At 41.2% G+C, this 109,578-nt stretch overlaps 2 protein-coding genes, 1 long non-coding RNA gene and 2 other non-coding genes across 6 annotated transcripts; 1 reads left to right on the top strand and 4 right to left on the bottom strand.

Moving 5' to 3' along the window:
• Window positions 1-16,799: 16,799 nt before the first annotated feature.
• On the top strand, window positions 16,800-51,615 carry LOC133469555 (heparan sulfate glucosamine 3-O-sulfotransferase 3A1-like). Its single transcript, XM_061756765.1, has 2 exons — window positions 16,800-17,558; window positions 49,535-51,615. The coding sequence occupies exons 1-2, from the start codon at window positions 17,011-17,013 to the stop codon at window positions 50,154-50,156; spliced, it is 1,170 nt and encodes a 389-aa protein (XP_061612749.1). The 5' UTR covers window positions 16,800-17,010; the 3' UTR covers window positions 50,157-51,615.
• LOC133469556 (uncharacterized) lies at window positions 47,346-86,818 on the bottom strand. Its single transcript, XR_009785730.1, has 3 exons — window positions 86,491-86,818; window positions 48,258-48,298; window positions 47,346-48,139 (listed from the first exon to the last, which is right to left on the bottom strand). It is a non-coding gene; the product is annotated as an uncharacterized LOC133469556 (long non-coding RNA).
• Window positions 86,819-90,997: 4,179 nt separating this feature from the next.
• On the bottom strand, window positions 90,998-101,395 carry fbxw10 (F-box and WD repeat domain containing 10). Of its 2 annotated transcripts, XM_061756144.1 has the most exons (12): window positions 100,739-101,395; window positions 99,959-100,120; window positions 99,189-99,319; window positions 99,014-99,115; window positions 97,071-97,177; window positions 96,085-96,288; window positions 95,879-96,000; window positions 93,338-93,492; window positions 93,125-93,267; window positions 92,454-92,615; window positions 92,215-92,378; window positions 90,998-91,343 (listed from the first exon to the last, which is right to left on the bottom strand). In XM_061756144.1, exons 1-12 carry the CDS (start codon window positions 101,217-101,219, stop codon window positions 91,114-91,116), a joined length of 2,163 nt encoding a protein of 720 aa, XP_061612128.1. In that variant the 5' UTR covers window positions 101,220-101,395; the 3' UTR covers window positions 90,998-91,113. The 2 variants fall into 2 exon arrangements, with proteins under 2 accessions (XP_061612128.1, XP_061612129.1); XM_061756145.1 differs by lacking the exon at window positions 99,014-99,115 and having other exon boundaries at window positions 100,739-101,394.
• trnaw-cca (transfer RNA tryptophan (anticodon CCA)) lies at window positions 93,745-93,816 on the bottom strand. The gene has a single exon. It is a non-coding gene; the product is annotated as a tRNA-Trp (tRNA).
• A 184-nt stretch (window positions 101,396-101,579) lies between the features above and the next one.
• Window positions 101,580-101,650, bottom strand: trnag-ccc (transfer RNA glycine (anticodon CCC)). Its single transcript has one exon. It is a non-coding gene; the product is annotated as a tRNA-Gly (tRNA).
• Between the last annotated feature and the right edge of the window lie 7,928 nt (window positions 101,651-109,578).

Below are 109,578 nucleotides of genomic sequence, written 5' to 3'. Positions count from 1 at the left end.
AGTTCAGGGTGTACCCCGCCTCCTGCCCGATGACAGCTGGGATAGGCTCCAGCACGCCCGCGACCCTAGTGAGGAGAAGCGGCTCAGAAAATGGATGGATGGATGGACATTTGAAAATGTTCAGAAAACAAAAAAATATTTTCGAGTGACTCGCTGTGGCAACCTCTGCAGAAACAAGCGGAAAGTCACAATAACAATAACATAATTTGTATACACATTTGAACTTTGAATTATTATTCTTATTATTTACCAGATTTATGAATGACCTTGGCCATATGTTCATTTTGAAAATCAAACGTGGTCTTTGACCAAGAATTTGCCCACCTCTGCTTTCAACCCTAACTATACCCCACACTATGATTCAAACTCATTTTACATTCCCCTTAAAAATGGATGGCTAAGTACATTAGTTATTTAGCTTGTTAGCATGATGAAGCAAAAACTACACTTTGTTAACTAGCATGATTACATTAAAAACTACGTTCGGTTAGTTTGTATGTTAGTTAGCTATTTAACACCATTATGTAAATACTACGCTTATTTTAGTTAGTTTGGTCATTCCTTCATGATCAATCAAATGTGTTACATTAACACGCGCATGTAATAAATTCGCATTGTTATCTTAGCGCGGACAAACAATAACGGCGCACACATCTTGATTGATAAGCGGATACAATTACTGTCCGGTGCATAGCGTCGTGAAGAACAGCCTCTGTTGTGTGACATTTTAATCTCACCAAAGATTAATGGTACACCGCGACAGTGGAATATTTCCACTATTGATTTTTCTTCCCTGATGAATCAAACACTTCCGTTCAAGTGACAGTTTTAGCATACATCTAGTCGCTGGGGGAGATTTATTCATTCACTGTTCATTTAGTCCACTCTACTGCACCACGCTGACAGACGTTTCTAATATTTGACTAAAAGTACCAAAATGTAGCGAGTAAGTGAGCTAGTCTGATTTGGCAAACAATTAGTAAGTAGGGATGCACCGATTTACTAATAAACTGTAATACAATTTGGAATGGTTACTGTTAACGTTTCAATTAAAATTACTGTTGTTACTGTTGTTACTGTTACTGTAATGTGCTTTGCTGTGTGAAGCCCCTTTAAGGTTGAGTGAGAAAGAGAGAGTTAGTGAGTGAGTGAGTGAGAGCTGTTTTAGATAGATAGCTAACTACCTAGCATGATTAAAAAAAAACTACTTTGTTGGTACATTAGTTGGTAGGTTAGCTGATTATGCAACAACTTAGTTGATAAGTTAGTCAACTGGCATCATTCCACAAAAACGACCTCTTGCACACAAACAGCACTTGGTAAAATAGTAAGATAGCTAACTACTACTTATTCACTTTGTTGGTAGTTTAGTTTAGTTAGCTAGCTAGTTGTCTTGATTATGAAAAATCTAATCTTAGCTTGTTAATTGGCAAGATCATGAAATATAACTTTTTGTTGTTGTTGTTTTTGGAATGTCTGTCCATTAAAAATGACTGGGAAAAGCAGTGATCCACCAGACAGAAAAAAGCTTGACACATGAGTGTGTGTGACTTTGGCTCTACTGCATTACTGCCACCTATAGGACTGAAGTGGAACACCTCAACGAGTCATTGTTTGGCATTGTGAAGCCAGTCTGTGTATGTCATTCACAAGTATTTATCACTGGAGTTTACTATGAAAGAAGAAGTAAAAAGCAAGCGCTCAAAGAAGATTCCCTGTGATTTACAGCGTGGTTTTAATTGTCTTGTAAAAATCAAACTTGAGTTGTTTGAGGGATTCCAAAGTGCGACTCCCCCAGCTTGTTTACAGCAAGAGGGAACTGCAGTCAAGGACGGCCAGCAGATAGTATATGGGAGAAAGTGGAGGACGAAGAGGAGGAGGAGGAAAGGCCGATGCGATAGCGAGAAGTCAGCCAGATAAAGAACTCGTTTCGACGACAACGTAAAACCGGAGACAGATGGACAGTTCGGAATGTTGCTGACAGTCCAGGACTATTCATTCCCATTGTGTATTGTTGGGATGTTAGTTTGATATTCAAAAAATAAGCTTAGTTAGTTAGCTATCATGGTAACACAAAACTTGAGGTGAGTTAGTCAAGGTACAGTAGGTTGGTAGGGAGGGAGAAAGATTACGCAAAAACAACACTTAATAGTTTAGTTAGGTAGTTAGCTCGTGACCATGATTACACAAAAACAACATTTAGTTTGTTGATACATTTGATAGTTCAGTTGAGCACTTAGTTCATTAGCACAATTATTCAAAACACCATGTTAGTCTTCATGCAAATAAACAGTTATAATTTTTGGTACGTTAGTATAATTATTCTAACCAGTCGTCCACCGTGCCGCCGCTAGCTAACATGATTAAGCAAAAACTACTTTTTGTACATCGGTTAGCATGTTAGCTGTTAAAAACATCCATCCATCCATCCATTTTCTGAGCCGCAGGAGGCGGGGTACACCCTGAACAGATTGCCAGCCAATCGCAGGGCACATACAAACAAACAACCATTCACACTCGCAGTAACACCTACGGGCGATTTAGAGTCTCCAATTAATGCATGTTTTTGGGATGTGGGAGGAAACCGGAGTGCCCGGAGAAAACCCACACAGGCACGGGGAGAACAAGCAAACTCCACACAGGCGGGGCCAGGGATTGAACCCGGGTCCTCAGAACTGTGAGGCTAACGCTCTAACCAGTCGGCCACCGTGCCCTATCCGTTAAAAACAGCATGTTGTAAATAGACTCATGCGGCTGTCTGTGCCATTGGCGGAAAAAACTTGAGTTAGCCCGAGAACTAAAGATTTCACACACATACTACACATTTGTGGCAGTAAAAAATAAATAAATAAATAAATATATATATATATATATATATATATATAGCCATGCTAAAAGCTAGCATACTGAAGGAGGAGGAATAACAAGCTGGCACTAAGGCAGAATGATGTTCGACAAAAGTGGTTTACATTTAAAAAAAAAAACCTGTTTCATTTAACCCCCATAAGCCTCAGTTCAAAGGTGTCGGCAAAGGGGGGGTGGGGATTGGTCTTGGCCAACCCTTGGGTGTCAGGACAAAGCACCGCTAAAACCAAGACAGCCTCTAAATTAGCCATGTAAATCCTGCACTGCACGGAGGGATTACGCCTGAAATGAAACTTTTGGGATGGGGAAGGCTCTTATTAGGATTTCTATTCCCTCGTAAGGCCCTTGTGAGCAGTTTAAAGAAGGCTTGCAAGAACAGGGAGGGGCTTAATCAGTGTTCCGGCCATTATGGCTCCCGCAAGGCCGCTCAGCAGACTGCACGCAAACACAAAGACAAGACACCATTCGACAGGCAGGACAACTACACAGTGTCAGTTTATAATATATCTCTCTGGAAGACTTAATAGCACCACAATATGTTCTATATTACTGTAATAAACATTGTGAAAAAACGAGTTATACTAAACACAGGGCGATTCCTGTGTGTGATTAATCGATATTGAGTAATGTGAGTTCATCTGTAAGGACGATTTAAAAAAAGAAAAACACCTTATTTTTAGCAGCTTCCGTAGTTCAAAGCGTGCTAATGTGCACTGCTTGCACTAACAACATGGCTGAGGACAGAGTGAAGTTAGTTCACAAAATCAGAGTCTGTGTTGCCAACTAAGTGATTTGGTCACCCTACTTAGCGATTTTTTCCTACCCATCTAGCGACTAATTTAAAAAAAAAAAAAAAAAAAAAAAAAAAAAAGGGGCCTAGCAAGTGTAGGTCTTGCTATTCAACAGACAACATAACCAGAATTATTTTCAATTTGCTGCGATTGGCTGGCAACCAGTTCAGGGTGTACCCCGCCTCCTGCCCAATGATAGCTGGGATAGGCTCCAGCACGCCTGCGACCCTAGTGAGGAGAAGCGGCTCAGAAAATGGATGGATGGATGGATTTTCAATTTGTTGTGCATATGACAAGAAAGAAGCCATATGGACCACCCGAGTCCTGCAGTTTCCAATGTTGTTCCCCAATTCGGTATCAGGAGAGACAAAAACAAAAAGCAAAGGTTTTTTGAATAATGCCATTGTCAGTTTTTATTATAAGGCCATATCGCCTGGATTAGTGGTCAACTGTCTGCCTCACAGTTCTGAGGTAGGACTGCATGGGTTTGAATCTCAGCTGCGTTCCCCCTGTGCTTGCGTGGATTTTCTCTGGGTACTCCAGCTTTCTCCCAAAATATGTATGTTCATTGAAGACTTTAAATTGTCCATCGGTGTGAGTGTGAATGGTTGTTAGTATATGTGCCCCGTGATTGGCTGGCTAAACATGAACTGCCTCATGGTCACAAACATACAATTGTTGACAGTTGGTAACAGGGAGTGTAAAAATAACCATTGGCAATGAGCCACATGCTGCTTCACAAAATTATTGTCGGCTGATCACATAGCAGCAGGCTGTTTGGGTAAATTTCCATTCTACTTCGGCACAGATAAATAAATGTGTCTGATGCGTCAATTTTGCTGTCTGTGACAAATACTCATGATTTCACGATGTGCACTTCACGGTTAACGAAGGTGGGTAGTAACACACTATGTTTACTCTATGTACTTAAGTAACTTTTGGGATAAATTGTACTTCTCAGGGTATTTGTAACAACATATTTTTTACTTTGATATTTTTGTTAAGAAGAAATGCTACTTTTACTGCACTACATTAAGCTTGTCAGAGACTTCTGTCACGTTTCACCAACCTAACATAACCAGTGGCCACGGTTGACTCCATTTGTCCAATTAAACTGAGCCAGGCAGTCACATAACTGCAAAAAAAAACCCTCTGTGGTCCTGCCCTCACAGAAGCGAAATTTCTAACGAGACTCATTTACGTGAACCATAGCATGGCAGAAACAACGGCCAGAGACTTGCATTCATAAGAGGCACAACACCTCTGGCCCCACATTCAATCTGGTTACCTTACAGAATACGAAAAGGAACAGCTATGTCTTCCGCTGTTATCTGTCTGCCTAAAATGTCCACATTTCAGCCTGCAAGAACTCCACTTTGAACATGTACTGTTTCACAAGTGTAAACAAAGAGTTGATTAAAGACCCTTTCTTGTGGCTGAATTTGCCTAAATTTGTTTTTATATTTTATAGTAATTCAATGTATTATTGTTTTAGGCAATATCTGAATTTGCACATTCGTCATTTATTGTTAGTAGTATAAATTTACTCACCAGTTACTCAGAACTCAGAAAAAAAATATTTGGATAACTATGTTTTAGTTTTACTTTAGTCATATTATTTTAAAAAAAACAGTACTCTTACTTGAGCATAAATGTTGGACCATTAAATATAACTCCATCCATTTTCTATACCTCTTTTCCTTATAAGGGTCCCAGGCGAGCTAGAACCTATCTCAGCTCGCTTTGGGTGAGAGACAGCGTACATCGTAAACTAGTTGCTAGTCAATCGCAGGGCACATATACCTGTAGACAAACAACCTTTCACACTCACTTCTATTGACAATTTAGAGTATTCAACAAACCTAACAAGGATGTTTTTGGAATGCGGGAGGAAGTCAGAGTATGTGGAGAAAAACCACGCAAGCACGTGTAGAACATGCAAAATCCACATAGGAGCCGAGATTTGAACCTCACACCTTGGAACTGGGAGGCAGACATGCTAAACACCCATACGGCATGCTGCCCAAGTACAATAAAACTGAATAACTGTTTGTGTGCCTGCATCAAAGTGAATTATATAAACGGTACAAAAAGTAGAGCCTGCAGGTAAAAATAGAGTTCGCTTCAGTGTCAAAGTAAGGTGTGAATAATGACAAAAATGCAAAGGCGAGATGCTAAGTCGGCTGTGAAGATTGACAGCTGAAGTGTTTGTGTGCGCGTGTGTGTGTTTCTATGTGTGCGTGTGTGTGTGTGAGGGCGTGGCGTTTAAGGCCGGTGGACCAGACGGGGGATTGGTGCCGTCTGACTGCGGCTTATCACCAGACTGGATGTCACCTGGCGAGATATGAGCTGAGCTAGCTTGTGGTTAAAGCCCCATGGCGGGTTGACAAGTCGACGCTACGCTCGTGACAATCACTCATCGTCGGACGAAGTGACATCATCCTCTGGAAAAGACAGGAAAAAAACATGTAGCATTATCAGAATGCAAGAGAATGTTTTATTTTTACAGACGTAGCCGTGGGTGCCAGGCAGCTAACATTTACGTTTTTACGTTGGCATGCTAACGTGAGTCAACATGGACGTGATGAAAACGTGTTCTTATCTGTGGACATTTTTTATGGCTAGAGGCTACGCTAGAGAGATTAGCTCATATAAAGACCGTTACCTTCATATAACTACGTCATCCTTCGAAAAGGAAATAACTTTGTGGCAGATGGCCGGTGACAATGCTTTTTGTGTTTCGAAGCTAGAAACAGAGAACAACGTATATTCAGACATTCAACCACATCACGGTGTGGATTCCTCTGAATAGAACAGAAAAATGAAAACAAATGAACTATAAGCATGTGGCATTAGCATTTTGTTTAAATTACAAAATTCAGTAACTTTGTTGTGAGAGTATATATAAAAACTTTGGTCACTGCTTGTGTGTAAAATCATGCTGCATGCCATTGGAAATAAAAACACGGGGAACGGGGGCGCATTTACTTAAAAGTGTTTAAGCTTTTCTCATGCGGCGAGTAATACAAACTGTGCCACTTTGTTTTTGCATGCCACGGACTCCTGTCCACTTTGTCAATCAGGCATAATGCACGGTGTCATTGCATCACGCTGTAAAAACACACATTTTCCGTCCTCTCAGCAATCCTTGATTACGTCTCCTCACCCCGTCTAAAAGTTTGGAAAGCCTTTTTTTGGGGTTAGTTTTATCGTATGGGAACAAGTTTTGGACATGAAACAGCTTTCAGGAATAGTTTCTGAAAAGGATGTGGGTTATTTGGAACTTCCACCCAAAAGGACAATGTTGCAAGGTTAGTGATTTTTCTGTCCCCTCCCGCAACCATATTTAAAAAAGCTACTAACAAGTTTAATTACCCTTAAGAAACAGACAACATAAGCAGAATCATTTTCACATTAATTTTTGTATGTCAAGAAAGGATCCCAGTGGAAGTTACTAAGTCAATTGCACTGAACATTGCCAAGACATGGTGCTCATTTATACATAAAGCAGTGATTTATTAACATATGAGAAAATTTTGACCGATGTGCTTCCAAGCTGCAAATATTTTAAAGTGGTTGCTTCGCCTCACTTGTACCGTAGAACTTTACATGTGAAATGACCATGAGACGACAACAACAACAGACATACAGTGTGCACAAGCCAAGCCATACTTTTTGTTGGCTCATTTGATGTTAAATTGTTGAAAATTTAAAATGTAATTTTTTTAAGAATCGTGTTTACATACATGTTTTGACAAAACAAACTAAACTTTGGTGGAATACAGTCAACCCCCGCTACATCACAGTTCAGGTTTCGCTGTCCTGGTATTTTGCGTGTTTTTTGTAAGTGTTATTACAGTTGTTACTTTTTTTATACTGTTTGTACTTTTTTTTTAATCCTGCTTATACAATATTAAAATCAGATATTTTGCGACAAATAAAAACATCTGAGGTTTTATTTTAGGACCATATTGCCCAGCCCTGCAATAAAACTGACTGTTTTCGACGGCTGTTCATTAATCGTCGTCACCATGGATAGTTTCGTCCAGACAGAACTCCCACAATTTCTCCCAGGGGTCCCGGCGGCGTGACATCACACGGCTGCCACGTGGACACAATGAAGACTTTGAGGGTGCGGTGGTCGGCGCAAAACAAGCTTTTGACGCGTACGTCAACACATCGGAATAACGCGCAAAATTTGAGATGAGAGTTAACGTCTGGAAAAAATTAGAGAATTGTTTGACTTTTGGGGGAGGGCGTGCACACACACACACACACACACACACACACACACACACACACACACACACACACACAGAGATGTCAGACAATTTGGAGAGGTATGTAATGACAGCTGAGGGGTTTAAATATTCAAAAGTAAATATAAAGCAGCGCTAACATTTGAAATCTGGCGTCAAAATGGACATTTTTCAAAATTACACTCGTTTCGGTCAGTAATATTGCAACTTTTTCTCAATGTAAAACTGCAACTTTATTCCCAAAATATGAAGATGTTATTTTTTTTGTACTAGAATTGTTATCTAAAAAACATATTAAGTTTCCTTTTAACAAAATATAATAATAGTAATAATAATAATAATGGCGGCACGGTGGCCGACTGGTTAGCACATCTGCTAACTGGGATAGGTTCCAGGACGCCTGCAACCCAAGTGAGGATAAGTGGTACAGAAAATGTATGGATAGATGGATGATAATAATACTACTACTAATAATAATAAGGTGACTGACTGGTGAGCACGTCTGCCTCACAGTTCTGAGGACCCGGGTTCAAATCTGGCCTCGTCTGTGTGGAGCTTGCATGTTCTCCACATGCCTGCTTGAGTTTTCTCCAGGTACTCCGGTTTCCTCCCACATTCCAAAAACATGGTTTTAACATAGGTCAATTGAAGACTCTAAATTGCCCGTAGGTGTGAATGTGAGTGTGAATGGTTGTTTGTTTATATGTGCCCTGCGATTGGGTGGCGACCAATTCAGGGTGTACACCACCTCTCGCCCAAAGTTAGCTGGGATAGGCTCCAGCACGCCCACGCCCCTAGTAAGGATAAGCGGCACAGAAAATGGATGGATCATAATAACAATAATAATGAGTAATATTAGGACTTTTTCATAGAAAATATAACTTAAATCTGGTAATATTGAGTTTGTCAAAAAACAAACAAAAAAGACTTTAGCAAAAGAATATATACTGTGTGACGATCCTGATAATGTCAGACAATTTGGAGGGCTGTGTAGTGACATGAGCTGTTTAAATATTCTGAAAACAAGTAGCATCCTTCACAGCTAGCGCGTATATTTTGTGAACAAGCAGGTGTTTGTGTGCTGAGCCGTCAGCTCTGCCTTATTAAATCGCCGTCCGGTGCAGGCACAAGTGCATATTTATGTGCTGTTAAGCAGAGCCGCTGGATACTTGGCTCGGCCCAGTCAGATGCACTGTCACCCGCAGATAAGCTTTATTACTGCACCGCGCTTGTGTGTGTGTGTCTGTCTGTGTATGTGAGAGAGAGATGCATGCTCCTCCATTATGATGATGTTCTGGCAAGGTAATGTATTCCAGGCTCGCAGTTGTAAATGAGTGGTGTCAAACTGCGGCCCCCATCTCTGCTATCTGTACATCCAAATGAGATGGAAGTGAGGGGGGTGGGATGAGGTTGGGGATGTGGGGGGTATTTTTCCTCAAATTTATTGCCTTTTTGTTCCTCCTTTCGTCCTGGATGAATTAATAATATAAGAGATGTTCCAGGAGTTCCACGTTGATGTGGTCAGGCAAATACAGGGATGAAGGCTTGAAGTCTTCACTTTCCATCTATCGCTATGGATGTTCGCAGTGTAAATCACCGACAAGGGCCTTGATGTTGGCATAGCCTTAGGATCCTACTGCCGAGTACTGTTCAGCACATTTAACCCTTATTATTTTGCAGGGCTTAGGGAGAAAAATAAACTGTTGTTAAAGGAGAAGTTTGCAATTTTGTCATCATCAAATACCTTTTTCCTCATATTTGTTAAATTAGTCAGCATAAACCTAACAGTAGTACATTAGTATGGCCCTAACGTGTACCTCTGATTAGATTTTAAAGAAACCGCAGTGACCGAGGAAGAGCAACTAATCAGAGACAGAAGGCTTGACCGACAACGTGTCAATAATTTGCCTTGCACTCGCGGACAAACTCATAGCCGGTCAACCGCATACCCCCGCAGCCTGGCGTTGACCCATTAGTTTGGGCTTTAGGAGCTTTGCTGAAACTATTGGAATATTCGCCTCTAGAAAATAAAACAAATATATATTTTCATAAAAATATGACTATTTAAAAAAATATATTCGTACAGCTTCAGTCTCGAAAAATAAGATTTTTTTCTTGCAGTACAATCATTTTTGTCTTCTTTTCAGTGTACCCGTAATACTCACTCTCATACCTCTCAAAAACAACTTTAATCACTTAATGTATCACTTTTTCTTAAAAAATAAGACTTGTCATATTATAAAAAATTCTCTCGATCTTAAAATTCTGACTTTATTCTCAAAATGGTACTTTTTTTCGAATAAAATGTGACTTCATGTACGATGACACTTTCAGTCTCAATATGACTCATAATATTAAGAATTTAAAAAAATTCTATGACTTTATTCCTGAAGAAAGGGACATTTTACTACACTGTAGTAATATTGACTTTGTAATCTAAAAAAAATAATAAAACTTTATTCTCATAAGATTACAACTTTATTCTTGAAAAATAATTAAACTTTTTACAAGATTACGACTTGTTGAGACAAAACAATCATTTCAAAAGGAGTAATGGCGGTGGTTCATCATCATAATCCCGTCACTGCCTTTTAATAACAAGCTGTTGAAGGCAGTCATCCAACAGGACCTCTGAGCTGTCTGCGTGTGAGTTGTAAAAAAAAACAAAGATGATAATTTCACGGGCAGACGCTGACAGTAACAAATGTTCTTCATTACATATTTTGCGCCTGACCGGGTAAAATCTCGTGTGTTGTGAGCACGGTGCGGCGGGCGAGAAGGTTAGCGGCTGGCTACCGCCTGAAAGATGCTGACTTTACGATGCGAGTGACAAGGAAGGATTGCCTCGGGCTCATCTTACCCTCATTAGCTGTGAGCAGGAATGCAACTGAGGACGTGAGGTTTTCAAACTTCAGAGATTTTTTGAGGGTGTCAAAGCAACAACCCCAAAGATTCAATAGTTGTTTACAAACATCCTATTTATTTTGGCTTGTTCTGGCTTGATAACCTACTTTGATACACTAGACCTTGTCTGAAACCCTAAACCTTTCTTGAAATGCCAATTTTCAACCCTCACCCTGGTTCATACCTGACTGTAAAAATCCAGTCCTGAATTGAAACGCTACTTTAAAAACACAACCCTGGCTTTGAAACCCTAATCCAGCCTTGAATCCTAGTTGGGAACCCGAACATTGACTGTTTTAAACCCTAACACAGGCTTATTTGAAATCTTAAAAAATGGCTCAAAACCCTACTTTGAACCACAACCCTGACTTGAAACCTCACTTTGAAACGTGACCCTGGCTTGAAACCCCAACTTGAAACCCTAACCCAGGCTTGAAACCCTATTTAGAAACCCTAACCTTGACTTGAAACCACATTTTGAAATGTGACCTTGGCTTGAAACCCTATTTAGAAACCCTAACCCTGACTTGAAGCCACATTTTGAAATGTGACCTTGGCTTGAAACCCCAATTTGAAACCCTAATCCAGGCATGAAAGCCTAGGAGGAAACCCACACACTGACTTGAAACCCTGATCCAGGATTGAAACGCTTTATTTGTAATCCCAAATTGAAATCTTAACCATGGTGCAAAAACTCTACTTTGAAAGCCTAACCCTGTCTTGAAACCATACAATGAAAACCCTAAACCTGAAACCATTGTCAATTGAAGCCCTACTTTGAAATCTAAACCCAGGTTTAAAAATCTAATTACGAACTTAAACCCTGTCTTGAAACCCTACTTTGAAACCAAACACTGACTCTAAATCATACTTTGAAAAGTGACCTTGGCTTCAAACCCTACTTTTAAACCCTAAATGTGACTTGGAACCCAACTTTAAATGTAAACCTGGCCAGAAACCGTAATTTGAAACCCTGACCCAGGCTTGAAACCCCGATACTGACTTGAAAACCTAACTTGCAAGCGTACTCCAGGCTTGAAATCCTTTATTTGAAACCCTAAATTAAAATCTTTACTTAAACCCATACTTTGAAAACCCTATTTTAAACCCTTAATTTGAAACTCTAACATATTTTGGACCCCTAAAGCTGACCGGAAACCTGACTATGAAACCCTAACATTTCCTTTCTTAAAATCCTAATTTGAAACCCTAACCTGGGCGAGAAAACCAAACCCTTATTTGAAAAATGTTCTTGATTTGAAAGCCTACTTTGAAACCCTAAAACTTTCTTGAGACCCTACTTTGAAATCCTAACCCTGTCTTGAAACCCCACTATGAAATCCTGACACGTGTCTTGAAACCATAATTTGAAATCCTAACCCTTTCAAAACCCTAAGCTTGATTTGAACGCCTTCTTTGAAACCCTAACACCAGGCTTAAACACCTCATTTGGAACTCTAACCCTGTCTTGAAACCCTACTATGAAAGGGTCCAATGCACACGACGTTGCTACCAACTTGCTAAGGATGTTACTCTGCTGTTTTTCAGGGTGGTTATAATATATCAGGTGTCGCCCATAAGATCATGACGGAGTCGCTCAGGCCTCCAATCATCCCACTCCTCATTAGTCAAAAGGCTTTGCTCGGCTCCGCTTTCCAACTCAGCCGCTCGTGAGAAGCCCGCCGTCCCGAAAACGCCGCAAATTCCGACATTCCAAGAAGTTTTCGGTCGGGCTGGCGCAAGGCCGTCCTTGTACCGCGTCCAGGAAAGCGGGAGCGTCTGCGGCGTTAAATGGATCTTTTTCCAGCCACTTCAACCGTCCGTTTGTCATTAGCGGCTCGTCTGTCTGCAGAGGTAAGGCAATATCCGCCCGCCGCAGCCTTGTCTCCCGCTGCATCTCAGCTCATACAGCCTTCAGGGAGTTTATTATTATGAAGGGGATGCGTGGGTGGGGCTGCATGGGGCTGGCTTGAACCTCGAACATATGCTTGACACCCTAATTTGAAACCCTAACTCTGGCTTGAAACCCTACTAAGAAACCATAAATCCGGCTTTCGACTCTCCTTTAAAACTGTAATTTCAAACTCTGTGATGAAACCCTAAAACTGGTTTAAAACCCTACTTTGAAACACAAGCCCAAGCTTGAAACCCTAACTCCGGCTTGAAAACATACTTTGATACCCTACAATGGCTTTAGACCCTACTGTAATTTCAAACTATGTAATGAAACCGTAACACTGTCTTAAATCCATACTTCGAAACCCTAACCCAAGCTTGACACTATAATTTGGAACCCTAACTCACACTTGGAACTGTACTTTGAAACCCTAACCTTTAGAACTTACTGTCAAACTCTCATATGAAACCCTCACATGGGCTTGACACCCTAAACTTGGCATTAGCAACCTAACCCTTGTTTGAAACCCTAACCAACGCTTCAAACCTTACTTTGAAACACTAACCCTGGCTTGAAGCCCTAACTCTCTTTTAAAATCCTAACCCTGGCTTTGAACCTACTTTGAAACTGCAATTTGAAACCTCTGACATGAAACCCTAATACTGTCTTGAATCCTAATTTGAAACCATAAACCTGTCTCGAAACCTTTAGCCAGGCTTGAATCCCTACTTTGAAACACTAACCCAGGTTTAAAACCGTAATTTCAAATCATAACCCATGGCTCGAAGTCCCAACCCAGGCTTAAAACCCTAACTTAGACCTAAACACCTAAATTGAAACACATAGCCTGACTTAAATTACGACCTTGAAACCCTAATCCAAAAAAGAACAATGGTGTTTGGTATTTTGTGACTGTTTGCATGAAAATGTTGGTAAAACTGGTACGACTAACCACTGAGGTGTTGGATTAACGCAAGTGCATCCATGTGGTCAAGGTTTGTCTGCAGTGACGTCACCCTCTCACTGAAAACACCTGATTCAACAAATGCTTTGCGGAATCGTCTTCCGAACCCTCCACATCATCCAATGTGTGCTTTGCGATTGACTGCGGTGATTTGATGTGCGCGGCATTCGCTGTCGTCTTTGGAACGCCAGACCTGATGAGTATCTTCAGGAAATGGCGGATGGGACTTCCACATATTGCTTTTTAATGAACACCCCTGCCGACGCTCTAATGTGACGCCTCCACTGCTCATTTGCTGGTCGACGAGATCGTATCCCCCACGAGCATCTCCAGTTTTTGGACTTTCACTTGAAATTGGTCGTGTCAGCCATTTTGCTATCGGCTAAATGATATTTACGTCAGCAAAAGAGTTGGGCTTTTTGGCCTTAAAATAAGAGCTCCAATTTTTTTTTTTTTGTTTAATGCAAAACATTTTCCAATTTGAATCGATTTTTCTCATTTGCATAGAAAAAGCAAATAATGGCGTTATTCAAAACAACTGTTGTTCTTGTTTTTTTTCCACCCTTCGGGGATTTGATTTATTCCTCCTGATACCAAACAAGCTTTCAAAGAGCCCCCACCCCCCCAAACCCTAACTTGCATGAACTTCAACAAAAATAAGAGAAACACAGTTCTCTTTACACATAATGTGAAAATAAATGTTTACCCTTGGAATAAATGTTTCGTCAAAACATGTACTGCATGTAAACAAATGGACGTTTTAAATGTTCAACAATTTAACATAATAAAATGAAACTGGATGGCTCTGTCAGTCTACGAAGAGTTACCTGAAAAGTTGCTAAACATAGCAACAAAGTTGCTAATTTGGCAACAGTGACTATAATATTGTAAACTAGCTTTGTTCACAGCCATGTTGTTAGTGACAGCAGTGCACATCAGTAAAAAAAATATATAAATAAATTTAAAAAATCATCCTAACAAACTAAATTGACTTCAAATTGACATTTAAAAAAATTATTGGACAACTTAATTTCAGTGAATAATACATTATGAACAATGCACAGTATAAGCGTATCGAACGACGCATTTCCTGTTTCGACCCGTGTGAGGTGACCAAAATATTAGAAAGGGCTCTCAAGAGTTTGTAGTGAATTTCCTAATCTAAGCAGGCAACGAGCATAAATATGTTACCATTTGTTCATAAAATAGACATAAAAAACATAAAATAGTGTTTGTTGTGTTTGTGTCTCAAAATGGAAGTCACGTGTCGTCTGTGACGAGCCACGTGACCTCTGTGAGGGAATGCTGGCTGATCGAGCACTGACAAAAAAGACCCCGTGTGTGATTTGTTAAGCTACGGTGGGGCAAGGGGCACGCTGGTGCATTGTTCCCCAACCCACAACACGGCGGCACATCTGTCCCGCCGTGTCGAGGTCTCCGTCCACTTTTCCGACGTGCCGCCCCTCACATTCTCATGCTAAATCGCCGACAGGCAGGGTAGCAGATGTGAAACATTTGGTTCCGTTCTTGTCTGCTTGTAAAGGAATAATAGGGCCCGTTATCGCCATTTTGTTCTTCTATTTGTCATAAAGAAAGAGTTCATGGAGGTGGAGGAAAACTTCCCCGGTGGCATCCGTGCGGCTGGGAGAGGCACAGAAGACGTATTTAAAAAAAACTTGCATCCTTGTTTGGTTATTAGCGATTTGTGTCACATGTATGTGTGTATTGCTAATTTTGAGCACACGTGTGCATTATCAGATGTCGTGAGTGGCCCTTTATTTCATCACTAGGCTTTCAGTGGTGTCCTACTCCTGACACTAACAACATTAAAGAAAGTATAACAAAATATACAGCGCAAACGCCATGAGATTTGTTCTTATCGCAATTCTACAATGCTCATACATGACTAAAATGTCACACAGTGGAGCATAGACCTCCCCCAAGGCCACATTGTTAGCAACAGTAGAGGCAATTTGACAACAATGAACCCCCACCTAATCGTGATTCATCATTCGTGAACTCACCAAGTAGCCAGTGTAGGTCCCCACAGGCAAGCGAGGCTCCTTGTGAGGTTGAAGCTGGAGAAAGCAGGGTGGGAATCCTCTCAAGATGATGCAGATAAAGGTCCGGATCACTACTGGTTGTGGCGGACGTTACCAGCAGATTAGCTGGTAACGGCTAGCTGCTCAAGGGTAAGCGCCCAACTAAAGAAGAGTTGTTTACGATCAGCAGCAGCGCTGACTTGCAAAGCGCCATGTTTGCCGCATAGACCTTGTGACTTACCAGCTGTGGAAGATGCTAACATGTTCTTCCTTGAGCTATTGCAGCGATGCATCAAATGTAAGTAAAAATGTGATTATAGAAATTGCCAAAAGCAACTATAATGTAATACACATTCTCCACCAGTAATAAAACAAATTCCAATTACATACATTTTGTAATAAATTTACACAATGTTGTTATATGTAATTCTTTACTCCCAACAACAATCGCGGGTGTGCTGTAGCCTATCCCAACTGACTTTGGGCGAGAGGCAGGGTACACCCTGGACTGGTCGCCAGCCAATCGCAGGGTACATATAGGCAAACAACCATTCACACACACATTCGCACCTACGGACAATCGAGATTAAATTTACCATGCATGTTTTTCGAATGTGGGAAAAAACCAGAGTCCCACGCAGGCGCGGGGGGAACATGCAAACTCCACACAGGAAGGCCGGAGCCCGGATTAGAACCCACGACCTCTGAACTACGAGGCAGATGTGTAATTGTAAAAGTAATTGAAAGCAATCAAGTTACGTGACTAATATTATGGTACTTGGATTACATTAGTGACTGCATTTTTGAACAGGTAACTAAGTATACATACGGAATACATTTTTAAAGTAACCCTCCCGTTAAATAAATGATTTTATATTAAATTGCTATTTGCTACCCATAACGCCTGGATTAAAAACTAAATTTCATTTGCGCATTGCCGAGATCATCAGAAATTCCCCCACCTACCTAAAATATGATTGGCCGCTGTCCCGCTCCTACCTTTTTTCTGATTGGTCGGCGAGGGTGCCCGTCAACCACACTGACAGGCGAGAAGTTTACAACTGTACACACGTGCGGCGCCCGAGTCAGAGATTGAGAAGATCCAAAAGTCACCTGTCATCTTTAAAAACAGAAACAAGCTATAGAAACAAGCTCCACGCTTATTTCCTGTTCCGATTATTTTCCGGATTCGAACGCACCTTCGCGCAGCAGGTATTTTTTTTCTGGGTGTGGATGAACTCGTCGATGTCTGCATGGCAACGAGACGACTCGGTGATGCGCGCCTAGCATGGCGGTGGCCCCCGCAGCGACCACACAGGGATGGCGCTCGCCGGTGAACCGGACGCCCCAGTCCCGAAGAGCAGCGCTCATGCTGGCCTCGCTGCTCACCTCTCTCCTCCTGCTGCTTCACTGCCTGGCGTCCCCGCCGCGATCCACCTCCCGCCGGGCAGCAGCGGACGAGCACGAGTTCGACTCCCGGAGGAGGCTCGAGTGGACCGGCGTCGGGGAAGCGGCGGGCTACCCGGCCTCCAGGCGTTCGTCGCGGGTGCTCGCGGACCAGCTGGAAGCACCGGAGAAGAGGGCGGAGGCTGCCGGCATCCTACTGGCGCCGGAGCTGGCGGTGGCCGACCGGAGGGTGTCACCGAGGCTCGCAGGTAGACTCAGCCCGCTCGGGGAGGGCGTCAAGAAACTGCCTCAGGCGCTCATCGTCGGTGTGAAGAAGGGAGGCACCCGTGCGCTGCTGGAGTTTCTCCGGGTCCATCCGGACATCAGGGCCGTGGGGGCAGAACCGCACTTCTTTGACCGCAACTACCACAACGGCCTGGAGTGGTACAGGTAAATATTCCACCACGTTACCCTCCTTAAATGTAATATGGAAAGTAGTTTTTTTGGTCCAAAATATGCTTTTCATGACAAGCTGACGTCAATATGCAAATTTAGAGACTTTAAGTGTTGTTGTTTTTTTTTTTTTTTACACATCAGACCATATGTACTTAATGTTATAAGAAAACTTACTCATGCTTGGATTTGAATGATATTTTAAATTGAATGGATAAAATTCGTATGGAAATGATTTTTTGGGGTCAAAAACATGCTTTGCATGACACCTGACGTTTATATGCTAATTTTGATACTTTTTAAAAGGTGTTGCTGATTTTCATTTATTTAAACACTTCAAAATGTCTTTTTGCTTGATTTCGAATAATTTTATTTGAAGCCGCCATCGTAACAAGTCTTTCTCTTTGCGTATATTTCATTAGACTGCCAATTTAAGACTTAAATACAACTTTCTTTTTGTGAAGCTATTTTTTTGCACAGTATAGCCCTGTAATATTTGAATTTTATGTGAGACAACAATATATTTCATGAGCGGATAACTTTTTACAGGGGATTGAGAGTGTGTTTGACAGTAAAACACAATCTGTCACTTTTTGTTATATGACTGGGGCAATCCTACGGCTAAAAAAATCTAAATAATATTTCTAATTTTCAGATCAGTTTATTTTCGCTGAAAATTATAATTTTAAATATTCACGATAATTACACACAAATATTACGGGTAAGTGCAAAGCAGACACTTGCATGTGATATTTTTTTTATATTTAAGTAAGTCACACCACTGCATGTTACAGAAGACGATTGAGTGAAACAATAAAATGCAAATTAAAAATAGTAAAAACAAATGTTATTTTCTAAAAAGAAATAAAAAGAACCTGCTGTTGATTATTTTTTTATTTTAATAAAATTAAAAACAAGACGTCTTATTTTCTAAAGAAAAACACACAGAGTTGAAAAGAACCTACAATATAAATTATTAATATTCTTCGGTTATTTTATAAAATGGATTTCAAAACAAGATTGCTTATTTTGTTTAAAAACAAAAACAACAACACTTTTTAAGTCTAAATTATTTTTCTTAAAAAAAAAAACCCACCACCACCACTTATTTCATCAAAATTCTTTTTTTTAACGGTTATTTAATATAAATTAATAAGTGGTACGGAAAATGAATGAATGAATAAATTCAAAATAAGATGGCTTATTTTCTAAAACAACAACATACAATCAAAAAGAAATTAAGTATAAATTATCTTATTTATTTATACATATATATTTTAAAATAAAATAGATGTTTTGTCTTATTTATTCAAATGAAATTAAAAACCAGACAGCCCAACTCTGTGGTCCCAAGTTGTTCCAGCAACAGGGACTCCCCCAAATAAAAGCCTCTCCATGGTAAAATTCCACGTTTGTGATTAATTTTGTCTGTCACGGCGAGCGTTGTGGGTTCACGTTTCTGTAGCCTGGTGGGGGAATAATGGTAGAACGCCACCCCATGCTCCCCCACTCCCATTAACTCTACTGTGTGTCTAATGGGGCCGTTCTATATAGAAGGATTAGGGGCCAGAATGAAAGGTTACCTGAGTGTCTCAGGAGGAATAATTCACCTTTTGCGCCGAGCTAACTGCCATTAGTGGGCCCGAACCACCAAACTTTTCCTCTCCACAGTCCACGCACACGCAAGCAGTCCGGCGCCACACACACACACACACACACACACACACACACACACAAACCTCCTTCTTTGTTCCTTCATGAGAGTGAACATTCTCTTTTTGCCATCACTCTTTCTCACCCTTCTGTTTACCTATTCATCCATTGTGAGATTGCAGGGAGGAGGGGGCGGGGGTTATATCCATGAGGGTCCCATCTATCCCGAGACGTTGCCAAGATTCCCCGGAATTTTGGACCGTGCCTCCAAGGACGGCCCGCTGAGCCCCCCCCCCACCCTCCGCCCCCTCCTCTGCCGCCTCCTCCTTTTTCATGCTGCCCATTTAGAAGAGGAGCAGCCTTGAATGGCAAAGAGGAATAAATAAGTGTTAAAACAAGCAGGCCCGCTCAGCAGGAGTTCATGTGCTGGAGTGCTCTCCTTTGATTGTGCCCCCCCCCCCACCGGCCCCTCCGCCCGCTTTAGATGGGAAGTGGTTGTCTCGGGGTCACCGAGAGGCATGTAGAGGCTTGTGGTTAAAGCCGGGAGTTTTTCCGCCTATTTACCCAGGTCGCTTTTCGGTGCGAATGGCACCGACACGGAAAGAGGGTCCGAAGTCGACCTGACAATTTGCATTTGGAGGTCGTATCCAAAAATCCCTTTCGCCCAGAGTTTGAGCAGAATTGGCACAACAGAGGCCTGACATTCATTCGCCTGCGTCTTTCACACAGCGAAGCGGCGTCCCACCATCAGATAAGTACTTGCACGAATAGTTGCCGCGCAAATGCTTTCAACACAACAGAGCAGTAGAAGTGAGTGTCAGGTGTTAACTTCACACCCCAGTCCCAGTTTTCCACTATTCCCTTTCACACAGCTGCTGTTGTGTTTTCATGATTACTTTCAACTTCAACAAAATAGGAAGGGAGAAGCAAGTATTGGGTGTTAAACATCCCCATACGCTACGGTATTTCCTTTCACACAGCCGCCACCCCTTCTCTGATTGTACCTCGGAAGCCGATCTGTGAAAAAGTGAAAGGTGCTAAAAGAAAACTGAGGTGGCATGGCAGCTGTGTGAAAGGGAAGAGCAGAAAGCTGCAAACTGGGGTGTGAAGTCGAACCCCCGACACTCATTTCTCTTGCCTTGTTGTGTTGAAGCTAATTGTCAAAGCGCAACAGCCCTGGATTTGTCGCCAATTTGCCGGCTTTAGAGTATCAAATGCGGGACAACGGCTGCGTGAAGGGGAACAGCGAAAATCCGCGACTGTGGTGTGAAGTCTAACGCCCGACACTCCTGTTTCTCGCCCTGTTGTGTTGAAAGCAATTGTCAAAGCGCAACAGCCAGGGATTTTAAAGTCAACTCGCCAATTTGCCAACTTTGGAAGTAGTATCTGAGATGGGATGGTGGATGTGTGGAATGGAATAGTGGAAAGTCTGAACTGAGGGGTGTGAAGTTTGACACCAGACACTTGCTTTTCTCATCCTGTTTTATCCCCGATTGTGGGATGCCGTCAATATCGGACGCTGGGTTCTGTGTGACAAATAAATGCCACCTGTGTCTCTGATGCTGGCAAACTATGTGTGAAAGCAGGGAAATGTGAAACTTGCTGAAATCAACCATCAACAGCCCCATTTCACGCTGTAAGAATTACATGTTGACTAGAAAACAAGTCTGACATCTGATTGGTCTTAATTTGAATCTTCATATCCAAAAGTTATGTAATCCGTCTTCTGCATGCGAGAGGCGCGCATCCCTAGCAGGATCTTTGTTTATCGCCGGGGCCAGGACGCGTCGTTGGCGCCAATCCCTCCCCAATGGGAACCCGCCGACCATATTTTAACGCCTCCTAAGCTCTTAATGGGACGTGGCAGCTCCAACAGGCCTCCTTCTCCGGCGTTCTCCCCTCCTCACACCCCCGCCTCGCACTTGTCCCGCTTGTGGGAATTTCCACCCGGCGCCCCCAAACAGACGCTCACACGCCCAAAAGCAATGATGCAAAATGCTGTCATTAGTCATAAAAGTTGACTTTTTCCACTACATGCCGCCTCACTGCTAGCTTTGCTCTTATGTTACACGGTGACCAGACGTCCACTTTTTGAGACCTACAAACAAAAGGGGGTCAGAACAAGTAAAAATCATCCGGGTTAATGATCTCAATCAGCTCAATGAAAAAGAATAGATAACAAACATATGCGCTAGGAGTTTAAACACGTTCTCATTAAGTTCAGTCTTACTCATTACTGTAACTGTATTATATATATATATATATATATATATATATATATATATATATATAAAGGGAAATTAAATTTAAAAAGTCGCAAATTCCTCCATGTTGTGATTTTATTTATATTTTATTTATAATTATTACTTTTCTAAAACAAAAACAAAAAAAATGCTATTACAAGACCCGCATTCATCCATGGCATGACTGTAATTATATAGACAGTGTTCCCTTGCTATATCGTGGTTTACCTATTCATATTCATATTTTGAGAATATGTTTACATTTTTTGGGAGTGGTAAAATAAACACTTCCTAGCAAAAAATATTAAAACTTAAAAAAAAGAAAGAAAATATTACAACACATATTACAAGGAAGTAAAATGTACATAGTGTACAGTACTACTGTGCATTACTGTATGTTTAAGGGTTTAAAAGGTGTTTAAGAGTATAGAGAGTGTTTAGAATATGGCAGAGATCAGTAAGAGTGTGGGGAAGATTAATAAGAGTGAGAGGGGAGGTTCATACAGCTTTAAAATATGAATAAAACATTTTTTTAAATGTGGTCGCTACTTCGATTTCACCTATTGCGGGGTTGGTTAGTGTATAAATATATTCATATTTAATTAAAAAGTGTGACTGTAGTTTTTGAAAAATACATTGAAATTCTTGAATTAAACATTAAGTCCTCTGATGTGTGACTTTTAATGTAATTTTTAATTTAAACAAATATTTTCAAATATTGTGTATTTATTTTGAACTTACATAAATCGGAATAAATCATTTATTTCTCCATGATGTGATTGTAATTTGTTTTCTATTTTCTTTTAATAAATTAATTTCAATTAATAAATTAAGGACTTTAAACACATTTGCTGTTAAGTTTTAATGTAATTTTATTTAGTTAATACGTTTCCCACTTTAATACAGTCCCACTTTTCTCTAAGGTGTGACTGTATTTGTAATTCTATATAGTTTTAATAATAAAAAGAAATACAAATTCAATTTACAACTCCCATTTGCTCCAAGGTGTGACTGTATAGTATTTTTCTGTTTTCTTTTTCTTTTAAACTACCATAATTTGCTCGAATTTCAGGCACTGCTTGTGTAAATCACTGAACAGCCTGATGCCAATCATTTTAACAGCACCACTGATCTCCAAAGGGAAGTCTGTCAAAAAGGGAACGCACCTCCTCAAATTGTACAATAAATTATATTAATTACATGAGTCATTTTCTTTGCTATTTAGTAATATATATATATATATATATATATATAGTCCATCAAAAGTATAGCAACAACTCACATCATTTCTAGCTATAAGTGTTTCCACACGTGATCAGGATGGAGAAAAAAAAACAAAAAACAACCTCCTCCCTGATCTGTCTGCCACAGTTCATCTATGTTCTCCTCTGGTTGTCGTCCACCAACGGAGGTAATGTGCTGCTCTCATTAACATGCAAATCCTCATCTAAGGAGAACAGGATAATAATGGCATTGGGGGGGGGGGTAAGAAAGGCTGTGTAGCACCACGACTCACTTGGAAAGCAATCTCCCTCCAGTCTAACACGCACTTACTGTAACAATTACCAGCGCACAGGTTGAGATTAATCGAATTACCGGGCGGCTTCCCTGCACTCGGACGCCGGCGCATCAATCACGCCGCCGAACGCCGTGTGGACCCTTCATCACCGTCCTCGCGAGACGCCAGGCCGAGCTGTCGCCCTCCATCTATCAATAAAGCGGTCCGGGGTGGCAAACTCATTTTCTAGCACATTCTCGCTTTAATCAAACCGGCTGGCGTGTGCGGCAGAAGCTGTCAGCCATCTTTCCCACAAATGAGAGGCATGAAGGAGAAGATGGAAAGTAGAAAAGGCCAAGACTGTGGAAGCCACTGCAGACGCAGAAAATGAGAGATTAAGGGCGATGAAAACCTGCACATTTTTTTTTTAATACCATGCAACATTTACAACAGTTGGATTAATACACGAAGAAACAATTATTCATGATAACTTCCAGTTTGCACAATAGAAATAAACAAAGACTAGAAATAATCCAGTCCCAAAAGTCCACTGCACGCTCGCTTTGTCAAGGGCACGCAATGTCCAAGTCATGGTTAATACAATTGCTCCTCTTGCCAATTATTATTGAGCCACCTTGAACAATAGAAATCAACAGAAGTAGAAAAACAATCCACAGTCACAAAATAGTCCATACCAAGCTCAGTCACGTTTACGCATCAAAAAAGGCAATGAAGATATTTGCAATCTGCCTGTTTATATATACATATATATATATATATATATATATATATATATATATACACACATTTTCTGAGCCGCTTCTCCTCACTAGGGTCGCAGGCGTACTGGAGCCTATCCCAGCGATCAACGGGCAGGAGGCGGGGTACACCCTGAACTGGTCGCCATCCAATCGCAGGGCACATAGAAACAAACAACCATTAGCACTCACATTCACACCTACGGGCAATTTAGTCTTCAATCAACCTACCACGCATGTCTTTGGGATGTGGGAAGAAACCGGAGTGCCCGGAGAAAACCCACGCAGGCACGGGGAGAACATGCAAACTCCTCACAGGCGGGGCCGGGGATTGAACCCCGGTCCTCAGAAATGTGAGGCAGACGCTCAAACCAGTCACCCACCGTGCCGCCTCCACAGGGTAAAAAAAGTCCATGGCACGTGTGTTCACATGCACACAATGTACATTTCATGATTAATGCAATTGCTCCTCTTGCCAGACAATGATAACCACCACCTTGCACAATAGAAATACACAACTAGAAATAATTCACATAGTAAAAAAGTCCACAGCATGCTCAACCACACCACACAATGCACGTCATAATGTGACTGCTCTTCTCACCAGTTATTAATGATAGCCACCTTGACCAATAGAAATAAACAGAATAACTTGAAATAATCCACAGAGCCACAAAACAGACCAAGTCACACTCGGTCACAGTCACATAATGTAAATGTCATGATTAATGCAATTACTCTTCTCTACAATTATTAATGGTAGCCACCTTGCACAATAGAAATCAACAAAACAACCAAAAATTGTCCAGTCAAAAAAAGTCCATAGCACACTCAATGTAAAATCCAATTGCTTCTCTTACCAGTTATTCATGGTTACCAACACCTTGCACAATAGAAATAAACAGAACAAGTAATACACCCAGGCACAATAATATCCCTCGAGTGTACGTGCAATGTACGTGTCATTTCTTTATTATCTAGTCATTAATGACACACCTTCACCTTGTACAATAGAAACCAACATCTTTTTATTGCCTTCATGTACTGTTCGAACAGTAAGACAGACAGAGGTTGGGCACTCAAACAGAGGTTTGCGCCTGAGGCTCCTGCCGTCTGGCTTGTTCTCCGTCCGTGACTCTGCCAGGGCGATTGGCGCCGAGCCGTCCTATCACCACACAAGCGGCTGCAGATAGCAAAATGCGGCGAGAGTGCCAGCGAGAGTGCCTTAGAGCACAGTCGCTATGGAAGCGCCTAGAAAAACTTCCTTGAACAATCTTTGCCTGCCAGGAACAACACTTTTTTTTTTTTTTTTTTTTTTTTAAAGCAAATGTTTGAGTTGGAAAATGGAAGACGCTTGAAGAGCGAGCCTCATTCTTTTTGTCGCTTCTCAGGTTTTTCCACAAAGAATATTTTTTACGTAAAAAAAATATATATATATATACTGTATTGTGAATATTACAAGATCTATTTTTTTAATCCAATGAAGAAACTTCATTGGATAAACAAAAAAAATGGCTATACAAGATCGGACACATTTTTTTTAAAGTAACAAAAATAAAACAAATGTTACAAGAGATCACAAATTACTTTATTTAAAATATGTTGAGTGTTAACACAATTAAAAAATACATTTCATCTTTTCAAATTTAAAAAGTGAAAGATTTTTTTATTATTATGAAATAAATCAATCAATAAAATTGCATGGAATATGTAAACATCTCCTGATTATCTAAATTAGGCCAAAAATTGTACGAATAAATGCAAACAAATGGAATGTGATTAGATAAACTATTTTTAATTTTAATATATTTAAAATGTGGACTCATACAAAACCAGTCAGCCACCATGACACCTATTTTAAAACATGGAAAAATAAATTAAAAAAAGGGGAAAATTTAATTGTTTTAAATTTTTTTTTTTTTACAATTAAAAACAGTGTACACACCTTTATTTAATTAATGTTGACTGTTAAAAGATATGACACAACACTTTAAATTAAAAAAAATTAAAAATAGTATTAAAAAAGACAAACTACAAATGTAATTGAAATTAAAATGTAAATAGGTGGAATGTTAGAAGGTATAACACTATTCTTATTTAAAAAATACAAATAGTGGAATGTTACATGATATCATACTATGTTTAATTCTTTTTAAAAAATGTACAAAACTATGCTACAAAATTTCACAATATATAGTGTGTATAATTGTTTGTAATAAAAAATGGATGTTGCAAGAGCCGCGACCCTAGTGAGGATAAGCGGTATGGAAAATGAATGAATGAATGCTACTAGTTTAGAATTTTTTTTAAACAAGTGGAATGCTATAAAGTTATTAGAACATTTTTACCATTTAAAACAAAAAATAAAGGAATTTAAAATATATCACAATAATAGCTCTTCGCTTTGTCACCGATAACACATAGCTGAGATGTAGACTGTTTTTAACTGAAATTACTTATGACAAATATTTAACTGCGTAGTTAGCGTAGCACCACCACCTTGTAAAGGTGGCATTTCCCCCATCATGGACGATAAGATCGATCGAAGCAATCCGAGTGCATCCCCGTGTATTTCAAGTGACAATAAAAAGTGACCTCCGAGCACTCCTTTGGAAATATGAATCCGAAAATAAAAGCTGGGTTAACATATAGGCTAATACCTCATAAAAGGCGCGACAGCTGCTAAGCGGACCGGAGATATGATGGGAGGGCGGTGGGTTGGGGGGTCCTCACAGGTTGCCGACTTTGTGTACACACAAACCCCGAAAGTGAACAAACAACGGAATCCTTGAAACAATGTAACATGAGGAGGAACCCTTCAGAGCCATCTGTCTGAGCTCCCAGGGTGGCACGTTCGGTGGACCCCCGTCGGAAACCATCGATTGAGTAGCCACTTAGCAGAAGGCTAGCTCACTCGCAAGTGTTGGGCGCCTGCCGCTAGTCTAGCAAAGAAACCGTAAGACAATTACATACCTTAGAATGTAATGATGATAGTGACTAAGATGATCACAGTTAACAGTATCATTACAGTGTCACTAAAAGAAATATGACACTGATTTGCTAACAAGAGCAGCTCAGGCCCAAATATTAGGGAAATTTGTGCACTCTAACAAGAGTCAAAGAAATAATGCTCCAAATATTTATTACAAAAAATACCTAATTAAATACAACAGACAGGATGTAGACAAAGCCAGTAAAAATGAAATATGAAAGAAAAAGTACAAAAATATTAGGAAAAATATAAAGATATTTAAATAAATTACACAGATACAGTATTAAGGAAACCTTTTTCAAATATAATAACTATGAAAGTTGGAAAACCATATTTAAAAAAATAAAAATAAAGACAAAATTTAAAAACAGTCGACAAAATTTGGGATGAAAAATAAAAATCATTAGTCCAACTAAAAATATATTTGATAAAAAATACGTTAGGAAAATCTTTTTTTGTAAAAAAAAATAATAAATCCTGAAATGTTTGGGGAAAAAATTTTGAGATATGAGAAAACTAATGTAAAAATAAAAATATTAGTGCAATTCAATGAAAAAATTGCAATATTAGGTAAAATACAGAAAGATTCAAATAAAGTACACACAGGCAAAGTTTATTTCAAATATAAGATACATCAGAAAAATATGTCAAAATTAGACAAAATGCTAAACTATTAGACAACAAAATTAGGTAGAAAAGTACAAAAATAGTCAAACTACAAAATATTCCACAAAAATGCAGACTGGGTATAGAAAAAAATAAGAACAAAATAAGGTAAAAATAATTGACAAAAAGAAAGGGGGGGAGAGTACAAAATTACTGTATGGAAAATATTGAAATACAATACAATACCTTTTAGGGTAAATTCCTATGAAATGTTAGAAACCAAAAAAATATCCAACGATTATACAAAAGACAAATGAAAATTTTAGACAAAACAATTCATGAATACAAAAACAGTTGAAAATCCCAAAAATAAAATAAAAAATTAAAGACAAATAATCTAACATAATATAAACAAAAATATTGGGCGAAAAAGAAGAGGAATTTTAAAATATGAGAAGAAAACACAACCATTAGTAAAAGGTTTGTCAGTAAACCAAAAACCATTTAATTTCTACACTAGTCCCTGTGTCCCTGTTATGTTGAAGGTACTCGACATCTTCAGGCTAGCTCGCAAGGGGCCTAACAACAGCTCTTAATTTAGAGAGTAGTGTGTCAGGTGCTTGTGATCCAGGTGGAGCAACCCTGCACCTGCTACCTGTCCTCGCCCCATCCCCCAGCATGGTGCAGAGGGGGGCGGATTCCCCAAATGCCGGAGGGCAGCTGTTGACAGGCACTACTTTGGAGAGCCCAGCATGGGGCCTCACAGGTTCAGCTGCCAAGGGAATGTAAGGATGTCAGAAAGGGTGGCGGAGGTCAAGGAGTTGGCGAGCGAGAAGGGGGCCGCCCGAGGAGGCGGGTCAGTCGGTGGGTTGAATGGGAGTCGGTGGCGCGTTGCACGCCTTTCCCGAGAGGTGAGCGTCCCAGTTTACAATCGCGACCCCTCGATAATCACTTTCACAATCCAAAGGCGGCTCAAGCGCTCATGCTCAGGAGGTCTCCGGAGATCACGTTACAGCCGCTGTGTGTGCCCACTACAGCCCACCCGAGACTGCCTCGACCTCCGCCGGGCTCCGTTTCACCTGCCGCCTCCCCGCCCAATCCGACCTGCTGCTAGCAAATTTGACACATTGCAAGGAAAAAGGTTGAAAGCACGCTTGATGCCGGCGCATCAATCACACCACAGCCAGTTAGTCTAGCCTGGGGTGGTATCCTCAAAGGCTCTGTATCCTTGACAGTTGACTTTTACGGCTTACAAACGGACCTGGCCAAGGAACGTTTGTCATTGCATGTGGCCAAACATGCTTTGGCCACATGCAATGACAAACGTTCCGTGATATACCATCACTCATCTATCAAGTGGTTAAAATTTGGTTGGGATCAGAAAAGTTTTCTGGAACAACTGCATCTTTGAATGAAGACACTTAAAAATAGCTTTCAATGCCCACTTCTAAGCAAAAGGGATTTTATTTATTCATTTTTGGAGTCTACTCATGACAGACGTGCCTACCAAATGTCATGTTCTGCAGAGGAACTGGCTTCAGGGGGCTGAATTTCCAATAACTTCCGAGCACCGCTACCAAGACAATTTTTAGGGTTGTGAAATGGAAAGATATTCCTAAAATGGCCGCTATAAACCAAAATGGCAAGACTTTCTGTGTCTTTTTGGGCATGTCTTTTTGAGATTTTGGGGCTGGATTAAGAAAAGAAAATTCAGAAGGACGCCACAGACAATTTTAAGGATTGACACCTGGAAAAATGAGCCTAAAATGGCTACTATAAACCAAAATGCCCGCCCTTTCTGTCTTTTCAGTCACGGGTGCTTGAGACGATGGGGTCCTCTCATGATAGACATGCCTAGCAAGTTAAATTTTTTTCATGGAAACTGGCTTCAAGGGCTGAATTCAAAGAAAATCCGTGGGATGCCACTGAGACAACATTTACAGTTGACACCTGTGGGGGGGAAAAAAACCTAACTAAAATGTCCCGCTATGAACCAAACTGGCAGGCTTCCTGCATTTTTTCAGGCACGGCTTCTTGAGGCTTTTTAATGGGTCTACTCATGATAGACGTGTACCAGCTTTCACGCTGCGACGTAAAAATGGCTTTGTGGGCTGAATTTTTATTACTAGGGTTGACATCATGAACACATCTGCAAAATGTGGTGAGTTTTTGAGAATAGAAAAGCTCTAAATTAGGTGATTTATTTGGCCTAAGAATAATAACCGAAGTGGTGTCTTTTTAATTAGCCTCACTAATTTTTTATTTTTTTGGTCTACTTTTGTCCAACGCCATCAGAAGCTTTTGGCTGGTCAGAAATTCTTTGAAGTGACTCATTGATCCTATTGTTTCCTGGTGTCAAGGTGTCAACCCCACACGCCCGGAAGACTTTTTTTCCTTCCTTTTTATGGTCTGCTTTTATGTGGAAAGCGGACACCTCAAAGAACGGGGGTTTAAATCACCTTTACGGTCAAATCCATTTTTCCGACCCACCCGTGTGTACTACTCCTTTTCCACGCCCATCATTTCTCTCCCATCCGCTAGCATCCTTCTGGCTTATGAGCAGCATAAAATCTTGTCCCTGGCCTCTAGATAAATGATCCAGCTGTGTCTTCGTTTTGGGACACAGTGAAGCAGCATGTGGCTCATTGCCCAAGGTTAGTCTTGTACATTCTGTTCCAAATAACTGTAAACAATTATATTTCTTTGATCCAAATAACTGTCAAGAATTGGTGATCATGAGGTGGCTCGATGTTATTTACTGTTATTTGGATCTCCAACATACAATTAGTTGCAGTTACTTGGATCACAAACAAACAAAAAATTGAATAGCTGTTTGGATCACAAACATGTTTTTACGATCACTTGGATCACAAACATTCTTTTGTTTGCTGTCACTTGGATTACAAACCTACAATTGTTTAATGCTACTTGGATCACTTAATATACAATTGTGTATGATTATTTGGATCATAATCATACAATTGTTTATGACTAATTCGATTACCAATATACCGTTGTTTATGTTAACTTGGATCACAAACATAGTATTGTTTACATTCGATAGGATCACACACATACTATTTACGGTCACTCGACTCACAAACGTACAATTCTTTGTAGTTATTTATGTCACAAAATTTTTTTTAAAGTTACTTTCATCTCAAACTTAAAATTGTTCACCGTTATTTGGATCACAAACATTCTGTCCTGTGATATGCGGCATCCGCATCTTACAATGAACATAATGGAAAGAACACAGTTGTTGTTTCCAAGTGTTTATGACACTTAATCAACACAAGGGAAACCATTGTTTGGACCACCATTTTGGACCCTTAATAAGTCATTTCAACCTTCGGGCATGGAGTGGGCGTCTTCCCAGCGATTTGCAAACATTTTACTCGCCGTCATTACCAAGTCATCAATAAGGAGGAGGAGCGACAGAATGGGTGAGAGTGGGATGTTCTCAAACAAGACGCCTGCGTGTTCTTTATCCACAAAGTACGCGCCCCCCAACCCACGTAAATTATTAACCCGGCCAATTAGCAAAGCTGCATTATTCACCGGGAAGCTGCGACAGTGTCCATTAACGGCGGCGCTCACTTCCCACGTGACGGCCTCATGTTCACAGTTCACATATTAAGTGGTTTACTTTTATTCTTTCTTATGCTATGTCCTCGTAGACAAGGGGATCATTTTTGTAACAGTTTTTAAAATAATGTATGATTGAGGAAATTATTATTTTACGAAATTTAATTTTACGAGTAGATCCGGTAAAAAGTCGGAAGAAGCTGTACCTGAAAAGACACAGGATTGATAGACCCTCTGCCATTTTGCTTTGAAACAGCCATTTTGGGGTCATTTGGGCCATTTTCAAGGGCACGAGTATTTTGGGTGGAAAATTCAGCTTACAAAGGCACTTTCACTTAGCCGCATTAAAAATTTGGGGGGGGGGGAAGAGTGTCACAAATCAATTTCAAGAGCCATCAAACTTTGGAGCCATGCTTTTGCACACCCACAATAGCCCATCTGTCTAGTCGATGTGGTTCAAATTTAGTAGGAATTAGAAAAATGTCGTGGACAAATTAGTTTTTCCAAGGACACCTGCAAAAAAATACCTAACCCTATTGTAGAATGGATGCTTCGAACCAAAAGGCGGACTTCCTGTATTTTTTTTTCCAGGTATACTGTAGGTGCTTGTGACTATTTGGCTTCTCTACTCATGATAGACAAGCCTACTAGGTTTCATGTTCATAAATGAAAGCAGTTAAGTCTGATGACTTTTGAATTCACTGAAGTCACCTCAAAGCCATTTTCACTGAGCAACGTAAAATTAGGTAGGTGTGTCTCTCATGAGTAGACCCATAAAAAAGTCTGACGAAGCAATGCCTGAAAAGACCCAGGAAGTCAGGCATTTAAGGTCGTTTTGGCCATTTTCAAGGGTACTTCGCAGACAAACTAGTTCTACAGGTGTTTTCCGATTGCTACAGTACCAAATTCTAATTTGGACTGATGGGAGACCTATGTCTCATATGGGCAGAACATGGTAGCAAGGTTTGATGACTCAGTAGCAGCCTATGTGATGGGGGAGGAAATTATATATATATATATATATATATATATAAAATAAAAAAATCAGCCCCTGAAACCAGTTTCATGTAGCAATATGAAATTCGGTAGGCTTGTTTATAATGAGTACACCCCCAAAAATTTGCATGAAGCCATACCCCACCCCCCCCCCCCAAAAAAAAAAAAACAACAACAAAAAATAAGAAGTCAACCATTTTGTTTTAAAGCAACTATTTTATGGTCAATATGGACATTTCATTCAAAATTTAACTTGTCTCGGAAGATCATATTTTGTCAGATTGTTACCAAATTTGAACCATGTGTAGTGGACAGATGGATGATGCCAAACTGCAAGCCGTTTTGAGTTTTCATCATTGCGTGTGGATGTCGCAAAGTTTGATGTCTCGCCATAAAATGCAAACCTCTTAAGTCCACTCTACAAGGTCAGATCTTGACCAAACATGTTGCGCATGATGAAGGCCCCACCTCCTGATAGTAATGTATACTGTACATGCAATAACTCTTCTGCTTTAATTAACCATTGTTTCCCGGAATTCTACATCAACATCCAGTCAGCTTGTCGCCACGATTTATAGACCCTCATAACACGGAAGAATCTCTTTTTCTAGTTGTCCCCCTTTGCCGCAGATCAAGAGGCAGTTATTTGATAAGAGCTATTTATTATCATTTGCTTATCTGAGTAATTGATGCCCAACCCCCTTGCTCCCTTACCTGTCAGCATGTCATTGTATAAACACTCTGAAGAAGTTGGATGTTGTCAATGAAAACAGCTCATGTCCAATATTCTAAAAATGGGATGTAGCCTTGCCATGATTGCCTGAGAACCTGTTCACCCTTAGTAAGAAACCCATTAAGTCTGTTGCGATGCGACCACATCCATTGTGCTCTTTTAGGATTCACCTGAGGCGTTGATTTATGGACCTTCTGAGACAAGCCGGCGTAATTAGGCTGAAGTTGTCAAGCTAAATCCCCCCACCTTCCACCCCACCACCACCACTATGCACTGGGTGAAACATTGCGTGAACGGCCGCCGTGGACCCGTCCTGTGACACACCATTTATAACCGTCACACTATTTTCCAATCAGCAGCCCGGCGGCGCCAAGTGTTATTTTACACTTTTTCTGGTTTCTAATCGCTGGTCGGCCTGAATCCAGCAGCCGGGATTCCACCCCACTCGCCACGCCGCACCCACAAAACCTTTTATGCCAGCTTCTTCTTGCATGCACAAAATAGTAAAATGTGCCCTGGAAAAAGCCACCAGCTAAATTTAATACTCAACTTTTGAGTGTGATGACCAGGTTTCAAAATGTATAACTATAAAATAAAAATAAAGCAAGATGATAAAACACTATATTCAGAATTTGAAATAGGGATATTCAGAGTGTGAAATCAGGATCCAAGCCCAACTTATTTCATCAGTCTTTAAATTCTATCGACCCATGGAATTTACTGTCACAAAGAACGATACAAAAATATGCAAAAAACATCAAAATTGCTGTCCCTTTTGATGTATAAATCAAGTTGTTCAATTCTTCCTGGAATTTTGATGTTCAATGCCACATGTCAAATAAATGTATGATTTTTTTGTTTTTTTGTTTTGATGCTTTTCTTTTAGCTGTATATAGTAAATTAATCCAGATCATGACCACAACTTTATTCTTTGCTGATTTTATCTTTGGGTCATATTAAAGCTACACAAACATGTCTTACAAATTTGTTGTAGAATTGTTTTTTTTTTTTTTTTCTTTTTTTTTAACGATGCAGGTCAGAAACAAAGATACTAAAGTATGCAAAAAAAATAAATAATTAAAAATAGATTCACTTCTATCGATTACTTTGAGTTCATTTGCAAGGTTTTTTTTCCCCCCCAAATGGATATTTTGAAGCTGAGAAGCTGATTTACAAAAGCAGTCAGTGTTGCCGATTGAGCAATTCAGTTGCTATATACAACACATTTTCTGACTAGCGGATTTAATTCCCGCTAATAAACAGACAACATGAACCGAATAATTTCTGCATTGTTTTCCGAATGATAAAAAAGGAGCCCGATGGAAGGCGATGGTGAGTCAATCATGCTGAACATTGCCAAAATCAGGTGTCCATTTTAAAGGGATTTGAAATGTACAGCATAAGCACCAGGCGAGCCATGCAGTGTGACGTTTCATTTTACTAGAGTATGCTATTGTAATTTGGATAGTTCACAAACATGTTTTGACAAAAGGGAATTTTTTCCCTAGAGGAAGCACGTATTTTGTTATTTGTGAAAGAAAAACTATACTTGATTATTCCTGTGGAAATTGATGCAATTTAATACTCGGAAAAATAATAGTAAAAAATAAAAACAGTCCATAACGGACAGTTTGCATTTGCACATGAAATGCAGATTTTTACTTGTTTATTTTTACGATTATGCGTGTTTGTGAGCACATTAGTCCTCATGCTAATGTGTCTGACAGCGCTACACATTAGCATCAACTGTCGGCAAAATGAGCGGCGTTAATGTACGTCTCGTTTTTTGGCTTAGCTGCTTCTCTTCTCATTGTGCATCTTCTGAAGGATGGCTGTTGTTGCGCTCTCCACATTCATTGTTCTAATTACGGTGTGGACAAGAGAAGCGTTCATTCACGCCCGCATCAGTCATTCAAGCCCGGGAGAGTTTTATCACACTGCTGTGATCTCCCGGCGGAATTCTCTCTCAATGTTAATGCGCTTTTAGGACGATGGCGTCAAAGAGAAATATTGAAAAAGATCCTTCTGATTGATACCGTCAATTAATGGGTCTGTGAACGCCTCATTTACCGTCTCCACGGCAACGCACAGACTGTGTGTTAGAAAAAAAGACATTGGTTTTAAGCTATATGGATGAATGGTCTTTATTGCTTAGTTGTGCTTCATTCACCTTTCGCTAAATCACTCCTCGGAATTTATATTTTTTTTTTGCATGAGTTTTAGGTTAGAGTTTAGGTTGTGGTTATGTTTAGGACTACGGTTTAGGTTAGGGTTTAGATTAGGATGGGACAGATTTAGGATTAGGTTTAGGTTAAGGTATAGGTTAGGATTGGGGTTAGGAATTCGATTCATATACAGTAAATGATACCACTCTAAAATACATTGCAGTATTTTTTTCCATGGGCTCCTGTGTAAAGTAACTTTGATGCAACTCTGAGAGCTGTTTCTAATATTTATCTCATAGCAACGTGAGAGGGCTAGGACGCCTCACGGGGAGGTGGACCTGCACTACACTGCATCCTTTGTCCTCAGGCCCCCGTCATGCCATTTTATTCCTAACGCCATCCCTCTCCGCGCAGCGAGGCCCGACAGGCTAAAACATTAGCACGTTGTCAGCGGCGGATCAGATGCCACCGTCCTCTGTTACGCTTCATATTCAGCCTCGGGGATGGCGTTTCCTCACTACAGTCTGGGAAGCAAGAAGATGAGACCCAACTTGCTTTCTCACAAAATGGGCAGGGGGTTAATTGGGGTTGAGCCGCCGGCAACCACTAGCTGCGGTTTGGCTTGGACCATTTTTCACCTTTTTCTCACCGTGACGTTCCGCTCTGTTAGTCTGGTGTAACGTGACCTTAAACACTTCCCAACTGTTACGGCAAAATGTTTCAGAGACTCCACTCTTTAATGTAGCGCAGTAGGTGCTGCTGTTTTGCATCGCAACAGAGTTCATAAGGCCTCAGCAGTTAACTCTTCAACCACAGCAGTTTACTATCCCCCCCCAGAAAACTGAAGTCATAATCTGAATAAAAGTCATAATGATATGAAAGTTGTAACTTATCGAATGAACTTGTATTTTTAGAACAGTCGTGTTATGAGAAAGAAAATTATAGTAGTAATATTATGATAAATAAATGTATATCTCACTATGGATGCATTTTGAGGGAAATAAATCAGAATGTAATGAGATAAAAGTCACAAATTTTTACAACAGAAGCCGCAATCTTACAAGAATTCAGTGGTAATGTTACAAGAAAATAGACTTTTTTTTCCAGATGAAAAGTCGTTTTACTGTTCAGAAAACATAGATGTAACATTATGAGAGAAAGGTTTGAACATTATGAGACTGATGTATTAGCCATGGGGAAAAAAGTTTTTTTTTTTTTTTTTTCCCCAAGATATAAAGGTCTAACATTGCAAGAATAGTTGGAATTTTTACATCTATAAAGTGACAATGATAGGAGAAAAAGTAATAAAATTACTGGGAAAACAAACAAAAACTTGCATATCTGTAATTGTATGGGAAGAAGTCAAACTGTTATGTGAAAAAAAGTAATATTACAAGAAAAAAGTTGACATTTTAACTATTTTAAATTATTGTGATGTTACAATTATGGTTTTTTTTCAAAAATGCCCACAATGAATGAACCACGTTAGTTTTTTAGAATGCTAGCTTGTTGAAGTCTTGCTTGCTGACAGTAAATTGTCACGCTTGCTCACTAATTCAAAACACATTTGTTTACCCACTTCATTTCAAAAATAAAGTCATATGTAAAAAAAAGTCAATCTTATGAGAGTAAAGTCATACCCAAGGAAAATGTGGGAATATTAAGGGTTAGTTTTTTTGTTTGTTCCCTCCCCCCCATTTTAGTCAATTCCCATTTAGGTTTAGGTCGAGTTGTGCTAAGTGGGGAGCATCCGTAGTTGCTAATCCTGTCTGTGGCGCTCTCGCAGTGGCTTGGCACCAGGACGCGGGAAGCGATGGAGGCTGCCAGGCCCTTTGTGTTTCCGAGCCTGGGAGAAATGGGACGGGGAATGGCGGAACACACGGAAAAGAAGAGCCGGCATAATCGCTTTGACGCTCACCCGTGTCATGCTGGACTCTCACGCCCGCCTCGACTTTCGTTGCTTTGGAGGGAAACTGGAGCTGGGTGATTTGCACCGGCGGGTTTTAGCTATCTCGTAAATTTGTTGCTCCTCAGCTAGCAAGGCGCACGCCTCTGTTTTAAAAGTTTTACTGTCAGATATTTGGCTTTCGCTGAGCTTCGGCTCTTCGCTTTCATACGCAGATAAGGTTTCACTCTCTCGCCCTCGGCGGCCCGTGGGTTCTGATACACAGTACCGTAAAAAACACTGGGGAAAAAAAAAACAGAATTACAGGCCCCCTAAACCTAATAATTGGTTGGGTCATCCTCAGCAGCAACAACTGACATAAAGCGTTTTATATAAGAGTACGAGAAAGGGGCCAATACTTTTTCACGGCACTGTATTATCAGAACGTTTACAGTATTTTTAAAGAAAAAAGGTTTCATTTTTCTAGAAAAAAGTTGTAACATCAAATTTTACAATGTCATAAGGTTGGGGGTTAAATGTGAGAAAAAGTTGTAATTTTACAAGAAAAAAAGTCACAATCTTAAAAGACAAGTCAATGTTGCGAAGGATAAAAAGTTGTCATGAAAAAAGCGGCTTTCCCCCCCCCAAGACAAAAAGTTGTAAGCTTATGAGAATAAAGTTACTTGAGAGAGAAGCTGAAGTCGTAAAGATGGACATCAAATGGCCTGACAGCGACAACTGCTTTTAACACAACAGGGTGCAAGAAGTGAGTCTGTTAAACATCACACCTGGCTTTTACACTTTTCCCATTTACAGTCCGTTACGCCTCCGATATGATCGCTGAAGTTGGAAAATTTGCGGGTCACCTTCAGTTCTTCCCTATCGGGTATCCTTTAACAGAATAGCGACTCGGGGAAAAGCAAAAGAGGCTAAGGAAACAAACCGCTTCCTTGGTGGAGGTATGAACATAAACTATAAAACGATTTGCTGTAACAGTAAGTACTTTTGTTTACATAGACCATACTGGATACTGGAAGTAAAATAAACACCGAAACAAAAAAACATTTTTCTCTTTTCCGCACAAATTTAAGTGAAAGCAAAAGTAAGAGTTGCACTGCGAGTCCACAGACGACAGAAACATCTTGAGTTGTTTTGACAGTCAGCAACAGTTTGAAAGGCCCACTGACACGTACAGTGTCAGTATTCAAGTTGTTTTGTAATGTGAAAACAATGTGTGCCCAGTTTTGCTCGTTCTGAACCAAAGATTTTTTCAGAATACAAAGAAGAAGATTTTGACTAAAAACATTGATGGCGGAGGAAGAAGGTGAAATCGGATGCGGTGCTTGGTCTGTATCCATAAGATTCTAGGAGATGGACAGAAATATGGACACTATGACAGGACCCAAGACTAATCCGAGCGCACCGCCAAGACCTCTCTTTAATTAGAAGATATCTTAATAATATCCCTAGGTTCTGAAACAACCACATATGATTGGATATGTGCTTCAGGAAGTTCCAGTCTATATGGATCTTGGTCAGTAGTCAGTCTTTATTAGTCTATCGTTAGTCCTTCTGGTTCGCCGAGTCAAGTCTTTACCAATTGAGTCATTGACCTAAGAAGAGCAACCTAAAACCCCATGGTGGGTGGGAGGTTAAGACATAAGAGGTGCGGCAAAGGATTTCTGAATTTTCCGGTGAAAGCAATAGGAAATAAGAGGGAAGGAATAATGGGATGGGATTGTCTTTTTGCCAGTGAAACACTTTTTGCGGCTTACGGATCAGTTATCACACTGGAGCACTAACGTTTAAGTTTTGCACACCAACAGGCTCATTTTGGAACATACCGCCATGGTAACCGTCACAAAGACAAAAGCTGCTGGCTAATTATCACAGAGCGGCAGCACCCCCCCCCCAACCCTAAAGGCTCTATTGTGCACTTCATCATTTTTACTTGATGTATTCAAATCAGGCTTATGTGCAGCATTTTAACACCCTCAGATTAACTCAGGCACTAGAAAGGAAAGTATTGGGTGGCAGGGGGGTTGGTGATGGTGCTGGTCCTAATGACGCCACATTGACCATGTAAAGCCAACGTTCCCGAGGAGCACAATACGTTAAAAATAAGCTTTGCTATTAAACGTTAAGGTATCTTATCTCCCCGCGAGCCGCTTAAGCCCGCTAAAAGCTGACTTGGCAAAGGGAGGAAGTGTCAGTGAAGCTAATCCTGCTCGAGTGTCATCGCCGCAAAGTGGGTCAGGGAAGTATGAAAAAGTAATGTGAGGGCTCGGAATATGCCTTCATAGTGGGCCGCTAGAGTGCATAGGGTGCATAATAGCTTAATAGCATGGTATAAAAGTACATAGCGCGCAGGCTATAATGCTAATTCCTCAAGTAGCAAGCAAGCTTTAGCTGTCCTTAACATTTCAGAATTTGAGCAGAATTTTGGGGAGGAAATAAAATTAACAATACATTTAAAGACAACTTTTGAAACTAAGCTAGCTAGCTTGTGAGAAGAAGGTGAACACTTTTATGACATGCAAATGTTCTGACTTTCTGCTATTATGCTGCCCCCTGTTGGTTTGGAGTTGGACGGCTAGCTACCAGCGTGAGAAAACAACCAATATAACGACCAGGTAATGAGACTGAGCAGACTGAAAGCAGCAGTGTATTTGTCATCTGTACATGTACTACTACTGATATACTGTACATGCGGATATAAGTGGTAAACTGTACACTAATAAAGAGATATTCTATACAGATGTGGATATAAAAAGCAGAAAGAATAGTCAGCAGCGTTGCATGCGGCAAAAACACAACTGTAGGAAAGAGTTGGTAAAAGAGTATTATACAATGCATATATCAGTTAAAGGTGCAACAGTTAATCGGTTAATCAACAACTAATCGATTATCAAATTAACCCACAACTATTTTGATTATCGATTACACAGACTTTGTTTAACTTCAAATTGTCCAAATCCTTGGAATTTCAGCCTCTCAACAGTAAATATTCTCATATTTCTGTCATCCTCCATGAAAGCAGACTGTTTATCTTTGTATTTATTCAAAATAAGACATTTGCAAACATCTGCTTTTTCTTTTGAAAACAATGATCAACCTTTTTCCCTATTGTCTGACATGTTATGAACCAAACCAGTAACTGGATCAATAAATAAATGGACAGAAATTTTAAAGATTTTTTATTTTTTATTTTTTTTTAGCCGATTCATCGATTAATCAAAAACAATCAACAGATTAATCGTTAGTTGCAGCCCTAGTATCAATAAATACTGTATATACCGTTGGGAACAGAAAACTATACTGTACTATACATACAATATTTGCAAATGTGTAGGCACAGCACAAAAAAATAGCAGCATTGAACGCAGCAAAAACTATAATTTACATGTATGAATACATATTATGTTAGCAGCAGAAACAAAATACTATACCATATCATGCATACTGTATATGCATAGGTGAATGTGAAAAGCAGCAGAAATAGCAGCAGTCAACACATACCCGATATATGCTGGAAGCAGCAGAAGCTGAATACTCGAATATAGTATGCATAATATTTATGCAGATGAATGTGAACAAAAGCAGCAAGAATAAGCAGTGGAATTGCATGTGACTTTATTAGGATGGTAGCTTCACACATGCTAGTTCATCCAGACTCCAGGCACGCTAGTCTAAGTTGAGTCATGACATATATGTGCTTCTTTATCCTTTATCCTTTCTCACCCTCAGCCATCTTCCTCACGCCGCACCTCGCTGATACACCGTCCATCTGAATAATTCACTGTGCATGTTGCTGTAAAGATAAAGCTTTATTTTTTTTTTTTTTACCCCCCTCCCTTATGCAATAAACTGGGGACTGACTGGCACAGAACAGCGTGGTGGATAAAAGACAGATCCTGTTGTATAAATAAATTTATAAGGATGCACCGGCAAAAGCTAACTCTATAAAAATTTTACTCAACTGGATGGCGGCAGCTCGTTCAGTACGGGAAGAAAAATGAAGATAAATCAGAGGGCAAGGTGAGGATTTATTTTTACAAGATGTTATTTCTACTGTGAAAGTGTGTGATACAATATTTTTTCTCATAGTCAATTTATAATCCATCTCTCACATACAGCACACGTCTGATTATTTATTTTCCCTTCCCACATCAGCCCCTAACATTTGAGGGCAAGATGGAAGTTTTCCAAGTGGAGCCCCCTCTTGAGATGGATTGACGTGGTGAGAAGCCAGAAGGATAACATCGGCTATTTCTATGGATTTTTCCCCCCCCATGACAGAGGAAAACTCCATTATAAAAATGAATATTTGCATAAAGATGCCAAGTGGACACATTTGGCAAACCCGCCAAGTGAACTGGACCAAAGTAGATAAGCATGCCACAAAGCACATTCAGGTCAGGGCAGTTTTACCAAGTGTAGTACTGGGCGTACTTTCCCATTTGTTCAAGCCACGTACCCCCTTAACTACAGAAATGGTGCGCACACACTGCTACCACCCTTTAAAAAAAGGCATTGTGTTGATTCACGCGAACATTAAAACCCATGACCAAAACACAACATTAATTTGTTATTATACAGGGGGGCTCGTACCTCGGTCCCCGATCTATTACTGTATGTATTTCTTTAAGTCACTCCAAAACATCTATTATATGTCTTTCCCCAAAACGCCTCCAACATCCCGGCAGCAATGGCGCACCCCCTTTACACTGCTTCCACTATGAAATGGGGGAAAAATAAATAAATAATTCACAATATCAGAGATATTCATCAAGCAAAAGACTGAATCAGTGTCTGGGTCAAAACCTGGCGACTATGCGTGTAACAATTAATATTCACAACAACTGAATTTGATTTTCCATGGGTTTGATTGAAAAACAATATTGGGCTCCCAAAAAAAAAAACAAAAAAAAAAAACATACAATTCTATGGAAGGGCTATAATTTGCCATTAAAAAAAATTAACATATCCATTAGGATGATACTGAATGCACTCAAACCTCAACGACAACTGCATCAAAGCAAATAAGCATGCCTCAAAGCACATCCATTACGTTACGGCAGTTTTTCCAAGTCTAGCTTGGCAAAAACCCTTCAGACATACAGATAACAATTTTCTTGGATTTAATTCAAGCCCGATATTGGGCTCATCTCAAACAATATGATCATCTCATCTCAATATAACCCCAAAGGGATAAAAGTTTTTAAACACACCATTTATGCTTGATTTTGCTGTTCACACATTTTAGTTTTGTTTTAGTTGATCGAGCATTTCTTTACTATCAAGCAAGCTAAAAAGTACATGTGCTGTGCTTCATTAAATACAAATACATAATTTCAATACTATTGGTTTACACAAAAAATGTCTACAAAATGTAGAGGAATGGTGTATGATGGAGCAATCAATTACATTTCAACAACCCATTATATTTAAATCCATTTTGGTGATATTTGTTATACAAAGTGAATCATATTTGGCACACACTGTTTGTTCTTCATCCTGGATTAACCACAAAGTATTGTAAATTAACAAAGAATTGGACTAACAAACCAAAATAAACTCTATAAATTGTATTCAGTTCAGCCTCGGTGGAGGTCTGTGCTCTACTTAGTGGCCTCCTAACTAGCTATTTATGATCATTATGGCCTCAGACGTTTGCACAGTACAGGATGTCACCTCGCGATGGAGTTGGATTGTAAGGAATAAATAAACTTCAATAAATATTTATGACCTTCCCAAATTGAGGAATTTTAACCTATTTGGGACTTTATTTTGACATTTTGGAGTCAAACTGAAGATTATTTGGAGTTTTAGAAAATATCCCAACTCTGAGATATAAAGTTTCTCAGAAGGGTCACTGATAGTGTAGTGGTTTACTCACTCAGCATGCGTTCAGTTCCCACTCAGTGGATAAGCAGTATGACAGAATAAGCTTTCAAAAAAAACAAAGCAAAACTCTCCAACCCGGCAGGAAACAAGCGGAGTGGTACATGGGACCAATCGGGGGGGGGGGGGTAGGAAGCAATTTGGAGAGATGAGACAATTACAAGATAAGAGAGCCATCATCTCGTCGTGGAAAAAACGTGGCGACGCCGTCTAAGAGTCATCCGCCGGGGAAATGACAAGCTTTTTTGAAGGGGATAAAGAAGCAAACAGAGATAACAACGTCACTTGGGCGGAAAAATAAGTCAAAGAAAAAGTCAGTTTGAGAATAACAGGAAGTTGATAGTGAGATTGATGGGTATGTTCATGATAAATGTATCGCATAGGACACATTTGAACTGATGTCGAAAATACTTGAGAGAAGTATGACGAATATTCTTTAACGTCTTAAACATTTTGAAAATGCTGCCTGTTCTTTGAAGGTTTATTTGGATTAGTTGGAAAATCTGGTGTGTTTCGGGATAAAGTGTCCAAGAATCAACCCCTCGCTGACACACTGAAACTGCACAGTTTGATTGAAATAAATGGACAGCAAATGTGTCATAAATCCATTTTAATGTGTTGTGGCGACAGATAACATATATTGAAGCTATTAAAGTGAGAAAAACAGGCACTACCTCAATGTCATTGCTACCCTATAGCTGCCTGGGCGGCCGGCAATGTATATTTTCCATTGAGTTAGTTTTGTATTCAAATTTGATTGAGTATGATGAATGATGTCCAGATGTTTGCTGACAGGTGTATAAATAAAACCAAAGCTAAAAAAAACTTCAAAGACAAGGAAAAGTAGAAAAAACACCAAGCCATATTATAATATAGCATACTGAAGATTGGGAATACCTCTCTAACTTTACTGTTAAAAGGTTTCTGGTAAAGACAAAGATAGATAGATAATAGCTCAGGGGTTTCCAATTGTCTCGATAGTGCCCACCCTGGAGTTTTTTTTGTTTTTTTTTCCCCCAGCCCCCAAAGGCAGTTTCACCTAGCAAATCGAAATTTGGTAGGTGTGTCTATCATGGGTGAGACCCTGTGTCCTAAAACACACAAGAAGTCTCCAGTTTTGGTTTGAAGGAACCATAATGGGTTCATTTTTATGCCATTTCAAGCCACCAGAATTTTGGGAAAACTCAGCACCTGAAGGCAGTTTCACGTATAAATATGAAATTCAGTAGGACTGTCTCTCACGATAAGGTCCACAAAAAAGTCTGAAGAATCCCTCTCTGCAAACACACAAACTCGCTGGAGTTTGACAGATATCGAGACCACCTCTTACAGAACAGTCTCGCGCTGGTTTGATTTGGTCCACACCAGCGTTCGCTTGCAGTGTTCACATGTTGAAATGAACCTGAGTTTCAATTAAAATGAGCCAACAAATTTGACGAATGACGATTATATTCTGTGTTTCTTGCCACAGTTATGCAAGATAGGTAAAAGCTTGAATGTTTAAAGCCCAGAGCGGCGGGCTTCCCCTTCACCGCACGGCAGCCATTACTCTAAATCACAGCCGCGACCTCCTCTGCTCACATCCACTGACCTGGAAAATATGCGGCGGGGTCCATGCCTCGCCGAGCTGGCCTTTGCTTGGCCGGAAAACAGCAGAAATATTGAGCCAATTACAAGATGATTATCTGCTGGCAGTGGCAGGGGAGCTAGCTGCGGGTGTGAGTGTATTTATGCCTGCCTGGCAGCAGGAGCAAGGAAAATTAATCAAAAGGCCTGCCATGCGAGGGAGAAGCACTCCTGCCTGCTTACCGCCACTTGTCCATTGACAAGACACTGGCTCCAATCCAAAGCCTTTCGTTTCCTGGAAGGACAACACTAGGAGGTGGCTGCCGTATTGTCCGTAAGACCCGGTGGTGCATGTAGGCGTTGATTTTGTGGCTTTCATATGACAGGCAGACATGAGTCACGTTAATTTACAAGCAAGGGGGAAACGAGCGATGCATCAGACCACTTCTTTTATACCACAAAGGCAGCATTGAAAGATGCGCTCCGCTCGAGTGTGTACATTGGATTTTGCCTGCGAAAAAGCATGGGCATGCCTTCGAACCAGCAAGTCCTGGCGTCCCGTCCTTCCTTTTCCATTTGTGACACCAAAGTCCTGACAGGTTCATAAGACGTTCCTGCGCCGGCATCCAAATTCCTCCAAAAGTCGTCTTGTTCTCTCTGTTTTTCTTGTTCACCTCCCAACGAAAACTCGAGCCAGCAAGATGTGAGTTTGATTTAAAGCGGTTGGATGAAGACATCAAAGTCAAACGTGGAGGTGCAGTAAAACAATTTCTTACATCACTGACGCTGCCGATAAAGTCTCTCCGGGAGGTGAGGAACTGACCTGAAAATGCAGATTTTAGTGGTGCTGGGTCTTGATTGTAAGTGAACACAACTTGTTCTGCTTCTAGATTATACATAATACATACACTACATATACACAACTTTATAACTGTAGGGTTGAGCCAGGAGCAGAAAAACAAACTGCAAATTACTTGCAGGATGATTTAGCCCCTTGCAAACGGGTCACCTAAGGGGGATATTTCCCGGCTCGCTACCTTGTGTGTTAGATACCGATGCAGGATGGGTGGTTTGAATTCAACCCATGACTTTGCAGCTAGCGGGAAGCTAAGAGTGTGAAGACAAACTCCTGAGATAGGCTGCCGACTGCACTTAGCATTGAAAGCAAATGTAGCTGCCCAGACACTGAAATCGCCACGTGTCTAATTATCTAAATGAGAGAAGCCACATCGGCATCGACACACGCACTGTCCCACTTAGGAAGGTTATCTACTGTTAAGCCTCTGATACACCAATTTGCCAAGAAGGCAGCGTGAAAGAGACTTTGGAAATGATGGGTGAACTGTTCCATTCAGCCTACTAGGACTCAAATTGTTAAAAGCCAAAAATAAATGTACACCTTTTTCCGGGCCTACTCCACAACTTGATTATTCTTTCTTTGCTAATGTCCTACAATAATACTCCATAGCCACTTTCACTTCTGCCATCTATGATGGTTTGCTCAGCTGTGTTTAGGGTAAGGATGCAAGATAGGAGGTTGAAGTCGACCCCAGCTTCAGAAGGGATAGCGGGAAGTTCCAACCAAAACGTGAATTTTAACACCCAAGACTCACTGGTCACGGCCCTTTGTGTTGAAAGAAATGGTCATAGTCGTGTTGAATTCGACCCATTAATTTGCCGGCTTTGTCTTCCCAGTTGTAGCATCAGAGCTGCAACGGTCGAGCAGGAATTTATGCGGCAGACAGAAATCACTGAAGCGGGACACTGCTACGTCAGAAGTGCACCTGCACGTCGCCGATGCAGCTCGGCGCAGAGGAGTAATTAGATATGTGGAAGCATCGAATGCGACAGCTACAATTGTTTTTAACGCAAACAGCCATTGCCAGTGAGTGTTACGTGTTAGGCGCTGGTCTCGACTGGTGGCGTTCTGTCTCGGATACTACATCGGAAGTCTGCAAATTCAGGGTCAACTCCAACACCCCCATCTGCATCGGTACTTTAAACTAGTGATTACCAGCCACTGTGCCCTGAGAGATCATCAGGTGTGCCACCGGAAATTATTAAATTCACTCACAGAAAATGGTCAGCAATCCATTTACTACAAATAATGCATCTTTGTTTAACTATCCGTATTAACAATGCATAGTGACAGGCAGAACAATTACATGATATGACAAGATGGCAGAAGGTACAATAAACCTTGTGTAACACCCGAGGCTTTCAGGACAGTTGTTCCTGCCCCAGATGCTGGTGTTAATGTCGCCACCAATTTAATTATCTGAATGTGTGAAACCACAATGGCCGTTTGAACATGCACTATAGATGCAACAATGTCCCACTTTGATTACTTGTCTAAAAAGCACAGGTAAATAAATGCCACCTGTACCGCTATGCCTCTTTGCCAGAAAAGCAGAGGAGACTGTATCCATTTCCCATGACTGCACTTCCTGGGTGCACCTGAAACGCTTCTTGCGATAACTATAAAATTTATATTGCCCCGAATACGCTTGTTTAGTTTCATGTCGCACGCCACACAGTTCCATCCTCATCACTGACCCTGAAAATGCCCCGCCCCCCTGAGTGGTCCTTAACGGCACTAGTGCCTTTGCTACATTGACCACAGAACAAGCGTGATGCTCGCCATCAAATATGAATGCCTCCTTTAGCGCAGTCTCATCTCTTTTTCATACACCCAATAATGTTCTCGTGTGAGGTTGCCGTAAGGGCGCTTTTCCTCGAGCTGGAATAAGTGCGTTCGTGGTGAGAAGGTGATTTATCAGTATCGACAACAACAAGCTTGATGTGGGAATTCCCAGCAGGCATAGCTGTTTTTTGGAAATGAGTGACGCTACTCATTCTCACGTTGTCTGGGGACCCGTGTGGTGAGCAAGGTCCATGGACTTTCAAGACCCGATGCAGCTCATAGTTCTGACATGAGCCCAGAGATACAGTTACTCATACATTGATGACCACCAAATGATTTCTGCCCTATATATATATATATATATATATAGAATAGAGTTATAAATAATATATATATATATATATATATATATATATATATATATATATATATATATATATATAGGGTTATAAATAAAATAAAAAATAAATAAAACATGTACGTCTTCAAAGATTTAGTTTGAGTGCCATTTCTTATGAAAAAAAAATACAATTCCAGTTTTTATCAGGTCTCAGGTCTCAAGCTTCATCCATTTTGAGCATGCGTAGCAGTGACTGCTGGTCAGCTAGCATTAGCCCATAGATGACTTGCTGTGGTTATTCTTAGGATTTGAAGGCATGTTGTCAAATAACGCAATAACTTTTGTGTTTTGTACAGTATGTGTAAGAGTGGCACAGCTTCTGCCATGATATATACAATACGTGTCTAACAACCGGGTGTATTGGGTACTGAATTGCATGCCACCACAGTACGCAGTTCACATTTAGAGAAATTCATGGTTCGACTTTGACCCCCACCACTCCCTGCGGTGTTCGCACAAAACAAGCAACATAGTAAAATGGCGGAAAATTCCCGGCTTGAAAAAAACAGTGTGGAAGGGGCTCATTGGTTTGTGTTCATTAGGGTTAAAAAAAAGTTGGGTTTCAAAAAATCCTGGCCCTTCATTTTGGGTCCACTGTGGTTTTGGATCAGTAAATTTTGATCTGCACTAGGGTCATCCTGCTGAAATTATTCATTAGAAAGTGACGCAAATGGCAAAAATTCCTCTCATCATTCTTATCCACTGTATTGTTTCCTGTACCTCGTGACACAGAAGAAATCTATGTTGGTGTCTTTGAGTCACAGGTTTCAAACCAAACATACTGTAGAACTGCGACTTGTGTCCAAAGGAATGCCTGCTGAACCCTACTACCAGGTACTTTTGGAGAGGCAGCTAACATGTAGAAGCTTCAGAGTTGAGTTTGGCTGGCTGCTTAGGGGGCCGTTCGACCAGGCCACTTTGTCAGCTTTAGTCCTCGCCTGCTGACCCTGATAAATAATTGACATTTGCATTCTGTACTTTAGTGAATTTTAAAACTGCATTCTGTAGAGGTTCTAAATACCGGGGGTGGGGAGCAGTGTTAATTATTTATGGCTTGCATTTTACCTGTGTTGCTTCGGGTCGCCGTTCTCCCTCGCCGAGCCTCCCTGGTGAAGGGAAAGTGCAGAAAGGGGCGTTGATGTATTTTGCCAAGGAAATGTCTTAGCGCAGCTTTGTCGGCGTAAATATTTGAGTCTGGATTTATGAAGTGGCTTTCATCAGCGGGGTTTCATTTCAGGGAGGTTTTGAATCAGCGGCTGGACAAGTGGAACTGCTTAGCTCCCCCCACATCCGCCAACTTATTTCAAATAAACCTGATGATTAAGCGCAAGAAGTGAGTAAAACATGCGCAGGGGTGATGTTGTTCATCTTTAGTTTAAACAGGTGATCAATTATGCTGAGAGGCCCTTCTTTAGAGTATCAATATTTCATAAGTGGGCTTCACATGGTATGGTAGCGACAGTATCCTCTTTCAAAAGCCCCTTGGGAGCAACCAGCTTGCTTTCATAAGCCCCTTAACAGCAACATTGTGGTGGAATCCATGAATTGTTCACCACAAGATTGTACCAACATCCCGGGACTCGCAGACACCGCAAGAATCAATATTTGCTCTCGCCACCTCCTTCCAGCAGACACCTGATCAAGATCAAATAAATAAACGTAGTCCTGTGGTATTCTTGACTGACTGAAGCCGCAGTGGCCCCTGTCACACTTCCCGTGTCTGTGCGAAAGGTATCCTTCCATCCATTTTATACCACTTGTCCTGTTCTATCCCAGCTGAGGTTGGGCAATTTCATAGCTTCTGAGGTAGCAGCGGTGTGACGTTCAACAACCAACACTCACCCTAGTGAGGATAAGCTGTAAAGAAAATGGATGGATGGATAACCATAAAGAAATTAATGATGGTTGTTGTTCAGTCATCAGTCGTATTAAAACATAATAATTTTCACAAATTCTTCCTGGGTATGTAAACATATGAGCACAATTGTACATATATGCAGTCATATGTACCCCTGTCATGTTGGAATGAAATTGTAGGCTGCACCTTTTTCATAACCTCTAGGTGGCATACTAGAATGAAAGTGTACAACTTTACAACTAACCTTTAGGGGGCGGTAGCACATTTGAATGAAAGTGTAAAGCTTTTTCATAACCTCTAGATGGCGGCATATATTTATAAAATGGGAAAGTATTTTTCAATTTCTCCTATACCTATGTATAATGCGCACTATTTACTTTTTTTAGGGTGGGAAATGAGAATTCTACACGACAAATTACAGTACTTCTCTGATGAGTCAATTTTAGTCATGTGACTCATTCCTTCCTGTCTCTGGTCCTGGCAGGGATCTGATGCCCAAGACACTGGAGGGCCAGATCACTATGGAGAAGACCCCCAGCTACTTCGTGACCAAAGAGGCACCCGCCCGGATCTCGGCCATGTCGCGAGGCACAAAACTGATTGTGGTTGTCCGAGACCCGGTCACCCGGGCCATCTCGGACTACACGCAGACGCTGTCCAAGAAGCCGGACATTCAGTCCTTCGAGAACCTCACCTTCAAGAACAAAACTACAGCCCTCATCGACACGTCGTGGAGCGCCATACAGATCGGCATCTACGCCAAGCACCTGGACAACTGGTTGCAGTACTTCCCCATGGAGCAGATCCTGTTTGTGAGCGGCGAGCGGCTCATCAGCGACCCGGCTGGCGAGTTGGGCCGCGTGCAGGACTTCCTGGGCCTTAAGCGCATCATCACCGACAAACACTTCTACTTCAACCAGACCAAGGGCTTCCCGTGCCTCAAGAAGGCAGAGGGGAGCAGCAAGCCCCATTGCCTGGGAAAAACCAAAGGGCGCACCCACCCCGACATCCGCCCCGAGGTGGTGCGCCGCCTCAGAGACTTCTACCGGCCCTTCAACATGAAGTTCTACCAGATGACAACGCACAACTTTGGCTGGGACGACTGAATGTTGTGAACGACAACGACGTGGCTGACTGCAGGTGGAATATCAGGGAGAAAAACTAGGGGATTACAATTGTGCTCACAGACTGAAGTTTTTTTTTTGTTTTTTTTTCCCCCTCTCTCCAAGAAATTGGCTAAAGCTGAATGTCAAATATGAGGATAAAGCCAACATTTGAATTTTACACTTTTCAGTTGAAACGATGCAATTTAAGTTAGTTGCAAAGCAAAAAAAACTGTCAACTCAATGTTTTGATTTTATTCAATTAATTGACATTACTTGAAAATTGCTGATTTAAAAATAAATGAATGCTTTATATAGAGAAATCTTATGTAAAATGTAAATATAAAATAAATATCTAATAAAATAGAATTGCATAAAACAGTAATAAAATAAAAAATAACTATAAATGTAAATAATGGTAATGGTAAAAATAAATGAACAATATTGATATAATTTATAAACTTAAAATCCTGTTTTCCACAGAAAAGCAGACATTCTCTTAGGTTTAATCAGCAAAATACATTGCAACTCGGAACTGGAACTGCAACTCCTTTTTGAAGTGTATGCTTACAGCAAATGTGTTTGACTTTAAATCATAAATAACCTCATATTTTTGGCTTTGGTGTGGAAAATTATTATTATTATTTTTTTTTAATTCTCAAAGTGTTCTGATCAAATATGCAAAGTGTGAGAGTCTGTTTCCAGAACAATCACAATTAGGTGTTTGTGGAAGGACTTGTGTGTTTGATTAATGCTTTTGATTTAAAAGTAACATATGCACTGAGTGATTTAACGCCATATACTGTATTTGAAAGCCGATATACGTAGCTTCTTTTGAGGCTTAACATTTTTCTACCGACAAAATCTCTTAAGTATTTTTGCAAATGTATTTATTCCACATGTATTTTGAATAACTGATGTCTAACACTTCATTCACCCTGGTGTCTTTACAGCACACGCTTAAATTTCACTTCCATTCTCTTGTCTTCTTAAGCAACATTTTTTTTCCTTTCGCTCACCGCCATTCAAGCTCCTTCGTCCCAAAGCGGGACTCCAATTTCCTAGGACGTGCCTCCGCTCGATGTCACTTTTAAAGCCTGCGGGGCCACGTGTGCCGCTCGCCGAGCACAATGGCCCGCTTGTGTTCCTCCTCTTGTTGTGTGTGGACTTGTAAGAAGCAGATGTGCATCAAAAGAAACACAATCATTGAAAGGTTTGAATAAAAGTTGTTGCAAACATTTTTGTCTCTCAATTAAATGTTCTCCGCAAAGACACAGGAAAACAAGCTAGGATTTATTAAATAAACATTTTGAAAATACATGCTGCAAGTTGAATCATATTCCCCAAATTGTGAAGCATTTCATTAGTTAAAAGTATGAAATTGTGTACGAAAGCCGGACTGTGGATCACTCTATATTAGCATTTTTACGATGGAACTTTGACTTTGTGTGCCCTTGGTTGCCATTAGGCTCTTTGTACCACAGATGGTCTGCTGGAGATGCGCTTTGGTCCTTGGTATTGATCTTTGATGTTATTTTGTATTGCTGTTTTATATTGTCTTGTATTTACACCTATGGACAATTTAGAGTCTTCAATAAATCTAACATGAATATTGTTTTGATTTGGGGAGGAAGCTGGAGTACCTGGAGAAAACCCATGCAAGGGAGAACATACAAATTCCACAGACAAAGCTGAGATTCAATCCCAAACCTCAAAACTGTGAGGCAGACATTTTCACTGTTCTTCTGTCTTTTGTATTATTAGACTTTGGTATTTCATTGATCTTTGATGTTTCGTTTTAGTCATAAGCCTTGGGTTTAGGTCTTTGGAATTTGTTAGTACTTTGGTATTTCTCGTCTGTATTTGTCCTCGTCTTTCATATTGTTTTAAGTATTGGTCTTAGATATTGATCTTTGGGTTTTCACAATATTCTTTGGCCCTGGTTATTGGTCTTCAATACTGGATTTTGGTCTGATATTGTTTTTGGTACTGCTCTTTGGTATTTGTCCTTGATATTGGGCATCAGTCTTTGACATTGTTTTGTGATAAACGTTTGATATTATTTATGCACTGTATTTGTCTTTGGCATTGATCCTTGCTATTTAGTATTATTCTTTAGCCTTGGGGTATTGGTCTTGCATATGTTTTTTTAGCATTGGTTTATCTTTGGTATCTGTCTTTGAAATAGTTTTCGTTATTATTTGCCTTTTTATATTTTTGGAAGTGTCTTCAGTATTTGTCTTTGGTGTTTCTATTATTGTTTGTCCTTGGGTATTGGTCTTTGATATAGTTTTTGGTATTGGTCTTTGGTATTAGTTGTTGGGATTTGGTGTTGGCTGTTGGTATTTCACTTTTATTTTCTTTGTATTGGTGCTGGTCTTCTGTCATTAGTCTTTGATATTTCTTTCTGATAATTTTAAAGTGGCTTTAAATACTGTTTTAGGTATACTTTTTTGATAGTCTTTGTGTTTCACATTCTTTGGTCTTGGGCATTGGTTTTGATATTGTTGTGGAGTTGAACTTTGGTATTGTTTTTTTTTTTTACATTTTCTTTAGTGCTGGTCTTCTGTCATTGGTCTTTGATTGAGGTATACTTGTCCATTAGTGGTCTTTGGTATTGTCTTTGATGCTGTTTTTGGTATTGGTCTTTCGTTTGACTATTCACAGGCACCCACGAGTTGGAAAAAATAGGTCATCTTTTCTGGGATTAACAGAAACAAACACATAACCATGAGCAGGCACCAGCAGTCAGATGGAACTCTGCAGAGTCTTTGTTTAGCCTCCCGAATATCAACAATCTGCTTTCTTGGCTCATCCCATCACATGCACACATGGCCGTACACCTGTGTAATGTCACCTGTGCACAATTAACTCCCTCCCAGACCCCTCTTTAACTATAAACCATCAACTTCCCCGTGTTCACCTCCACAGACGCAAAACACTGAGCTGGGTCTTTGTGCACAAGACGGGTGGGCTACCACAGCCCCCTAACAGTACCCCTTCATATGACGATGACGTGAGGGAGGGAGGGGGGTTACATAGACCAGGAATGCGGGCCTTCTTTGTGACCACACGCACACGAAAGACTCAGACACGGCGCAGATCGCAAGTGTGTTTTCTTTCATAATCCCCCCCTGGCCGGGTCTGAGCAAATATCTCCAACAGGCACGCTCCATGCTAACGCCAATCTAATCAAAACAACCGACTGGGGCGCACCCTCCAACCCCCCAGTCCCCACACCCAACCCCAACCATATAGCACGCTCATACGTCAGAGAGTGATACTTTGCCGCCAAATAATTCTTATTAGATATTCAGATATTCCCATGAGGAGACATTTGACAACACCCACCCTGGCACTTCCGATATAGCTTTGGGGGGGGGAACAGTGTTTGCCGTGGCAACAGTAATCCGGGAACTGAAAACAGGCCTTTTCCCCATTTGCCATCACGCAACTTGTCAGCCAAAAGGAAGCAGCAGAAGGAGCAGCCTTCCTCTTCTGTTTTCCAGAATATATGCTCTCTGTATCAATATACTGCATGTCTGCATGCATAGTCTTCGGCTTTCAAAACAATTTTCCCCATTGGGATTAATAACAGCGGAAATCCTCCTTTCGAGGGTTAGAACGATTACTTGTGACACACCTGGATTTGTCGTCCCCCTCTTGCAGGGTTTGGTTCTTCTTTATGGTTCTTCTTTATGGTGTTGGTTTTTAATCTTTGGAATTTGAGCTTTGGTGCTGGTGTCACCTTTGCATTTTGCGAATTTGTCTTCAGTCTTTGAAAGTGGTTATTTGCTTTTGGTTGTTGGCCCATTGTATCGGTCTTTAATGTTTGTTTTTTATATTAGTCTTCATAATGCAGTTAATTTCTTTAAAGTTTCTTTTTATTATATTTCTTAATTAACAACATGTAAAAAATGTGGCATTCTTGAGGGGCTGTCATTTTAATGGGTAGCATTTTTTTTATGAGTAAATTGAGTTACAGTTTGGTGACCAAGCCACCAAATGCAATAAACTCGTAAGTTCAGGTGCCACTATATTTTGCTTTTAACATTGGTGTTAGATCTTTGGATTTTGTCTTTGGTTGTTAATGGTCTTTTGTACTGGTCTTTGATATTAATTTTTTATATTTGATCTTATAAGTTTTTGATACATTATTTGTCTTTGTATTGGACCTTGATATTGTTTTTGGGATTGGTCTTTAGTATTGGTTTTTGATCATTGGATTTTTGTGTTGGGTATTATACTCTGATAGCAGTCTTTAAAATAGGTCTTTGGTATTAGTTTTGGTAATGAACTTGTCACTTCAAAGCTCTGGAAAGCCAGACACAAAAAAAAATAAAAATCCCCGAAATGTGACTGGGACATATTGCGGTCATCTCCGACCCTGCATTTTTATTTGAAAAGTATTGTTTGTTATTGTGGTGTGGGTGTACAAGTGCACTGCATCACACTGACAGATGTTTCTCATAGTTGTCTTTTTTAGCAACACGAGAAGGTAAAAATATGCTGCAACCACAATAACAAACATGGTAAATTAATTAAAACCTCTCAGCTTTTAATGCAGTTGTTGTATATGGTAAAACTGTACCAAATATTGTGACAAACATCCCACAGAGAACTGTGTCAGTTTGTGTGTGCGCGTGTTGCGGGAACTCCCTCCAAACGCCGTGCGAAGGTTTCGCCGCCGCGTGACTCAGAGGTTCCATGACGGGCCGTTCAGGGCTCGATGGGAGCTTGACTCGTGTCGCTCGGCATTTGTCACCGTGCGGGGAAAATGTGAGGCGAACACGAACACGTGTTAACCGGAACGTCAGGATCAATCAAGGCCTTGCTGAGAGGCAGCAGGTCCTCCGTGTCAGGGATACATGAAGACGTGTCTGGAAAGCGTCCCGTCAATAGCAACAAGTGACACTTCAAAGAACAGCCATTTTATTTTTGAAGTCTGTGGCGAAAAGGCTGCTTTAAAAAAATAAATAAAAATTATCGCAAACAAATAGGCAGCCATTTTTACCAACCGGGACCCCTTTGATGTGAATCCCTTGACTGCAGTGGTACGCCATCCCTCAGCTGGCTGTGCCCCCCTGAGGAACATCCACAAAGTTAAACAAGGTACAAATTCTTCAAATAAAGATCAATATTACCAATCGGTCACCAAGGAACCGAAACCAGTGCTAGGAGCCTATACCAAAGTTCAAAGACCAACACGAAAGATGATTACCAACAACAACACAAACGATCAGACCAATATTAAAGACCAGTACCATAACAATGTCAAAGACCAATTTCAGAGACATCAACGACCAATTCCAAAAATAATAAGACCTTTACAAACAATTAAAGACCAATACAAAAGATCTGTATCGAAGACCAATACTAATGATCAAAGAGTAATACTAACCACCAAATCAAAAAAATAGAGCGATATTAAAAATAACATCAATGACCAATACTTAACAATATCAATGACCATTACCCACGACAATGCCAAGAACATTAGACCTACGCAACTATCAAAGACCAATACGATGACAATTACCATAAAATATCAATCAAAGAGCAATACCAAAAACAATGCCAAACAATATCAAGATCAATATGAAAGACATTCACAATTCCAGATCAATACTTTTAAAAAAACCTTCTCATGCCAATATCAGACAAAAGAAAACAGACATGCAAAACAACAAAGTAAAACCAAAAACAACATCAAAGACAAATGAAATGACCAGTACCAAAGATGACATCAAAGACCAACACCACAAGACTATCAGACCAATACAATCAAAACCCAATACCTAAAAAATATCAAAGACATAAAAATTATCTAAGACAGATGATATCAAAGAACAATAAAAACAAAGACAATTAAAAAAAAAAGTCTAAAGACAATACCAAAGACCAATGCTTGAAACAGTACCAAAGATCAATACCTAAACCCATTAAAGACCAGTCCCACAGAGTTTTCTGTAATTTATTCTATTTGTAATAACTTTTCACAAACAAATTTTGTACGGCACGAGCGTGTCGGGAAACAAACTGCATTGTTGTTTATCGCGGTAAAGGTTGTAAACATGTCATTTGATAAAGTGCAGGCGGAGAGAAAAAATAAATTAGTCCGTGAAACAAATCACCGTAAATAAAACATCAGCAACTTGTTCCCATTCACTGCACCGTGTGTGTGTGCCTCATGAATAAATGACAGGCGGGACATGTTTACCTCCCGCTCATTACACACTTACACACACACACAACTTTTCCAAACCCACAAAAAGTAGCTCACGGGCCAAAAGGAGCTTGTTAATAATTTAAACAAATGCATAAAAAGTCAACACGTAATTATTCATCACCATGGCGATGGAAGGGACCTCCCGGGGTGTTCGTGTTTGCACTGGCCAATCAGATTTGTCGATGGCCCAATGGTTAAGATCATCGCCTGCCACCGTGGGGGACCTAGGTTCAAAACCCCGACTGGACCATCCGCCAACATCCCCCGGACTCACGGCTGTGGTGTCCTTGAGCAAGACACTGATACCCCGAAATGCTCCCCGGGCGCTTCAGCTGCCCCCTGCTCCAGTGTGTTCCACTAACATGTGTATGTGTTCACTGTGATGGGTTAAATGCAGAGAACAAATTTCGTGTGCATGCATGCATGTTCATGACAATAAAAGATGATTCTTCTTCTTCTTCTTCTTCTTCTTCTTCTTATATTCATGTTAAGATTTTGCCCAATGACGCCACCCCAGTGCCTGTTGATGTTTTTGTTTTTTGCAAGACATACAGACGAGTCTTTAAGTCAATGTGTATCAGTCACTACTTTTCAAAGCTATTTAAAAGATTTTTTTTTTGTTTGAGTCTTGATGTCAGTGTTGTGTATCAGTTACTACAGTGGACACGTATTTTCTATGTCGAAGTTGGACATCACTCATTACCGAGGACAGCTGTTCATAAGTTTTTTATATGCTTGAGTCTTGCTGTCAAAGTTGCATAAGTCACTACAATGGACAGCTATTCAACATTTTTTGATTTTCTATCTTAAAGTTAACCATCAATTACGACAGTGCTCAGCTATTCAGAACAATTTTTTGTCACTATGTAGACAGATTTACAAAAAATATTTTTGCACAGTGGAAGACTGGTTAGAGAGTCTGCCTCACAGTTCTGGGGACCTGGGTTCAATCCCCGGCCCCGCTTGTGTGGAGTTTGCATGTTCTCCCCGTGCCTGTGTGGGTTTTCTCCGGGCACTCCGGTTTCCTCCCACATCCCAAAAACATGCATGCTAGGTTGATTGACAACTCTAAATTGCCCATAGGTGTGTATGTGAGAGCCGATGGTTGTTTATTTGTATGTACCCTGCGATTGGCTGGCAACCTGTTCAGGGTGTACCCAGCCTCCTGCCCGATGATAGCTGGGATAGGCTCCAGCACGCCCGCGACCCTCGTGAGGAGAAGCGGCTCAGAAAATGGATGCATGGATGGATTTTTCCATTGCAAAGTTGAGCATCAGTAACTATAGTAGACAGTAGTGCCATGGAAATTGTTTTGAAATTTTGAGCATCACTACCTTGGACGACTTTAAAAAAAATATATACAAAAATAAATTCCCTGTCAAAATGTATTATCACTACAGTAAAGAGCAATTCACAAGCTGTTTTCTTCTCCATGCAAGAAGTTGTTTATCTGTCACTAAAGAGAAGGTATTTATCCAATGTTTTCTAGAGGCTTGTCTTGGTGTAAATGTGCTTATCAGTCACTGCAGTGGACAGCTATTCAAAAATGTTATTTTTCCACAGCAAAGTTGAGTGTCAGTCACTACAGTAGACAGCTGTGCCATAGAAATTGTTTTTTGAATATTTCAGCATCAATCACTACAGTGGACAGCTTGTTAAAAAAAAAAAAAAAAAAAAAAAAATCCATGTCAAAGTTGAGCATCAGTCACTACAGAAGACAGCCATTCAAAAGCTATCAATATTGTGTCCCGCTGAGTATCACTCTAACTGCTGTGACGGCGCACGGTTTGACCTCTTAGGTTGTATTTCCTGCAAGGTGCGCGTCAGGTAAGCGACACAGGTGGACGAGCGCGCAGAAGGGGGCTTGGGTGTCCCGTTTCAGGCGGCAGCTGGCGAGTGAGGCCCGATCTCGAGGTCACCCTTTCTCCTCCTCCTCGTCACCCTCTCCCGGGCTCCGAGCCACCTCTCCACTCCGGGCCCGGCTCGCCGTCACCTGATCTCTGCCCGGCTCGCATGGGAACAGCGAGGCCGCCGCGCGACAATGGCGCTCTTTTAATTACGAGCCCCCGCGCGCTCAGGTGCCGAGCGGCCCGGATGCACCCTGTGTCAGCAGCACCGGCATTCGGGCATGGCGATAATTGATGACATTGCGGAGGCGTGTAGCACGCATAAAGGCCACGGAGGTGAGTGCCGCTAATTTTAGCCCGCGTGACAAGCGCACATCACACTGACGCTATTTTTAAAACAATACCTCACATTTAACTCTATCGTGCACACTGTATCGCTACTCAAAAGATGTGTTTTTTGTGTGTCAAAGGTGATCATCAGTCACTACAGTGGACAGCTAATCAAAAGATCTTACTGATGTCGCATCAGTCAAGATGTTTTCTTTATGTGTATGTTGAATATTAGTGACTAAAGTGCAAAATATATGTTGACATATCACATCATCTATTAAAACTATTATTATATTTCCATGTCATTGTAAAGCGTCAGTTACTACATTTGACAGATATTCAAAAGATATGTTCTCTATTTCAAAGTAAGATATCAGTTACTACAGTGGATAGTTATTAAAAAAATATATTTCCACATAATTTTTGCATATCAGTCACGACAGAAGATAACGGATCAAAATGGTTTTGTATGGCACAGTTTAGCATCAGTCATTACTTGGACAGCTATTCCAAAACTTTTTTCACATCAAAGTTGTCAGCCACTACTGTCTGACTTTGAGATCAAAGTTTCACATCATTCACTACAGTGGACATCTCTTAAAAAAACACCAGTAAAAAGTGTGGACACGGTTTCTCATTCAATAGTGTGTCCACATTTTTGACTAGTTGTGTATGTTCCTGATGTCATAGTTAAACATCAGTCGCGACAGTGGACAACTATTCAAAAGATGTTTTCTTCATGTCATAGATGCTCATTAGTCGTCACTACAGTGGAGTTCTGCTCAAAAGCTGTTTTCTTCTAGTGTATATGCGTGAGTCTTTGATGTCAAAATTATCCAACAGTGGCTAGCCATTCATAAGCACTTTTCTTCTACATGCACAACTCTTTGATATCAAAGTGTCATATCAGTAACTACGGTTGAATAGCTGTCCACTGTAGCTACTGATGCGCCTATTGGACAGCAGATAACGCTCCTTGCAAAAGAGGGAGATTTTCCTAATTCATGCACGAAAGAGTTAAGTCCACCTCTGAAGGCAGGTGTTAACTGGAGGCCCTCACATGATGGAGCTCTCGTCGCTCTCGGCTCGTCAACCATGACCGCCCCACTCGACGGCGTTACGTACCTCGCGAGACGACTCAGATGAGCTCACCGGCGGGCTTACGTCCGCTTCCCTGAGTTTAAAATGAACGTTTTTAATGACGTGCCAACATTGGCTGGCTCAGCCGGCACATAAACAGCCTCGGCGCTGTCGCTAGGTGACTGACGGCGGCTGGGCGGCCATTGGTGCTTCCGTGTTTGTTTGATCCTGGGCCCGCGTGACACCCGCTTCCTGGCTCCAAATAGGCCAAGGCCGCATTACGACATTTGCACTTCTAATGGCGGGTTCACACGGACCTCCTTGTGGGGTCACGTCGGGAGATGTCGCTGACCGCCATGTCTTGCACTCAGGCCGCGCTTAGTTTGCAATGCATACTGTTAAATGTGTTGCAAAAAAACCTCACTTGCCACAATGGACAGCTACGTAAAAAAACGTTTTATTCTACAGTGGATCATGTTAAATGGGAGTCAGCGTACACCTGCTACCATTTAAAGTGTCAGCTCTTCTGGTAGTTTTTTTTTTTTACCATTTTTCTTGCTTTCTGGCAAAAGCCTAAATGTTTTGTGCTAATGCTGCTATTATGAACTGTTCATAATTCCTTACACCTTGTGTAAGGCACCAGTTCCATCTGACGAAAAAAAAGCCACAAAGCATGATGATCGGACCAAAACAAAATATCCAAAAACGTAGGAAAATGCGTTGCAGTCCGATCCAATCAAGGTTGAGGTTTTGGTAATAATTCTAAAAAGGTATGTGTGGCGTATAACACTGCTGTTCACCAAAATAACACCAAACCTACATGGTGGTGGCAGTTCAAAATAGCAAGGTGGAAGGAATTCTGAAAAGTTCGAAATAGCAATCAATGTTAGCACAAAACCTTTAGGCTTCTGCTCAAAAGCAAAGAAATGCCAGGAAAAGCCGACTAGAACAGCTGAAATGTATATGGGGTTAATCAGAGACACTTTAAATGGTGGCAGATGTGTGCTGGCTACCATTTAACCTGAGCTTGAATTGGATTGGTTCTGAACACAGCCACATTCTGTTATAAGAGGGTGTGAACACTTATGCAACCACATAATTTCAGTTTTGTCTTTTTTTTTTTTTTTTTTTAATAAACATCTCCTCTCAAAGTAAAGAATTCTCTATCAAGCCATACAGGTTATAGGTCAGATTAATTTTCTTTTTCTTCCTCTTTCTTTTCTTAACCCTCCTGAGCAGCCGTCACAAATGTTTCTCTTTGAAGGTACAAACGAGGCAGGATCGACTCTTCTGGGAGCCTTACGGAGGCCTTGATCCGATTACCCAGCAGGCACCACCCTCCTGAAAAATGTGTCTGCAGGGCCCTGCACCGCCTTTTAAACTTTCGCTTGCGTGCAATAGACAATACAAATGCTGCTGAAGTCAGCCTTTTGCTAACATGTTTTGTGATTAGAGCAAACCACCTGTACCACGGTTTACTCCGTAGACGTGATGGTGCATAGCAACACGTTTGGGAAGGTTCGGGGCATGGAATGGACATGCAACGGCTATCGGATGAGAAGGCTTTTGGCCATTTGATGGCCATAGTTTGGGCATCTGATGGAAAGGATTTCAGGCATGTGGCGGACATGTGATAGACATATTTTGGGCATTTGATTGAAACATTTTGGGCCAGTGATGGACATATAACAGCCATGTTGTAACCATATTTGGAACATTTGATGGGAATATTTGGGCCGTGTGACAAAAATGTTTTGGACAGTTGACAGATGTTTGGGGGATTTCATGGGAAGATTTTTGGGCATGTGACAGACATGATGGACATGTTTTGGGCATTTGACCGGAATGTTTTGGGCATGTGATGGACATGATTTATTTGGGCATTTGATGAGTATGTTTGAGGCATTTGATTGGAAGGTTTTTGGGCACGGACGTGATGGGCAAGTCTTGGGCCTGTTTTGGGCATTTGTGGGCAATCAATGGCAAGGTTTTGGACAATGTGTCAAATGTGATTGGGAATGTTTTTGGGCATCTGTTTTGGATAATTTGACGAGTAGATTTTTGGGTGTGTGATGTAATGGGCATTCTGATACATAACTGATTAACTGCCATTGACATCTATATACATCAAATATGAATTTTGACGGGAGGTGGTGACAATGAATAAGTGTTAATGGGAATATACAGGCATGTGATGGGAATGTTGGTTTTCTTTTATGGGAAGGTTTTTGGACATATGACAGACATGGTTTGAGCATTTAATGGGAATTTGGAAATGCTGTGGCTATGTGATGTGAATGTTTGAGGCATCTGATGGACATTTGCTAGCCAATTGATGGGAATATTTTGGGCATGTGACCGAGGTGATTGGGATTTTTTTGGGCGACTATGGGCATGCAATGGACATGACAGCCATATTTTGTCCATCTGATGGGTATGCTTTGTTTATTCGATGGGAATGTTTTGGGTATGTGACATATATAGTAGAAGAAGAAGAAGAAGAAGAAGAATAGAAGAATCACCTTTTATTGTCATGTTTTGGAATTGTCAGATATGTTTTGGCCATTTTAGGCATGTATTGGAAAATGTTTGTTATCGCTGGCAGGTGAATGTTTGGAATCAGATACCTGGCATCCTCTCAAAGTTGCTCTTGGGAGTCAAGGCCCTGGAAAAGAGACTTGATCCCAGGCGGGATTTGCCACTTAGGAGTCGTCCTGACTGATTAACAGCTGAGACAACGTTTCAAGGCCATAGCTAAGACTTTAATTGGAGCAGACAGCAGCTAACGATTGACTTCTCAGACTCTTCAATGAGCTGAGGAACCTGATTAGCGTGTTTAGTTGAGCGCTTGTCCCCAATTGGGAAGGTCAAGTGTGGGAAGTGGATTGTTCCTAAATGAAAAGTGATGCAGGTGCTTCACGGCAGGGGGGCTTGTTTGAGGCGACTCCCGAAGAGGCCAGACTTGGAAAAATCACATTAACAAGCCGGATTGAAGCATCCGGAGTGACTCTGTGCAGCGGCTGATCCCATTAGAGCGATAACACCCCCCTCCTGACTCCCTTCCTTCTCCTCCATCCTCTCTTTAAACCCACAGGAAATGGCTTTTTATGAAGCTAAATTAATTGACCATGAAACCGGCCCACTAGCACATCGGTGACAGATTATCTTCATTGCTGATTAATCACGTTTACAAAGGGCTGTCAAATTAGGCCAGCACATATATTGTTTTAGAATGTAAATACTGTATGTTGTGAGCATGTGATGGATAATGTATGTTTTAGGCACATTTTGGCCATTTGCTGGAAGGTTTTGGTATCTGATGGGAATGTGATGGCCATGTTTGGGGCATGTTGGGAAGAAAAGGTTATGGGAAGGATTTGGGCATGACATATGGATGTCTTGGGAATACTTTAGTGAATGTAGTTTGAGTATGTGATGGGCATGTTTTTTAATTTGTTATTCTGCTTCAGTGAACAGCCAAATATGATCCCAAAAGCTAAAATGCACAAATGAGCTGCAATGTCATTACATTTATAAGCATTTAGAAACTAAAAGTAGTAAAATGAGATTTGGAATGTGTTTTTTTTTTTTTTTTTTTTTTTTTTTTTAGTTGAGTCCTACCAGCAAGCAGATGGCAAGTTGTAGCCCCATTAGTCCGAGGAGCTGGCTTCGGTGGCGTCCGTCAACAATGAGGTGCATGCTATTGATTTGTCGCTGAAAGGAAAATTACATCGCACACCAAAACGTCTACTTTGCAGCCCACGGCGACGCGATGCGGGCATGTTTTGCTTGATTTTGGCAGACATGACGGATGTCGTTGAGACCAACCACCTGTGCTTCCACAACCGAAACAATTTAGATTCAGATTCCAGACCTTTTGAAAAGTTTTGGAGTGTGAAGCCCCCGTGGTGGTTCCCTGATGTGCTGGTGGCTGCAGGCCGCTAATGGAGGCTAATGGTGCAGAAACAAAGAGTCTGTCTGCTAAGTACAAGCAACAACACACAGCTGCCTTCTGATATTAAAACAGTTTTGATATAACATGACTTTATAAATCACATTACATACACCAACAGAGCTTCTCTTTGTCACATTATAAAAGAAATATTCTATAAGGAAGGACTCTATTCTCATTAAGAATCATGTCTTCTGATCTATTATACTACACTATTGTTCATCAGAGTGTGAGCAGTGCAGCCTGAGTGTACATAACATACATTTCATTCACTTTCCTCACCCGGGTCGCGGGTGTGCTGGAGCCGATCCCAGCTATCACCCTCAACCAATCGCCAGCCAATCTCAGGGCACATATAAACAAACAACCATTCGCACTCACATTCCCACCTACGGGCAATTTGGAGTATTCAATTAATCTACCACGCATGTTTTGGGGATATGGGAGGAAACCGGAGTACCCGGAGAAAACCCACGCAGGCACGGGGAGAACAAGCAAACTCCACACAGAAGAGGCCGGGATTTGAACCCCGGTTATCAGAACTGTGAGGCAGATGTGCCAACCAGTCGTCCACCATGACGCTGTACATAACATCTGTCTGGGTTGATTCTGTTGGTAATGTCCGAGTCTACGGATCATTGATCACAAATAATTTGTGTTTTGGGTATGTCATGGACATGTTTTGGAAACAGTTTTGACATGTTTTCAGCATTCTTTGGGCATGTGACAGACTTGTTTTGGGCATGTGACAGTCCTGTTTTGGGAAAGTGATGGAAACATTTTGGGCAAGTGATGGAAAAGTTTTCAGCATTCAATAGACATGTTTTTGGCATTTTTTGGGCATGTGATACATGTGCTTTGGGTGGGTGACAAAAACTTTTGGCCATGTGATAGACATGTTTTCAGCAGATGATGAACACGTTTTGCACATGGTGAAATGTTTTGTACAGGTGATGGAAAAGTTTTGGGCATGGGATGGACTTGTTTTGTGAATGTTTGGGGCATGTGATGGCCATGTTCTGGGCAAATCAAAGAAACACTATAGGCATGTGATGCAAACATTTTGCGCATGTGATGGAAACATTTTGGGCAAGTGATGAAAATGTTTTGGGCAGGTGATGAAAATGTTTTGGGCATGGGATGGACTTGTTTTGTGAATGTTTGGGGCATGTGATGGCCATGTTCTGGGCAAATCAAAGAAACACTATAGGCATGTGATGCAAACATTTTGCGCATGTGATGGAAACATTTTGGGCAAGTGATGAAAATGTTTTGGGCAGGTGATGAAAATGTTTTGGGCAGGTGAAGGAAATGTTTTGGGCATGGGATGGAATTGTTTTGGGAATGTTTTGGGCATGTGATGGACATGTTAACGGAATGTTTTGGGCATTTAATAGACGTATGTGATGGAGATGTTTTGCGCATGTGATAAACGTTTTGGGCATGGGATGGAAATATTGTGGGCATGTCTTGGGCATCTGCTAAACACGTTTTGGAAACATAAAGCATGTGATGGGGAGGTGATGGAAACATTTTGGGAATGGTTTTTTTTGTGGATCTGAAGGATATGTTTTGTGCATGTAAGTTACATGTAACGGGAATGTTTTCGGCATGTGATGGACGTTTTTTGCAAATACCTGTGCTAGGGCATACAGTGTCTTTCTGACATTTTGGGATCTGATGGATGTGTTTTGGCCTCATTTTGAACCATATATAGTATTTATATTGTTCATAATGTCTTGAGCAGCCAAACTTGTTTCTACTGTATGTCACAGTTAGTTCCATTTCCTGCTCTATGGCTATCATCACACGTTTCCCTCACTTCCATCACTGGCAAGCTTCAGTGGACCACAGTCTCATGAGATTTGCTGATTTTGCATCTTTGCACTACAACATTCCTGGATGTTCCAAAATGTTCCATTCTCGCAACAGAGGAGGAGCCGCAATTGGAATGTGCACCAATTAGGCATCCCGGTGCCTTTTTTTTTTTTTTTTTTTGCCTTTTTTTTCCCCATCCCCCGAGTATCTCTCCTGGCCTCCGCCCAGTCCTGCCCTCGCCGTCTTGTCTGTGTAAACAACTTAATCACACTCAGAGTTTTGTGGGCTGCGAGTCGGGACGCGGCTGTCAATCATCATTGTAGGACTACTTTGGTGGACAAAAAAGTATTAAAAAAAAAAAAGAAAAAAAAAAAAAGAAGCTGTAGTCATGTTTAGTGAAGTAGCTACCTGTTAACACAACACCAGCAGATGTTTTTTGGCTCCTTCACGCAGATGCGCTTGATCCAAGATGATTGGTCGTAATTACAGGCTGTAAATCGATAGCGGAGCACTGACTGACTGGTTGATTGTTCGAGTGACGGGAGTGAGCTGCTGCATAATAGGAACACCTGGTGGGCCCGGAGAAAGACCAACAGGGGCGGGTTTGTGTGTGACATCACGGCAGGGGAGACGCAATGCAAAATTAACGAAGATAACACAACATCGTTTTCGTTATCATTGATCAAATAAAAAAGGCTGAAATATACATGCACAAAAGTATTGGGACAAATTCCAACATAGATAACACTAATGCTGGCTGGAAACCCCACATTGAAACGTTAATTTGAAAACCCCAACCCTTGCTTGAAACTCTACTGTACTTTGGAACCCTAATCTTGGCTTTAATCCCAAAATTGAAACCCATCCATTTTCTGTACCACTTTATCCTCACACGTGTCGCGGGTGTGCTGGAGCCTATCCCAGCTATCTTCGGGCGAGAGGCGGCTTACACCCTGAAGCGGTCGCCAGCCAATCGCAGGGCAAAATTTAAACCCCTAGCACTTATTTGAAACCATAACCGTGTATTGAAACCCTAACCGTGGCTTCAATCATTATCTTGAAACCATAACCCTGTCTTGAAAACTGTTTCAGTTTTAAAACCCTAATCTGAAATCCTAACCCTGTCTTTAATCCTTAATTTTAAAATCCTAGTCCTGGTTTTAATCCTTAATTTAAAAACCATAACCCTGTCTTCAAACCTGACTACTACTTGGAAAACATAACTCTGTCTTAAAGCCCTAATTTGAAACCCAAATCCTGTCTTTAATACCTAATTTGAAACCCAAACCCTGCTTTAAAACCCTAATTTGAAACCATAACAATTTCATGAAACCATAAACCTGTCTTAAAAGCCTAGTTTGACTCTCTAATCCTGGTTTTGATCCCTAATTTGAAACCCTGACCCTTGTTACAAAAGAATAACCCCATTTTAAAGCCTTAATCCTGTTTTGAAACCCTAATTTGAAACCCCAATCCTGGCATTAACAACTAAATTGAAACTGTTACCCCGCTTTTAAAAACAGATTTTAAAACCCAAACCCTTGCTTGAAACCACGACCTTGTCTTCAAACCCTAATTTTAAACCCTAATCCTGACTTTAATCCCCAAATTGAAACCCTAAATGTTTTAAAACACTAGTTTGAAACCCTAACCCAAGCATCTGTTGGTCAATTGATCCATTTGTGACGTTTTTCCACACCAAACTCATCCAGGCATGCATCTATCATGATTTACTTCTTTGTGACAGAAACAAAACTTTCCCCTCTTTCTATCCCAATTTCCATTTCTAGGATGAGAACCAAAGAACAACAAAAAAAAAAGCAGTGTGGTATCTTCAAACACTTCAAATTCGAAGAAAGTCAAAGCAGGAAGTTTTCAGACTTTTCTGTGTGAATAATTCATTGATGTTTCTTCGACAACTTGCCAAAAGCTCAAGCCGTCGCTCCAGACGTCACGAAGCCGTTTTTCATCCTAGTGTTTCCTCCGTCACGCCACAGGTGCACAAAATGCTGCCATTGTCGTCCGTGTGCGCCATCTGCCCCAACAACAACAAAGCCCCCACAGCCCACTTGTTGTCGTCGCGGCGATGCATTGCCGTCACCTCGTAATGAACTCGGAGGGCTGATTTAAAGCGCCATTAGCGTCACGAGGCGGCGGGCGGGCCGCGGGAACGACGGCGGCGGGCGCAGATGGCGTAAAATGTTAGTGAGTAAACGATGAGCAAACTTGTGTGGCCAATATCCCGCATCGCTGGACTGGAAAATAAAAAACACAAAAACGTTACGCGCCGTCTTTGAAAGACAAAGTGTGGAGCGATACTCCAGTCGACTTTGTTGACCCGTTTGTCGGCCCTCTGCGTCTTCATCTCGCCAGGCGGCTGTTGTGGAAGGTCGAGAGGTGGCGAGGCATGCTGGGATATACACGAGTCAGTGGGAGCCTGCGGGGGGGCGGGTTGCTAGGATACACGGGGCAGTTGGATATAATTTGACTGTCCAATTTGAAAGTCTAACCCTCCCTTTAAATTCAAATTTGGAACCCTAACACTGACTTGGAACTCTAATTTGAAACACTAACTTGAAACCAGAAACCTGGCCTGAAACCCGAAATTTGGCTGACAACCCTTCCTGAAACTCTAACACTGGCTTGAAACCCTATTTTGCTTTACAAAAAAGGTAACTAGGAAAATCGTAGCTAGCTAGACAGGTGGTGGTGAATAAGACGAACAAAAATACAAACATACTGCACGACGTAGACGCTGTGACAGGCAGCCGCTTTAAGGTGCCATCTTATTTTTCTTGTTGTATTTTTACTTTGAGGAGTCATAAATGTGTATTTCAGCGCAATACTTGCTCCACAGCATTCTCGAGAGCAGTGCGGGATTCAAAACATATATTAAAAGGCAGTTAAATGTGATGATTGCCATTAGTCGGGCGAGTAAAACAAATGGAGCTTTTGGCCGCCGCCTTTATGCGATGGCACAGGTGCCGAGTTAGTGCCGTGACTGAAGAGATATGATTAAAAAATATCATAAATGGCATCGAGTCGCCATTCCCAGCTGGCACACACGCAATATGACACCCAAAAAGCCTTGCCGTATTTATTCACGACTCTGTCCGCATAAAAGCCGCTAAACGTCCACATAACGTCCCCTCGACTGTGCCGTCCTTCAGTTCCCATGGAAATAAGAATAGGAGGCCAGTCTCCAGTAACTCGATAGTCAACTCGATGAAATGCAATCAGAACAAGGTGATGACAACTTCAGAGACGCGAGGATTCCTTCCCATACTATTTCCTCCCACACCCACGCTCTTCTTTATCCTTTCTGTGACACCGCTAACCATTAGCTAGTGCTCGTCGTCGCCATCATGCTGCGACGGGCCTCCCAGGGGGATGTTGAATGCACAAAATGAGCACAGCAAAAAGACGTAGCAGTACAATGACAGTACAATTTGAAATAAGGATTGAATTAATCGGACCTGCAATTTGAAAAACGCTGACACTCCACTCCAGTCTTGTGGGTGGCAGTAATGTGCATTGCACAACTGCAAAATAATTATTTAACAATATTATTCACTTTGCGTTTTTTTGTGTGAAAGGAATTAAATCCTAAATGCGTATATTACCATTAATTTTTACTGCATTATTATTATTAAACTATATAAATTGCAAACATTTGACATTTTTAAATACGTTTATTTCTATATTTTTCTGTCAACATCATTGTATTTCTTTTTTTTTGGGGGGGGGGGCATTTACAGTACCATTTAAAAGTGTGGACACATTTTCTAGTGCTATTTAATCAGAAACTAGAGGTCGTGTATTTATATATTTTATTTATTTATTTAATTTTTTTTTTGTAAATTATATTTATGAATTCAATTTCAAATTAAAATTATGAATTAAAATGTATTTAATTTGCATTATTTACATTTGTTATTTAAACTGGGGTAGATTTGAAAGATACCGTATGTATATATTGATAATAATATAATAAATTTATAAATTCCAAAAATGTATAACATTTTACAATACCTATATTCATCTTATGATCTGTATTTTTTTGTCATTGGTGGATTTATGCATATTCTCATACATCATATTTATACAAATAAATCCATGAATTTATACCATTTATTAATATTTTACTATTATTGTTGCATTTATTTATTACTACTGAATTATATTTTGACATGAACACACGTGCACATGAATTAATATAAAAATGGTGGACATGGGTTTTAGTGGTTATGGAAGATTACGCAAAAGTGCTTCTGTGGTGGGCGAGGACCATCCAGGGAATGTGGTGAAGGCCTTCAAGGAGCAGTCAGGCCTTTAATCAGCACCGTGGTGCTGGTGTGGGGGTGGGTGGAGGGGGGGCGTCGGGGGTCAGGCTGTCATCTGTACGGGGGTCCCGGCAGCCTCCTCTGAGGGAAGCCGGCGTCCCGGGAGAGCAGCTATCAGCGGAGTGTTACGTTCCCAGCAGTGGACGAGGCTGCAGTGCAATCAGTGGCCACTCATCAACATTAAGCCACATTGGCCCCCGTTTAACCCTCGCATGTCCACCTCTCTGGAGCCCGCAAGCTGGCAAAGACAACCGGTGTCCCGTTTCTCTGCTGCTTTAGCCTCTGAACTGTGAGGACAGATGGGAGGGGACCTCAGCCCTCCATTGGGGACCTCCTGTGAGGGTGGACTGGGCCCCGGAGAGAGAGAATGCACTTCAATACAAGCATAACGTACTGTTTGGAGGCCCAGTAGCATTCTTGCACAGGAATTCGGAGATGACATCTTTTACAATACAATGAAAATCTATTGAGATGTTCTTATGATTAGGGTTTCAAGCCAGGGTTAGGATTTCAAAGTAGTATTTAGAGCCAGGGTAAGCATTTCAAGGAAAACTTTCAAGCCTGGTTTATGGTTTCAAACAAAAGTTTAAGTCAGCTTGAGGGATTCAAGACTTAGTTATCGCTCCAAGTTCAGGTTTCAAGCTTGGGTTAGGTTTTCAAAGTAATGTTTTGAACTATTGTTCCAAACCAGTCTTTGGGTTTTAAAATCATATTTAAAGCCTGGGTTTGGGTATCAAAGAAGGGTTTCAAGTCATTGTTAAGGTTTCAAATTAGTGTTGTAAATAAAGATTGGAGTTTCAATCTCGGGTTTCATTTTATGGGTTCTAGCTTCAAATTAGGGTTCAAGTTTGTGTGAAGGGTTACAGCTTGGGTTCAAGTTTCAATGCAGGGTTAATATTTTAAAATAGTTGTAGGATTCCAAAGTAGGGTTGGAAGTCAGGGTTAGGGTTTAAAGTCGAGTTTCCAAAAGCCTGGATTAGGGTTTCCAATGAGAATTAGGGTGGTAAAGGGGTTTTGGTAGCTGGGGAAATATTATATGTCTAATTTCGGCCTTCACAATTCGTAGCATATTTCGAACATCATGTTTAACAAGCAACAGCATGCCATGCATACTACTACATCAGTGCGTGGTTGGTGCAGCAGCATGTGGCTCATTACCCAAGCTTATTCCTGTTGGCAAGTAAGTGTAAACAACTGTTTGTTTGTCACCAGGTGGCTCCTCCTGTTAAAAGAGTGACATTCGCCATCGTGCCAGAAGCGGAGGCATAATTCATAAGTCATTTACGGCACGTCTCATAAGATCAGCATGAGTGAGCGTTTATGGGCAGGCTTGTAAAAGAAGGTCTGGCTTGGTGGAATTCACTTAAGCTAACAAGGGGCAGGCAGGCTGAGGTGAGAGGACACATCTCGCTTGCAAGGAGAAGACGGTTAGTGCCACAACAGCCGTTCATCATTCGTTTGTCCGTCTTCCACCCATCTGTACGTCCATCCATTTCTCCATCCTTGCATTCACCCATCTGTCAATCCATACATCCGGCCATCATTTAGTCATCCACCTCTCCATCAATCCAAGGGATCCTTCCGTTCATCATTTATCCTTCTTCAATCCAACATCCATCCATCCATTATTCATTGATTCTTCTAACATCCATCTGTCCATCAATCTTTAAATCATTCATCATTCATGCATCCGTCCATCCCTCATCTGTCATCCTCCATCATCCATCCACCGTCCATCAATCTTTATATCATTCCTACAATCATTCATACAGTACGTCTGTCTATTCAATCAATTCATTCATCTATCCTTCTATTCATCATTCATTCAGCAGTCTCCATCCATCCAGCATCATTCAACCCTTTAGCATTTTTACATCATCCATCCATCCAGCCTTCTGATCATCATTCATTCATCTGTCTTTCATTTGTCATCCATCCATTCATCATCCATGCATTCAATCCATTCACCCATCCTTACATTCATCATGATTCCATCCTTCTTCTCGCCATCCAGTAATCATTCATCCATTACCACCAATCCAGTCATCCATCCTTCTCCGATCTGTCTGTACATCAATCCATCTTAAAATCATTTATCCATCCAACCAGAAATCATGCACCAGGCCATTTGTCAGTGTATAATCATCCGTGCTTCATTTACACTCCAAATACAGTCAGAAAATAAACAATTTCGATATTCAAATTCCTTGAGTGAATGTCATTAATGTTTTAGTACCAGCAAGCGAGCTTTGTCAGACACAAATACACACATTAAGCAGTACCTTATTTTCCATCTGGTACATACAGTATCATATAGTACTACTGTATACATATCATGCCCACCCGCTTCCAGTCTGAAATGCAAGTCGAGCTCAAAGGACAAACGTGGCGCAGACTTAATTTTTTGAAGACAGGGCGAGCCTCAGAGAAGCTTTTTCTCTGCCGATAATTCAAACAAACCAGTGGGCCACAATCTTGGATCCAGCTGGCACGGGCCGCGTAAACAGCGCAACTGAGAACTCCTCAGTAGTGGCAGCACAAAGGCCGCATCTGGGATCGGCGTGTCGAGAAAAACGTGAGATGTTTCAGATATGGACGTCCGGGATGGTCCTTCCAAACGGTCGGGCGAAATAATCCGTAAGTGTTTACTTCTGCGAATGTCCTCGCTCAAGCGGCATGAAGACATGACGGCCCGCTCTGATCCATCCCAAATGGGCACGCCGTCAACGTGACGGAAGGTGAAAACAAATCCCCCTTCGGTCTCATGTGAGCCTAACGTTTCCCACATGGAAAGACAGAGATTCCGGGAAAAGCCTGGCTCGACTGAGGAGCCACAAACCTGAGATTTGTGTGGTGATACTGTATGCTGGCAAAAAAACACTCGTGTCTCCGCCCACAGAAGACGACCCTTAGCCAAAGTGACGCTACGCCTGGCTTTTGTCAACATGTAGAGGAGCTATTTGTTGGCATCTGGTGATGTCCATGGCAACGAAGCCTAAATCGAAGAAGCCATTGGTTCAGAAAGTCTTACATTTGTGTCATGGGTTATGAGACTCTTATTATTATTCCTGTAATCAAGAAAACCCAGCAACAATGTTTTTCTAACGCCATTCAAATCATATCGATCGATATGTGTTTTGGCCCTTCATCCATATGATTTCAGTCCCTAAAAACAGACTTTTGAAAATGTCAGTGTTTCCATGAAGACGGGGAAACTTTGCACAACTTTGCAGTGTTACAGAAGACACCAAGATATCTTTTTTCGTGTTGCTGAGTGAAACTGACTTCGGGTGCTGAATTTTTGTAAATATTACAAGGACGACGATGGAAATTACAAAACTGACCATTAAATGACAATTTTAAACCAAAATGGCAGACTTCCTGTGTCTTTTCAGTGGTGGCATCTTGATGAGACTTCTTTGTGGTTCTACTCAAAATAGACAAGTTCACCAAATTTAATGTCGGTGAGTGAAACTGGCTTACGGGGCTGAATTAAAAAGAAAAGAGTTTTGGGTTTCATGGCGAGTCATTAATCTTTATCGCCGTGCTCCACTGACATGAAATTATGAAATTCAAATGTTTCACAATTTAGATCTGTCTCGTACACAACGTTCAAATTTGTTAACAATTGTACAAAATGAAGAATAAATCTCTTTTAAAGACTCGTGGAAATGGTATAAAAATTTTTTTTAAAAAAAGCATACTTCCTTTGTCATTTCAAGCATGACTCCTTGAGACTTTTGTGGGTCTACGCCTGATGTACACGCCTATCACATTTCATGCTGCTAAGTGATATGGCCTTCGGGGACTGAATTTTTAAAAAGTCTTCTGGTTATTAGAGTTTTGGGTTTTGTGGAGAGTCATCAAAGTTCTTTAAAAAAATGACCTTTAAATGGACGTTGTGTAAGGTGCCACTTTGAAGCTGAAGAGCGCCGCAAAGTCAGCCGTAAAAAATTGACGGGATGAAAGCGTCTTTAATCTGCAGGGCGGCCACAAAGCATAGAAAGCAGATTGGCGTCACGCTAACAAAGTCACTCTGACTGGTGCAAACAAACAGTCTCAACGCTGACTAATGTATTTTTTTTAAATGTAAACATTGCAACGTACAAATGCTGTTCCGACAAATGTATTTGGCCGCCGACAGAAAATGAACGCGCTGTGTGTGCAGCAGTTAAGTGGATTAAGTGTAGTGTAGAATGGCTAGACTGAAGCAACCCCTTTGCAAAGGCACATGGCAGCCCGCCTAGAGTTTGCTCAGGGGCATCTAAAGGACTCCCAGAATATTAAGAGACAAAATTCTCTGGTCTGATGAGACAGAGATTGAACCGTTAAGACTTGAAACCGACAGAACAGAAATGAGGGACCAAGAGACGTACTCCAAAGAGGAATGGCCTCGTGGCATTATGTTCAAAAAGACTTGAGGCCATGACTGTTGCCAAAGGTGTATCACGAAGTATTGAGCAAAGGCTGTCTGTCAATGCAGTGTCCTCCCCACCCCCCCTATGCTGCAATTCATCGGTTGCACTCCCACTATCATGCAGATCTTTAAGCGATTGTTTTGAATGTGTCTTACAGTGTCCATGCCGAATTTAGAGTTGCGTGCCTTCAGTGTTGTATCGTGTTTTGCTCCTACATGGCAGCGCTGAGAACTATTGGAAGAGATGCAGCGTAATTAAGAGCAGGAAGAGGAGGCAGAGAAGGTCCCCAATGAAGATCTAGTAATAGTTGTTCCCACACAGTAGAGAGAATAAATGCCTGTGAGTATTGTGTTATGCTCCGTTTGTGTGTGTTGCTGCTCCATGTGTGTTAAAGTAGCAGTTGTTTGGTTTAAAATTACTGTAAAATATATGCTAATTTCCATTAGCCTGCCTATGGCTTTTTAGAATAACCTTTGTAATGTTTGCCGTAAGCACTAAGCAGACTTTTGTTATGTTTTGGCTGAACCGTTTGTTGTTTAAATACATAATGTTTAATTCTCTTTTGGTTTACGAGTCATATTTAGAGTAAACGGCATCTGGGAGTGAAAAACAGCTTGAAGCAGGCAGTTAAGTTTAAGTGTGTTTTCATAAGTTTAAATGTGTTTAAAGGATGTGGGAAGGATACAACTATAAAACATGTTTTTATATGGTCTCTAAATTGCAGATTTTCCGCTACTGTGTGTGGTTCTGGATGGTTTGCCTCACAATTACCAGCCATTCACTGTACATGTGATTTCTAGGTTTTTTATGTTTTACTGTCTACATTTGGGGAAAAAAATGTTTTTAAAGTTGTCATATCATAATGTCATTATTTTGCAAAAGGGCTGTAACATTTAAAAAATGTGGAAAAAGTGAAGCGATTGAATACTTTTCAGATGCACTGTAGGTCTGCCTGCTGAAATACTTGACTAGTGATATCTTTGGCTGAATTGAAAGGTTGTTTTCGAGGGACTGCCTTGCGCCACCTGTGCAATGACAGTGCAGTTTCATCGCTGTAAGTCGAAGAAATCGGATGCTCGACAACAGTCGCGGCTCTTTTTACTCCCGCGAATTTACCCCGCCACTTATCATTCCCAAGCCGTCAGCGACTTGGCTGGCAAGCGACATCGGAGAGCGATTTCTAATACGTTGCACGCAAAGCGATGACAACACACACATGGAGATTAATGGACCAGCTCTAGATTCTTTTTTTTTTTTTTTGTGTATGAGCTAACCCACTAACTGGACTTGATCACCACAAATCCACACGAGCCGAGCTCCAATCCCCGTTCAAAGTGGATTTTAAAAAGAAAAGTTGGATTCTGATGAACATAAGCATTGTCTGTCAACGGTGATGATAAAGGAGTTTATCGCTGTCTGATGAATCTCCAAAGTCCATTTGTAAAAAAAAAAAAAATTATTTAATTAATTAATTAAAAAAACCCAAGCACCTTTTCACTAATTTATTAAAATTATAGATTTTATTTTTTGTCTACAAGACAAATAAACATGCATCTCCAGTTTCCTGGATTTTTTTTCATGTATTTTTTCTTTCACCAGAAACAACAAAAACATTATTATTATTTTATACAGAAAAAGTAGACTGCAAATTTAGTTATTTTTATTGTAATAATTATTAATTAAAATGTGTTTTTTTTTTTAAATGCATTTTTTCACGTCTGTTTTCTTTCACAAAAAACGTAAAAATAAACATCTCTCCAATTTCTTTACTATTTTTTATCCATAACTGACAATAAAATTGCAGATTTTAGTTATTTTCATCTTGGTGATGAATTTTTCAAACGTGATATTTATTAATACCCATTCTAAAACTTGCGGTCATTCTTCATTTTTAATGTACGTTTGTCATTTTTCATGACCTAAAAGCCAATTAAAAACAAGCTAATTTTTGTTAATCTCTTTTTTATCCACAGCAGAAAAAAACACAGTTTTACTTTTATAGTCACTTTAAAATCTGGCTTTTTAAAAAAATTTACATATTTAAAACATGTTCAATTGTTGTTTTTATTATTTTATTCCCCCCCCCCAAAAAAAAATTAGGAGTTACTTGTACAGTACATGGTTTTCACTGGACAGCAACTCATCTACTTATGCCGGTGTCTCTTTTTCGCCATACTATAAGGGACGCGCTTAATGTTGATATTGGTATTGTTGAGTCCACAGAAAGCAGACATATCCTCTTGATTTGTTTTGACAGTTGACAAAACGATACGGCAGTTAGCGATACCTAGAGGTCTTAAGCGAAACCGCAAAATCAAAACTGTCGTGGCTCACATCTTCGGACGTGTCGAAGACGTTTTGAGACACCGCTGACAAACAAGATTTCAGTGTTCACGTTGTGTTTATCTCCGCGAATGTTCCTCGCACCGTGGCGATGCTCCAGCACCAAACGCAGGGGATAAACGTCAGTGTGGAGTCAAAGTGAGGATGAGGAGAAACAGCTAGCGGAATGTTTGGAGTGAAAATGCAGGGGTTTAACGTAGCAGGACTCGGTGCTAATGCTTTGGCTCCAGGTTATTTCAAAGCGTAACCTTTTACTTGACAATGTCCAGGTGCCTGTAAAAGCTGAAATATGCTCTTTGTGTGCGTTGGCATTCCCGCCAGGAAAGTATTATGAATAATGCCACGCACGCGCGCGGACACACACGTGCAGAGCATTTACAAAATGGCAGTTTGCTTCATTTCATGTCGGATGCACGTGAAGACCAAGCATCGCTCATCAAGTGGCAGCAGCCGGCGGCTCCTTCATGCATGCAGCTGATGCATTACCACAACCCCCTCCCACTCCCCATGAATGACACAAAAGTTATTAAAAAACATGTAATATTAAATCTTAATGAGCAGCAGACAAAAGGCTTGGCTATGTGCCCCCCCCCCCCCCCCCCCCCCCGCTCCGCCCAAAAAAAACATGACTCCAAAGTTTACATGTTTCCACTTAGCGCAAAAACAAGAGTATGAGTTTTTTTGTTTTATTTTACACTATGACCAAAACCACAAAGAAATGTACTGTATATCAATTTTTTTTATTTTTCACTTATTTTTATTTTATTTGCATTTCCAAAACAAAAACTTAGTTTTATTTTTTTTATCCATAGAAAACAAAAAAACATGACATTTTTCATTGTATTTACATCCAAAGAAAATCCCAGAACCTCCATTTTTACATTTGATTCCATAAAAAAAACGCATCCGCCATTTGTTTTTCTTGTCTTGATATATAATTTTTGCCACAAAATATTAAAAACATTCTGAAATTTTAGATGGCACGGTGCACGACTGGTTGGAGTGTCTGCCTCACAGTTCTAAGGACCCAGGTTCAATCCCCAGCCCCGCCTGTGTAGAGTTTGCATGTTCTCCCCGTGCCTGCGTGGGTTTTCTCCGGACACTCCGGTTTCCTCCCACATCCCAAAAACATGCATGGTAGATTAATTGCAACTCAAAATTGCCCGTAGGTGTGAATGTGAGTGCGAATGGTTGTTTGTTTGTATGTGCCCTGCGATTGGCTGGCAATCAGTTCAGGGTGTACCCCGCCTCCTGCCCGATGATAGCTGAGATAGGCTCCAGCACGCCCGCGACCCTAGTGAGGAGAAGCGGCTCAGAAAATGGATGGATGGATGGATATATATTTCAAAAATCTATTTTGTTTATTTTATTTTCCTCTTCTCCACAAAATGAAAAAAAACATGCAATTCCAATGTTGTGCTTTTCATTTTACTTTTTATTCATAAAACAAAACTGTTTATTTTCATTTTATGTAAATAATTATGTAATTACTTATGTATTTTTTATTTTAAAATTCTCCATAGAACAAAAACATCAAGTTTAATTATTTTTCCTGTGTTTTGGAAAATTATTTATATATATTATATATTTTTAGATTTATTTTTAATGACTGGACAAATTCAATTAGTTTTTTCTCTCTTTCCCCACAAAATTCATACTTACTGGTTTTCATTGGTGATCATACGTTGCCACCCAATCTGACCCAAATATAGTCATGTATGTAAAAGTGATGTCGTCACATTGAAAACGCAAGCACTGCAAGCAGCGGGTTGACATCATGAAAGAAACAACAGCATTCAAACAACTTTACCACTCCTAAAAAGAGCCTGAGCTTTACTTTGACAAACTTCTACAAAGTCATCATAAAAGTCTGTCTTATGGCCACATAAAGGAGGAAGAGTCTGGAGGAAGAGTGCGCTCACATTCCACTCTGCGATGATGTGTGTATTCCCCGTGACGTTTATGGCTTGCCGTAATGGATTGCGGCCCGTTAAAGATTCCCTAACTGCTCCGTCTTTTAGTGCCAAGCGGATTTGCGTTTGGCACGCCGCCTTTTTTTCTCCTGAGAGTGCTACACTTTCAATTAAGCGCTACCAGTGCTTTTCCCGCCACCTCGTAACTTGATTGTTTTTTTTCACATTTTCACAAGCCGCAGTAATCCACAGCCTCTTGCCTTTACCTTCAATAGATTTTTTTCCCCTGCATCCGTTTGTGAAATGCTCCATTAAAGCTGCACATGCGGACAAAATTATTGGGACATAACTCTTAATTGACGAATCAATCAATCAATCAATCAATCAATCAATCAATCAGGATGGACCACAGCTCTAACCCCTCACACCTAGCCACTAACCCTAATGCACTGTATTCAGGTAATCCCTAGCCACTGGCCCTTAATGAATCAATGAGGTTGGACGACACCTCTAATCTCTCTCTAACACTAATGAATCAATCAGGTTGGACAACAACCCGAATCCCGAACACAACTGTCGCAGTTCCGGACGCCGACACTGTCTTCATTCAATAACTGAACGCGCAAAGTCGCAACAGCTTTGTGAACGCCTACTATGGACACGGCCACTGATGCGCCAATTTAAGCAAAATGGCAGCGTGGACGCGGCTAGGGGTTTCTGACTTCCCACAATGAGAAACACAAAGGATTCCGATGAATCAGTTTAATCGGATGAGTTAAAGGATGCACCGTAAACCATGCGGCCAACAGCACACCGTCAACCAGATCACTTTAGCGTGACTCACTCAGACGTGAGTCTTCAAAATGAACTGAATTGACTGCCACAAAGATACGAGCGCCAATAAGAAGTCAAGGTTACTAATAATCTCACACACAAAATAACAGACATGAAATGAATCAAAAGGACAATGTCTGTCATAAGACAATTGATAAGGTATTAAGATTATTAAAATTCAGAAGCAACAAAAGCATCCAAGGAAGGTCCAACACTTCTTCCCAAGGTCATGTCTACCTGGTCCTTTCAATCTTAGACCTGTGCCCTCACCTCAACAGTGGAACACAAAAGATTCATTGGTGTTATTGTTTGAACCAGTTTTCAAATCCTACGCCCTGTTGACAGCGTGAAACATTTGGCAATGACACCATTTGTGCATCCAAAATGCAAAGCAGACATGATGAATTAGTGGTGAGGGACTGCATCCATCATGATGCATCACATTGAAATTCCTCCGTCAGGACTGCCATGCCACCAGATCGAGTGGGACGTGCCAGTAGGGGTCGGGTTGCTGGTGGAGTGATGAATGCCCCTTCACGTCACAGACCTAAAGTGCTCCCATAGATTATGACGACACGTCAGCTGCAGTCTGACACAAATGTGTCGATATGATGGTTCATCTTTCTTCCCACTCGTCTTTTTGTTTTGTTTTTATCAATATGCCAAGGACCTTTGGACAAACAGGTTAAAAACATCACCCAATCATTGTCTTGTTAGTGGTCAGACAAGATGGAGTGAAGGACAATAAAAATCCAAAAGGTTCCAAAAACACTAGAGAGGACCAGGTTAGTCAGCACCAGTGTGTAGAACTGTCCTAGCTAAGCCTTGTAAGAATGTCTCACAGCAGTTGTCCCTAGTCTTGCTTGTCAACGAAGAACCACTGAGGACTATGTGCTAGCACTCGTCACTTGTCAATAAATAGACCTGACGGATCAGGAGCGACTGATGCGCGAGAGCGACATCTGCTTGCCCATGTAGCGTCTTGACATTTTGCTTCTGCTAATCCCTTGATACCTCCATGACCCAAGGCTGCATCTTCACCGGAGCAGCTGGAATCCATTTAGCTACCAGCAGAGCGGGGAATGGACTAACGAGATGTTCGCAGGATCACAACACCTGTTTGACCTCCTACCGCTTATCCTGTGCTGGAGTCCATACCGGCTTACTTTGGGGCAAGAAGCGGGGGACATGCCGGACTGGTTGTCGGTCAATGGCAGGGCACATATTGAGAAAACATTCACGCTCGCATTACCTAGTTTGAACCCAGCATATCTCACCCTGAGGCTACCCATTGAGAGCCCTGGTCATTCAGTCAAAACCATCCTGTCACTGAAGGATACACCTCGCTATAAAAAAATACATCTTTTATTCATGCCAACTATCAATTCTGTTCGGATACTTTACTGTTCTCACACAACATCGCAAACATAATCTTTTAGCCGTTTGTATTATGCCGTACAGCTATCATCCCTCCATCCATTTTCTGAGCCGCTTCTCCTCACAAGGGTCGCGGGCGTGCTGGAGCCTATCCCAGCTGTCATCGGGCAGGAGACGGGGTACACCCTGAACTGGTTGCCAGCCAATCGCAGGGCACATACAAACGAACAACCATTCGCACTCACAGTCATGCCTACGGCCAATTTAGAGTCTCCAATTCATGCATGTTTTTGGGATGTGGGAGGAAACCGGAGTGCCCGGAGAAAACCCACGCAGGCACGGGGAGAACATGGAAACTCCACATAGGCGGGGCCGGGGATTGAACCCCGGTCCTCAGAACTGTGAAGCTGACGCTCTAACCAGTCGTGCACCGTGCCGCCACAGCTATCATTGATGAGCCTTTTGATATCGTCGTCTTAGGCACGTAATCAAAAAACGGGTTGCCTTTTATTTTGTCTCGGGAAAAATACTAGCGGCGGCACGGTGGCCGACTGGTTAGAACGTCAGCCTCACAGTTCTGTGGACCCGGGTTCAATCCCCGGCCCCGCCTGTGTGGAGTTTGCATGTTCTCCCCGTGCCTGCGTGGGTTTTTTCTGGGCACTCCGGTTTTCTCCCACATCCCAAAAACATGCATTAATTGGTGACTCTAAATTGCCCGTAGGCGTGACTGTGAGTGCGAATGGTTGTTTGTTTGTATGTGCCCTGCGATTGGCTGGCGACCAGTCCAGGGTGTACCCCGCCTCCTGCCCGATGACAGCTGGGATAGGCTCGCGACCCTAGTGAGGAGAAGCGGCTCAGAAAATGGATGGATGAAAAATACTAGCACTGTCGCAGCAAGATTGTGGGCGTTGGTTTAAAACCAAAAGCACCATCGTCACGAAAACCTAACCCCAGCTATAACTCCAGTGCTAACTCCAAACCTAACCTTGTCCATAATGACAACCCTAATCCCATCAGTAACCATAAACCGTACTCTGTGATTCCAGTTTTAATGGACGCCCACAGACTTTCTGCTGCTAAATGTTTAGAGACTTGAAGGCAACGAGACTTATCTTAGTTGCACATTTATTTTCTGTAATTCGAAGGCTATGTTTTCAGGGCAGAAGTGAAGAGGAGCCTTTTGGATTCAAGCCTAACTGTCTTGACCACGGATGACCCTTTGATTCCACCTTCCATGATCTGGGCGGATGAATCTTATCAGTGCCCAGCCTGTCCTAGTATTACAACCAGCTGTGTCTCTTCTCAGGTCTGGTCATGATCTTGTCTGTTACAGTATATTGTTGGTTTCACCTTCATTTGGCACATTCTTGTCTTTGGGTTAACGTCCTTCTCAAGTTTCTCTGGCTTCTTTGCATTGTTGTGACGCAGCTTGGTCGGAATGAGAAATGTCCCGTCGGAGAACTTCTGGCACACGCGATGGCAGCTTCATTCTTCACCGCGACCGCACTCCTCTCCTCCACACGCCTCCTTATCATTTCCCCTCCAAAGGCTGTCACCGCTCACCCCCAAACCCCAACTTCCCCTCGCCTTCCTTTTGCGCTCCGTCTTCCTGTCTGTCAATGGGACACCGACAAACGCAGAATGCAGTGTGTGGGCGCTTTGTGATTGGGGTTAATGGATGGGGCAGGATGAAGCTTTGTGTCCCGGTGTCGGAAAATTGCCATTTGTTTTGTGCGGGATCGGCGAGGGGATCAGGATGGACTCCCGCGGGATGTGACGGACTAATGTATCAGTACAAAGCCATTAGACACTGTCGGTGGGAAAATGTCCAATCGTGGCATCCACTGTGCACTCATTTCACACTATTGCTGCATGTGATAACTGCATCTTTTTATGACTATTTTATGTGGCTGGAAAATTGGACAACAGATGTTAATTACAATCCCTCAGCAGGATTTGACGAGGGGAGAGCTGGACAGTAAAAGGGAATCCAAGCATCCTCCAGCTTTTAAAATGGAATCTCATTTAACTTTATTTATTGAGCACTTAAAAAAAAACTGAAACAAAGTACAGTAATAATATTTGATGCTGGGCATACACTACATGATTTTAGAAGTATCAAGTTTTTTATGATTAAGATGCACTTAAAGGACCAACTGAGAGCTAGTAAAGAGATGATGGTTGAATGGATAGATTGATGAATTAACGGATGATGGGTGGTTAAGAATGGAAAGATATATCATATACGTATGGAGGAACAAACAAATGGACGGATGGATGAGAAATTGCTGGATGTATGATGTGTGATTGATAAATACGTGAGTTGGCGGGTGAATGACAGACGACTGCAAGGCTGGATTGATGAGTTTATGGATGAATGAATGACGACTGGATAGATTGGTGACTGGAGATGGGACTGAATGAATGCATGAATCAATGATCGTATTTAGCACTGAAGTGTAAAAGTTCAAACAGTAAAGCTGAATGTGTTAAAATGACTAAAAAAAAAAAAAAAAAACTTATATTTTATAATTACGTGTGGCTGACTACTTGCTGTTGATGTCAGCACTGGCGATCACCTGCGTGTCATCGCAATAATGATGGCCCAATCGACGATTCCTTGACCTGCCGGAGTCTATTTTTTACGCGTTTGGAGTTAATTCAAAACAAGTGAAGCTCCTCCGAAGGGCGGCAAACCGCAACGCCCAACCTACAGTGAAGCCGCCGTCTGATGTGGCCTCGTCAGGACGCTCGCTACACAAACACTCGGGGAATGAAAAGATGTTTCCAGACTATCACAGGGTATCGGATTTCCTGTGTTTGGGAAAGAGCTCTTCCTAAAATGCTCCTGGAATCTACTTGTTTTCATTCCATAAAATGCTGAATTTCTTTCTCCATTCAAACTTTATTTTATCCAGCATTTGGGAAAGACAATTTCAGCCTTGTCATTTTTACTTTGCACTTTTATTGTTGAGGAAAAGCAGTGCTACCAGAGAGCCGTTCTAGACTGCAGCTGCACACAGATCACTTACCTTTTTTTTTCCCCTCACCTGATCTTTTTTTTTTTTTTTTTTTTCTGTACCCCTGATGAGAACCATAAATGCCTTCTGCTTAATATTGGAAAATCTTTAACCTGAACTCACACTTCTGCATTTTTACCCACTCCATACTAAATCCACCACAGCTAATAACAGATGGTGGTAAGAAAAAAAAAAAAAAAGGTTATACAGTAATTCCAAAAAAAAAAAAAAAGTTAATGCAGCTTTCACAAATCCTTGCAAGGGGGCGAAGCAGCCAGAAACTGGGAGTAGGTAAACTCTAGTCAAATCTTGTGAGAAAAAACTTGCAATCTTATGTGAACAAAGATATTTTTAAAAAGTGGTAATCTAACAAGAATAAAGTCATAGAATAAAATATACTCTTATGAGGGCAAAGTATTTTTTTTTAAAAAAAAGTTGTAATAATGAAAATGTTGTATTTTTAGAGAGAAAATAATCATAAAATCATAATCTGATGACAGTGAAGTGTTGTTTTCTCACAAAAAGTTTTATAACTCTATATGTTGTCACATATTCATAACTTTCCTCAGAAAAAGTAATATATTATTTTATATTTTATAATTATTGTATATTTTAAGGATAAAGTATTTTTCAAGAAAAATAAAGAATTAAAAAAGAACTAATCATACAAGTGAGGACAAAGTACCAGAGCAATAATTTTTCAGCTGCGTAAAAAAAAATGTCACCATGAAACTTTGCCATCATGCCCTACCCGCATACAATGACAAAGACTTAAATAATTTGCACTTTAGCGTCGCCCATCTACCTAGTATTTCTCTAGAACTGTGGTTCTTAACCTGGGTTTAAAAGAACAGCAGGGGTTCCATGAATCAGTTTCAGGGTCTCAGCAGAGGCCAAGAGACACACGTGTATGTTTCTGTTTCGTCCACCCCACTTGTATGATTTGTGACAACTCTTACAAACAACAACACTCTCAGGCTTTTGGTTTCAACAAAACGTAGAAAGCCTTTGAGATATTCTTACTGTTTGTTCCAGCATAGTTTAATATACAGATACAATGATATGAGACACTTGTGGCACTTGCCGAGGTAAGTGGAGAATTTGTGAAGTTATCGCTAAGGCAACAGCAAAAGTTGCCTTAATTTGCAGTAAAAATCAAATATTGAGTAAGGTTTTTAAATGTTCTTTTTATGTTGGGTTTGTTCTTTGAACACAGTTATTCTATATACAGCTTAGCATGATTAATCTTGTGCACTGAGCCTACATATTTATATATATATATATATATATATATATATACATAGCCTACATATTTTTTGAATTAGAAAAAATAAAAAAAAATAAAAATACAACCTTCTTTTAGTAGCCTACCTATGCTGTTAATTTGAAAAAAATCAAATCAAAATTTTTTTTTCAATCCTTAATGATTCAGGGAATGCAGGGGTTCAGTACATCCAATGAGGTTAAGAACTACTGCTGTAGGACACGTTTATCTGCCCTGGAAAATTGTTTAAAAAAAAAAAATAAATAAATAAAAGGGCTATTTTGAACCAAAATGGCAGACTCATGTTTGGCATGCCTACCAAATTTTATGTTGCTAGGTGAGACCAGCATTGGGGGCTAATTAAAAAACTCTTGTTTATTAGAGTTTGGGGTTTTTATTCAACATTCGCTCTGGTATGTCCACAAACAATAGCAAAATGCCAAATGTTTTGCATTTTAGCATGGTCCATCTTTCTACTATACAAGATTCAAATTTGGTAGCAAGTATTTATCTCGGACAAGTATTTCTTTGAAGGATCCCTGGAAATGGTAAAAATCACTAAAATTGCTGTTTTAAACCAAAATGGCAGAACTCCCATGTCTGCATGGCTCCTTGAGACTATTTTGCAGGTCTACTCATGGTAGACAGTACTTCTACAAAATTTCACGCTGCTAAGTGAAACTGGCTTTGGTGGGGTGAATTATGATTTTTTTTTTCCCAAAAACTGCAACATGCTCGGTACCTAATAATCATTGTTCGCCACAGTGAACTCCATCATGTAAATCAGTTGACACCTTACAAAAAGATCCAACACGTCAGTCGGGGCCAAACAGATGTCCGGCACGGCGTCATTAATCAGGAATGTTCAACACCTCCAACCCCAAATGTGTGCAGGAATTTCAGTTTTGGTACAGATCAACTTATAGTAAAGACATGTCCTTAAAATGACGAGGAAAGACAGAAGTCAATAAACAGGTTATTGTCCTGATATGCCATATTAGACTAACAGGCTACATGTTGGAATAATTAAAAGGGGCCGGAGGGAGGGTTGGGGGTGAGGTGGTCTGTTTAAACAGCTGTAGATGAGCTTGACGGCCACGACAACATTTTGGGTCGTTTCAAACTTCGAAACGAGCCGCCGAGGACTCGCTGACATGTTTGTCAACGGGCAGGTGTTTACCGTCATATTCTTCAAGTGACGGACAGCTGATTAAAAATGAGGGAAAAGTGCTACCTTAGGGTTACACAGAACAGAAAATAAAGTCTTATTATTCTCATACGCAATGTTCCATGTCACAATTGTATGTTTGTGAGCACGAGGCAGTCAGTGTTTAGTCAAAGTGTGAGTGGTTAGGAGACCTTGTGTGCTGCATTCCGTCAATCGAACAAAAATAAATGTGAAAGTTTTCACATATGTAACAAGATTTATTATAGCTCGACAAATAATCTGTTCATGGTCTTTCAAATACCGCTAAGGTTATTGTGGAAGTAACATTTTAGCATTCGCAACTTTCAGGCAAGTGTACAAAGGAGTAACTTTAAAACAATACAAGGTGTAGTCAACCTTACCTTGGATGTCTATCACTTTTTGTGTTGTTTTCATTTTTGGCTTTTCATCAGTGGGGGGGGACGTTGAAAAATACAAAAACATGGAATCAAACAAACTTTAAAGCTGAGGGAGATCAACTCATGCTAAAATATTATGTCTTGTCCAGTTTTCGTTCAGGTGACAGCTAGAATTATCTTAGCATGAAACCCAGACTAACAATGAATAGAAAGGGTGACGGCTACTTGGGATAGGTTACCAGCTCCAAACCTAACCGACAATCACATGTGCAGAAGCTCCAGGCACTGGTTAAAAGTCACTTCCTGTCACATGACAGCCACCAACACCACAGCCCGGGCCCTGAAAGGGCAACTTCCTCATTTACACACTCATTTTGCAGAAGGCATTCACACAGCCAATCGCGTTGAACATTGACAAAGACGTGGCGCCCATTTTGTACGTCGACATGTTGAACCGAGATACGTGCTTCCGAGCCACAAATATTTTGCTGAGGTCACCTTGCCTCACCTGTACAACTCCACTTGTAATTCAGGCTACTGTAATATGTTGAAAGGTAAAGCATTGTGAGTCTATAACTAGCAGAAAGTACTGTACTCTCCAAGACGAGCCCCGGCGAACGAGCTGGTGGCATATATTCCAACCACCAGAGAGAGGCTTTAAGCAGATCTATTTTCGTGGCTCAAAGATGTAGGCTTGTGTAGGCAGAAGAAAGAGGTGTGGTATTTGATTGACAGTTGAGCAGGGCACAGTTTCAGCGCATTCAGCTGACATGCCCACAGCGTTCGAGAGCAGGAAGCAAGGCTTCGTTTTTCATGATTTTTAAGCCTCATTTTCAGTACAGACGCCGATTTCTTTTTCTTAATCATTCAAATTTGGCAGGGTTGTTAGCAAGACTCTTCTTTGTAGTGTGTCTAATTTACAAGGCATTTTTGTTTTCGCTTCATAGGGACTATAGGGATTGTATTCACGTGTTCTGACAAAAGCATCCAAGAGAACGCACTCATTTTCACATTATCTCTTTTTTGAAAAAAAAAACTTTTAAAGCTTGTTTGGTATCGGCGGAAGCAAGTAATCTCAGAAGGGAATAAACAAACAAAAGCAAAACTTGTTTTGAGTTATGTCAATATTTACTTTTTCTATAAGCGAAGGGGAAACATCGATTAAAAAGAAATCACATTTGTATATATTTGAGTTTGAGCTGATGATATCGATAATGACAATTATTTTCTTGACCGCTCGTTTAGCGTCTATTTGAATTAGCAATGCTGCTCAAACTCCAAAGGAAATTCCAGCGATGGAGCTGGTGGGCCGTCACAAAGAAGTGACACTCAAAGAGGTGACACATGAAATGTCGCCATGCTTCAGGAAGTCCTCTCACCCTCCATGAATCGCCTTCTTGTTCCACAGCGGGCTCCCCCAACCTCCCTCAACTGCGCCAAATGACCTCCTCACGGGCAAGTTTTACGCAGCTGCCCTTTGACTCTCACGTCTCCGCATTTACGCGTGAGAAAATAGTGAAATTATGACTACTTAACGCTGGTCGCCATGCGTCTGGAGCTGTTGGCCAATGACCCCGTGAGTCCGCAACGCCTCCATAATGGACTCTTTCACACGGGTCTGTAGTTACGCAAGTGTCCACTTTTTTGTTGTTGCCTTCAGGAGAATAAAAAGCACATAGTGATGACATTCAGACTGATTACAAGGTTATGTTTCAGTCTTATCTGTCGAAAAATGCAAATAGAGCTATCACACTAAGTAATACAGTCATGGCTTTCAGGCCTGCACAGGTCAATGTGTAGCTAAAGCTGGACCCCTAGTGGACAATGCTAAAAGTACACTTGTAGCAGGGAAATATTGCTGAACTTTCTGTGTGACTGTGCCAGAGTAGTAGTATTTTGCCTTCAAATCTGACGCCCACAAATGCAGCCTTCAAATGCAACCTTTTTCACTATTTTTGCAAGATGAACTACTACTATCCTCAAATGGGCCTTAAAATTCAACCTTGAAATGTTACCTCCAAATGTGACCTTCACATGCAGCTAGCTATAAATGCAGCCTTCAAATGTAACCTACGAATGCCGCATTAAAATGCAGGCTTAAAATGTGACCTTACATTGTGGCCTTTAAATGCGAGTTAAAAATATAGCCTTCTAATGTGACCTACAAATGCTGCCTTCAAATGCAGTCCTTCCTGTAAATGTGGCCTTCAAATGCTGTGGCCTTCAAATGTAGCCTTTACATGTGGCCTAAAAATGCAGCCACCTACAAATGTAGCCTTCGAATGTAGCCTTTACAACATGCGGACTACAAATGCAGCCTTCTTTTCCGATTTTTCGCAAGAAGCAACACTATGATGACCCTATCTTAATCTCAAATGTGGCCTTCAAATACGGGCTATTAATTTAGCCTTCCAGTGTGACATCCAAAAGAGGCCTTCATATAAAGCCTCCTGTAAATGGTGCCTTCACATACAAGCTTCAAATGTGTACTTCAAATGGGCCAACCTACAAATGTAACCTTAAAATGCATCCTTCAAATTCAGCTGCCTAAAAATGTAACCTTACATGCTGCCTACAAATGGAGGCCATGAAATGCGTTCTTCTTTTCCAACGTTTCGCAAGATGCATCCCTACTGTCCAATCTCAAATGAGGGCAATACATTTGGCCTTCAAATGCAGCCTTCCGATTTGACCTTCAAATGTAGCCTTTACCTGTGCCCTACAAATACTAGCCTACAAATGCGACCCCCAAGCAACGCCTTTCCCCCTGCCCCCTTTTTTCAAAAGTGCATTGCTACTATCATTGGCGGTCAACCATATCCCAAGATCCTTTGAGCTCCACTGAACCCGACAACTGCCACCTTCAAATGTGACCTGAATTGACGAGTATTTGTTGGTCAAAGCTTGCCTCTGACACAGCGTGACCAAATATGGGGGAGTATTAATTTGACAAATGAACTGTGATGCAAATGTGTGATGCCTTTGGAAACGGGGATCCACAGAGGGGGTGTGCAAGATTCTTTTTTGATCCCATGACCCTTAAGGCCCTTGAGACCTTACCTGTCAATTCTGTCAAACTTTTGCCTCATGCATACATAAAACCAGAGCCTTCTTTTCTTACTGGGATTTTGCACTTATTATCCATGGACAAGAGCCCTTATACCTAGTTCTTTGTTGTTCCCAGCTGTTCCGATGCTGTCAAAGCAAGGGGGAAGGTGGGGGTCTTCCACCCCTGATCCTCAAGCCTAATGACGCCCCAGAGGCAACGGGCCAAGAGGGTAGCGTGGCAGGGGGGGCAAGAGGTCGGCCCGTCCCTCTGATGATGACTTCACTTCATCTTCCACCAGAAGCTATAGAAGATCTTCAAAAGATGCTTTCGGGAATGACTTGTGAGGAACGACTGAGAACTTCCTGGTTCAGACGACAGGTGCTCGGTGGCCGGGACAAATGATTATAAATGATTTGGGAATTCCGGTCTTTCTACCTCGCCTACACGCAAATGTAGGCAAGGACATTCCTAGTAAAATTGCTTAAATGGAACATTTATCAAAAGTGGGCAGTGGGAAATGATAGGAAAAAAGCAAGGTAAATAAATAAACAGCAAAAAACGGATACATTCCTAATCCATAACAACCAATAGTAGATCAGTACAGCCAGCATTCTGTGATACAATACTGGCATCTAGTGGCATTTGACTGAGCTTGTGAATGCTGAGAATCAGATACTATTTCGGTATTCCACTAATATTCCAGCTCCTAGTTGTTTTGAGGCAATGCCAGGGCATTATTGATTTTCTATCCACTGACTGGCCATCGATTTTCTTCCAATTTAAATAGTAATTGCTTGTTTGGCCCGACAAAACTAATTGCTTACCCATCCCAAAAGTTCTGCACGTTGTGTCCTTTGATGGAGTTGTGATCCGTTAAGAAAGGGAGTTGCTATTACGCGCTATTAGGCTGTGAAATTATCTAATTTTACGTTATTGTGTTTTAATGGTGCTTAATAGCGTCATCTTTCCTCAGAATCAGAGCTCAATTAAAGGACAAATGGATGAATAGAAAAGCAATGATGCCCAGGCATTGCCTCAAAACACAGAAGACAGCATTTCAGCACCAAACCACCGAAACACACTTGTCAATTCATGTATGGTGCATGACGTGGCCAAACACAAATACCCCTGACCCCCCCACGTCGAAAACTTAGTTGAAGATTATTATGACATTATTATCAGAAGCAAATGCTGGTTACATTGTTAGCTCATGTCTATCAGTACTTACACACCTTTTGGCTTTGGCATGACAGTGCTTCAGCCGAAGGTTCATTCAGGTTCATTCGCTCCGGGACTTCAGCCAGTCAAGCTACCAAGTGATTGCCTGAAAAACTAATTGTGGGGCTGGTTATGTTAATTAGCCCTGCTGTTTCGTGGGGCAGAGGTGCAGAACAGCACGCTCACAGAGACATTTTCAGAAATGGTGGATAACTAAACGATTTACTCGGTTGTATCATTTAATGTTGTACTTGGGTAAGCTCTCCAGAGACCACCAACTACAGTATTTGGATAGGGGATACAAACATTTAAAAGTACATTTTCCATAATACAGCCACTTTTAATTACACAACAAACCTTCACATTGTATTCCTGCCACCTGGATGATCTCGCTGCAGATGGGGGAGTCTGTTTGTCAAACTTTGATTGGCAGGTCGCTGCGGGTTTCGGACAGATGTCAAGGGCCTGCGGCGGTGGCAGTGAAGCAAGCTTTTCTCCGAGTGTGGGCTGCTGAGCTTGTCCATGCGGCGCGTTCGCTTGCCGGCGTCGGGCGTCAAAGGGTGAAGGAGGCTTTTCCAATGCTGTGCGACTGCGAGAAAACACAAACAAATTAGAACATTGTACAGAGCAACTATATCACAAGGTCTTCGGACTAGCGTGGCAGCTACTCAAAATCACAGCCGCCACGTGATCACAAACATACAATTGTTGAACAATAATTGTCCAATACTGAATGAATTGTTAAAGAATACATAAATTAGGAGATTGTTAAATTATTAATTGTTAGGTAAAATTGGGAAAGATTGTACAGAGCAGACAGACTGGAGTATGCAATTAGTCAAGATCACAGCTACCTCCTGATCATAAACATACAATTGTTAAATAATAATTGTGAAGAACAAAAAAATATGAAATGAGAAATATTAAATAATAAAATAAAGCGTCAAATAATTTTGAAAAAATTAAACAGTAGTAGGCGGCACGGTGGGCGACTGGTTAGAGTGTCAGCCTCACAGTTCTGAGGACCGGGGTTCAATCCCCGGCCTCGCCTGTGTGGAGTTTGCATGTTCTCCCCGTACCTGCGTAGGTTTTCTCCGCGCACTCCGGTTTCCTCCCACATCCCAAAAACATGCATGCTAGGTTAATTGAGGACTCTAAATTGTCCGCAGGTGTGAATGTGAGTGCGAATGGTTGTTTGTTTATATGTGCCTTGCGATTGGCTGGCGACCAGTTCAGGGTCTACCCCGCCTCTCGCCCAGAGTCAGCTGGGATACGCTCCAGCACCCCCGCAACCGCTAGTCAGGATAAGCGGTATGGCAAATGAATGAATGAATGAATGAAACGGTAGTAGAGAGTAGACAGAATGCCGTATACGTCGCCAAAAAAGTGCAGCAGCTCCCACATATCACAGCTACTTTGTGATCACAAAAATACAATTGTTTACTTGAACCGTTATTCACCTTGCTCCATATGACTCGCCCTGGCAGAGTTGGAGGGAGGCTCCTGTTTGGATGCCTCACCACCGTCCACACCGTTGCGTGCCTTGTCCGCCGGTTCATCATAATCCCAGAAGACTTTGGCAAACTGGTAGAGCTTCACACAGGAAGTGGCGTTGACTAAAATGCTAGAGAGGAGGAAGCAGATGCGGGGGTTTTCGAGATCAAGTATGTACATGTATATAACAGTGAGTGAGGCTAACTTGTTCTCGCAAAAATGCAGCGACAGCATGCGACCGGTGGTCTCCGCCTCCACCAGGATGGTCCTTAGGCAGTCTCCCGTCAGGAAGTTGAAGATGCGGATCTTTCCGTCCACGCAGCCGGTAACCACTCGAAGGTAAGCCAGCGTCAGAGACTTGACCTCCCTGCAGGGAGCGTCAATCACAGGGGCCGCACTTATTCAATACACAGTCAGAATGCAGACTTTATCTTTATATGAACTGTCTTGAAACTCTACTTTGAATCCCTAATCCGGGGCTCAAATCCTAATTTGAGACCCTATCTTGAAACCCTAAATCCTGTCTTAATTTCAAAGCGTAACTCTAACTTGAAACCCCAATTTGAAACACTAACCATGTAAAGAAGCTCCAAGTTCATCGTGTAACTATAGGTTGAAACCCTACCATTAAAGTAACACTGGCTAAAAACCTAACTTGAAATCCTAACTTGAAACCAAAACCATGTTTTAAAAATCTAAATTAAAACAGTAATCCAACTTTGAAATCCCAACACTGTCTTAAAACCCTAAATTGAAACTGTAATTTTAGTTTGAAACCTTAATTTGCATGTATCTATCTGTTGAGGGCCTACGCACAAGGTCCTATGTGCTTTCCCTATGAAAAACAAGGATGATTTCTGTCTATTCAGCGCTTACTTTGGATGACTGAAGGTCATGAGGCATCCTTTGGTTTCGCATCTGCTGCTCCACGCCATCACCTGACCATTGGTGTCAGCTGTCAGAAGGTGCCACTCGTCCACAAACATGCATCGCACAGCACTGCCGTGGGCGTCGATCACCTAGCGCCCGGCGTAAATTAGCACGGACCTCTCAGCGCGGAGGTCGGCGAGTGGTGAAGGAGACTCTCACCCTGAGCAGCGAAGCATTCTCGGCGTCCCACAGTTTGACAACTCCTCTGTCGCAGCTACTGAACACAGCAGTGGCGTTGATCTTCACGCAACGCACAGAACTGCGGTGCTTGAAGTTAAAGTCCTCCAGGTGCTTTTCAGTCTGCAGACTCCACACTGGCAGCGTGAGCACAAGGATTGGGGGGCACATCAATTACTCAATCTTCCTTGTCCAATTACAAATACAACCCCAATTGATAAACACACTTTGTCACCCCAACATGATTTCAAAATGCAACCTTCTGCCCTGAAGTCAGACGCGCTACCATTGCACCACAAGGTTCAGCAACACATCCTTAGATATGTTTGGTACGCAAGTCCTTGTCCAATTACTAAATGCTTTAACCCAAATAAAAAAGACACCCTCTGTGACCCTGATGTGATTCAAACACACAACCTTCTGATCTGGAGTCAAACACACTACCATTGCGCCACAAGGTCCAGGACAACAAGGGTGGATGTGATTGATGTGTGTGCAAGAATCCTAAATGGACTCAGTGATTTGAACACGCAACCTTCTAATCTTAAAGTCAGATGTGCTACCATTGTGCCACAATGTCAAGGAAAGCATACTTGGATGAGTTTGGTGTCTAAGAGCCACTCATGGTCCAATTAATAATGCGTCAATGCAAAAATAAATAAATAATTAAATACAAATAAAAAACATGACCACAAAGTGATTGTAACACGCAACCTTCTGATCTGGATTCAGATGCACTTCCATTGCACCACATGGGCCAGGAAGACATGCTTGGTTCAAGTTAATCAATTATCCAATTACTAAATGCCACACCCAAAATAACCATCCATTTTCTGAGCCGCTTATCCTCACAAGGGCTGCCGGAGTGCTAGACCCTATCCCACCTATCAACGGGCAGGAGGCGGGGTACACCCTGAACTGTTTGCCAGCCAATCGCAGGGCACATGTAAACAAACAACCAACCATTTGCACTCACATTCACACCTATGGGCAATTTAGCTTCAATTAACCTACCATGCAAGTTTTGGGGATGAAACCGGAGTACCCGGAGAAAACCCATCCAGGCACAGGGAGAACATGCAAACTCCACACAGGCGGGGCTGGGATTTGAACCCCGGTCCTCAGAACTGTGAGAGAGACGCTCTAACCAGTCTCCACCATGCCCATGGTAACCATAACCTCTAAAGTTGACATGATTTGAAGAGGGAACAATCTGACCTGGAGTCAGATGCGATACCATTGCGCCATGAGGTCCAACAAGTCAGGTAGATGAGTTTAATGTGCAAGAACCAGTTACTGTCCAATTAAATAGATGCCACAAGACATCCATCCATCCATTTTCTGAGCCGCTTCTCCTCACTAGGGTCGCGGGCGTGCTGGAGCCTATCCCAGCTGTCATCGGGCAGGAGGTGGGGTACACCCCTGAACTGGTTGTCAGCCAATCGCAGGGCACATATAAACAAACAACCAACCATCCGCACTCACATTCACACCTACGGGCAATTTAGAGTCTCCAATTAATACATGTTTTTGGGATATGGGAGGAAACCGGACTGCCCGGAGAAAACCCATGCAGGCACGGGGAGAACATGCAAACTCCACACAGGCGGGGCCGGGGATTGAACCCGGGTCCTCAGAACTGTGAGGCTGACACTCTAACCAGTCGTGCACCGTGCCGCCTGCCACAAGACAAACAAACAAAAACTCTGTGACTCAGACATGAACTGAAGATACAACCATCTTAGCTGAAGTCTGACATGCTTCCGGTTTGCCACAAGGTCCGGAAAGAAATGTTTGGATGAGTTTGGTGAAAGCAATGCTCCTATTATTGCATACCATAAGAAAGAAAATCATTGACCACAGTGTGATTAAAATATACAACCTCCCGATCCGGAGTGAGACGCATTACCATTCCACTAGAAGGTGCTGAAATATCAACGGAAGAGCTTTAAGAGTATGCTTGGATGGGTTTTCAGTTCTAAATGCCACAACCCAAACATCCATCCATCCATCCATTTTCTGAGCCGCTTCTCCTCACTCGGGTCGCGGGCGTGCTGGAGCCTATCCCAGCTGTCATCGGGCAGGAGGCGGGGTACACCCTGAACTGGTTACAACCCAAACAAACAAAAGCAATTTACCCGGACGTGATTCAAACATGCAACAAGATCTGGAGTCAGACACACTACAGTTGCGCCACAAGAACATGAAAGACATATTCATCATCCTTCAACATATGCTTGAATGGGTTTGGTGTGGGAGGCGAGGTACCAACCTAAACAAACATCATTTGCCACAACGCGCCAACCGTGTGATGCCGTACCTCTGCACCACAACGTCCTGAAAGGTATGCTTGCATGACTTTGGGAAGAAAGTGATGTTCCTGTTTGAATACTGTGACCCAAATAAGGGAAGTGACTGACCCCAGCGTGTTTTGAGCACACAAACTTCTGACCTGGAGTCATATGTGCTACCATTGCACCAAATCCTTAAAGTTGATGTTAGCTAAAGTCATGTTGAATTTACCTTTGGCGGTGCAGTCTTTGGCCCCGGACACCAGTCTATCGGCGTGAATGTCGAGGCAGTTGATCATGCTGGAGTGACCATATAGCACCAACACACACTGGTCCGTCCTCACGCTCCAACACCTGCAACACAGCAAAACAAAATGGTGGATGACATTTGACACAAAATGACCGAGGTAGCCGGTGCACGCACATACTCCCGCCCACCTGATGCTGGAGTCGCAGCTGGCCGTGATGACAAGGTGGCGCTCGGGGCAGAGCAGGACAACGCGGATGCTGCCCACGTGGCCCTTCATCAGCGCCACGTGTTTGGCCGCGGTCGCTACGTACAGTAGGCGCACGGCGCGATCCTTGGACGCAGTGCTCAGCAGGGGCCCGCCCTTGTAGTCCACCACGCGATGAGGGTCTTCACTGAAAAAGTCAACGTACCGTTACATGGTGAAGTGGTTAAATAAATGTCGGGGGCTTCTTTTAGAAGATGGCTTGGCAAAGTATGGACTATGGGCCACGTAGGACTATGTTCATTATTGATTTGTTGAGTTATTGTAAATGATAGAATAAAATATTTTCTTAAAATAAACAGATGTATACAGTGAACCCGCGCGTATTGGCAGTTCCGCTTTTGCAAAGTCCTCTATTCAAGGATTGCAGGAGGGAACCTATTCTCCATTATTTGCTGAAAAACTCACCTATTCTGTGTTTTTATGCTCAGGCCAAAGGCATGTCTAATATTAAAATATTGCTTTGATGCCATTGTGAGGCATCTTGGAGTGAGGGAAGCTCTTCATTTAGGTCTAATTTAAAAATAGTGCTTTGCTCCCATCTTGTGGCATTTATAGGCAATTTCAAACTTTTTGGGTGGGCGTAAATTATTTGCAGATTTTCACTATTTGTGGCAGGGATTGACTGTATATACATTTAACAATTTAAATTTATGTTATAAAATAATTGGTTAATTAATTTAATTATAATTAAATTGACTATTAGTAAACAATAATTTCATTGTTTTATTAATTCTATTCTTAAAATTAACTATTTTACATATTTTTCATGTACATTTTAACTGATTTAACTATTTTTAAGTAATTTTAATTGTTATAAGTCATTGGTTACTTATAATTAAATCAGTTAAAAATAACTTAAGATTAGATTAATATCAAAATAAACTATATTTTTTAACTACGTCTACTCACTCGTCAATCAGAACAGAGGTAAAATATGCGCCGCAGTAAATGTTGCGCTCCTCCATCCGCACAGTTCTGGTTCTGATGTTGGCGTAGGCTTCTTCAAAGGGCCATAGCTGAAGAAAAAAACAAAAAAAACCTTACCAATGTCTTAACACATGTTTAGATTCCCCCCCAAATGCAAATTATTATACAATCATCAACTGTCAATTAACTAATGTACTAACCAAGCTTAGTTTTGGTATCATCATGCTAACCAGCTAACCAAAGTCAAACAAAGCATAGTTTTTGTGTAATCATGCCATCTTAGTACTTAAGCTTAGTTTTGACAGAGTTATGCTAACTAACAAACATACAAATTGTAGTATTTGTGTAATCATGCTAGCTAACTAGCTAGTGTACGTAAATGATAACAAAAACAACCTGTGTACCGGGCCTAAGTGTATTTTTTTATGATCATGCTAACTAACTAAGCTTAGTTTTTGCATACTCATGCTAACTAGCTAAATAACAATTGCACTACCAAATTAAGTGTATAATGCAAATTGTTTTCCCCCCAGAAATGGTCAAAAATCAATAGTGCGCATTATACATAGGTATAGGGGAAAATGAAGAAAAACGTTCACATTTTATAAATGTATGCCGCCATCTAGAGGAAAAAGCTGTACAGTTCCATTCCAATATGCAACCGCCACCTAGAGGTTATGAGAAAGGTGTACACTTTCATTCTAATATGCCACCGCCACCTAGTGGTTATGAAAAAGGTGTCGTTATGAAAAAGGTGTAGCCTACACTTTCATTCCAATGACAGGGGAACGTATGACTGCATATATGTACAGCTGTGCTGATAAATGTCCACACCCTGACAGAATTTGTGAAACATTGTCTTAAATAATACTGATGACTGAACAACATTATCATTCATTTGTTTATGATTATGTTTTGTTTAATGATAATGCATTTCTGAAATGCTTGACAGTTCAATTTTAATCCCATTAAAATAAAAGTAAATGTGTATCACCTGGCCCTTCATGTTTTCTTTAAAGAATTGTACCCATCTTACATATTCTGCCTGGGTAATCAAACATATGAGCACAACTATGTGTTTTCTCATTTACTGAATAAAAGTAGGGCTGTAAATTTCAAAATAAGAGCAAGTAAATAAAAAGTATTACGTTTTCAAATAAAGTGCTTAACTTCAGAATAATTATTTTTTTTAAACTAACAAAATACAGACAATACTTCATGTTTTAATCATATGGGTAGAAGCAAAATCATGCATTATAAAAATGCATTATACATAGGTAGAAGGGTTTTCCAGAATTTTGAGGTCAACTTTGGCGGTGCGTATTATACATGAAAAATTACAGTAGTTTTTGGGTAATCTTGCCAACTAACGTATTAACAAACTGTTAAATATATTGTAGAAGTTATCATTTATTTGCTTAGCTTGCATTAGTATTATGGACGATTTTGAGAAAGGAAGATGTCTCGCCTTCAAGAAGATGACTCAGCAGGAATCATCAGAGAGAAGGGCGCCTTGACCAAGGACGTGGCCGGGTGTTGGTCTCATGTCTTCACCTTGAAACCCTCCCCTTAGTGTGTTGTCTCTTGTAAGCTTAGTATGTTATGTTTTGTAAACTCAGAAACCTCCCTATTTCAAATAAATACAGGAGCGACGGGAGAGATTGTTTAGAGCGTGATGAGAGGCTGTAATCTGAACAATCTCCCATACGCCCTCCTCATGAGCAAAAGAAACCAGCGTCTTCATTACTTTTGCGTCTATTTTTATAAGTGTTGGGTTAGATAGATCCAACACAAACGAAGAGTAGTTTTGCATAATCATGGTAACTTGCTAGCTAAATAACATACTAAGGCCATGTCCACGCGTACACTGAAATATTCAAAGTTCAAACTACTTCAACGTTATTCTATTGTTTTCATCGCCTTACATGTGTCGACTTCACATCCCCACTCTCGTGGTGCTTGGCCGGCACCGCGACGTCCACCATCCTGGCGTAGGAAGGACTCACCATATGAACGCCTTTGTAACGCTAATAAAACACGTCAGCACAACAACAACATCAACAACCATAAAAATCTGCCAAAGCCGCTACATCCACCCACCTTCATCATCGCCTCCACCTGCTCCTGGTAGAGCCTCCTGAAACGCATCTCCTCCATGGTCTCTCCTGCTAGGTGCCTCCAGTCCTTGCACACCTTCATGCAACGCTTCAGCGTCGCCTCGTCAAGCAGCCCTGACTCCACACACAACATCCACATATAATCCATCGTGAATTGGTCCCCAGTCAAGTGCAGGCCATATCTATACAAACAACCATTCACATTCACACCCATGATCAATCTAGGATTCTGCTCTGTGAACTCTGCTTAGCGACAACTGACGCAACAAACTGCACCCTGTGAAATCTCATGTCAAGTGACTATGCAAATTGAACGTTGCCTAGCAACAGGTGAATATCAACTTTGGTAATAAGTGACCAAACAAATGATCCTCTGTGAACTTTGCCGAGCAACCACTAACCAAACAAAGATGTGACCTGACCAGGAAAAAAATTCTGTTGATCTTAAATGTACATACTTCAAGCAATGTTATTTTTATATTACAATTATGTTACAGTTTAACACACTTGGTGAAGCAGCATGTGGCTTCTCAACCCAGGTTATTCTGAGTAATTGTCAACAACTGTATGTTTGTAATCACAAGGCAGCTCGGTGTATGACAGCAGCTTCGGTATTAGTCAGAAGCCCTTGCATGCTGCATTGCAACCGTCTACTTTATGCAATTACTGCGCACCATTGCTGGTTGAACTATCGGTACATGGAACACTTCAAAACCCGTAACGTAAGGGTGTTTCCTGTTGATGTGGACATACCCAGAATCCTCTTTGAGAGTTCGGCGGGAAGGATGCCGATGAAGTCTCGGGGTTTGCCGAGTCCGAATGAAGACTTCGAGGGAGGGACTGGAAGAACAGAAAGTACCGCATCCTCTGCTGAATCGTCCTCGCTGGCCGGTTGTTTACTACTGCAACACTTCACTGGGGAGAAAAAATATATATATATACAAAATATCATAATTGGATAATAATATCTGTATTCTGCTCAGTACAATTTCTCCCCATTTGTTGCTGGAAATAAACTGCAAAGATCATATTGAATTTGACGCATGTTTAACGGTACCAAAAATGGTAGAATCTTCCATGTTTGTCTGAAGACTTTGTATACTGCATTCTGTCTGCTGTTTGCTCTGTACAATTTCTTGCCAGAAATGAACCTCCTGCATGTGTGTAACACGACGTACTTAAGCTGTCAATATGTGGCAAAAGTGGTCGGAATCTGGTTGGTTTCTCCCCTTTCATGCCAGGAAGAATTGTTTGTAGCGGTACTTGAGTGGTCAACACGGGCCAAAAATTTTTCAGCGTGACAGCAGCCGCCCTGCTAGTAGGACGTTGTGTACTGCATTCTGTGCATCTGCTCAATACAATTTCTCTCCGTCTTGCAAGAAATAGATTACAAAGATTGAATTCAAATTTGGCGTGAGCGTAACAGTACTTCAGATGTATAGTAAGACATATGTCGTGTGCTGCATTCCGTGCATCTGCTCGGTACATTTTCTCCTCTTTTATGCCAGGAAGAAGTGTTTGTGGCAATACTACCGTCCAGTTGTCGCTGGAGCCTGGTGACCACCACGCCGATGAGATGCTTGGCCATGCTCAGCAGCTCCGGGTCGCAGCGCAGCAGCAGCAGGCAAAGGTAGCGCGTCTGAACCCATTCCGGGCTGCCGTCGAACCACTCCCAGATCTCCCGGATCAGGAGCGACGGCCGCGTCTTGCGGTTGAGCCGCGCGTAAAGCTCCGGCAGCGTCTTGCCCTTGGACGGAGCGTAGTTGAGCAAGTTCCACGAGGTGAGGCGCAGCGAGCTCTGGATGTTCTCCAGGACCGGCACGCTCCTGCACCGCACCACCAGACCCACGACGAAGCTCCGGCGGGACTCGTCCGTAATCTTCCACAGGTCCAGCAGCGGCGTGGGCTGGCTCGGTCTAGGGCTGGAGAAGAGACAGGAGGGGCACATGCCACACGGCCCCTCCGCGTTACTACACGCCGGCTGGCGGACTGTCGAGCTCCGAGACTTGGACATTAGGGCTGCTTTGTTTGGACTGGAAGCCTCGTTACCAGGCGATGCTCGTTACTACTTCCTGCACAGTGTGTGGCTGGCGCGCGTTTGAAATGCATTTTCAATTACTTCATGTCAAGTTCGAGCTTAACTCTTCAACAGTTACGTTCAGTTCTGTGTGTTAAATGCGTCTTCGTGATGGTTTGCGTACACTCAGCTGCTACACAGAATACGCCACACTTCAAAGGTGACGACGACAGTACTTAAAGTGCTTTTACGTACTACAATTGATATTGAAATTATGCTGTATGGAGCTGTTTTCAACGTGTAACTGTATATATAAATACACATAAGTGACAGAAACACTTATGTAAAAATAAAAAGTGCGCCGCCCGGGAATCGAACCCGGGTCGCAAGAATGGGAATCTTGCATGATACCACTACACCAGCGGCGCTGTGACCAAACACATCAACATTTATTTTATAAAGATTACTACTAGATCATTTTTTTTGTATATTAAGATGAAACGTAGATTATCAAAGAAACGGTTTATCAGACGTGACGCTGGTATTCGAAAGCATTATTCTGGATGTCTACATATATCCACTTCCTGTTTGACGCGTAGCCAGTGCGCCATTTTTTGGGAAGGTATCTCGCGGGACGTCATCGATAGTCGCCGTCCCAATTTAGCGTCTTCGTGGACGTCGTGGCACGTACTTTGTCCACTTGCTTTCCTACCATCATCGGATAAAATAATATTAGAACAATACAGTAAAATGTTGGCGTAACACTTTTGAACATAAAAAAACAAACATATAAGCTTTGTACTTTGTCTAAATGGTCACGTACAAGCACAACGTTAAACCAGTTTTAATGTTTGTGTAGTGACCACTAGGTGGGGGTATTGAGCTGTACTTCTTGAGCCTCTGCCGGTACCTGGCTGCACATATGAATTATTTCAATAATCACGTTCCCCTTCATATGAGGTGCCCTCGGGTCTAATATCGTCCCTCTCTCATTAAAAAGGGGAAAATATATTAAAAGATCCGAAAGAAATTAAAGTTGGGAATAGAACTGAATACTTCACTCTACCTATATCACCAAAAGCTAAGAAACGCATTTCAAAATCTTAATATCTATACTTGTCATGATTTTCCAGATTCAACATCGAGCAAAACAACTCTGACGTAGTGACTTCACAACATTTATTTCTTGATTGTACTTGTTTGAACATGGAATATCTGAAAAGTACAACAAATCACCCAAGATGGAATACAAATACATTACATATGGAATAATACAAAATTAATAATAAAAAACAAAACGGGAAATTGTGTACAACACCCTGATTATTATTGCTAAACAATCTATCCATAGATGCAGATTCATGTAACGTCACCCACTGTCTTTAGTTTATATGAATGATGTTAGTTAGTTTGAGCTCTCAATGCCATGAGGCACATTAGGCCACAATTGCAGTTTCTGTAATCTGTAGGTTTTTTTGTTTTGACAGGAGCAGGTGATTGGCCCACTGCCCAACCCCAGCACCTGCTATTCTTAAGTGGTCTCTCATCCAAGTACTAACCAGGACCGACGCTGCTTACCTTCCGAGATCAGACAAGACCTGGCAGTATGTGGGCTTTGGGCTGCATATGAATAATGTACCCAACTAAAAAGCAACAACATTGAAATGGGTCAAAACCAAAATCCTCGACCGTATATAATAATATGTTTTATTTTCTAATTAGACCTTTTACTTTTATTGTAGTTATTGTTGATTTATTTATTTTTAATCATGATGTTATATGTACTCTTCTTGTCTGATTAATACAGTTGAAAAAAAAGAAAAGAAAATCACTTTCCCAACTTCCGTCTCCATCTCCCTTATTACCTGTCTTATTACTTTTGTTCAGCACCTCTGCCACACAGTTTTAAGGTTCAAGGTTTGAATCTTAGCTCTGTCCTCCTTGTGTTGAGTTTGCATGTTCTTGTGCTTGAGTGGGTTTTCCTCGAGTATTCGGCTTGTTCCCACATTCCAAAAATGTGCGTTTTAGGTTAACTGAAGACTAAATTATCCATAGGTCTGAATGTGTGTGCAAATGATTGTCTACATGTGCCCCGCGTTTGGCTGGTGACCAGTCCAGGGTGTCCCCTGCCACTCGCTAGATGCATTATTGCTTCTACAGGCTGCGGGGCTCCTGCGCAATCAATCCCAACTTTATTACTTGGGAAGCAGCTTCAAAATTTAATGCGATCGAGATGAGGCGGCGAAGTTATTTAGGAGTTGACTAGCTCAATTGTTCTCAGTTCAGAGGCCAGACGCTTCAAAAAGGTCACGCTGTTAAAGGGTTAATGGATGTCGCGGCACAAAAAGTCAAGTCGTGCATTTGAAATCGACGTGCGGATGTTATTTTTTATTTGCTAAACACACATCATATTGTGCATTTAGCAAAGGTTAGTGCTGCTGCTTAAATGGCTCAATGGAAGCACTCAAGATCAATTAAGTGTGTATTTTACCATAAATTGTTCAAACTTTGCATTGTTGTAAGGGCAAGGAAATGCATTAAATAATGGGGGGGGGGGGGGGGCGGAGGAGGATCAACCAATTTAGCAAACCACAACAAAAATATAAAGTGGACATATAAATGCATATTTTTTATCATTTTTGACAACCGGATGAAACATTAGGAAAACTGATTGTCTAATATCAATCGAAATCAGTAGGTCTCTTCTTATAAAAAAAAACAGAATGGAAGGTTACAATATGAGTTAAAATGGCTACTGGTCAAGCATAGATTATAAACGTGTATCAATTTGACCTTCATCCCCCTCGGCAATCTTGTGTCGATTAGCAAACAAAGTCACTCGGGCTCGTGTTACACTGTACAGTATATGAATTGTTAAAAGTTTGGAGATGAGCTAAAATTACTACTGATTGAGCGGCGACGACAACAATTTGACTGCCACTCCTTTGGCCAGCTTGTGTCGGATATCAATCACATTCAACAGAGCTCTTGTTGTGTCGGACATGAATTGCTTCATCCGAGAAAAAGAACGTTTTGTCAGCATAAACAAAAGCGTTGAATCACCCCGCTTGAATCCAAACGTGTAAGACGAGGGAAGCAGGAATGCATTACTTGTAATATAAGTCTTATCAATAATTCACAGGGAATTTTTTCATTATTATACAGTGCGTCCTTTTTTTCTTATTGTTACTTTGTCTTTGTAAATGAGTGGTTTGAACTTTAATCCTCGTGTTGTTTGCGACATAATTGCATCAGCTTTTCTCAGAAATTCTAATTACTTCTTATGTGCCGCTTATTTTTAGTCACCCCGAGCTAGCTGCTCTCAACAATAAAGAGTCACTTTCTTTGTGTGTACGTGCAAATATGACAGTGAACGGCAGGCTCTGAGACACAGGAGAGAGGTCGCGTGTCATCGTTAAACGTTAACAGGTTTGACATTAAAGCAAATAAGATGACGGACGTCTCGCTGCTTTTGCAGCTAACCACGTGACAATTCCCATCGGCAGTAGTCCGTGATTCCGCCAAGCGTGGGAACACCTGTCTGCCTCTGTCATGGAAGAGCTCCAGAAGCAAAGCAGGAATCTCATTATTCCTCAATATAAATAATGTTCATGCTTTGACAACGAGAAATAATCCCATACAGTTTCAAGGTGACCTTAGCTACTTCAGCCTTCTTGTGTAAGGCGCTCACTAAGCGATGCTACAAAATGCGACTGAACAGTCACGCATTGTGCGGGATTGTGCAACTTGTTTTCATGAGTGGGCGACCGTCGACAACTAGTTTTGCTGCGATTTAAAATTTGAATCATCCGCAAACGCTATCGCAATGTTGCACATATAACGGCCATACAAAAATGTCGCATTGTATAACACAATCTTTCACAACACAAACTGCATTTCCCGGTAACGAACGAGCTACATCAGGCCACCGTCAAGCCTTACAGTTTATACAGTGTGACTATATATACATAAGTATATATATATATAATATATATACTTTCACTTCTGCCAGTTATTTTCAATACCAAAAAGTGAAGTGTGGAGAGTCTCTGTCACCAAATTGCAAGAGTGCAGTGAATGAATGGGTATCATTGCCAACAGCCTCTGAAATATCCACTCTCCTTTTGCCTGTTTCCCTTGATAATATAGCTACAGTGGCCAGGGAAATATGCTTCATCCTTGACAATCATGCCATGTTGTTTGTGGTTCAATAAAATACCATATGGCTCAATCGGTTAATGGCGAGAACACCAAGGGTCGTGGTTTTTCCATTGCAGTGAGTTGTTATACTGTACATACGACTGGATCTTTTGTCATACCAGTCCTGGAAGCTTTCTGACTCACCTCGTAGGCTGAACAGTGTCTACCTGAAGGATGCGTGTCACAACAGCAACCAATCATGAGTGCTGCACGCAATTGACATACAGACTGTCAGCAATCAATCAAAATAATTAAGGATCTTTTTATATAGGACATGAATTGCTTAAAGATGGCAGATTAGTTGATCTTTGCTATTAGTCGAGCGCTGACAAGAACCATGCATTAGGAAGGAAGGTGCACAGATGGTTGATGGGAGATTATCACTACGGGAGGAAGCGCCAAGAGGCCAATTAGGGGAGTGGATGGAGATACACAGATGGCGGGAGGACCAATGAGAATTCTTTTTACTTAGCCACTGAAGATATTTTGTTCAATTTCATCCTGATCAATAGCAACAATGACGCTAGTTAGCATGGTGAGCTAAACCTTGGTTTCCTATTGTTTTATTGAGTAAGCCTATTTGTCCCCTATTTACGTTTCGTACGCTACACGAGGTAACCAAAATATTAGAAACAGTTCTCAGCACAATGCGGTGCACAATGAAAAGATGAAAAGGCAAAAACATTAAATCTAACGGGAATCATAACATCGACCAATAACTAGTGCTGCATCTCAATGATGACGTAGACCGGTCAATCAATCAAATCAATCAAGAGAAAGTAACATATAACCAATCACTATGGAGAGTAAAATAACAGACTGAGCAGGCAAGAGCAATCGACCCATCATCGGATCAACAAGGCAGAGTTAAACTTAAATTCATGAGAAAAGTGTGTTTTCAAATGCTAATTCGGGCCTGGTCACCCATTGGGAAAGCACTTTGCCAAACACTGGCATGACTGACAGTTCCGTTTCAAGGAATATGCAAATTAACTCTTTTGTGGTCCCAGGTATGCTTTTTCTGTTGAACTAATTGGCCGGTTAGTGCCCAAAATCACCCATGCATCCGGATCAAAATGGAAGGTTTTGAATATAGTGGGTGTTTGTCTCTGTCCACTAATCAAGGGGCTGCATCGTTTCCAACTCTGCCCTTTAGGTTCCCTTGCACCAAAACATTAGGGCACCCAAAACAAACTTTTGTTTAGGTCACAGGGTTGTATATATTAGGCCCGATTAAATGGTTAATGATATTTGCCCACGGAGGGAACGGTCACAAGACAAATTCCCAGATCCGAGCCTCAACAAGTTGTTCCCGGCTGGGCTTTGAGCGCAGAGAGACAGAAATTACATCATCCGTCATCCTCCTCTTGGCTCGTTTCTTCTCCCGACGTGTCAGCTGGAGTCTCCTGGCCCGTCACTGGGCCCGACAGACTGATTGACGGTCTATTGAGGGAGGGTTGCTCGCAGCAGTCTCACTCGGGAAGCGTGAAAGGACTTTTTCCTCTAATTAAGGAGATTTCTCCCCCCCTCATGCGGCCCTTAGGCCGTCATGTGGGGGAATTTTTGATAGAATGTCTTTAATCACCTTTGAACTCTCACAAGTTCTCTCCAAAAAAAAAAGAGAGGATTCCATCTTGGCGCAATGAATTAATAAACAGCAGTGAGGATGGTTTGAATTGAAACAAAGGAAAAGGTTCTCCAGAGGAGACGTGACGGAGGAGCAACAGGCGGACATGTTAGAGAATTGTATTCATGAAACATGACAATTTTCTGCCTTTTTTTTTCCCACCAACGGATTAAGTGATGAGAGGCTGACAGAAAAGGTGGAATAATTTGGACCCTCAAGACGTTCTGCTGTCAGCCTCCACATCCTTCCCTGTAGAAAGCAGCAAGAAGTTGCTCTTCTCTGGAGTGACGCCCACAATTCACCAGTAAGGTGAAACACACGGCCTGGACTTGACACCTTGAAATTCAATTCGATGTATATTTAATGATTAACGGGCTGATAAATGAAGTGTCAAATAAATAAATAACCACCTAACCACTCTTTTACCTAACTGTAATCGACATGCAGATTGACTAAAGAAGAGTGATTGACGCAAGCAACCAACCACCAGGTACCGGGTGTAATGATTGACAGTCAAGAAGGCGGGACCTAAAGATATTCAACACTAATTGGCCAATTTGTTGGAGAGTAAACGTGAACCTCGGACCATGAAAAAGTTCAATTAATTTGCATATTTCACTCCGCAGCCCTGTCAATCATTCCAATGTCAGGACAGAGTGCTTCCCTGTGAGTTACGTGCTTTCCCAGTCCAAAAACCCCCATAGCGCTGAGGTCTATATTTGCATTAAAAAAAAAAAGGCCATTTCAGAGACAGGATCGTTTTTGTTTGACTTCTCGGCTCGATGGCTCAGGTCTGCCTGTGAGTTTGAGTCTCCTTTGGCACCAATTTGTGTGAATGATTCTTGCTCCTGCATGAAATAAAACAGTAGGGTGCAGGAAAAACAAACTCACCTGACAATTGTTTTTTTTTTTTTTTTTTAAGAAAAAAATAATAGGATCCACTCTTACCAAACAATCAAACGGTGGCATCATGCTATCCTAAATTCAATTAGCCTGAAGGCATAACTGATAGTTTGTTCGTGTGTGTGTGTGTGTGTGTGTGCGCGCACGCGCGCGTGCATACGTGCAATCTAGCTATTCCCTCCAGAACTATTATGGTTAATAATGTGTCATTGGTGATTGATGGTCCGCGAACTGATAACATGGGCTTCTTTCATTCAACAACATGCGTCAGTGCGTGCATGTGCCTTGTGATTCTCTTGTGTATACGTTTTCTGTGTAGTGTATCTCCGTATTTTTTTTTATACAGTATATCTCAACATATTTAGCACATAAAGTCTTGAAAACGGCCAAGGAGTGAATATAGTTCTTTTTTTTCCATTATACTGATGTGTATCATAACATCTTGCGTGTTAGAGTGTAATATTTTGCTTGTCGCTAAAGCTAGTGTTTCTTTAATCTCATAACATGTTGCAGGTGATTGAGTGCACTGGGCACTGATAGCTTAGCTTGTTGGCCATTCTGGCTTTATAGTATTCTGTTGCTGCACAACAGGCCAAAAAGAGACTATCAATTCCCCTTAAACAATCATATTTTTGTTTGCTAGCAATGCAGCTAGTCCAATGGCAAAAATAGAAAATAAATGGTTAATTATTATTAGTAGTAGTAGTAGTAGTAGTTGTAGTAGTAGTAGTTTTATTGGACTATACCATTTTTGGGTGTGGGCTGAGTGATTCTGTTGTATTGTAACTCAAATGGCATGTAATTAATTAACAATATAGTTACCGTAATTTCTCGTGAATAATGCGCAATTTTTTTTCCCTGAAAAAATTGTCAAAAGTCAATAGTGCGCATTATACATAGCTATAGGGGCTAATGGAAAACACTTTCACATTTTATAAATGTATGCCGCCATTTAGTGGTTATGAAAAAGCTGTACACCTTCATTCCAAAATGCCACGCCCACCTAGAGGTTAAGAGAAAGGTGTACACTTTCATTCTAATATGCCACCGCCACCTAGTGGTTATAAAAAAGGTGCAGCATACACTTTCATTCCAATATGACAGGGGTACATATGAGTGCAAAAATGTACAGTTGTGCTCATAGGTTTACATACCCTGGCAGAATTTGTGAAATATTGTTTGGTTTTTACCAACCATCATTAATTTCTTTATGGTTATGTTTTGTTAAATGATAATGCTTTTCTGAAATGCTTGACCATTTAATTTGAATCCCAATAAAATAAAATTAAATGTATTTCACCTGGCCCATCATGTTTTTTTCAAAGAACTGTACCTATCTTAAAAATTCTGCCTGGGTAATCAAACATATGAGCACAACTGTGGGTTTTGTAATTTACTAAATAAAAGTAGGGTTGTAAATTTAAAAATAAGAGCAAGTAAATAAAAAAAAGTATTGCGTGTTCAAATAAAGTGCTTAACTTCAGAATAATTATTTGACAAAAATGAACAAAATATAGATAATACTTGTTGTTTTGTGCATATGGGTAGAAGCAAAATCATGCACTGTAAAAATGCATTATACATAGGTAGAAGGGGTTTCCAGAATTTTGAGGTCAACTTTGGGGG

This window comes from Phyllopteryx taeniolatus, chromosome 19 (assembly GCF_024500385.1).
Source record: "Phyllopteryx taeniolatus isolate TA_2022b chromosome 19, UOR_Ptae_1.2, whole genome shotgun sequence".
NCBI lineage: Eukaryota > Metazoa > Chordata > Actinopteri > Syngnathiformes > Syngnathidae > Phyllopteryx > Phyllopteryx taeniolatus.
Note: the sequence above shows the minus strand (reverse complement) of the source record. Positions and strands in the feature narration are given on the sequence as shown.

What these genes read in the sequence shown, in the direction of transcription:
- LOC133469555 (XM_061756765.1), top strand. Translation starts at nt 17,011, where the DNA reads ATGGCGGTGGCCCCCGCAGCGACCACACAGGGATGGCGCTCGCCGGTG. An exon ending in AACGGCCTGGAGTGGTACAG is followed by an intron (nt 17,559 to 49,534) that starts GTAAATATTCCA and finishes TGGTCCTGGCAG; the next exon opens with GGATCTGATGCCCAAGACAC.
- fbxw10 (XM_061756144.1), bottom strand. Translation starts at nt 101,219, where the DNA reads ATGTCCAAGTCTCGGAGCTCGACAGTCCGCCAGCCGGCGTGTAGTAAC. An exon ending in GCTCCAGCGACAACTGGACG is followed by an intron (nt 100,121 to 100,738) that starts GTAGTATTGCCA and finishes TTTTCTCCCCAG; the next exon opens with TGAAGTGTTGCAGTAGTAAA. An exon ending in CTGCATTTTTGCGAGAACAA is followed by an intron (nt 92,379 to 92,453) that starts GTTAGCCTCACT and finishes CCTCCTCTCTAG; the next exon opens with CATTTTAGTCAACGCCACTT.